The sequence below is a fragment of the Anomaloglossus baeobatrachus genome (genome assembly GCF_048569485.1).
Source record: "Anomaloglossus baeobatrachus isolate aAnoBae1 chromosome 5 unlocalized genomic scaffold, aAnoBae1.hap1 SUPER_5_unloc_3, whole genome shotgun sequence".
Classification (NCBI taxonomy): Eukaryota; Metazoa; Chordata; class Amphibia; order Anura; family Aromobatidae; genus Anomaloglossus; species Anomaloglossus baeobatrachus.
In genome coordinates, this window is record NW_027441806.1 from 190866 (window position 1) to 312761 (window position 121896).

General features: G+C 45.3%; 1 protein-coding gene across 1 annotated transcript; it reads right to left on the reverse strand.

The window, feature by feature from the left end:
* Nucleotides 1–24634: 24634 nt before the first annotated feature.
* Nucleotides 24635–117136, reverse strand: LOC142259158 (uncharacterized). Its single transcript, XM_075331662.1, has 5 exons — nt 117017–117136; nt 116836–116933; nt 116548–116638; nt 99782–101389; nt 24635–26064 (listed from the first exon to the last, which is right to left on the reverse strand). The coding sequence occupies exons 1-5, from the start codon at nt 117099–117101 to the stop codon at nt 25376–25378; spliced, it is 2571 nt and encodes an 856-aa protein (XP_075187777.1). The 5' UTR covers nt 117102–117136; the 3' UTR covers nt 24635–25375.
* Nucleotides 117137–121896: the final 4760 nt, after the last annotated feature.

The following is a 121896-nucleotide window of genomic DNA, read 5'->3' on the forward strand; positions in this document are numbered from 1 at the left end:
TGCTACATGCAGACAAATACACACAACTCTGCTGCTCTGTGGGGCCTGCACCCGCGGCTCGGCGGGGGGGGGGGATTGGCAGGGCATACATCTGGGGGGTTAGAAGCAGCTCACCGGGGCCCATAATGGGCACAAGTCCCCCTGTGTTAGATATCGCCCCCATAGTGCTGCCCATGGCCCCTATATAGATCGCACAAGTCCCCCTGTGTCAGATATCGCCCCCATAGTGCTGCCCATGGCCCCTATAGATCGCACAAGTCCCTGTGTCAGATATCGCCCCTAGGCTGCTGCCCAAAGTAAAATAAAACCCTCTTTCCTTATCTCCTCCAGCGCTGAGCTCCCTCCTGTCTGGCTCCGTGCTTCTGTTCTTCCACTTCCTGGTTGTCAGTGCGGTCATGTGATCGGCACAGCAGGCTGAGCTCTCTGCCTGATCACAGTGGAAGCAGGGACACAGGGAGAAACGCTGCAGGGGTAAGTAAAGCTTTTTTATTTTAGAATGAGCAGCAGCCTGGGGGCCAAATCTAACACAGGGGTGGGCATGTGCGATCACACTGGGACGCAGGCTCATATAATATGCACCGCTCACCAGCCCCTCACTGCGTGCGATTTCAGCACCATTGGAGATGGACAGCGGCTGTGCATATTATATGAGCGGGTGCAGGAGATCAAAGGCTGCAGGCCGCAGCATTCCCCTGTGCTCCAGAGCTGCTGCCCCCACCTCCCCTGGACGCTGCAGTGTACATACACACCCCCCCCCCCGTATATCCGGCGTATAAGACGACCCCCCACTGTAGCCATTATTTTAAGGGGGTAAAAAGTCGTCTTATACGCCAGTATATACGGTAGTTCAAAAGATTAGCTCATAAGTTCAGTATTTCTCTCCTGAGGAGCTGACAGGAAATGCATCATGTGACCTGTGAACTAAATGAACTATATGAGCTGCTGAACTAAATGTTCTATTGAGAATGACTCAGGACGGCCTAGTTCAGTCTGATGCATCTCACTGAGCCCAGCAGCGCCCCCTGTGGTAGTGTAGAGTACTGACCCATAATGAATGTGTATGAGGGAGCCCAGCAGCGCCCCCTGTGGTAGTGTAGAGTACTGACCCATAATGAATGTGTATGAGGGAGCACAGCAGCGCCCCCTGTGGTAGTGTAGAGTACTGACCCATAATGAATGTGTATGAGGGAGCCCAGCAGCGCCACCTGTGGTAGTGTAGAGTACTGACTCATAATGAATGTGTATGAGGGAGCCCAGCAGCGCCCCCTGTGGTAGTGTAGAGTACTGACTCATAATGAATGTGTATGAGGGAGCCCAGCAGCGCCCCCTGTGGTAGTGTGGAGTACTGACCCATAATGAATGTGTATGAGGGAGCCCAGCAGCGCCCCCTGTGTAGAGTGTAGAGCACTGACTCATAATGAATGTGTATGAGGGAGCCCAGCAGCGCCCCCTGTGGTAGTGTAGAGTACTGACTCATAATGAATGTGTATGAGGGAGCCCAGCAGCGCCCCCTGTGTAGAGTGTAGAGCACTGACTCATAATGAATGTGTATGAGGGAGCCCAGCAGCGCCCCCTGTGGTAGTGTAGAGTACTGACCCATAATGAATGTGTATGAGGGAGTCCAGCAGCGCCCCCTGTGTAGAGTGTAGAGCACTGACTCATAATGAATGTGTATGAGGGAGCCCAGCAGCGCCCCCTGTGGTAGTGTAGAGTACTGACCCATAATGAATGTGTATGAGGGAGCCCAGCAGCGCCCCCTGTGGTAGTGTAGAGTACTGACTCATAATGAATGTGTATGAGGGAGCCCAGCAGCGCCCCCTGTGGTAGTGTAGAGTACTGACTCATAATGAATGTGTATGAGGGAGCCCAGCAGCGCCCCCTGTGTAGAGTGTAGAGCACTGACTCATAATGAATGTGTATGAGGGAGCCCAGCAGCGCCCCCTGTGGTAGTGTAGAGTACTGACCCATAATGAATGTGTATGAGGGAACCCAGCAGCGCCCCCTGTGGTAGTGTAGAGTACTGACTCATAATGAATGTGTATGAGGGAGCCCAGCAGCGCCCCCTGTGGTAGTGTAGAGTACTGACTCATAATGAATGTGTATGAGGGAGCCCAGCAGCGCCCCCTGTGGTAGTGTAGAGTACTGACTCATAATGAATGTGTATGAGGGAGCCCAGCAGCGCCCCCTGTGTAGAGCGTAGAGCACTGACTCATAATGAATGTGTATGAGGGAGCCCAGCAGCGCCCCCTGTGGTAGTGTAGAGTACTGACCCATAATGAATGTGTATGAGGGAGCCCAGCAGCGCCCCCTGTGGTAGTGTAGAGTACTGACCCATAATGAATGTGTATGAGGGAGCCCAGCAGCGCCCCCTGTGGTAGTGTAGAGTACTGACTCATAATGAATGTGTATGAGGGAGCCCAGCAGCGCCCCCTGTGGTAGTGTAGAGTACTGACCCATAATGAATGTGTATGAGGGAGCCCAGCAGCGCCCCCTGTGGTAGTGTAGAGTACTGACTCATAATGAATGTGTATGAGGGAGCCCAGCAGCGCCCCCTGTGGTAGTGTAGAGTACTGACTCATAATGAATGTGTATGAGGGAGCCCAGCAGCGCCCCCTGTGGTAGTGTAGAGTACTGACTCATAATGAATGTGTATGAGGGAGCCCAGCAGCGCCCCCTGTGTAGAGTGTAGAGTACTGACTCATAATGAATGTGTATGAGGGAGCCCAGCAGCGCCCCCTGTGGTAGTGTAGAGTACTGACCCATAATGAATGTGTATGAGGGAGCCCAGCAGCGCCCCCTGTGGTAGTGTAGAGTACTGACTCATAATGAATGTGTATGAGGGAGCCCAGCAGCGCCCCCTGTGGTAGTGTAGAGTACTGACTCATAATGAATGTGTATGAGGGAGCCCAGCAGCGCCCCCTGTGGTAGTGTAGAGTACTGACTCATAATGAATGTGTATGAGGGAGCCCAGCAGCGCCCCCTGTGGTAGTGTAGAGTACTGACTCATAATGAATGTGTATGAGGGAGCCCAGCAGCGCCCCCTGTGTAGAGCGTAGAGCACTGACTCATAATGAATGTGTATGAGGGAGCCCAGCAGCGCCCCCTGTGGTAGTGTAGAGTACTGACTCATAATGAATGTGTATGAGGGAGCCCAGCAGCGCCCCCTGTGGTAGTGTAGAGTACTGACCCATAATGAATGTGTATGAGGGAGCCCAGCAGCGCCCCCTGTGGTAGTGTAGAGTACTGACTCATAATGAATGTGTATGAGGGAGCCCAGCAGCGCCCCCTGTGGTAGTGTAGAGTACTGACCCATAATGAATGTGTATGAGGGAGCCCAGCAGCGCCCCCTGTGGTAGTGTAGAGTACTGACTCATAATGAATGTGTATGAGGGAGCCCAGCAGCGCCCCCTGTGGTAGTGTAGAGTACTGACTCATAATGAATGTGTATGAGGGAGCCCAGCAGCGCCCCCTGTGGTAGTGTAGAGTACTGACTCATAATGAATGTGTATGAGGGAGCCCAGCAGCGCCCCCTGTGGTAGTGTAGAGTACTGACCCATAATGAATGTGTATGAGGGAGCTGAGGAGCAGTTCAGCAGCCACCATTTTGAGAACAGAACATGAGTCAGTGGTAAAGATTTTAGCAAGACTGATCTTCTAGACTACAGGAGGCTGATCCTCTACAGGAGGCTGATCCTCTACAGGAGGATGATCCTCTACAGGAGGCTGATCCTATCACACAGACGGGTGAGGGGCATGAACGACACACACAAACTCTCTCTCCCATACACACATATGAGCTGTGTCTGTCTACTATGCAATTTCAGTTTTTATTAATATTATTATTACTATTATATTTGTATTTGATGTGTGGTCTAGTGTTTTACTACCTTCTTTTCCAGCATCAGGAGCTATAAAGAGCCAGTGTGAGAGCAGGAGCCTCCTGGAGCTGTAGAGGATCACTGTCTCCTCACACTGCTGTTTAGTTCAGTATTTCTCTCCACCCTGTCCTATGAGCTGACAGGAAATGCATCATGTGACCGGTGAACTAAATGAACTATATGAGCTATATGAGCTGCTGAACTAAATGTTCTACTGAGAATGACTCAGGACAGTCTAGTTCAGTCTGATGCATCTCACTGAGCCCAGCAGCGCCCCCTGTGGTTGTGTAGAGTACTGACCCATAATGAATGTGTATGAGGGAGCCCAGCAGTGCCCCCTGTGGTAGTGTAGAGTACTGACTCATAATGAATGTGTATGAGGGAGCCCAGCAGCGCCCCCTGTGGTAGTGTAGAGTACTGACCCATAATGAATGTGTATGAGGGAGCCCAGCAGTGCCCCCTGTGGTAGTGTAGAGTACTGACTCATAATGAATGTGTATGAGGGAGCCCAGCAGCGCCCCCTGTGGTAGTGTAGAGTACTGACCCATAATGAATTTGTATGAGGGAGCCCAGCAGCGCCACCTGTGGTAGTGTAGAGTACTGACCCATAATGAATGTGTATGAGGGAGCCCAGCAGCGCCACCTGTGGTAGTGTAGAGTACTGACCCATAATGAATGTGTATGAGGGAGCCCAGCAGTGCCCCCTGTGGTAGTGTAGAGTACTGACTCATAATGAATGTGTATGAGGGAGCCCAGCAGCGCCCCCTGTGGTAGTGTAGAGTACTGACTCATAATGAATGTGTATGATGGAGCCCAGCAGCGCCCCCTGTGGTAGTGTAGAGTACTGACTCATAATGAATGTGTATGAGGGAGGCCAGCAGCGCCACCTGTGGTAGTGTAGAGTACTGACCCATAATGAATGTGTATGAGGGAGCCCAGCAGCGCCACCTGTGGTAGTGTAGAGTACTGACCCATAATGAATGTGTATGAGGGAGCCCAGCAGTGCCCCCTGTGGTAGTGTAGAGTACTGACTCATAATGAATGTGTATGAGGGAGCCCAGCAGCGCCCCCTGTGGTAGTGTAGAGTACTGACTCATAATGAATGTGTATGATGGAGCCCAGCAGCGCCCCCTGTGGTAGTGTAGAGTACTGACTCATAATGAATGTGTATGATGGAGCCCAGCAGCGCCCCCTGTGGTAGTGTAGAGTACTGACTCATAATGAATTTGTATGAGGGAGCCCAGCAGCGCCACCTGTGGTAGTGTAGAGTACTGACCCATAATGAATGTGTATGATGGAGCCCAGCAGCGCCACCTGTGGTAGTGTAGAGTACTGACTCATAATGAATGTGTATGATGGAGTCCAGCAGCGCCCCCTGTGGTAGTGTAGAGTACTGACTCATAATGAATGTGTATGAGGGAGCCCAGCAGCGCCCCCTGTGGTAGTGTAGAGTACTGACTCATAATGAATGTGTATGATGGAGCCCAGCAGCGCCCCCTGTGGTAGTGTAGAGTACTGACCCATAATGAATGTGTATGAGGGAGCCCAGCAGCACCCCCTGTGGTAGTGTAGAGTACTGACTCATAATGAATGTGTATGAGGGAGCCCAGCAGCGCCCCCTGTGGTAGTGTAGAGTACTGACTCATAATGAATATGTATGAGGGAGCCCAGCAGCGCCCCCTGTGGTAGTGTAGAGTACTGACTCATAATGAATGTGTATGAGGGAGCCCAGCAGCGCCCCCTGTGTAGAGTGTAGAGTACTGACCCATAATGAATGTGTATGAGGGAGCCCAGCAGCACCCCCTGTGGTAGTGTAGAGTACTGACTCATAATGAATGTGTATGAGGGAGCCCAGCAGCGCCCCCTGTGGTAGTGTAGAGTACTGACTCATAATGAATGTGTATGAGGGAGCCCAGCAGCGCCCCCTGTGTAGAGTGTAGAGTACTGACTCATAATGAATATGTATGAGGGAGCCCAGCAGCGCCCCCTGTGGTAGTGTAGAGTACTGACCCATAATGAATGTGTATGAGGGAGCTGAGGAGCAGTTCAGCATTCACCATTTTGAGAACAGAACAGGAGCCAGTGGTAAAGATTTTAGCAAGACTGATCTAGGCTACAGGAGGGTGATCCTCTACAGGAGGCTGATCCTCTACAGGAGGCTGATCCTATCACACAGACAGGTGAGGGGCATGAACCATACACAGAAACTCTCTCCCATACACACATATGAGCTGTGTCTGTCTACTGTGCAATTTCAGTTTTTATTAATATTATTATTACTATTATATTTGTATTTGATGTGTGCTAGTGTTTTACTACCTTCAAGTGTGAGAGCAGGAGCCTCCTGGAGCTGTAGAGGATCACTCTCTGTCTCCTCCCACTGCTGTTTAGTTCATAATGAACTAATCTCTGTCAGGATGGTGATAGATGAACTAGTTCACTCTGAAGATTAGCTCATTTTGAACTACTCACTCACGAACTACCCATCACTAGTATGCAGGACTCTGCACCTACCTCCACCTGCAGAGCCGCACACTAGATTCGATTCCATCATTGCCCCAATCCTCCTGTACGGCAGCGAAGTCTGGGGCCCTCACACTTACCCAGATTGGTCAAGGTGGGATTCCAGCCCAACAGAAATATTTCACCTGGAATTTTGTAAGCACCTTCTCCAGGTCCATCGAAGCACTTCCAACAGTGCCTGTCGGGCCGAGCTGAGCAGATTTCCTCTACACCTAGCAGCTCTGAAGAGGTCACTATCATTTCAGGCTCACCTACAGAGTAGCCATCCAAGCTCCTATTACCACAAAGCTCTGATATACAGTATATACGTGGTCCAGATGAACCAGGACCCCTGGCACAGCTCTCGCAAACCCGACTGGATAAAATAACTAATCACAGCAGCCTGACAAGAACCAGAATCAGGAAGATGGTAGACGAGGGCCAGGAGAGGTATGTCAGTGACTGGAGGACCGACATCAACACCTCACAGAAACTGACCACGTACCAGAGTCTACAGAGAGACTACAGACTGGCCCCATATCTGGAAAAACTCCCGGATCCCAGAGACCGCAAAACCCTGAGCCGATATAGACTCAGTGCCCACAGTCTAGCCATCGAATCCGGCCGACACAAGCAGAGCTACAAGCCCAGGGAGGACAGACTGTGCCAACACTGTGACCTGGAGGCCCTGGAGGATGAAACCCTCCTCCTGCTACACTGCACCAAGTACTCAGCAGTGAGGGACACTCACTTCAGGAGACTTTCCGATCTCTTCCCGGATTTGAGCACCATGAAGGAGGACGAGGAAACATATATCCTACTGGGGGAAGAAGAGAGCGCAGTGGAGATAGCAGCGCACTATGTGAGCGAATGTCATAGACTTTGAGAAAGAGAACTATAATAAGCCATGGACTTCCATAGCCCACACCATAGATGTGCCCCCACAGTCCCCACCCTGGATGTGCCCCATCCATCTTTACTACAGTCCCCACCGTGGATATGCCCCATCATAAGTCATGGACTTCCATAGCCCCCACCCTAGATGTGCCCCCACAGTAGTCCCCACCCTGGATATGCCACATTCATCCTTCCTACAGTCCCCACCCTGGATATGCCCCATCATAAGCCATGGACTTCCATAGCCCCCACCCTAGATGTGCCCCCACAGTAGTCCCCACCCTGGATATGCCCCATCCATCCTTCCTACAGTCCCCACCCTAAATATGCCCCATCATAAGCCATGGACTTCCATAACCCCCACCCTAGATGTGCCCCCACAGTCCCCACCCTGGATATGCCCCATCCATCCTTCCTACAGTCCCCACCCATCATGGCTGGCTTTACCACCTATGTGCGAGTGGTGCAGTCGCACAGGGCGCCGGCTGGCAGACAGCAGAGGAGGCGCCTGAGAAGCAGCAATCCACTTTCACTTTGCTGCTCCTTCTCTGCACAGGCTCCAGCAGAGGGCGCCCTCCCCTCCTCTCGGCTCTACTGTCTGCTCCTGCTCTGCACAGCCTCCAGCAGTCAGCACCCTCCTCTGTGCCCTGTGTCTAGTCTCCTCCCGCTCTGCACAATCTACAGCAGGGGGTGCCCTCCCCTTTCCTGGGCTCGGTTTCCTCTCTTCTCCCGTCTTTACCAGAGAGAGGGGGGAGGGGCGCCTGCAGTACTAGAGATGCTGCTAAAGCCCCACTAAAATCCTGGAGCCCAGGAAGTAACTTGTATGTGAGTATAATGGGCTGTGTGTCATATCTGTAATGTATTATGTGCTAACTGAATGTGTGATGTATAACTTGTGTGTCCTGTATACTGTGCAATATCTAGCTGTCTGTCTGTCTATACATCTATTCTGGCTGTCTGTCTATGTCTATCTATCTATCCCTCTGTCTGTCTAGCTATCTATATATATAATTGCCTTATTCTGTCTGTCTGTCTGTCTGTCATGCTCCAAAATTGTGTCCTTACGGTGACACAAAGCTGATTGGCCGCTGGGCTCGCCATGGCCCCGCCCCCCCCCACGGATTGGCCGCTCGCCCAGGCTGCGCCCCCACACAGATTGGCCGGCCGCTCGCCCAGGCTCCGCCCCCCCCACAGATTGGCCTCTAGCCCCGGCACCCTGCAGGCATTGGCAACTCGGCCACGCCACGCCCCCCTCACGCAATGCACGCTAGCTCTGGCCCCGCCCCCCCACGCATTCCCCGAAGCGACACGGTCATGGAGCCACGACTCACAGGTGAGTACTGTACCCCCGGGAGCCCACATCAGCATACGCCGCAAACACAGCCGACACATACCCTCGCATTGCTGGGGCTGGACGGCGTATGCTGGTGTGGGCTCCCGTGCGAGTGGGGGACGTGATGCGCTGGTAACCATGGTAGCATAGTTACCAGCGCATCAAGGTCCTGCAGCGGCGTAACATACACACACGCACGCACATAACAGCACACACATAACAGCACACACACATCAGATCACACTCACTCTCACACACACCTCACACATACATCACACACACATCACACACACATCACATCGCATCCACATACTCACAACATCCTGGGATATCGCTTGCTTCTCGGCGGCGATACTGTGCTGTGAGCTGCTAGGACCTGCCGGAGGATCACATGGCCGGAAGCATGTGGTATCTCCGGATGTTGTGAGTGTGAGCGCGTATGTGCAATATCGTCTATGTGTGTGTGTGTGAGTGTATGCGATCGTGTGTGTGCGTGTATGCGATCGAGTGTGTATGCGATCGGGTGTGTATGCGATCGTGTGTGTGTGTGAGTGTATGCGATCGGATCTGTGAGTGTCGGCAGAGGAGCACGGCGTGCTGGAGGAGACTGGGAGGAGAGAGGCTGATCCTGGGGAAGGCTGGGAGGGGGAGGCTGAGAGAAGAGAGGCTGATGCTGGGGGAGGCTGAGGCTGGGGTAGGCTAGGCTGATCCTGGGGAAGGCTGGGAGGGGGGAGGATGAGAGAAAAGAGGCTGGGGGAGGCTGAGGCTGGGGTAGGCTGGAAAGAGAGAGGCTGATGCTGGGGACAGAAAAGGCTGATGCTGGGAGGAGGGAGGCTGATCCTGGGGAAGGCTGGGAGGGGGAGGGGGGAGGCTGAGAGAAGAGAGGCTGATGCTGGGGTAGGCTAGGCTGATCCTGGGAAAGGCGGGGAGGGGGAGGGGGGAGGCTGAGAGAAGATAGGCTGATGCTGGGGTAGGCTAGGCTGATCCTGGGGAAGGCTGGGAGGAGGAGGCTGAGAGAAGAGAGGCTGGTGGAGGCTGAGGCTGGGGGAGGCTGGAAGGAGAGAGGCTGATGCTGGGGACAGAAAAGGCTGATGCTGGGAGGAGAGAGGCTGATGCTGGGAGGAGAGAGGCTGATGCTGGGAGGAGAGAGGCTGATGCTGGGAGGAGAGAGGCTGATGCTGCGGGCAGAGAGGCTGATGCTGCGGGCAGAGAGGCTGATGCTGGTGCAGCATGGGGGATGGAGCATGATGGGGGGTGCGCAGCATGGGGGATGGAGCACGATGGGTGCACAGCATGGGGGATGGAGCACGATGGGGGGTGCGCAGCATGGGGGATGGAGCACGATGGGGGGTGCGCAGCATGGGGGATGGAGCACGATGAGGGGTGTGCAGCATGGGGGATGGACCACGTTTGAGAGTGCGCAGCATGGGGCATGGAGCACATTTGGGAGTGCGCAGCATGGCGGATGGACCACGTTTGGGAGTGCGCAGCATGGGGGATGGAGCACACTTGGGAGTGCGCAGCATGGCGAATGAACCACGTTTGGGAGTGCGCAGCATGGCGGATGGACCACGTTTGGGAGTGCGCAGCATGGCGGATGGACCACGTTTGGGAGTGCGCAGCATGGCGGATGGACCACGTTTGGGAGTGCGCAGCATGGCGGATGGAGCACGTTTGGGAGTGCGCAGCATGGCGGATGGAGCACGTTTGGGAGTGCGCAGCATGGGGGATGCAGCACGATGGGGAGTGCGCAGTATGGCGGATGGAGCACGTTTGGGAGTGCGCAGCATGGCGGATGGAGCACGATGGGGGTGCGCAGCATAGGGGATGGAGCACGATGGGGAGTGCGCAGCATGGGGGATGCAGCACGATGGGGAGTGCGCAGTATGGCGGATGGAGCACGTTTGGGAGTGCGCAGCATGGCGGATGGAGCACGATGGGGGTGAGCAGCATAGGGGATGGAGCACGATGGGGAGTGCGCAGCATGGGGGATGGAGCACGATGTGGGGTGCGCAGCATGGGGGATGGAGCACGATGGGAGGTGCACACCTCCCCCCAACACACACACACACACGCGCACTGCACAACACACCACACACACACACTCGGAACCACAAACACCACCCTACACAGACACCCACACACACAGACAACGCCGCACACACATAACACTCAACACACAAACACCGCGGCATACATAAATATACGCACGTACCGCACAACACACACATTGCACAAAACATACCTCACCCCAAAACACACCACACACACACAAACCGCGCAACACACACACAACGCTCCACAAACAACGCAACACACATACAACACCGCTCTCACCTCCCGCCACACCCAGACAACACCCAGAACATGTACAGCCCCTACACAAACACTTGGCAACTACACACAACATCTAATATATATAACAAAAATTATACATTAACTACACAATAAATTCTAGAATACCCGATGCTTTAGAATCGGGCCACCTTCTAGTCTATTATATATCTGTCTATATCTGTCTGTATCTCTTTATTATCTATCTAATCTATCTGTCTTTTCTATCTATTTCTCAATTATATATTTGTCTATCCATCTATGTCTCTATTACGGTATATATCTGTCTTTCTGTCTATCTCGCTATTATCTATCTATCTATCTCTCCATTATTTATCAGTCTGTATATCTCTCTACTATATATCTATCTATCCATCTATTTTTGTCTATCCATCTATCTATTTGCCTGTCTATTATCTATCTATCAATCATATATCTATCTATCCCTCTATCTATTATCTACAGTATCTCTCTATATATTATCTGTCTATTGATCTGTCTGTCTGATATGTATTTGTCTATCATCTATCCAGCGTTGGTCTGGCACACTGAGACCCGGTGGGCTCTCCAACTGGATATAGAGGGGACCCGCCGGTAAGGGCACCACTGGCATCAAAGAGGCGGGGCTCCAGCCCAGAACTTCTTGCCTAAAGCACGGAATCTTCTGCAACCACCATACTGAACTGTGTCGGCGTCGCATTGCCCTGATACAGTTCAATCCTGTGTCAGAGAATGGAGGAAGAGTTTCATGAGTTTCATGCTCTATCACTGCCTGTTTCCTAAGCCTCAGATTGCTACAGGCCTGTGGCTTAGAAGACCATATGCCCACGAACGCAGTGCAGTGACATCATTGCATCGCGCTGCCTCTGGAGACCACCATAGAAGAGGAGAAGAAAGCTGCGGTGCTGGGAATCAGGATTAGGTGAGTATATTTTTTTTAATGTCTATATGGGATCTGTGGGGGCTTCTGTTGTACATAAGAGGCTATGTAGGGGCCCCTGCTCTATATAAGAGGCTATGTGGGGGCCCCTGCTGTATATAGGAGGCTATGTGGAGGTCACTTCTATGTATAGGAGCCTGTGTGGAGGCTCCTGCTGTGTATAGAAAGCTGTGTGAGGGCTCCCGCTGTGTATAGAAGGCATTGTGGGGGCTCCTGCTGTGTATAGAAGGCTGTGTATAGGCTTCTGCTTTGCATAGGAGGCTGTGTTGGGTTACCTGCTGTGTGGGTGCTCCTGTTGTGTATAAGAGGCTGTGTGGGGGCTCCTGCTGTGTATAGGGGCTCCTGCTGTGTGTAGAAGACTGTGTAGGGGTTCCTGCTGTGTATAGGAGGCAATGTGGGGGCTCCTGCTGTGTATAGGAGGCTGTGTGGGGCCTCCTGCTGTGTATAGGAGGCTGTGTGGGGGCTCCTGCTGTGCATAGGAGGCTGTGTGGGAGCTCCTGCTGTGCATAGGAGGCTGTGTGGGAGCTCCTGCTGTGCATAGGAGGCAGTGTGGGGGCTCCTGCTGTGCATAGGAGGCTGTGTAGGGGCTCCTGCTGTGCATAGGAGACTGTGTGGGGGCTCCTGCTGTGCATAGGAGCCTGTGTGGAGGCTCCTGCTGTGTATAGGAGTCTGTATGAGGGCTCCTCCTGTGTATAGAAGGCTTTGTGGGGGCTCCTGCTGTGTATAGAAAGCTGTGTGTAGGCTTCTGCTTTGCATAGGAGGCTGTGTGGGGTTGCCTGCTGTACAAAGGAGGCTGTATGGGTGCTCCTGCTGTGTATAAGAGGCTGTGTGGGGGCTCCTGCTGTGTATAGGGGCTCCTGCTGTGTGTAGAAGACTGTGTTGGGGCTCCTGATGTGTATAGGAGGCTGTGCATAGGAGGCTGTGTGGGGGCTCCTGCCCTGCATAGGAGGCTGTGTGGGGGCTCCTGCTGTGCATAGGAGGCAGTGTGAAGGCTGCTGCAGGTATTTGCATATAGTTGTGGTGTGGCCTCTAGATTTAACTCCTGTGGACCCCAGACACCCCAGTCCGACCCTGCATCGATAGTATCTAAAACGACTGGGCCTGTGGGTGATGGGGGCCATTGCTGTTTCCTCGGATACATGGTTGAACACCATTGAGGAGCTGATGGCCACTGGCTCCGTTTCGCCCTTGCTCTGCAGCTGTGGGTCTGAGATAGTGTAAGGACATCAGGGGGAGCCTGTGACGTGATGCCAGTGTGCCCTGCAGCTGCAGTCAGAGTGGGTGCAGAGCATGTGTAGGGGGTAATAGATACATGTATATTTATTATAGACCCTACATATGCCCTGTACCTGTCACGTATAGTGTGTAATGTAATTCTGAATATTTACCTGCCATATCCTAAAGGTGTTTAATATGCGCTCTGCTAGGATTTCACTTGCCGATTCGAGTTGTTGTCATCTGATCAATCACATGTGATTTGCAATGTGTGGTCATCTACCGAATGATGTCTGTTTCTCTCAAATTGAAAAATATAACAATGAGAAAATTATAACAATGAGAGAAGCAGGAGGAGATGTCATTCTGCAGATGACCCCCAGTCTGCAAATCACTGGTGAGCGATCACATGACCACTCAGATTGGCAAATGAAATCCTCACAGCGTATATAACCCACTTTGGAGATCCGGCCGGTCAATGTGCAGAATGTCAAACCTAGGGGAGACACTGGTCAGTCTAGGGCAGCAGAGCAGGGAGAAGCAGAATATTCTGCAGAATATCACATGATTCTGCATGGATTTATCTTACAAATTTTCCAACAAAATTATTTGCAGCATTGCCAGCTGGTGTGAGCCCAGACTGATTAATAAAGGGATTACAGTATATATGCCATAGTTATTCCATACAAAGTGCCCCTCCCTCATGGTGTGTATGTGATACTGCAGCTTAGTCTGCTCAGGTCATTGGAGCTGAAAAGCCGCGACACATACACAGCGCCCCCGTCCTAATGGTGTGTATGTGGTACTTCATCTCAGTGTCTTCAGGTCAGTGGAGCTGAGAGGCAGTGACACATACATAGCACCCCCCGTCCTTATGGTGTGTATGTGGTACTGCACCTCAGTCTGTTCAGGACAGTGGAGCTGAAAAGCCGTGACACATACACAGCACCCCCAGTCCTTATGGTGTGTATGTGGTACTGCACCTCATTGTGTTCAGGTAAGTGGAGCTGAGAGGCAGTGACACATACACAGCACCTTCTGTCCTTATGGTGTGTATGTGGTACTGCACCTCAATCTGTTCAGGTCAATGGAGCTGAGACGCAGCGACACATATAACCTGAGAACACTTTATTATGTAGAAAGCAGAGATTTGTTTTCTAATTTCTTACATTCCCCTTTAACATCTGTATTTTGGACTTTTTGGTCCGGAGTACACGCATCATCGTCCGACGGCTCCATGGTGCCTTGCCTGGAATCATCTGGTACATTTATCCACAGGATTTGTATAGTAGATGCTGATCCCACCAATGTGGCCACGACATGCGCCGTTCTCAGTCCAGAGACGCAGAACTCCCATCTAAGTGTACAGGGATTTATACCATCTCTCCACGAAGAGCGGCAGCGCCTCATTCTCCAGATACATGTGCGCCCCATTGGTGAGATCCGCATGTACCATCCATGATGTAACATCCAGGCATACAGCATAAATGGATGAAATCAGAAGACCCCCCTATAAGAACAAGATCAGACATGGTGACATTAATGTAGATTTGAGGTGCAGATTCTCCAGCACAAATCTGGAGGAGTTTATTGTACATTAGAAGAGATTAATTTTCTTAGCATGTAGAAAAAAAATGGCCTCCTGTCCTCGTTTGTTTCCTGGGAAACTAGGTAAAAAAAATTAGTAGGGTGGGGGCACCAAATGCTTGTTTTGCACAGGGCACCATTCAGGCTAAGGCCGGCCCTGACTGTAAATCACCCTTCCAAATCAAAAACACATTGTCTATAAAACGCCTCCAAATAACCGCACACTGTGTCTAAACACGGAATGTTGATATACAAAATGATCTTTAAAGCCAGGCATAATAATGTTGGCATACCATGGGGCCACATTAGACCCCATTGCTGTACTTTTCTTCTGTAAATGAAATTGATCACTTTAAAGATTTTTTTTTTTTTGTCAAAACCATAGCAATAGATTAATACAAGTCAAACTGCCCGTAAGGAGGAATTATTATTATTATAATTATTATTATTAATTTATAGAGCACCATTGATTCCATGGGGCTGTACATGAAAAGGGGGTTACATACAGAATACATATACAACTTACAATAGATTGAATAGTACAGAAGGAAGAGGACCCTGCCCTTGCGGGCTTACATTCTAAAGGATTTTGGGGAGGAGACAGTAGGTGGAGTGTAAGTCTGGCGTCAGCTCCGCACGGTGGTGGGGCGGCAGCTCCGCACGGTGGTGGGGCGGCAGCTCCGCACGGTGGTGGGGCAGTGGGGTCATAATTACAGTGGAGTCACAGAATTATACTCATCTTTCTGACTTTGGCCGCTGTGAAAAATATGGGCGATATCTTGCCTTGTCAGTATATAGTATCTGGTTGAGCAGCTATAGACTCCTATTCAAAGAGTGAATCTGAGACAGGATATCGGAGTCAGCAAGTGGTTCAGTGTAACCAGCTTCAAAGGGAAAACCTCACCTCTCCAGCAGCTGATAGCTGGGACAAGTGTTATGATTCAGGGACCAAGGAGGATCAAAAAACGCGGAAACCCAAAAGGTAACAGAGTGGCTGGAATCTTAACGGACTGCAGACCTAATCCTGACACACAACTAGAAGTAGCCGTGGGACGAGCCTACGATGACCTAGTCGTCTCGACACAGCCGGAGAACTAGATATTCTTATAGATAGAGATATTAGAAAGCTAATCTGCCTCGGAGCAATCCCCAACGATATAGATAGCCCCCCACATGTAAAGACTACGGTGATATAGGAAAACACAATACAAAGCTAAAAAACAGATTCAGCAAAGGTGAGGCCCAAACTACATGTATAGGAAAGGATAGGAAGGAGCACTGTCTGCAGCCGTAAAAACCCTAATAAATACCAGCACGCCTGATATGGAAAAACCCTGAGGTAGCACAACCTCTCCTCCACTATTTCAGCACACGGTTACTGGAATCCAAAAACACTAATATAGATGAGGGACTGAATTAATACCAAGCATGACAAAACACATTGCAGAATCATGGAGTTAAGTATACAGACACTTCCAGCAGGGAATGATTCAATTCCACCAAGAACTCCACACAGACAAAATAGGAATCAAGCATTAGTATCAAAACCGAAAAAACAACAAGAGAGTGAAAACAATAAGCAGAGGTACAAAGACCACTTATCTGAGAGAGGAGTTCTGGTAGTGAGCAGGGCTGGTTTCAGAATGTCCTTAACACACAGGTTATCCATTGAGCATCGGCAAGTAACAGGAGAAAACTGCTCAGCTATATAGTCTAATCAGAAATACCTGATTGCCAGTCCTCCACAGGTGTGTGGCTTTCATTCCACACATCAACTGCACTCACCACAAGAGGGAGCCCCAAACTGGAAAATGTATTCACAACAGACAAGTTATTGGCACAATGAACCCCCTGCTGTGAGTTCAGGATTCACATTCTTGAGACAAACAGGAGACATAATGCCATAAGGAGTTATGAAATTATTGCATGTCCTAGCCGTACATTGATTATATTTCCAGGACCGTGGGGATAGGCCGTACACGCACATGGGTTTCAACTCTCTCCAGCACCCCGGGGTGGGGAGCTACGGATAATGGCTAGTAAAAGCCAGGAAGTGAAGCTGTATTTGGTCTCCAAGCATAATTAGGGCCTGTCCAGATCCAATGGCACCAGAATAGCCTCTCTACGACCTCCCAGCGAGAAGTTCTGACCTATTATAGGTTTTTGGGAGTTTTCATCCATCAGACCCAGGGGAGGGAGAAGAACAATTCAGTGGGCGGGAAAGGGAGTTACTGACCAAGAGCTTATTTCCAGGGTCAGGCAGTCGCCAAGTGTTGTTTTCTAGGGAGGGTACGCTGTGTATCGTGGTGGAAATAATCGGAAACCCCTGGCACCACACATCTCCCATGTTTCTGCCTGCACCAAGGCCTAAACATCTACCTGGTAAATGACTTATGTAAGTCTACTTATACCTCTTGTATTACCTCCTGTGTCTGCCTATCTGACCATTGTATCTGTATATCCATTGTGCATATAGTGTTTTGTCTAGTGTGCCCTGAAGGCGATTAACTATGTAACTTAATCCTGGGTTGCTCTGTTATCTCGATCCATTCGAGTAACATCACCCCATACATCACCACACAGACCCACGCTAAGAATATAACCCCCTCCTCCACGCAGCCCCCAAGCACATAGTCCCACACACGTAACATCAGCCACTTGCCAATGCAGCCCCATGCGAGTAAAATCACCCATTTCCCTATGCAACCCCCCACCATGCAGCTCCCTTAGCACAGAGTCCCCTGCACATAACATCACCCTTCCACACACATGTAACATCAGCCCTCCTGCATGCAACCCCACGCAAACATCAGCACCTAGAATGCAACCCAATGCAAGTAATATCACTCACTTTCCCACGCAGCCCCTCCTAGCACACAGCCTGATGCGATTAAAATCACCCCCTTTCCAATGCAGCCCCAAGTGTTAACATCACCTCCTTCCCTATACAGCCCACCAACAGTCAAAAAAATCACCCCTTCCTTTCCCACGTAGCTCCATGTGAGAAACATCACCTCCTTCCCCCACAACAAGGAACATCAATCTCTCAGTACCCATGCAAAATCCCAGCACACACTCCACACGAGTAACATCACCCCCAGCATGCTGCAGCCGCAAGAAATTAACACCAGCAGCACATGGAAGAAATGTCAACCACTGCTCTATCCTTCAAGCCACACATCCAAGCCCTCTTCACCTCATGCAGACTACAACTCAAAAATATCTCCCGGATCCGTGCTTTCCTTCAGCAAAAACATTAGTGCATGTCCTCATCATTTCCCACCTCGACTACTGCAACCTCCTGCTCTCTGGCCTCCCTTTGAACACTTTTGCACCCCTCCAATTTATCTGAAACTCTGCGGCCTGCTTAAGCCACCTTTCCCCTCGCTATTCCCCAGCCTCGCCACTCTGCCAATCCCTCCACTGGCTTCCCATCGCCCAACGACTCCAGTTCAAAACATTAACCATGACATACAAAGCCATCCACAACCTGTCTGCTCCCTACATCTGTGACCTAGTCTCCCGGTACCTACCTGCACACAACCTCAGATCCTCACAAGATCTCCTTCTCTAATCCTCTTATCTCCTCTTCCCACAATCGCGTACAAGATTTCTCCCGTGCCTCCCCCATACTCTGGAACGCTCTACCTCATCATATCAGACTCCCCCCTACCGTGGAGAGCTTCAAGAGGAACCTCAAGACCCACCTCTTCCAACAAGCCTACAACCTACAATAGCCCTCAGTCCAGTACACCACTGCGCAACCAGCTCTGTCCTCACCTATTGTACCATCATCCATTCCCTGTAGACTGTGAGCCCTCGCGGGCAGGGTCCTCTTTTCTCCTATACCAGTCTGTTTTGAACTGTTAATGATTGTTGTACGTATACCCTCTTTCACTTGTAAAGCACCATGGAATAAATGGCGCTATATAATAATAAATAATAATAATAATAACCCCTTTCCCCAAGCAACGCTCCCAGCAAGTAACCCTAAACAGTGCCTAGGTCCTCACACTTCTGCAGCCCCTCGGTCCTCTCAATGTAACGTACGCAGCCCCTCAGTCTAATAGCTCAGTCTGCATTGAACTGAAGAAGACTTCGCCCCTTCGCCTGTCCATTTATATTGACAACGGACAGGATAAAGATTCCCAGATCACATCAGGACTACAAGATCCCAGGGACCTTCAGCTGCACCACAACCAATGTGGTGTACTTAATTATATGTACAAAATGTCCAACTGGGGGTCTGTATGTAGGGGAGACAGGACAACAGCTCAGGACAAGGATGAATTCTCACCGCCACACAATTAAGGAAAAAAGAATAGATCTACCTGTGGCCAAACATTTTTGTAACTCAGACCACAGCATGATGGACATGAAATTGCTGGTATTGAAAGGAAATTTCATGTCCCAGAGAGATAGGAGACTATGGGAGTACAAACTTATGATGACCTTTGACACATTCAGAGCAGGAATGAATGTGTCTCATGGATTCATGTCTTTTTACATCAGTTAAGAGATGTGCTCCTCTGACCATCTGAGCGTGTCACATCCCTGGACCATTTGAAAAAAAAAAAAAATTTTGAGGGCACTAAGGCAATATAAATGGGATCCTCCAAATGCACACCTGAAAGCCGCAACACTGAAAAGGAGAAAAGGGTGGTGTGCTGAGGAGATCACCAAAACAATAATGGCAATAAATATTCAAAAGTTTATTGTAGGAAAAACACGAACATAGTTAAAAACATCTAAAAACATGAAGTACAATAAACATCAGAGGTTTGCTATAATAAAGCATAAGCCTACTGCAATCAATAACATCAATGAAGCATAATCATATAGCATGCAAAAAAAAACCCCAAAAAAACAAAGATATAAGTGTCAGTCCTAAAGACAAATGGCTAATACATTAATAAGTAAAAATCAATATGCAAAAATGCCCAAATACATACAGTGCCTACAAGTAGTATACAACCCCCTGCAGATTTAGCAGGTTTACACATTCGGAATTAACTTGGCATTCTGACATTTGGACTGTAGATCAGCCTGGAAGTGTGAAATGCACTGCAGCAAAAAAGAATGTTATTTCTTTTTTTTTTTCTTTAAATTGAGAAAAGTTTATTCAGAGGGTCATTTATTATTCAACCCCTCAAACCACAAGAATTCTGTTTGGTTCCCCTAAAGTATTAAGAAGTATTTCAGGCACAAAGAACAATGAGCTTCACATGTTTGGATTAATTATCTCTTTTTCCAGCCTTTTCTGACTAATTAAGACCCTCCCCAAACTTGTGAACAGCACTCATACTTGGTCAACATGGGAAAGACATAGGAGCATTCCAAGGCCATCAGAGACAAGATCGTAGAGGGTCACAAGGCTGGCAAGGGGTACAAAACCCTTTCCAAGGAGTTGGGCCTACCTGTCTCCACTGTTGGGAGCCTCATCCGGAAGTGGAAGGCTTATGGAACTACTGTTAGCCTTCCACGGCCTGGACAGCCTTTGAAAGTTTCCACCCGTGCCAAGGCCAGGCTTGTCCGAAGAGTCAAGGCTAACCAAAGGACAACAATGAAGGAGCTCCGGGAAGATCTCATGGCAGTGGGGACATTGGTTTCAGTCAATACCATAAGTAACGTACTCCACCGCAATGGTCTCCGTTTCAGACGAGCCCGTAAGGTACCTTTACTTTCAAAGCGTCATGTCAAGGCTCGTCTACAGTTTGCTCATTATCACTTGGAGGACTCTGAGACAGACTGGTTCAAGGTTCTCTGGTCTGATGAGACCAAGATCGAGATCTTTGGTGCCAACCACACACGTGACGTTTGGAGACTGGATGGCACTGCATACGACCCCAAGAATACCATTCCTACAGTCAAGCATGGTGGTGGCAGCATCATGCTGTGGGGCTGTTTCTCAGCCAAGGGGCCTGGCCATCTGGTCCGCATCCATAGGAAGATGGATAGCATGGCCTACCTGGAGATTTTGGCTAAGAACCTCCGCTCCTCCATCAAGGATCTTAAGATGGGTCGTCATTTCATCTTCCAACAAGACAACGACCCAAAGCACACAGCCAAGAAAACCAAGGCCTGGTTCAAGAGGGAAAAAATCAAGGTGTTGCAGTGGCCTAGTCAGTCTCTTGACCTTAACCCAATTGAAAACTTGTGGAAGGAGCTCAAGATTAAAGTCCACATGAGACACCCAAAGAACCTAGATAACTTGGAGAAGATCTGCATGGAGGAGTGGGCCAAGATAACTCCAGAGACCTGTGCCGGCCTGATCAGGTCTTATAAAAGACTATTATTAGCTGTAATTGCAAACAAGGGTTATTCCACAAAATATTAAACCTAGGGGTTGAATAATAATTGACCCACACTTTTATGTTGAAAATTTATTAAAATTTAACTGAGCAACATAACTTGTTGGTTTGTAAGATTTATGCATCTGTTAATAAATCCGGCTCTTGTTTGAAGTTTGCAGGCTCTAACTTATTTGCATCTTATCAAACCTGCTAAATCTACAGGGGGTTGAATACTACTTGTAGGCACTGTATATCAATCCAATCAACCATAGGATAGGGCATGGAAAAGCTTGTAAGATGGAATAAAGCAGGTTTACATATAAGTAAATATATACAACACCATAATCTTTACCAGAATCACAATGATGGAAAAAGAGGCATGCAAAATAATTCCCATTAAGGCAAACAGAGCAATGGTGAAAAAGCAGTCATGGAGGAGGTGGAGACCTAAAGCAAAATTCCCCCAACGCATATCGCCATATCCAGATGGCTTCCTCAGGGAAAAACGGGGTCCAGACACTAATGAGAGGACAATAAAACTTTCACACTGAACTGCAGCAATATTTATGGCCACAACAGTTTGCCCCCCTGCCATAGTGATAGTTCTGTTTCATATAACTTGGGTTTGTTTTTTGTTTTTTTTTACTGCACTATTCTATGTCCTGTTGTGTATAAATATGTGACTCTTCAGATTTTGTGTTATACCATGCCTGATGAAGAGACCTGAGTAGTCTCGAAAGCTTGCTATTATTACCATCTTTTCAGTTAGCCATTAAAAGGTATCAACCACTGAGGACTTCAGTTCTTTTAAACAACTTTTTATGCCCTTCTAAAATCATGTAAAACACAGCAAACGGACTCCAACCTCAGTCTCCCTCTTTTCCAAAAATTGGGCCACACACATCACTTCACTGGCATCAATTGTCCCACAGATGCAAACTTAAAAAGTTGATTTGCATGAAGCACTATCAAAAATCCACCAGCCTTTAGTTTCCCCTGGATGACACAGGGTAGAAAAGTCCTTGCGGATCCATGACTTGTTCATCTTGATGAACGTTAGTCTGTCCACATTGTCACTGAACAGATGCGTGCGCTTATCTGTCAGCACACACCCAACAGCACTGAAGACACGTTCCGAGAGAACACTGGCTGCAGGACACAACAAGATCCCCAAGGTGTAAGTGGCAAGCTCAGGCAGTTTATCCAGATTGGAAGCCCAAAATGAGCAAGGCTCAGGTTGCACAGTAATGGCATCGATGTTCACTTGCAGATACTCCGATATCTGTGTCTACTCCTCTTTTTACTCATCCAGCTCTTTTGTTTTCGCATGAGTATATATCCTTGTCACTTTTCCATGTGTTTGTGGTGTCTTGTGAGTTGATTGTCACCTTTTGGACACCTTAGAAGGTGTTTTCTATGTGTTTTTATGTGTTTGTGTTTGCCTGCCATTGTTTTCAATGGGGTTCGAATTGGTTCGTCGAACATGTTCTCCGTTCGACGAACCGAACTCGAACTCTAGGGGGGTGGCTCATCTCTAGTTGCTAATCCTTTTGTGTCACCCGCTGATAATTCGTGGGATCAGATAAGATTCTAAAAGCCTGTGCTATATAGTCTGATTTATTCTGTAGGACAACCCCCCTTTATCCGCTGGTCTGATAATATCATTATTCCCTTTTAGTGAGTTTAATGCCCTCTTTTCAGATCTGGATAAGTTCCAAGGAATATTTCCACATCGGCTTTTTAACAGGTTGAAATCCTGAAGCACCATTTTACAGAATGTGTGTAAATTGTGTCCTTTACTTTCCGTTGGATAAAAATTAGAGGTCCTTTTAAAGTCAGTGTGTAAGAATTGATCGGTGACCGAATAACCTAACAGTGTACTATTGGATGTCGCCCTACCCGCCATAATGGTATAGTGTCTCTGCAGAGTCAATTTTCTAATAAATGTCTGTAGATCGGTAAATAAATAAAAATCTTTTATATTAAAAGTGGTACAAAAAGTAAGGCCCTTATTGACTAAAGACATTTCAGCAGTAGTAGGTGTATAATCTGAAAGATGAAATATATTATTTGTCTTATTTAAGCATCCAGCAGATATTAATGATTATATATATATATATATATATATATATATATATATATATATATATATAATGAATGGAGAGATCATGCAAATCAAATGGAGTTTTGTTACATGTGTTAGATACTAGAGGGTTGATATATGTATCAGATGCCAGAGGGTTAGATACAGAGTCAACTATTCCAATCTCCTTAAAGTTTCTGGAATTCGCTACCATCAAAGAAACCACAGATTTCTCTTTCCTCAATTTATCAATTTGCGTCTGAATGATAGCCAAATCCTGTTGTGTATCAGTGTTGGATTTGTCTGTATTGGTATCAAAAACCTTATTAACATCCGAGGACAGAGTATTTGCCCACATACAGTTAGGTCCAGAAATATTTGGACAGTGACACAATTTTCGCGAGTTGGGCTCTGCATGCCACCACATTGGATTTGAAATGAAACCTCTACAACAGAATTCAAGTGCAGATTGTAACCTTTAATTTGAAGGTTTGAACAAAAATATCTGATAGAAATTGTAGGAATTGTACACATTTCTTTACAAACACTCCACATTTTAGGAGGTCAAAAGTAATTGGACAAATAAACCAAACCCAAACAAAATATTTTTATTTTCAATATTTTGTTGCGAATCCTTTGGAGGCAATCACTGCCTTAAGTCTGGAACCCATGGACATCACCAAACGCTGGGTTTCCTCCTTCTTAATGCTTTGCCAGGCCTTTACAGCCGCAGCCTTCAGGTCTTGCTTGTTTGTGGGTCTTTCCGTCTTAAGTCTGGATTTGAGCAAGTGAAATGCATGCTCAATTGGGTTAAGATCTGGTGATTGACTTGGCCATTGCAGAATGTTCCACTTTTTTGCACTCATTAACTCCTGGGTAGCTTTGGCTGTATGCTTGGGGTCATTGTCCATCTGTACTATGAAGCGCCGTCCGATCAACTTTGCGGCATTTGGCTGAATCTGGGCTGAAAGTATATCCCGGTACACTTCAGAATTCATCCGGCTACTCTTGTCTGCTGTTATGTCATCAATAAACACAAGTGACCCAGTGCCATTGAAAGCCATGCATGCCCATGCCATCACGTTGCCTCCACCATGTTTTACAGAGGATGTGGTGTGCCTTGGATCATGTGCTGTTCCCTTTCTTCTCCAAACTTTGTTCTTCCCATCATTCTGGTACAGGTTGATCTTGGTCTCATCTGTCCATAGAATACTTTTCCAGAACTGAGCTGGCTTCATGAGGTGTTTTTCAGCAAATTTAACTCTGGCCTGTATATTTTTGGAATTGATGAATGGTTTGCATCTAGATGTGAACCCTTTGTATTTACTTTCATGGAGTCTTCTCTTTACTGTTGACTTAGAGACAGATACACCTACTTCACTGAGAGTGTTCTGGACTTCAGTTGATGTTGTGAACGGGTTCTTCTTCACCAAAGAAAGTATGCGGCGATCATCCACCACTGTTGTCATCCGTGGACGCCCAGGCCTTTTTGAGTTCCCAAGCTCACCAGTCAATTCCTTTTTTCTCAGAATGTACTCGACTGTTGATTTTGCTACTCCAAGCATGTCTGCTATCTCTCTGATGGATTTTTTCTTTTTTTTCAGCCTCAGGATGTTCTGCTTCACCTCAATTGAGAGTTCCTTAGACCGCATGTTGTCTAGTCACAGCAACAGCTTCCAAATGCAAAACCACACACCTGTAATTAACCCCAGACCTTTTAACTACTTCATTGAATACAGGTTAACGAGGGAGACGCCTTCAGAGTTAATTGCAGCCCTTAGAGTCCCTTGTCCAATTACTTTTGGTCCCTTTAAAAAGAGGAGGCTATGCATTACAGAGCTATGATTCCTAAACCCTTTCTCCGATCTGGATGTGAAAACTCTCATATTGCAGCTGGGAGTGTGCACTTTCAGCCCATATTATATATATAATTGTATTTCTGAACATGTTTTTGTAAACAGCTAAAATAACAAAACTTGTGTCACTGTCCAAATATTTCTGGACCTAACTGTAAGCGTTGTATTAGTAGTGATAGGAGCAATAGAAGAAGAAATGTGTACTTTAATAACCTCAATAGAAGGAGGAAGAGTTGAGTATTTCTCAAGGACTGTAGGGGGTAGTGGTCCGTACAGGAGGGGTCGCTTGGTCAATGTTTTGTGACCTATTTTCTCCACCACTGGCTAGTAGTGGCGATGACACACAAGGCTCAGCAGAATGTGATCTAATTCTACTGAGTTGCTGAAACCTAGTCTTGTTATATCTACTGTTGGTGAAACCCCTTGTGTGGTTAGAACCACTCACGGTGGAGCCTTTTCACACAGGCTTCTCCCCTGTGTGAATTTTGTGATGTCTAACAAGGTCTGATTTCTGAATAAAACATTTTCCACACTCTGAACATGAAAATGGTTTCTCCCCTGTGTGAGATCTTTGATGCATAACAAGATCTGATTTCCGAATAAAACATTTCCCACACTCTGAACATAAAAATGGTTTCTCCCCTGTGTGAATTTTCTCATGCCTAACAAGTTCTGATCTCTGAATAAAACATTTCCCACACTCTGAACATGAAAATGGTTTCTCCCCTGTGTGAGTTCTTTGATGCATAACAAGATCTGATTTCCGAATAAAACATTTCCCACATTCTGAACATGAAAATGGCTTCTCCCCTGTGTGAATTTTCTGATGCCTAACAAGTTCTGATCTCTGAATAAAACATTTCCCACACTCTGAACATGAAAATGGTTTCTCCCCTGTGTGAGATCTTTGATGCCTAACAAGTTCTGATCTCTGAATAAAACATTTCCCACACTCTGAACATGAAAATGGTTTCTCTCCTGTGTGAGATCTTTGATGCATAACAAGATCTGATTTCTGGTGGAAACATTTCCCACATTCTGAACATGAAAATGGCTTCTCCCCTGTGTGAAATCTTTGATGACGGACAAGTTCTGATTTCCATTTAAAACAATTCCCACACTCTGAACATGAAAATAGCTTCTTCCCTGTCTGACATTTTTGATTATCAATAAGGTTTGATTTTCGAGCAAAACATTTCTCACATTGAGGAGATGAAAACGGATTTTCATGTGTCTGAACTTTTTGAAGGTTAACAAGATGTGATTTCTTGGTAAAACATTTCCCACATTTTGAACATGAAAATGGTTTCTCCTTTGTATGAGCCATTTCATGCTCCACATCCCTTCCGTAAGTTTTATTTTGCTGACAATTCTGTGATAAATCGGAATTTTGGACTTGTTTGAAAAGATCTGATGATAAAGCTTTCCGAGGAAGGACTGGAGGTATATCTGGGACAGCAGCATGCTCTTCATATGTATCATGTGTGATACTTTCATCATCTGTTATAAATTCTGAAGATATAAGATTTCCATCTGAACTCCCAATACAGTCATCGGCTAAAAATAAACACAATGTTATTATTTTTTAATGATATTATCTTGAAAGTACTATTACTTTTTTAAACCAGAACAGAAATTAAATTAGGAAAAAATGTATTCTGAATCTCTTGTCCAATTTCGACATCTAAAGCGGGCTTTACACGCAACGACATCGCAAACGAGATGCCGTTGGGGTCACGGAATTCGTGACACACATCCAGCCTTGTTAGCGACGTCGTTGCGTGTGACACCGCAGGAACAACTGTTAACGATCAGAAATATTCACCATATCGTTGTCCAGTCGTTCCTTTCCCGATTATCGTTGCTGTTGCAGGTACGATGTTGTTCGTCGTTCCTGCGGCAGCACACATCGCTCTGTGTGACACCACAGGAACGAGGAACTACATCGTACCTGCGGCCGCACGCAATGAAGGAAGGAAGGAAGGAGGTGGGCGGGATGTTCGGCCCGCTCATCTCCACCCCTCCACTTCTATTGGGCGGCCACTTAGTGACGCCGCACGAACCGCCCCCCTTAGAAAGGAGGCGGTTTGCCGGCCACTGCGACGTCGCTAGGCAGGTAAGTATAGTGTGACAGGTGTAAGCAATGTTGTGCTCCACAGGCAGCGATTTGCCCATGACGCACAACCGACGGGGGCGGGTACGCTCGCTAGCGATATCGCTGCGTGTAAAGCCCACTTAAGAGTTACATCTTAGTTAATGCGGATCTCCCATTCCTAGCACCAGTTGTCTGGAATGTGCTACAGTAAATAATCTGATTGATTGTCACAATGTGATTGCAGGATAATGAGGGACAGGAGGCTCCTATACTGTCTCACACGCTAGGGGACCCTAAGCTATTCCTAACCTGTGGATTACCCCTGAAGATGGAGACGCCCATATCTTACTATTCTTCCGACCAGCTCTAATCGGTTAGGAAGGGGCAGTAGTATGATGGAAACACAGATTAAGGCTCCCTTCACAAGCACGTGAAAATCACGCACGTGCCGCGAGACACGTATTTTCCTTGCGTGTTGCGTTTGGTAAGTACGTGTCTCCGGTACGTGCGGGCCACGTGTGTTCTACGTGTGCTATCCGCGATAACACACGGAGAACCTGTAATTTGAATACTCACGTGGTCCTTCCTGCTGTCCAGGGTACTGATCTTCGGCTCCAGCCCCGCCCACTCTCATCTGATGTTGCTTCTGGCTGAGAATAGGGGGGCGGAGATCAGCGGCTGTGACACCACGCCCACCTCCTTAACACGCTCATAATGTGCGGTGGTCGTCAGCAACTGTTTGCAGCGGAAGATTCTGCAGGGCTGGTGGAGGTGAGTGTGTGTTTTTTTATTTTAAAATAATGACACGTGTTTCTCCAGCGTGTGTCACACAGGACCGCATCCACACTACATCCGTGTGGTACGTGTGCGGGCTGCGTGACACCTGTGCTGCTGGAGAAAAATGGACATGCCTCCGTATGGAGCACATGGGCTCACGTCTGCTGCACACGGAGGCACGGGCCAATTGCGGAACACGTGCGTGCACATAAACCCATTGATTTTAATGGGTATACGTGTGCCCGTGTCTCCAGTACATGTGGAAACGAACGTAGCACATACCAGAGACGTGTGTGTGAAAGGGGCCTAAGACAGACGGGACATATTGCAAACTCACAGAAATAAACAGTGAGAGACTAAAGAGAAAAGCAAGAGCAGGAAGGCAGCGATAAAAAGAAAACAACAACAGCTCACAGCAATAATTCACAACAACTACCTGTAAAGGCCCCGTTACACACAGAGATAAATCTTTGGCAGATCTGTGGTTGCAGTGAAATCATGGACATATTGTTCCATTTGTGCACAGCCACAAACCTGATACTGATTGTCCACAATTTCACTGCAACCACAGATCTGCCGCAGATTTATCTGTGTGTGTGACAGGGCCTTTCGTCTGGATCACAACACCTCACCAGACCAGTATAGGTAAATTATAGCTGGCATTAATGAAATCGCCCAGCCAGCATATACAGAAGGGGAGCGAATGATACTTTCTCCTCCACAGCATGTGATCAAAGACATTAACAAGCAGATTACCCGAGAATAACTCTTGCTAGACTGCCCAAGCCTGTGGTTCGATGCCTTTGGTTCGATGCCTGTGTCTCCCTGCACTGCTCATAGACATCAGAGAAGTTAACATTTTGAGTACTAGAATCTATAATTTCCACAGATCCTGACACCACCATGACAGTTGGCAAAACCTGCAAAAATCTCCTTGTAACATTGATCCACAGCATAGACAATTTAAAGACTAAAGGGTGCTTTACATGCTGCGACATCGGTAACGATATAGCGTCGTGGCCACGTCGGTAGTGAAGCACATCCAGCGCCGTTACCGACATCGCAGCGTTTGACACCAATGAGCGACAATCAACGAGCACAAAAACGTGAAAAATCGTTGCTCGTTGACACGTCGCTCATTTCCTTAATATCGTTGCTGCTGCAGGTACGATGTTGTTCGTCATTCCTGCGGCATCACACATTACTATGTGTGACACTGCAGGAACGACGAACATCTCCTTACCTCCGTCCACCGGCAATGAGGAAGGAAGGAGGTGGGCGGCATGTTCCGGCCGCTCATCTCTGCCCCTCCTCTGCTATTGGTCGGCTGCCGTGTGATGTCGCTGTGATGCCGCACGACCTGCCCCCTTAGAAAGGACGCGGATCGCCGGCCAGAGCGACGTCGCAGGGAAGGTAAGTCCGTGTGACGGGTGTTAGCGATGTTGTGCGCCACGGGCAGCAATTTGCCCGTGACGCACAACCGACGGGTGCGGGTATGCTCGCTAGCGATATCGGTACCGATATCGCAGCGTGTAAAGTACCCTTTATATACACCATGTACAGAATTATTAGGCAAGTTGTATTTTAGAGGATTTTTTTTATTATTGATCAACAACTATGTTCTCAATCAACCAAAAAGACTCATAAATATCAAAGCTTAATATTTTTGGAAGTAGGAGTGGGGTTTTTTTTAGATTTGGCTATCTTAGGAGGATGTCTGTTTGTGCAGGTAACTATTACTGTGCAGAATTTTTAGGCAACTTAATAAAAACCAAATATATTTCCATCTCACTTCTTTATTTTCACCAGGTACACCAACATAACTGCAAAAAAATTTAGAAATAAACATTTCTGACATGCAAAAACAAAACCCAAAAAAGTGACCAATATAGCCACCTTTCTTTATGATGGAAGAAAGCAGTGGAAAAATCCAGCTGGACTCCAAAGGGATAAATAAAAATGCTTCTTTATTTATATCAACTCGATTAAAAATATATATCCATTTCTCAAGTAAAGACACCAGCTTGTTCACACTGATGCATGGCAGATGTATACTACTACGCGTTTCGGCGGAACGCCTTCCTCAGGTCATAGTCAGTACAAGATTAAGAGGATATTTATAAATGTTTTTCCTGAGCAGCGATCATCATGTTTTTCTAGAACGATACTGACTTCTTCCTGTACCACTGCTTGAAGAAGTTGTCTTCCAGAAACTGGCAGTAGGTCTTGGAGTTGAGCTTCACTCCATCCTCAACCCAAAAAGGTCCCACAAGTTCATCTTTGATGATACCAGCCCATACCAGTACCCCACCTCCACCTTGCTGGCGTCTGAGTCGGAGAGGAGCTCTCTGCCCTTAACTGAAAAAGCCTGAAGATATTTCCCAGTCTTGACGATTTATCTTACGTTTTGTGAAGTATCAACCGGCTGTATTACAAAGGGCAGGTATGTGTTGCAGAAGCGTGGGTGCTCTGCAATGTGAAGTTGGCTGGGACCTGTGGTTCCACAGGATTGCATTACATGCAGAGCCATGGAAGGGTGTGTGATGCTGATTACACACTCCTTACCACCTGTGGGTGTGGCTCCAGGGGTTAAAGCAATCCTGTCTCTGAACCTGGGTGGAGTGTGTCTAGGGCAGTCTAGAGAGAGACTGGCTCTAGACTTCCAGTGTGTGTGCTGGAGACGAGTGAGAGCAGAGCAGGGAGCTTGTGTGGAGGCTGAACACAGGGCTCTGAAATTGAGTCTGAGTTGAGACTGAGGTGAGTGCAGCCAGGCCAGGGCTGTAGGGCCGAATCTCTCCTGGAGGAGAGACAGACAGGGGTCTGCAGAGGGCCCTGGGTGCTGGAAGGAACCTTGGCTAGAGCTGTACACTGGCAGGAGCCAGAGAGTGGGGAAGTTGCTAAAGCTTCCACTATGGACTTATAATGGACTGCATGCCCACGGTACGTGGACCGTTTATGTTTGAGAGCAGTTTATGCTGAGAGTGTTTTTAAATAAACTGCCAGAATTCTTATAAAGAGACTGTGTACATATGTTGCTGAAGCTACCTCACACCGCTGCAAGCGAGTGGAACCCCCAGGTTGCGGGGTGCAACGTTACATATGGTGGAGAATGCGGGCATGCGGTCTGGTTGCTAGGGGCAATGCAGCCTAGTTGCTAAGGGCAACGGCCTAGGAAGTATTGCTGTGGATTTGCAGGTCAACGAAAATTTTGTCTGCGCACTCAAGTAGCTGGCGGTGGATCGGCGGGTCCACGAACAGGGACAGCGTGCTCCAGCTGCTGGCGGTGAATCAGCGGGGTTCTGTGCTGCAGTGGCGAGACCAGTGACTGGAGGTTCCAGGCCAGGCGGAATTGCAAGGCCCTGCTTGGTGAGCAGCGATACACCACAGGCTAGAGATCCTGGTTGTGCGGGCGGTACAACCCGGAAAGGTTAGTGGTTCTCTAACCCCCTCCCTGTCTTCGACCACTGGGTATTACCCATTGGAGCGCCCCTCCTGTTCCTCTTCTCGTTGCAGCATGGAGGGGCTCCTGAACCAGCTGCTGCAGAGCCAGCAGCACCAACAGCATGTGCCAGGAGGTCTAGTGACAGCAGTGGGGGCTGAAAGCCAAAAAGAGGGAATGGTCCCTGCGGATGTTGTGGAGGAGCTGTACTAGTTCCTGGTCCGGGGACAGCAGGAGCTGTCAGTGTGTAGCGATGTCGCAGCCATGGACCAGTTTGAGCGTTCCCTTCGGGGGCCAGTATGGACACTGGGTGCCCAGGGAGATAAGGGCGAACGGTGTGAACTGGGGGCTAAGGACATTGCATGGAAACCGCAAAAGGGGGCGGAGTCCCAGAAGGGAATGGTTACCCAAAATGGGGCGGAGTCCTGGAAGGGGGTGGTTACCCAACAGGGGGCGGCACCTCAGAAAGCACTGATGACCCACAAGGGGGTGGAGCATTCTCAAGCCGAACAGGTGGACTATAGCAAGGGGCAATGGGGTTCGCCTTACCTATGTCCTACCTGCGGTATAGGCTATCCATCCGATGTGAGGCCACAGAAGTGCTCCGTGGACTTGAATGGGCTACGTGTGTTTGGTCTGTTAGACCCGGGGAGCCGGATGACCTTAGTGAGACCCATGCCCAATCTCCATTTTATGGATGGTAGGACAATAGAAGGAAGCTGTGTGCATGGGACCACTAAAGAATATCCTCTGGCCAGAGTCATGATTCAGACGCCCGACCGTATGGGGCGCCCAGACGTGGGTGTGGTTCGGGATTTGATCTATCCAGTTATCATAGGACAAGACTTTGAGTTGTTTAAGGACTTATGGAAGACAGAGGCCGGGACCGATTACACCGGAATGAGTCGTCCCCCGCCTAAGACAGCCTGTTTACCGTATGAGGTTATATCGATCCCCTGTATATTGAGGTGCAAAGAGGAGATGGCACCTCCAAATAAGGACTGTCCAGAGTTAGGGGTGACCAAGGGACATAGAGGGTCTCTCCAAGTTAGTGACGTGACGTCTCCAAAGGGAAGTGACAGTCTGACCACTAAAACCCAAGTAATTTCAGGGGAGGAGACTGACACCTGGTTAAGCGGGGACATGTTAGTCCAGGACACCAGGGGGAGTGATGATGACTCCAGTAAAGACACTGACTCTAGAAAGGGGACAAACGAGTACAGTGAGGTACAGATGGGCGAGAAGGGTAAAACATCCTCACGACGCCGAAGACGTAATAAGCGCCGAGATGGGGCACAGTGTATGCCGTCTGAGGGTGCAGAGAAAGTGACATGCCTGGCTAATGAAGACATGGTGCCAGTAACAACTGCTACGGTAGAGTCAGATGGTGATATCCTACAAAAGAAAGAGGAATCAGAGACGGAACTGACACATTGTAACAACAGAAATCAGCAGGGTAAAAACGCAGAAAAGGAGCCAACCAAGGACGTAATGGGGGTGGTCCCTATGATTTCCCCGGGTGCAGCTGATAGTCTGTCAAGCGAGAGTGGTATAGGAAATGGAATCCTGGAGAGTGAGGGGGGGGAGGAATAATCCCCAACAGTCATGGTGAGCAGACTGGTGAACTACCGGGTGCTGGGGTGGATGACAGCGAATTCAGCCCCAAATCTCTAAAAGGAACAGAGTGCCATGTTGAAGGGTGTGACACCCAGGCTGAGGGTGACACTGCAAAGACCCCAGAGGAAGTTGAAGGTAATGCAGTGAAGACCCAAGAAACAGCTGGCGCTGAAGTGAAGAGAGCCTCTGAGGAGGTGAAGTCTGGACCAGAGGTCTCATCCAGGACTGAGAGCCTGCCTGACCTGCTTGGTAAAACCAAGATGGAGGATATAGAGAAGGTCGTGGGTAAGAAGAGTAAGAAACCCAAAAGGTTCTGCAGCTGAGGCGGGTACACTGGCAAGCGATGACGTGCTGCCAGAGAAACCGATAAATCGGGACAACAGTGGTCCGTGCGATGAAGCCATGGAGAAGGAGCCGACCCCAGAGTTGAAAGCCGAAGGTGAAGCAGCTGACACCCAAGAGAGGGGTGACTATGACAAAGTTGAACCCCACGAAAAAGCCAGAGGTGTAGAGGTGGAAGAAGTCTCGGAAAGAGGGTGTCGTAGACCAGAGAGGTCCGCAAGTGAACACTCATTCAAGAGGATGAGCAAAGACCATCTGCAACAAGAGATACTTCTTAGGCCTAAAACACACTTCCGCAAAAAAAACGTCCGTGTGACATGGTCCGTTTTTCGGGTCCGTGTTCCGATTTTTGGGGCGTTTCTCCGGTACGTATGGCATCCGTGTGATGGCGTATGCGAGCCGTGTGTATGTGTAAAATGTCCGTGTTTGTGTGTAAAATGCACGTGTATGTGTACGTGGAATGTCCATGTGGAATGTTCGTTTGTGTGTTGGACAATGTTGTTGATACATGTCGGCTGACAGCAGACAGAGTTGCGCGATGAGAATGAACTCGGGTGTTCTTCACCCGATTTCATTGTCATGCCGCGGCTCTGTCTGTGTGCCGCGTACTGATTAGCGGTCACCTGTGAAGGATTCACCAGTGACCGCTAATCCCCCGAGTGACTGAAGTGAGCAGCCCTCTCTCATACTTACCGCTCCCCGATCACCCGCGCGGCAAGGAACAGAGAATACGCGGCAACAATTACTTTGAATATGCCGGCTGCTCATTAATCAATCTCGTATTCCCTGCTTTCCCCACCCACAGACGCCTGTGATTGGTTGCAGTGAGACACGCCCCCCACGCTGAGTGACAACTGTGTAACTGCAACCAATCACAGCCGCTGGTGGGCGTTTCTATACTGTGCAGTAAAATAAATAAATTTAAAAAACTGGCGTGCGTTCCCACCCAATTTTAATACCAGCCAGATAAAGCCATACGGCTGCAGGCTGGTATTCTCAGGATGGGGAGCCCCACGTTATGGGGAGCCCCCCAGCCTAACAATATCAGCCAGCAGACGCGCAGAATTGCCGCATACATTAGATGCGACAGTTCTGGGACTTTACCCACCTCTTCCCGATTTGCCCTGGTGCGTTGGCAAATCGGGGTAATAAGGAGTTAATGGCAGCCCATAGCTGCCACTAAATCCTAGATTAATCATGTCAGGCGTCTCCCCGAGATAAACTCCATGATTAATCTGTAAGTTACAGTAAATAAATACACACACACACCTGAAGAAATCCTTTATTTGCAATAAAAAACAATAACACATACCCTCATTCACCACTTTATTCAGGCCGATAAAGCCCTCCATGTCTGGCGTAATCCGCGGAATACACCGCCGCTCCTGTCAGTTCCACGCAGCAAATGAGGTGAGTAGCGCGATCAGCTGTGCTGTCACTGAGGTTACCCGCGGCCACCGCTGGATCCAGCGGTGGCCGTGAGTTACCTGACTGACAGCAGCTGATCGCCTGACATGCTTAATCTAGGATTTAGTGGCAGCTATGGGCTGCCCTGCCATTAACTCCTTATTACCCCGATTTGCCAACGCACCAGGGCAAATCGGGAAGAGGCGGGTAAAGTCCCAGAACTGTCGCATCTAATGTATGCGGCTATTCTGGGCGTCTGCTGGCTGATATTGTTAGGCTGGGGGGCTCCCCACAATGTGGGGCTCCCCATCCTGAGAATACCAGCCTGCAGCCGTATGGCTTTATCTGGCTGGTATTAAAATTGGGGGGGACCGCACGCCGTTTTTTTTAATTATTTATTTTACTGCACAGTACAGACACGCCCACCGGCGGCTGTGATTGGCTGCAGTTACACAGCTGTCACTCAGCGTGGGGGGCGTGTCTCACTGCAACCAATCATATTTGCCGGGGCGCGTGGAAAGCAGGGAATACGAGATTGATTAATGAGCGGCCGTTATATTCAAAGTAATCGTTGCCGCGTATTCTCTGCACAGCTGTTCCTCGCCGCGCTGGTGATCGGGGAGCGGTATGAGCCGGGGGAAGAAAAAAAACGAGCGCCAATGTAAGTATGACTGAGAACAGCAGAAAAAAAGGTAAGTATACTGAATTTAATTTAAAAAAAAATAAAAATAAGATCGCTAATGTAAAAACGCACACGCACGAAACGTGCTGAACACGGACATACTCCGTGTGCGGTCCGTGTAGGCACGGACCCATAGACTTTAGCGGATCCGTGCCTGCGTGCTGCCGGCCAAAAACGGACATGTCGTCCGTGCAGAAAAGCGCACACGTACTTATCACACGGACACACGTTTCGTGTGATTTTACGTGTGTGTGCCATCTACCATTGCATAACATGGGTCTCCGTGTGTATGTGTCTCCGGTACGTGCAAATACGTACCGTACACGTACAAAAAAAACGGATGTGTGTTGCGGGTCTTACACAGGGTACTGAGAGTCGAGTAAGGGAGCTGGAGAAAGAAGTGGCAGAGCTCCGAAGTCGCTTGGCAGAGTACCAGTCCAGGTCCCAGGTAGCCTTGGAGCAGATGGAGCAGCGAGTGTCGATCCTGACCAAACTTGTTGAAGCAGGGGAGGCCCAAAGAGAGCTGACTCTGGAAGCTAAACTGGACAAGCATGTGGAAGCGGCAGGGATGAATGAGACTTCTGTAGTCAACTGCATGGTGGATATACCTGAGGACTTAAGAGACGCATGTGCCACCGAGGGCATGCATGACGAATTTAAGAGAGCTGTGGAAGCGTGTGAGGTCTACTGTACTCCAGAGGCTGAACAGTTAGTGATATTGTCCACCACTGCAGTTACTGGGCAGCGGGTGGCTATTCTAAAGGACATGCACTTCAGATGTGTTCGTATTAAGTGGCAGGTCCAACTGCAAAATGAAGAAGCCACTAGACAGCTAGAGTATAAAAGGAAAGCGCAGAGTCTGGCGGAAGATATCATCCTAGTACCCTGGAGTCTGGTGGGGAGAGTCATTGGAAGAACCGGACGAGTCATGCAAGACATGGTGAATAAGTCGGGATTGGTGAGATTAAGAATCCCTGCTGCTAATGAGAGCAACATACCTTGGGAAGCTGGTGTGGTTCCGTTCGTCTGTGTCGGGACTGTAGAGAGTCTTGGAAACATTCGAAGCCTTCTTGAATATCGGGTACACCATGTACGTGACATGGAGCGGTTGAGGCAAGAAAACCTGAAAATTGAGGAGCAGCTTCGCCAACTGTGTGGGGGACAGCAGCCGTCTTCCACCCGTTGTTCAGGGGAAAGAAGTGGAAGATGGCGAATCGGTCCAGTAGTTAAGACACACGATAGAAGGAATCGCCGACAGAGAAGTAACTTACGATGTACTGTAGATAGTGGCCGCTATGAGCTTAGAGTTCCTGACAGTAGCCCTGGGGGTACACGAGTAAGCCTGGGTTCGGACAAGACTGTAGGTTTGACTGAGGACGTGTCTCTCTACTACGGTGACCCTGGGAGGGGGTCAGGGAGAGAATGGTCCGGAAAGGGGACGTCCTTTAACCCTAGGTTGACATGACAGGGTTTGGTGACAGTGTCGGGCGATGTCTCAGGGACTAATGCTCTTGGGCACCTTGGACGGCCCTCTCGACTGGTGGGGCATGGCAGCGGGGATACCCTGTCTCGCGGCCCCAGGTCGTTGGGAAGTGTTCTCCCCTACGGGTTTGAACAGAGGGGGAGGGTATGTGAAGTATCAACCGGCTGTATTACAAAGGGCCGGTATGTTTTGCAGAAGTGTGGGTGCTCTGCAATGTGAAGTTGGCTGGGACCTGTGGTTCCACAGGACTGCATTACATGCAGAGCTATGGAAGGGTGTGTGATGCTGATTACACACTCCTTACCACCTGTGGGTGTGGCTCCAGGGGTTAAAGCAATCCTGTCTCTGAACTTGGGTGGAGTGTGTCTAGGGCAATCTAGAGAGAGACTGGCTCTAGACTTCCAGTGTGTGTGCTGGAGACGAGTGAGAGCAGAGCAGGGAGCTCTGGATGTATGAGCCTGTGTGGAGGCTGAACACAGGGCTCTGAAATTGAGTCTGAGTTGAGACTGAGGTGAGAGCAGCCAGGCCAGGGCTGTAGGGCCGAATCTCTCCTGGAGGAGAGGACAGACAGGGGTCTGCAGAGGGCCCTGGGTGTTGGAAGGAACCTTGGCTAGAGCTGTACGCTGGCAGGAGCCAGAGAGCGGGGAAGTTGCTAAAACTTCCACTATGGACTAATAATGGACTGGATGCCTAGGGTACGTGGACCGTTTATGTTTAAGAGCAGTTTATGCTGAGAGTGTTTTTAAATAAACTGCCGGAATTCTTATAAAGAGACTGTGTACATATGTTGCTGAAGCTACCTCACACCGCTGCAAGCGAGTGGAAACCCCAGGTTGCAGGGTGCAACGTTACAGTTTCTTGTTCAAAAGTGGTCGTTTTTCAGCCTTCCTTATCTTGGCCATGTCCCCGAGTATGGCACACCTTGTGCTTTTTGATACTCCAGTAATGTTGCAGCTCTGAAATGTGCCCAAACTGGTGGCAAATGGCATCTTGGCAGCTTCACGTTTGATTTTCCTCAATTCATGGGTAGTTATTGTGCACCTTTTTTGCCCAACACACTTCTTGCGACCCTGTTGGCTATTTGTCATGAAACACTTGATTGTTCGGTGATCACGTTTCAAAAGTTTGGCAATTTCAAGACTGCTGCATCCCTCTGCTAGACATCTCACAATTTTGGACTTTTCAGAGCCAGTCAAATCTCTCTTCTGACCCATTTTGCCAAAGGAAAGGAAGCTGCCTAATAATTAAGCACCCCTTATATTGGGTGTTGATGTCATTACACCACACCCCTCCTCATTACAGAGATGCACATCACCTGATTTACTTAATTGGTAGTTGGCTCTCAGCCTATACAGCTTGGAGTACGACAACATGTATAAAAAGTATCATGTGATCAAAATACTCATTTGCCTAATAATTCGGCACACAGTGTAATAATTACAGAAAGATTACGGATATTTAACACTAGAACTACTGGACTCGTGACACCTATATAGAAATACATAGTGCAAAGTAATCAAAATGACTACCTCAGTAGTTCTAGTGTTAAATAGGGACTGGACTGTAAAATTGATGGCCTATCCTTTGTAACTAAAACAGGTAGCAGGGTCTTGCTGTATGTGCAGATAAACATTAGGGCTCGAATTCATGAATACTCATGAATACCAGCAATGGACACTGAAAAATGACATCAGGGACTGGAGTGAGATTTCTGTCATAGGGAAGGCCGCAGTTTGTTATGAATTAGAGAAGCAGTAGCTTCACACCCTTCTTCTGGCCAACCTACAAAAGTCGCACAATTCTAATTTGCTCTTCCTTTCCCCTAATTCCAGCCTGTGTCGTGTTCAGTTTAGACTCCTGCAATTAAGAGGCCTTTGGTTACATCATGTCACATGACTTTGAAGTCATCAAAGTTCCTTAAACAATCAACTTTAGAATATAACTCACTAAGAGAGTGGGGTTCCTGAGAAATTGCGCAGTTTGACTCCTTCCAACGCTGGTCATGACTGTAACTAGGTTTTTTTTTGAGTAGGGCTTATATTTCAGGCATTACCCAAAAATCCCATAAAAGCGTGCTAGGTCTTATTTTCGGTTTTAGTCGTCTTTTCGGGGAAACCGGGTATTCATGAACCCTCTGCAGGTCTTTGAGTTGCCTTCATAACAACATAGAGAAGGGACTAGAAACAAACAGCAGAAGAAGCAGAAGCAAAGATAATACAGCTGAAAAAAAACAGAGCAGAAAATCTAAAAATGTAACACGCAAATTAGTGCAGAAAGTACATGAGTAGATATCTCTTACTGGATAGAGCTGGAGGAAACACATCCTGAGGAACATCGGGGTCTTCTTGTTTACAGTCCTGTGGGAGAAGAGGACGGGGACATCTCTCTGGTGTTGTCCTCTTACTGGATAGACCTGGAGGAGACACATACAGGGACTGAATTCATTCCTTACATACAGATAATTATAGGCCGTGTGTATTTAGTCCTGTCTATTACCTGGTGATGTGAGGGGCTGGGGAACCTCCATCATGACGTCCTTGTACAGATCTTTGTGTCCTTCTAAATACTCCCACTCCTCCATGGAGAAATAGACGGTGACGTCCTGACACCTTATAGGAACCTGACACATACAATGATACCGTCACCCCCGATCCCTTCATAGCGTTACTGTATAATGTCCCAGCATTCCCAGCAGTGTCACCTCTCCAGTCAGCAGCTCAATCATCTTGTAGGTGAGTTCTAGGATCTTCTGGTCATTGATGTCCTCATGTATCGGGGGTGAGGTGGAGGCCCCGTGATTGGGCTCAGGGGTCTTCCCCATCCCTCAGACACAGGGGCCTGACAGCGCTCACTAGAGGTCTTCTTCACTACTGTGTAATCCTGGTTATGGAGAGACACAGTAATAAATCTCACTCCAGACATTTCCAGAGTCCTCACCTCTCCAGTTCTGTCCATCTGTTATTCCCATAGATAAGAATGATGTAATGTGACGTCATCAGAATCTCTCACCTCTCCAGTAAGCCGGAAGAGGATCTCTAGGGTGAGGTGTAATATCCTCTCCGCCATCTTGTCCCTGTCCATATCCATCCTTCACGGGGCAATCAGGAGAATTCTCTTCTATAGAGCGATTGTTCTCCCCAGCATCTAATGTGTATGGAGCCTGAGGCCAGTAATGGGGAATCTCCACACACCTCCACCTGCAGAGAGCCGCACACTAGATATATAATACCCTGCACCTACCTCCACCTGCAGAGCCGCACACTAGATATATAATACCCTGCACCTACCTCCACCTGCAGAGCCGCACACTAGATATATAATACCCTGCACCTACCTCCACCTGCAGAGCCGCACACTAGATATATAATACCCTGCACCTACCTCCACCTGCAGAGCCGCACACTAGATATATAATACCCTGCACCTACCTCCACCTGCAGAGCCGCACACTAGATATATAATAACCTGCACCTACCTCCACCTGCAGAGCCGCACACTAGACATATAATACCCTGCACCTACCTCCACCTGCAGAGCCGCACACTAGACATATAATACCCTGCACCTACCTCCACCTGCAGAGCCGCACACTAGATATATAATACCCTGCACCTACCTCCACCTGCAGAGCCGCACACTAGATATATAATACCCCGCACCTACCTCCACCTGCAGAGCCGCACACTAGATATATAATACCCCGCACCTACCTCCACCTGCAGAGCCGCACACTAGACATATAATACCCTGCACCTACCTCCTCCTGCAGAGCCGCACACTAGACATATAATACCCTGCACCTACCTCCTCCTGCAGAGCCGCACACTAGATATATAATACCCTGCACCTACCTCCACCTGCAGAGCCGCACACTAGATATATAATACCCTGCACCTACCTCCACCTGCAGAGCCGCACACTAGATATATAATAACCTGCACCTACCTCCACCTGCAGAGCCGCACACTAGATATATAATACCCTGCACCTACCTCCACCTGCAGAGCCGCACACTAGATATATAATACCCTGCACCTACCTCCACCTGCAGAGCCGCACACTAGATATATAATACCCTGCACCTACCTCCACCTGCAGAGCCGCACACTAGATATATAATACCCTGCACCTACCTCCACCTGCAGAGCCGCACACTAGATATATAATACCCTGCACCTACCTCCACCTGCAGAGCCGCACACTAGATATATAATACCCTGCACCTACCTCCACCTGCAGAGCCGCACACTAGATATATAATACCCTGCACCTACCTCCACCTGCAGAGCCGCACACTAGATATATAATACCCTGCACCTACCTCCTCCTGCAGAGCCGCACACTAGATATATAATACCCTGCACCTACCTCCTCCTGCAGAGCCGCACACTAGATATATAATACCCTGCACCTACCTCCACCTGCAGAGCCGCACACTAGATATATAATACCCTGCACCTACCTCCACCTGCAGAGCCGCACACTAGATATATAATACCCTGCACCTACCTCCACCTGCAGAGCCGCACACTAGATATATAATACCCTGCACCTACCTCCACCTGCAGAGCCGCACACTAGATATATAATACCCTGCACCTACCTCCACCTGCAGAGCCGCACACTAGATATATAATACCCTGCACCTACCTCCTCCTGCAGAGCCGCACACTAGATATATAATACCCTGCACCTACCTCCTCCTGCAGAGCCGCACACTAGATATATAATACCCTGCACCTACCTCCACCTGCAGAGCCGCACACTAGATATATAATAACCTGCACCTACCTCCACCTGCAGAGCCGCACACTAGATATATAATACCCTGCACCTACCTCCTCCTGCAGAGCCGCACACTAGATATATAATACCCTGCACCTACCTCCTCCTGCAGAGCCGCACACTAGATATATAATACCCTGCACCTACCTCCACCTGCAGAGCCGCACACTAGATATATAATACCCTGCACCTACCTCCACCTGCAGAGCCGCACACTAGATATATAATACCCTGCACCTACCTCCACCTGCAGAGCCGCACACTAGATATATAATACCCTGCACCTACCTCCACCTGCAGAGCCGCACACTAGATATATAATACCCTGCACCTACCTCCACCTGCAGAGCCGCACACTAGATATATAATACCCTGCACCTACCTCCACCTGCAGAGCCGCACACTAGATATATGGCTGCTCTGTGCTTACAGGACCTGTGATGATGTCACATGGAGGGGAGGAGTCAGGGGTCACATGATCAGCTCCTTAGTGTCTGGTAGGGGCTCAGTATCCAGCTCCGCACAGATCATATGGAGGGAGTCTCTCGTCTTTCTTTATAGTAAAGGCATCATGTATTTGGTGACAGTAAAGGACGAGGATCGCACCGGACAACGCGTTTCCAGCAGTTGTTGCTGTTACTCAGAGCATCCATGTAATACAATCACATACACTTATAACATATGGAAGACTCGGCGGTGACTAATGAGATTTCGTCAAGTCCTAATTAATTCCAACCCACCTCCCGCACCACATCACAGAGGGGAATGGAGGAAAGAGAATGGCTTCAGAAATTATCCAAGACAAATACAGTAGGGAATAGTTCTGTAAATTTGCAGAAATGATACATTGATGTACAACATATCGGCCGTAACAGACACTGATATCAACAGACTCAAAAATCCTCCTAAGCATATCTAACACATGTGACAGATATAAGGCATACATATCACACTGCATAACGAGTATTGGTGTATATACATATCACACTGCATAACAAGTATAGGTGTATATACATAGCACACTGCATAACGAGTATTGGTGTATATACATATCACACTGCATAACGAGTATTGGTGTATATACATAGCACACTGCATAACGAGTATTGGTGTATATACATATCACACTGTATAACGAGTATTGGTGTATATACATAGCACACTGCATAACGAGTATTGGTGTATATACATAGCACACTGCATAACGAGTATTGGTTTATAGAGATGAGCGATGTTCGATTCGAACGGTTCGCCAATTTCAAATTCGAGTGATCTTGCTCAGTGTTCGATTCGTTTTACGAACTCGAACGATTTGCTTCAAGTTCGGCAGTTCGAGTTACCGTTCGATAACAGTTCAATCACCAAAAGCGTGGCTACTTACTAGCTGGCTTTTCACTGTAATACTGTCAGTCACTGTTAATAATGATATTATCAAAATTCAGCGTATAGTGTGGGGGGACGGGGTTTAGATCAGTGCTGCTGAGTGCTGAAAGAATGGCGATCGCCATTTTTTTTTCCGAACCGCGCGTACAGTGGGGCGGGCCAGGCTGTCAGCCAATCACAGACACACACACAGCAAAGTGGATTTTTGCCAGACAAGCAAGGGCATGTGTCATAGGCTGTGCATGTCACATGTCCTTGCCCTATAAGACCTGGCCATTTTCCCCTTCGCCGCCATTATCTCTCTGCTGCGGGTGTGTGACAGTCACCGCTCCTGCTGCTGCTGATGTGTGCGCTATAGACTTATACAGTGCAATCTACATATCGGTTTAGGGATTAGGGACTACTTGTAATTTCAGCCATTTTCAGGGCTACATTACAGCATTTTATAGCCATTTTTGCTAGGCAGTTCTTTGCCAGAGCTGTGCAAGGTTTTATCACAGCGTCTGTCTAAATCAGCTCAGGCAATTCCTTGGGGCATAGTTTCATTGTAAGGGATAGAACGTGAGGATTCCTCTGCTGACAAGCAAGCTAGACCACCTCTGCATTGTACCCCACCTGTCCATTTTTGCTACGCAATTTTAATTGCAAAAAGTGCTGCCAGTTATAGGGGCATAGTTTCATTGTCTGGGATAGTACGTGAGGGTTCCTCTGCTGACAAGCAAGCTACACCACCTCTGCATTCTACATCACCTGTCCATTTTTGCTACGCAATTTTAATTGCAAAAAGTGCTGCCAGTTTTAGGGGGATAGTTTCATTGTCTGGGATAGTACGTGAGGGTTCCTCTGCTGACAAGCAAGCTACGCCACCTCTGCATTCTACACCACCTGTCCATTTTTGCTACGCAATTTTAAGTGCAAAAAGTGCTGCCAGTTTTAGGGGCATAGTTTCATTGTCTGGGATAGTACATAAGGGTTCCTCTGCTGACAAGCAAGCTACACCACCTCTGCATTCTACACCACCTGTCCATTTTTTCTACGCAATTTTAATTGCAAAACGTGCTGCCAGTTTTAGGGGCATAGTTTCATTGTCTGGGATAGTACGTGTTGGTTCTTCAGCTGTCAATAAAGCTAGACCACCTCTGCATTCTACATCACCTTTCCATTTTTGCTACGCCATTTTAAGTGTCCAATTTGGTCACAAACAAAATGAGTTGCAAAAGGACAGATGCTGGTGGAAAGGGTAACAGGCGTGTTGGAAAGGGAAAAAAAGTTTGTGTCCGTGGGGTAGGTGGTAAAGCAACAGTAACATCTACTGAAGAAAGGCCATCTTCCATCAAAAGTAAGATGTCTACTACTTTCCGTGGACAATCTGATATGATCCCTTTGTTACGGAAACGACCAACTCTACCAAGATGATGCACAACAAAAGCGCATGCTTGAATGGATCTCAAGTGCTCCATCAAGTGGCCTCTCCTCCACCTCAACTTCAACATCCCAAAGACTCCAGTCCCCCGAATTGTCACCCCAATTGCACTTGCTTTCTAACAGCTCTCAAGTCTGCCCCCGCCCTGCAGAGTATGGGGTAACAGAGATGGTTGAGTCGGCAGAGCTGTTCAGTCACACTATAGCCTGGGAATCAGAGGTCTGCTTCAAAGCTACAGTGAGTCCAGACCAGGAAATGATCTGCAGTGATGCCCAGAAGCTTTGTGAGTCAGATTCACGCCCTGATGAAAACGTTTCTGAGCATAATGTAGTCCCTCATTCACCAAGAGGAGTTACAGTTTGGGGAGACAATGAGGAACATGCTGATGACGATGAGACTCAGATACCTGATTACTATCAAATAGGTCATAGACAAAAAGGGGAAAATTAATTTATACGGTTTTAACATAGTGAAAACGATCACATTCCCCTGTATGGACAATAACATAGAATATACTCCCAAACGATTAAATACTTAGTGTGAACACACTTGAGGAGACTGATTCCAATATAAAAAATCTAATTTTTATTGAAGAATATACATACAATATAAAAATGTGTATTTTCCATAAGGTCAAGTAATGAGGTAGGTGGATTGAAAAACACCCACCCATCTGGGGAACTGGCCGCAATAACCCATCATTACTCCATAACCAAAGTAGTAAATGCTGACTCAAGTGAGTTTATAATGGAGGCACACCATGGGAACACATAATCTAACATAGAGACACATGGTTCAAAACTTACCCATGGTGTAAGGGAAGAGGGTACAAGCTGGCAGTCCCAGAGTGAGTGAGTGGGCAACCTTTCTCCCGGACGCGCGTTATCGCCAAATGCTTCCTCAGCGGGGTGCAGGCAGGTGGATATCAGATACCTGATTAGAATGACAACTTAACTATTCGGTCAATGCAGGAAGAGATTGGCTCTGAGGACGAGGGGAATGCAAACACACAGGGTGATGATGAGGTTGTAGATCCCACTTACTGTCAACCCACAGTCAGGCACTCGATGAGATCAGCAGAGGTGGTGGAGGAGGATGCGACTGACGACGAGGTTAGCTTGAGCCTTCCTGAACACAGACGGAGTACTGGAAGCACGTAAACAACTGCATCCCCAGCCACAACTCTGCCTCTGAGCACAAGTCAGTGTGGCTCTGCAGGTCGCATGGGCTCTAAGCCTTGCCTAGCCTGGTCCTTTTTTGACATTGCAAAGGATCTCCCAACTCATGTCATCTGTAAGATTTGTCGCCAATCTCTAAGTAGAGGCCAAAAAACCTCACTAGTTTGACTACTTCGTCCATGAATCGTCACATGGATAACAAGCATAAGACCCAGTGGGAAGCTCACTGTGCTACAATGCGGCCTAGCAGAGCTGGCCGAAAAAGCCAAAAATGTACTAGGGAAAATATGGCACTGCATTACTGCAAAAGAGAGATATTTAGTTTATGTATTGGCCAATTGTTTTGCTATATTTTATCACTAAGGTTCAGATACGGCTTTAAAGAAGGCAAATAAGTAATTTTATTATAAAGGTTAATATGAAATACAAACTTAAAGGAAAAGTATGATATTGCGTACACTTTTGTATATTGAACATACAAAGGTTAAGTACCAAGAAAAAATCCAGCACCAAGTCCATGGGAAAATCTTCATTAAAAATTCATCTTTTATTGTCAAAACTTATAAAAAGTCCATGTTACAATTGCCCCAACAGAGGACGCGTTTCGAACGACCAAGTTCTTAATCCGTCTCTAGACGTCTAATCCGTCTCTAGTTTTGACAATAAAAGATGAATTTTTAATGAAGATTTTCCCATGGACTTGGTGCTGGATTTTTTCTTGATACATGAAATGAGTTCTGCTACCTTCCTTTCCGTGCACGGTCCTGGATAAGCAATCTCTGGCAGCAAGCAGGTGAGCTGGACAAAGTTGAAGTTGTTTTGTCAAAGGTTAAGTACAGTTAAATACTTACATCACCAAGGAGTTTTGAACATCATCTGTCTGGAACTACAGTCAGAGAAGCATGACATAGACAGAGGACTCCTGGACATCACTGCCCGGACGTCTCATGGAGTAGCAAACACGAGCTTCTGTCTGTGCTATATTTCATCTGATCTTATAGAGGCTTGAACAATATTACAAGCCTTAAAGTTAATGTGTTGTAGTCTTACTGATCCATGCCGTTTGATGGCCAGTCTTTGGGCATAGATGAATCAGAGATACACCACACATCAGACAATGGGGTAATAAACCCACAGACATTCAAATCTCCCAAGAATACACATCAGGTATTTGAGCTAGGTAAATGGATATATTGTCTGTCTGTGTATATTCAAGACAAACACACAGAAATCCTTAAGTATATACAAGATTTTGTAACCATGTACACTTTGTCTGTCTGATTAATCAATATGTTATAGTATAACATAATGTATAAACTCAAAAATAGCCATTTTTATATTTGCAATACATTCCACACTTGGCTATTTTGAGCCAAACATTAGTTATACCAGGTACCATACCCTAACGGCATAGTTTTAGCGGATGATACAACAACAAAAAGCAATGCATGCACAATAGCAAAAATTACTCCTAATATATAATGCATATATCAAAAAAATCAGGTAACTAAGAAAATACCCATTCCCACCATCTACCATCATCTTGTGTAATGTAATTAATCTAGTATAAATGTATTTCTACTTGTGGTATTTATAAATTTAGCCACCAAACAAGAGAATCGGCCTATTGCTTTAGCAGCATATGCCGCTACTGTGAGTGTTCCTACAATTATTATAGATAATCCTTGTATCTATGATTTCGTTAACAATTTTACATCTTGTGTATAGAGGTCACTATATTGTTAATCTCATATTATTTCTTGCCCTCATACGTTTGCATTTTTCATCTGTATGAGACCACAAATAATAGCAATCTCTTTATAGCCTGTCTGATTCTGTATTTTTATTTGTTCACATCTGCCTATTTTGTTCCTATCACAAGTCATCTGATAAATCGGCTGGTGTAATACTTTGAGTCCTTAGGGCAATCATCTCTTCTGTTAGAGAATGTTCCCCAGTGCAGTTCATACAGGCACAATACAGATTGGAGATGAAGTTTTAGGTCACGTCTTCTACTAGTAATTAGTGATGAGCGAGTACTAAAAAGCTCGGGTGCTCGAGGCTCGGGCCGAGCATCCCAAGATACTCGTGTACTCGGCCCGAGCACCGAGCCCAATGTTATCCTATGGGAGACCCGAGTATTTTTATGAAATGACCCCCGGCAGCATGTAGAAACCCTAAAAATGTCACAAAAGTCTCAGAAGAGTGCTCAAATGACATGGCAACAGCATGGGGAAGATCCCTTGAAGCATTTATCACTCAAAAGTCACAGCTGTGAACAATTTTGTCCGCGTTTTACGCCATTTTTACGGACTCACCAGAAAACCTTCCAAAATGACACCAAAATGAATTTTCATGGCGGAAATGTTAAGGGCACATACTCAATAGTGAGATAGAGCTGGTGTATGTTATTTTTGGAGATTACATGAAAGATTTTACGTGAAAACATTGTGTGGCACTTCGATGTCCCTGAGAAGAGACGTACATGAAGGCCTCTTGAGTCTAATGTGCCCATTTTGAGGAAGTGGGTCTATTGTAGTATAGCCCTTTGGCAGGGCAGCCAAAAATTGGGAGGCTCCACATTGTCCCTGGATAGAGACGTGCATGAGGGCCTGTAAACCTGAAGTGCCCATTGTAAGGAAGTGGGTCTATTGTAGTATAGCCCTTTGGCAGGGCAGCCAAAAATTGGGAGGCTCCATGTTGTCCCTGGATAGAGACGTGCATGAGGGCCTGTAAACCTGAAGTGTCCATTGTCAGGAAGTGGGTCTATTGTAGTATAGCCCTTAGGCAGGGCAGCCAAAAATTGGGAGGCTCCACATTGTCCCTGGATAGAGACGTGCATGAGGGCCTGTAAACCTGAAGTGCCCATTGTAAGGAAGTGGGTCTATTGTAGTATAGCCCTTTGGCAGGGCAGCCAAAAATTGGGAGGCTCCACGTTGTCCCTGGATAGAGACGTGCATGAGGGCCTTTAAACCTGAAGTGTCCATTGTCAGGAAGTGGGTCTATTGTAGTATAGCCCTTAGGCAGGGCAGCCAAAAATTGGGAGGCTCCACATTGTCCCTGGATAGAGACGTGCACGAGGGCCTCAAAACATTGTTCCCATTGCAAAGGAGCGGGTCTCCTGTCGTTGTAATGTCCATTCTGAAAGAATGGGCAAAAAAATTTACCACTGGGGGTATACCTGAAACAAAGGCCTAACTATTGTAACGGTCATCATGGTGGCGCATGAGGAGAAGGAGGAGCAATCCAGCGATTATCCAAAGTCCAGAAGTGTGTACCCATGGGTGAGTGGAGGTACATGGCAAATTCCCGTTACAAACTTTAAATTCCGCTCTCATTTGCTGGTGGTGTGGTGAAGTCTGGCCCAATCCAACCCTTGTTCATCTTGATCAAAGTCAGCCTGTCAGCATTTTCAGTTGACAGGCGGGTGCGTTTATCTGTAATGATTCCACCTGCGGCACTAAAAACACGCTCTGACAAAACGCTAGCGGCAGGGCAGGCCAGGACTTCCAAGGCGTAGAGAGCCAATTCATGCCACGTGTCCAGCTTGGATACCCAATAATTGTAAGGCACAGAGGAATGTCGGAGTACAGTTGCTCGATCTGCAAGGTACTCCTTGAGCATCTGGGCAAACTTAGGATTTCTTGTGGCACTACCCCGCACCTCAGGGGCTGTGGTACGTGAGGGGCTGAGAAAACTGTCCCACATCTTAAAGACTGTTCCCCTACCTCTGGCGGATTGGACTTGTGCCCCTCTCGGCTGTACGCCTTGGTTGTCCACTGATTCCTGACCTATGCCGCTAGCGTTTTGTGAGGGGAATGCTTTGCCTACTTCCGTGACTATGGCCTTCCGGAACTGCTGCATTTTGGCTGACCTCTCCGCCTCGGGAATAAGAGACATAAAGTTCTCCTTGTAGCGTGGGTCTAACAGTGTTACCAACCAGTAATGATTGTCGGCCAAGATGTTCTTAACGCGAGGGTCACGAGACAGGCAGCTTACCATAAAGTCAGCCATGTGCGCCAGACTCTTAACAGCCAGTACTTCAGTATCCTGACCAACACGATGACTGAACATGCTGTCCTCCTCCTCCTCCTCCTCCTCATCTACCCTGTCCTCTGGCCAGCCACGCTGAACCGAGGATATGACTGCATGTCATATCCTCAATTTGGCCGGAGAGTTGCTCCATGTCTTCATCCTCCTCCTCGTCATAGTCCTCCACTGCACGTTGTGATGAGACGAGGCTGGGCTGTGTGTTATCACCCACACCCACTACTGTTTCTTGCTCCAACTCATCACGCTCCGCCTGCAATGCATCATGTTTGTTTTTGAGCAGAGACCGTTTTAGAAGGCAGAGAAGCGGTATGGTGACGCTAATAATGGCGTCATCACCACTCACCATCTTGGTGGAGTCCTCAAAGTTTTGGAGGATGGTACATAGGTCGGACATCCATCTCCACTCCTCAGGTGTTATGTGTGGAGTTTGACCCATTTCCCGACGGCTTAGGTGATGCAGGTACTCAACAACTGCCCTCTTCTGCTCACATATCCTGACCAACATGTGCAGAGTTGAATTCCAACGCGTGGGGACATCACACACCAGTCTGTGAGCCGGAAGATGCAAACGGCGCTGAAAGCCGGCAAGGCCGGCTGAAGCAGTAGGTGACTTTCGAAAATGTGCAGACAGGCGGCGAACTTTTACCAGCAGATCAGACAGCTCTGGGTATGACTTTAGAAACAGCTGAACCACGAGGTTGAGCACATGGGCCATGCATGGAACATGTGTCAGCTGGCCTCGCCTCAAAGCCGCCACCAGGTTCCGGCCATTGTCACACACGACCTTTCCTGGCTTTAGGTTCAGAGGTGTGAGCCAGTGATCTGCCTGCTGTTTCAGAGCTGTCCACACCTCTTCTGCATTGTGGGGTTTGTCACCTATGCAGATTAGCTTCAGCACAGCCTGTTGCCGCTTCGCCGAGGCAGTGCTGCAGTGCTTCCAGCTTGGGACTGGTGTGGAGGGTAAAGTGGATGAGGATGCGCAGGAGGAGGAGGAGGCTGAAGAGCATGACATTCCGGAGCTGTAGAGTGTGGGTGAAACCCTGACTGAGGTAGGGCCTGCAAACCTTGGTGTGGGAAGGACGTGTTCCGTCCCTCGCTCAGACTGGGTCCCAGCTTCCACAATATTAACCCAGTGTGCCGTCAACGAGATGTAGCGGCCTTGCCCACAAGCACTTGTCCACGTGTCTGTGGTTAGGTGGACTTTGGGTGAAACAGCGTTGTTCAGGGCACGTGTGATGTTTTGTGACACGTGGTTATGCAATGCGGGGATGGCACACCGGGAGAAATAGTGGCGGCTGGGGACCGAGTAACATGGGACAGCTGCCGCCATCAGGTCGCGGAATGCTTCTGTCTCCACCAGCCTAAAAGGCAACATTTCCAGCGCAAGCAGTCGCGAAATGTTAGCATTTAGAACTGTGGCATGTGGGGCGTTGGCAGTGTATTTGCGCCTGCGTTCAAAGGTTTGCTGAATGGATAACTGAACGCTGCGCTGGGACAAGGACGTGCTTGATGATAGTGTTATTTCTGCGTAGGCAACTGTAGGTGCAGGACCGGAGGAGGCTTGTTCGCAGGCAGCATGGACAGGGGATTAGCTCGCATGCACAACAAGCGAAGACGTAGCAGTGACATCAGCAAGCACTGCTCCTCGACTCTGTTGTACTTCCCACAAAGTCGGGTGCTTGGCTGACATGTGCCTGATCATGCTGGTGGTGGTCAGGCTGCTAGTTTTGGTACCCCTGCTGATGCTGGCACGGCAGGTGTTGCAAATGGCCTTTTTAGAATCATCTGGAGCCAACTTAAAAAACTGCCAGACTCGGGAAGACCTAACATTTTTACAGGCGTGTTGTTGTTCCAGGGAACGGTTGCCTGACTTCTGCCTGGAGCCACCACCCTGCTTCTTACTGCCTGTTGGGATGCTACACCTCCCTCCCCCTGTGCACTGCTGTCCTCGCTCTGCATATCCTCCTGCCAGGTTGGGTCAGTTACTGGATCATCCACCACGTCGTCTTCCTCTTCCGCACCCTGCTCCTCCTCCTGACTTCCTGACAATTGTCTCTCATCATCGTCCACCCCTTGTTGAGACACGTTGCCAACTTCGTGAGAACGTGGCTGCTCAAATATTTGGGCATCTGTACATACGATCTCCTCATGACCCACTTCAACATGAGCTGGCGAGAGGCTAGAATGTGCGAATGGAAACGTGAACAGCTCTTCCGAGTGTCCAAGTGTGGGATCAGTAATGTCCGAGGACGTGTACTCAGCCTTGTGGTAGGAAGGAGGATCAGGTTCTGAAATGTGCGGTGCAGTATCACGGCTACTGACACTTGACCGTGTGGAAGACAGAGTGTTTGTTGTGGTGCCAATCTGACTGGAAGCATTATCCGCTATCCAACTAACAACCTGTTGACACTGGTCTTGGTTCAAGAGCGGTGTACTGCTGCGGTCCCCAAGAATTTGGGACAGGATGTGCGAGCGAGTAGATGTGGCCCTTTGTTGTGGCGAAATTAGAGCTTGCCCACGACCTCGGCCTCTGCCTGCACCACCATCACGTCCACTTCCTTGTTCGTTGCCAACGCCCTTGCGCATTTTGCAATGCTGTGCTGACGTGTATTCACTAGACTTGTGCGTTATATCCAAGTTTGTGCAAAACGCACACAAGTGCACCTGTACGCTGCCACTGACAGGCACACACGTGCGGTTTTTAAATTCAAGCACGGACGCACTAAGAACCTAACAGGTTTTTAGGAGTGACAATTACTGAGAAGTCTGACACTATCAGACACTGCTGACTGACGTGTATTATACACTAGACTTGTGCGTTATATAATAGTTTGTGCAAAACGTGCACCTGTACGCTGCCACCGACAGGCACACACGTGCGGTTTTTAAATGCAAGCACGGACGCACTAAGAACCTAACAGGTTTTTAGGAGCGACAATTACTGAGAAGTCTGACACTATCAGACACTGCTGACTGACGTGTATTATACACTAGACTTGTGCGTTATATAATAGTTTGTGCAAAACGTGCACCTGTACGCTGCCACCGACAGGCACACACGTGCGGTTTTTACATGCAAGCACGGATGCACTAAGAACCTAACAGGTTTTTAGGAGCGACAATTACTGAGAAGTCTGACACTATCAGGACTGTTTTAGACTGTGTACACCAGCCCCAGATATGATGAAGGCTGGTATACGGTCACCACTAGGAATGGCTATATACCCTGCCTGCCTGCCTGCCTGCCTGTATACTGCTACAATAGTCCTGACAAGGACTCTTCTGGTCACTAGCCTGTATTCCGACCTGGCTATACCCTGCCTGTATACAGCAACAATAGTCCTGAGAAGGACTCTGCTACTGTACTCCGACCTGGCTATACCCTGCCTGCCTGTATACAACTATAATATATAGAATATACAATATAACTATAATAGTCCTGAGAAGGACTTCTGGTCACACTGTTTGCAGCCCTGCTACGGAAATAACTATAAAGGGCCGCAAACCTTTCCCTGAAGCAGCAACACTCTCCCTGCACTGACTGTCTGGATGGCTGTGTGCAGAGCACAGCGCGCCCGCCGGTATAAAGGCTCGGTCACGCTGTGCAGGCCGGCCAATCACTGCAATTCCACAACTAACAGGGCTGTGGCATTGCAGTGGTCTGCCAGCCAATCCCTGCATGAGGGCTGGCTCTCAAAAGAGCGCCAACATGCAGGGATGAAGACCACGAGTACAGCACGAGTATCGCGAGATTACTCGGTCCCCGCCAAGTAGCCCGAGTACAGTGATACTCGTGCGAGTACCGAGTAGTAACAAGCATACTCGCTCATCACTACTAGTAATCCTTCATTTATGTACAGGGGTCAGTAGTACCTCCATACAAGTTTCTCATATATTGTTATCACGGGTAGTTTTTGTCATACGAAAATGGCTCGTATTCATCAGCTGAGCCAGGTACACCCATAGATTCTGTTTGGTTTTTCATAAGGCCACATTTTCCACGGTTGGTCTCTGTGTTTTCGGTCTGAAGGTTGCTTGGCTTCTGACGGAAGTAGATCCATGCCCATGGTGGCGCCAATGATGCAACATTTCCAGATTTTGATCTAAAGGGACAAAAATACACATATTACTCATCTGTCAGTTGGGATGTATTCCCACTTTTCTTGTTTCATAACTGTCAGCACATTGTCTGCTCCTGGAGCAATAACTTCAGCAGGTTCTGGAATACCTTTTGTCACTCAATTGTTTCACCCAAATTTTTGCACAATCATTGATAGGATGTGAAGATCCAAATCATTTATCTTCTCTGCAGAACTGAAGGAGCCCTCCCTCTGACTATCTACGTTTTAGAAATAGACAGTACCATCAACTGACCTATTCTTTTTTTTTTACAATTTAAGATTTTATTAATTTTCCAGGAAATACAAAATTAGAACATACATCCATACTATTGCAAATGAAACAGATCAGAAGTTAATGCTAGACCAAGCCTTCGCCGGCTTCGCAATATTCTATGGATGGTAGAAATGGAACATAGATAATCACTTAAAAAACAATAAAACGATAAATCAAGGAGAAGATATTCAGACAAGAGGAAGTCAGAGTCTAGAGAAATAGGGGTAGTGCAGAGAAGGGAGAGGATAGAAAGCAGAGTGAGGCGACCGGGACTGATGCAATGTCCGTTGAGCTGAAAATTTGTCAAGAGTGCGGTGTGAAATATCTGGAAGAGAAAAGGCCAGAGTGCCCCCCCGTCCAGAGGTTAAATTAGTTCAAGAAGTGTTTTACTAGACAAGAAGGAGTCCCATTGGAACCACTTGGAGGCCGTTTCCACCGTCTGCCCTCGAGATTGGGCCATCACCATTTCCATGCGGTGAATAACATTTACCTCTGTTATCCACTCATCTACCGTCGGGGGGTTAGGATCTTTCCACCGCCGAGGGATCACGGTCTTGGCGGCCTGGAGAAGGTGGCCTAGGATCGATTTCTTAAAAACCTTTTCTGATACGTCAAAGATATACAGTAAAACTGCCTCCGGGCGACTGGGGACTACAATCCCTGTGGCCCCCCGTTTGGCTGCCAGTACCTTGCTCCAAAAGATCGACAGGCTCGGGCAGTGCCACCAGATGTGGGACATGGTGCCTCCCGAGGCTCCACATCGCCAGCAAGAGTCAGGTATTTCGGGGCACCACGCGTGTAGAGACGCCGGTACCCTGTACCACCTGGAAAGTATTTTATAGCTAGTTTCTTGCATCTTAGTGGCAATCACGGACCTGTGGGTCAGGCGATAACAACGTTCCCATTGGCTCCCGGTAATCGGTTGGTTGAGCTCTAACTCCCAAGCTTTACAGAAGCGAGGAGGCGACGCCTCTACTGTACTCGTCAGAAGCTTGTACACCCTTGATATAGCATGGCGCATATTAGAGGAACCAGTGCATAGATTTTCAAAAGGGGTTTGGGGTGAGGGGTGAGTCATGATAGTATCTTGGGAAGTCAAGAAGTGCTTGAGTTGGGCATATTCAAAATGGAAACGTAGTTTAAAATTACAACTCTCTACTATCTCCTGAAGTGGGATAATGGACCCCCTCAGAATCACTCGATTTAGCCTCAAGGGGTTCAATTTCGTGCTTCCTAGAAAATTGTTGGATGATGCCCCCGGCAGAAACTCCGGGTTGTCCGTCAGTGGCATAAGGGGCCCTCTAGGTTGGATCAGGAGATTACGTGACGGCCCAGAGTGCACCGTTTTCAGAGTCTGCTTGGTGCTATAAGACATCTCAATCTTATGTTTGGTGAGGAGTGGCCAGGTCCACGGCAGGGTCGGTATTGATAAGGGGCATATTTCTTGTGCCAGGCTAACCTACAGTTTAGAACTAGAATTATGTAGGAGATCCAAAACCCTGGCATGAGCGGCCGCCAAGTAGTATCGCCTACAATCGGGCAGCCCCGTTCCTCCTGCACCTTTGGTCCTAGTCAAGACGCCACTTCCTATACGAGGGCGTCTTCCAGACCAGACAAATCTACCGAACATGCGCTGCATCTTGGCCCAATAGGTTGCCGGTACATAGACCGGGGCCGTCTGCAGCAAATATAGCAATCTCGGGAGGGCCGTCATCCTGAGTGCACTGATCCTGCCAAACCATGAAAGAGTGCCCCTATGCCACCGAGTCAGATCTCCCTCGAGCCGTGACAGAAAACTCTGGTAGTTTAATTGAAAGAGTCTGGATAGGTCAGATGGAATCTTGATGCCTAAGTATCCGATGCTACCATGGGGTGGCCATCTAAAGGGGAAGTTTGGTTTTATAACATTTACAGTCGATTGGGGCAAGGAGATATTTAGGGCCTCTGATTTATCAAAATTAATTCTAAAATTGGACCACTTACTAAATCGGTTTAGTTCCAACATTAAGGACGGGAGGGATGTGGTGGGGCTACTTAAATATACCAGAAGATCGTCGGCGAAGGCAGCGCATTTATGCTCCCGATTGGCAATCCTAATTCCCCGTATGTCTGGGTTAGCCCGGATGGCTGACAACAAGTGTTCCATGACTAATACATATAGTAAAGGTGACAAGGGGCAACCCTGTCGGGTCCCGTTTCGGATGGAGAAGGGTTTCGTCAGAGTGCCATTAATCTTAAGGAGAGCAGTCGGGGAGTGATATAACGCCATAATTTTAGATGAGAAAACTGGCCCCAGGCCTATATGGTCTAGGGTCTGTGATAACGACTGCCAGGAGACTCTGTCGAAAGCCTTCTCAGCATCCAAAGACAGTAACATCATGGGCAGCTTTTTATTGTGTGCGTGTTGGATTAAATTCAGGGTTTTTATGATATTGTCCCTTGCCTCTCTACCTGGGACAAATCCGACCTGATCAAGGTGGATCAAGTTAGGGAGCAAGGGGCTAAGTCTGTTTGCCAAAAGCTTGGCATATATTTTTAAATCTACGTTAAGGAGTGATATTGGTCTATAACTGCTACACGTCATGGGATCTTTTCCGGCCTTTTGAATTAGTGAAATATGAGCCGTGGTGGAGTGGGGCGGAAAGGGGACTGAGTCCGAGATTGAATTGAAGGAAAGGAGCATTAGAGGCGCTAATTGTTCCAAGAAGGATTTATAAAATTTGGCGGGGAACCCGTCAGGGCCAGGACACTTATTGCCCGGGGTATCGCGAATCACTGCCAATAAATCTTCCAGTAAAAATGGACTTTCCAGGTTGTCTATTATAGAACTGTCGGGACATCTAAAAGGTGAGGGCATTGAGGGATTTACATCACTCGGTCTATGGGGCTCGACAGGTAGATTATTGTTAGGGCCAGGTGGACGGGCAGACCCAGGAGGTGGATCCACTGGGCCGAACTCCTCACTGAAGGCAAGGGGTCCGGTAGCCGGAGCACTACAGGTAGCAGGATAGTCCGTGCAAAATAGTGGAATGTAGAAGTCCCTGGGACCACGGAGTCACAGATGGTAGTCCGGGTGACGGAGCTCAGGTTCGGAGGCCAAGATGTTGTCAGGCAGAGTCCGGAACTGATGGAGCGAGAGGACGGGTCACCACAGGGATCAAAGATGGTACGGACTGACGGGATGGCAGATAGTCAGCGTGCGGGGTTCGGGAATCGGCAGGACCGGATGGCGAGGCAGGAGCGGCTCTAGAAGAGAGAGAGGTGAGTATATCACAGAGACAAGGAGACCTGACTCCTAGCTTAGGAAACACGAAGAACAGGCCCCGCCCACTTGGACATTAAACCCCTTTATACCCTGTACCTGTGTGTTCAATATCCTGTCTGTGGACGCTGGCCCTTTAAGAAAGGGTCAATGACCGCGCGCCCTAATGCGCATGCGCGAGGCCCGGGTGCCAGAAGCCAGGGCAGGGAGCGGCGAACAGGAGGCAGGGGAGCCGGGCTGGAGCGAAGCTGACAGCGGACGCTGGGAGCGGGGACCGGGACGCCTGGGGATCCTAGGTGAGGAGGCCTGGAGGCCGTGGAGCGGGGGACGCCGGACAGAGGAGCCGGGGAGTGAGCCAGGGAAGCCGGGGAGCGTGGCAGGGGAGCCGGGGAGCTGGACAGGGGACCCGGGGAGCGTGACAATTATACAACTTGGAATAATAGTCATGAAAGGTATTTGAGATGTCTGGGGTGGCGTAAAGTAATTCGTCGCGTGAGTTCTTGATGCAGGGAATGAGGGTGTGAGCTCTGTCCTCCCTCAACGTGTTTGCTAACAGCCTGCCGGGTTTATCCCCAAACTCATAAAACTTCCCCTTCCCTACCTGTATCAGGCGCTGATATGAGGAATCAAGCAGTTTCTTAACCTCAAACCTAGCCTGTAGGAGTGCCCGTAAGTTCGTGGCCGATAAAGCTTGCTTGTGGATGAGCTCCAGTTCAGATACCCTATGGAGAGCTTTTACTATGTCTTGGGCTTTCTCTTTCTTGATTCGAGACCCATGCTTAATAAAAATGCCACGTAGGACACATTTCAGTGCCTCCCACTTATAAGTGGGGGATGTGTCATCTACTGAGTGGTCCTCCATGAATCTTGCAATGGAGGTCTGGATATCCGAAACACAAAGCTCATCCAGTAGCAATGACTCGTTCAGACGCCACGACCCCCTAGGAGCCGTAAGGGAGGGGATCTCAATCGTGCAATATACCGACGCATGGTCTGACCATAATATGTTATCCATTCTCATGTGTTGGACCCAAGGGAGCGCGCTATGTTGTACCAGTATGTAATCAAGACGGCTATATGAATCCTGGGTGTGGGAATAGAAACTGTAGTCTCTGTCCGATGGGTGTTGTATTCTCCAGGTACATGCTGGATGCGTAGTAAAGCTTTTTTAATTCGTTTGATAGTGGTGTATGCAATACTGGATTTCCCTTTCGAGTTGTCTAAAGTAGGGTCCAGGGTGATATTAAGGTCCCCACATAAAATCACCGTACCTTGTATCAGGGGGATCACGGTATTGATCAGGCGGGAAATTAAACTATCCTGTTTTTGATTTGGGGCGTACGCGTTAATTATCGTGAAGATGTGCGTCCCCACCCTCAGTGAGAGAATAATGTATCTGCCAAGACTATCTGTCGTGCACTTTATGATTTGATGTGGGAGGGATTTATGGATGGCTATCGCCACACCTTTAGAGCGGGAGTCAGGGTTATCCGAGGATACCCATGTCCGGTAATATTTATTTTTAAGAATAGGGGCATGTCCTTGTTTGAAGTGTGTCTCTTGTAGACACGCTATTCTCACCTTCTGTTTATGAAGATGATACAATATCTGTGTCCTTTTCTCCGGGACATTGAGGCCCCTGGCATTGAAAGAAGCGATGGTTAAGTCCGCCATCTATAAAAGAATAAGTCATTAGAGATATTTAAGAAAGAGAATCGGACACGTTCAGCCCGGCCGCTGAAGATATGGAGAAGGGGAGACTTGAGGAAAGTAAGAAGTAGTGGGAAAAAAAGGAAGAGAGAGAAAAAAACAAGAAGAACAACAGGCAAAAAAAGCCTAGCATAGTTAACTAAATCCGAACAAACGTTCCTAGGGAACATATCCGCCTCATCTAGGCAGGACAGAGGATCCCAACCTATTTGGGGAAAAAGGAAGTCAGACATATCTGAGCAGAGCTCCATATATACTAAGAAAGAAAAAAACATTATGGATAACCATAGACACCGGTAAAGGTAATAAATTCTTATGTGATACGGGCTATGAATAGACTGGAGGGTAACATGTGGAAGCCACGTGAGCCTCATTACTGTAAGAGGTATAAGTCATACAGGCGTTTTCAGCCTTTGGTTTCCTCAGCATCAGCTAACACGGGCGACCCGCCCTGCGACCCCGTTCTCCTCTCGGAGGCAACCCCCTGCTGGACTCAGGAGGTGGAGGTGGTCTAGAGGAGGTAGGCCGTCTCCTGGGCACCCACGGCTGGAGTAGTGTAGTCGGCCAGGCTGCAATAGACATTGCAGGCAGATTCAGACTCTTGATAAAAGCCGGGAGGTCCTCTGGAGAACGCAGGGTCATCCATCGGGAGTCCTTCTGTACCGATAGGGAAAACGGAAATCCCCACCGGAATTGCAGACCTCTCTCTTATAAGACATCAAGGAGGGGTTTAAGAGTCGCACGTTGGGCCAGAGTGTGTCGTGAGAGATCAGGCATTATGCGAAAGGTAGAGCCATTGTATGATAAGTTCTGTTTTCTCCTGGCTGCCTGTAGAATGGCCTCTTTTACAGCGAAAAAGTGTACTCTGCATACGATATCTCTTGGGCGGGAGTCATCTGGATCCAGAGGGCGTAGAGCTCTATGAGCTCTATCAAGTTCAAGGGGAGCTCCTGTGGCCTCATTAACAAATTGTTGAAGATGGAACGAAGAGCAGCAGGGATATCAGGGGCGGCAATAGATTCCGGAAGACCTCTAATCCGCAGATTGTTTCGTCTGTTTCTGTTCTCTAGGTCATCCACATGCTGCTGGAGGGCAAATAGTTGCTTAGATTGGTTTTCAGCAGTTTCTTGGGTAGATCGGATAGACACCTGAGAATCAGATTGTTGCTCTGTCAGGGTATCTACCCTGTGAGTAAGTGAAGAGAGATCTTGTCGCAGCTGCATAAATTCTTGTTTGCACTCCGCCACTACTTGATTAGCCAGAGCTGCAATGTCACTCTTGGTGGGGATTGCTTGTAGCAGGGATCGTAGGTCTGCCAGAGATGCCGGGCGCTCGTCGCCCATCGTGGCGGCCGCGTGAAACATATTTGGGTATGCGTAAAAAGAGTCCTGAAGGGCCGGTCCATATGTCAGCGTCTGCGTGTTCTGGGGGTTTTTGATGCCGTCCCATACTTGTGGTACAGATGTGAGACGTATTGGGGGTGCCCCCAGTATTCTGGGTTCCCCATTCACGGGGATTAATGGGCCCCCATCTAGGTCCCTGACTGTGGCTGTCGGACTCTCAGCCCAAGAGGACCCAGTGGACCAGGTATCTGGTGAATGTGCTTCTCTCTGAGGTGTCCCCCAGGGCTCATTGGCAGCCATCTGAGATGTAGGTGGCCCTCCTCCATTGCCTGCTCCCCCTGAGGATTGTGTAGCTCTTGGTGAGTGACTGGGGGTGTTGTTCCCCCCACTAGAGTGCATCCCGCTCCCCAGGTCCACCTGTGAGCCCTGTACCTGATTCCTGTAGTACAGCCGGTCCGCAGGGTTTGCTGCTGCTCCCTCCTCACCTCTGGTCCCTGCGCTTGCTTGTGTGGACAGGAGCGGTGGTGTCAGAGCTGCAGCTTCTCCCTGTGTCGTCTGCTTCTTCAGTGCTCGGGCTCGCAGCGGTGAGTCATCTCCTGGGCCCGAGCACCCATGCGTCCCGCTCCCGCACGCTGCACTCCCAGCTTCACGATGTATGGCTGCAGGCAGGTCGCCGGAGCCGCCCGGTCGCAGCGGAGGCACAACGGAGGGTGATGCAGGTAGGGCCGCAGCCGCGGGAGACCCGTCCTCCAGCCCTAGGCTGCCTGCTAGCGTCCCAGGATCGCGGCCGCCATCTTGGAATGGCGCCGCTGGAGGTAATGCCGTCCCAGTTGCGGGGGGTACATCAGCTCCTGCCACTGCCGTTGGACTATTGGAGGGTCTCCTTCCCGCTCTTCTTTCTGTATTTATACTGCTCTATACATACAGCAGACTTGTCTGCAACATGCTGATATCCATCACATTTGTCCACTGACAACTTATTCTGACACTGTGCTGTGACCAATGCAGTCTGGACCTCACACAATTGTCTCTCTAATTCCTGAACTTTTGTTACCATACGTATCTTTTCCTCATGCTGTTTTCTATATGCAGACAACAGGATCCATCCACGCCTACCAACAGCGCCCAATTCTTTACCTTTTTCCACTTTCACTTTCTGCAAGCATTCAACCACATCAACAGGTTCAGCATTTTTCAAACATTTTTCCCATGATTCACTCAAACCAACACTCTGCGACCACTTGGTTGCCAAAATATCATAGGGAGTCTGTTCCCAACCTGGAATCTCAATGCATTCACTCACATCCACTTTTTTCTTAAAAAGAGGCATATTTTACGCAATATCACACTAACAAAAATAGCATCAGAGCCTTCTGTGTATATCCTGCCGACTACGCCAAATGTTTTGCTATATTTTTAGCACTAAAGTTCAGATACGGCTTTAAAGAAAGCAATTAAGTAATTTTATTATAAAGGTTAATATGAAATTATTTTTGTCTTTCTATTAGGATATCTGTAACTCTTGTGGCATGCATTGTGATCTGTTCTGAGCTATTCTCCAAATTTTGTATTTTTATATTCTGTCATGGGTGAATTTGACATCACTTCTGAGATCTGCGATTTCTTCTTTCACTGCTTGAGTAAAATCTTTAAATAGGTTTTTCATACACTCTGCTGTTAGTATGGCTCTTATGTACTCTTTAATGTCCCAATCCTTTTGGATAGAATTAGTCTTCGTCGCTCTCTGACCACTGGCTGAGTGTGAGTGAGCTTTGTTTCATCTTCTGAGTAGAGTTGAGCGCGGTTCGTGGTTCATGGTTCTCCAGTTCGCGGCTCGAGTGATTTTGGGGGCTGTTCTAGATCGAACTAGAACTCGAGCTTTTTGCTAAAGCTCGATAGTTCTAGATACGTTCGAGAACGGTTCTAGCAGCAAAAAGCCAAGCTAATTACTAGCTGGCTTTCCGCTGTAATAGTGTAAGTCACTCTGTGACTCACACTATTATGAAATTTCAGTGTATAGTGTACGGGAACAGCGCATTCAGATCACTGCTGTATGGATAATGGCGATCGCCATTTTTTTTTTCCTTGTCTTCCTTCCCTAAGCGCGCGCGTGTAGTGGGGCGGGCCAGCATGTCAGCCAATCCCAGACACACACACACCTAAGTGGTCTTTTAGCCAGAGAAGCAACGGCATGTGTGATAGGATGTCCATGTCACATGTCCCTGCATTATAAAAACGGACATTTTCCTCCAGCACGCCATTATCTGCCTTCTGCGTCTTGGTGTCAGTCACCACTGGCGTAGCTCCTGTCTCCAATACTGCTGTGTACGCTCTATACACAGCGCTATACAGAATAGGGATAGAAGTTTCTATTAGTCCTTTTAAGGGCTAATACCGGCAGGGTCAGAGCCATAGGTGACAGTCAGGTCCGTGAAAACAGATTTTAACAGCTACACAAGATGACAGCGTCTGTGTAGCTAAGGTCAGGGATTTCCTCACTGCATTTCCCCATAAGGAGGGATAGAACGGCAGGCTTCCTTTCCTCTACCCAGACCCACAACCCTGCTACTGTACCCTCCTGCCCTTTGCACACTCAAGCTCATTTTTACTAAGCCATTATACTAGCAAACACTGAGTAAACTTAGTGGCATCCTAAAAGTGGCTGTTGGACTTCCATTAGTGTCCCACTGGTGCAAAGCTATTTGCAGTACCACTGCATTACACCCTCCTGCTCTGTTTTTAATAAGCTATAATAATAGCAAAAAATGCTGCCATTCAGTGGCATCCTAAAAGTGGCTGTTGGACTTCCATTAGTGTCCCACTGGTGCAAAGCTATTTGCAGTACCATTGCATTACACCCTCCTGCTCTGTTTTTAATAAGCTATAATAATAGCAAAAAATGCTGCAACTTAGTGGCATACACAAAGTGGCTGTTGGACTTCCATTAGTGTCCCACTGGTGTAAAGCTATTTGCAGTACCACAGCATTACACCCTCCTGCTCTGTTTTTAATAAGCTATAATAATAGCAAAAAATGCTGCCATTCAGTGGCATCCTAAAAGTGGCTGTTGGACTTCCATTAGTGTCCCACTGGTGCAAAGCTATTTGCAGTACCATTGCATTACACCCTCCTGCTCTGTTTTTAAAAGCTATAATAATAGCAAAAAATGCTGCCATTCAGTGGCATCCTAAAAGTGACTGTTGGACTTCCATCAGTGTCCCACTGGTGCAAAGCTATTTGCACTACCACTGCATTACACCCTCCTGCTCTGTTTTTAATAAGCTATAATAATAGCAAAAAATGCTGCAACTTAGTGGCATACACAAAGTGGCTGTTGGACTTCCATTAGTGTCCCACTGGTGCAAAGCTATTTGCAGTACCACAGCATTACACCCTCCTGCTCTGTTTTTAAAAGCTATAATAATAGCAAAAAATGCTGCCATTCAGTGGCATCCTAAAAGTGGCTGTTGGACTTCCATTAGTGTCCCACTGGTGCAAAGCTATTTGCAGTACCATTGCATTACACCCTCCTGCTCTGTTCTTAAAAGCTATAATAATAGCAAAAAATGCTGCCATTCAGTGGCATCCTAAAAGTGACTGTTGGACTTCCATCAGTGTCCCACTGGTGCAAAGCTATTTGCAGTACCACAGCATTACACCCTCCTGCTCTGTTTTTAATAAGCTATAATAATAGCAAAAAATGCTGCCATTCAGTGGCATCCTAAAAGTGGCTGTTGGACTTCCATTAGTGTCCCACTGGTGCAAAGCTATTTGCAGTACCACTGCATTACACCCTCCTGCTCTGTTTTTAATAAGCTATAATAATAGCAAAAAATGCTGCCATTCAGTGGCATCCTAAAAGTGGCTGTTGGACTTCCATTAGTGTCCCACTGGTGCAAAGCTATTTGCAGTACCACTGCATTACACCCTCCTGCTCTGTTTTTAAAAGCTATAATAATAGCAAAAAATGCTGCAACTTAGTGGCATACACAAAGTGGCTGTTGGACTTCCATTAGTGTCCCACTGGTGCAAAGCTATTTGCAGTACCACTGCATTACACCCTCCTGCTCTGTTTTTAATAAGCTATAATAATAGCAAAAAATGCTGCAACTTAGTGGCATACACAAAGTGGCTGTTGGACTTCCATCAGTGTCCCACTGGTGCAAAGCTATTTGCAGTACCACTGCATTACACCCTCCTGCTCTGTTTTTAAAAGCTATAATAATAGCAAAAAATGCTGCCATTTAGTGGCATCCTAAAAGTGGCTGTTGGACTTCCATTAGTGTCCCACTGGTGCAAAGCTATTTGCAGTACCACTGCATTACACCCTCCTGCTCTGTTTTTAATAAGCTATAATAATAGCAAAAAATGCTGCCATTCAGTGGCATCCTAAAAGAGGCTGTTGGACTTCCATTAGTGTCCCACTGATGCAAAGCTATTTGCAGTACCACTGCATTACACCCTCCTGCTCTGTTTTTAGTAAGCTATAATAATAGCACAAAATGCTGCCATTCAGTGGCATCCTAAAAGTGGCTGTTGTACTCCATTTGTGCCCCACAGGTGGCAAGCTATTTACAGCACCTCTGCATTACACCCTCCTGCTCTGTTTTTAATAAGCTATAATAATAGCAAAAAATGCTGCAACTTAGTGGCATACACAAAGTGGCTGTTGGACTTCCATTAGTGTCCCACTGGTGTAAAGCTATTTGCAGTACCACAGCATTACACCCTCCTGCTCTGTTTTCAATAAGCTATAATAATAGCAAAAAATGCTGCCATTCAGTGGCATCCTAAAAGTGGCTGTTGGACTTCCATTAGTGTCCCACTGGTGCAAAGCTATTTGCAGTACCATTGCATTACACCCTCCTGCTCTGTTTTTAAAAGCTATAATAATAGCAAAAAATGCTGCCATTCAGTGGCATCCTAAAAGCGGCTGTTGGACTTCCATTAGTGTCCCACTGGTGCAAAGCTATTTGCAGTACCACAGCATTACACCCTCCTGCTCTGTTTTTAAAAGCTATAATAATAGCAAAAAATGCTGCAACTTAGTGGCATCCTAAAAGTGGCTGTTGGACTTCCATTAGTGTCCCACTGGTGCAAAGCTATTTGCAGTACCACTGCATTACACCCTCCTGCTCTGTTCTTAAAAGCTATAATAATAGCAAAAAATGCTGCCATTCAGTGGCATCCTAAAAGTGACTGTTGGACTTCCATCAGTGTCCCACTGGTGCAAAGCTATTTGCAGTACCACAGCATTACACCCTCCTGCTCTGTTTTTAATAAGCTATAATAATAGCAAAAAATGCTGCCATTCAGTGGCATCCTAAAAGTGGCTGTTGGACTTCCATTAGTGTCCCACTGGTGCAAAGCTATTTGCAGTACCACTGCATTACACCCTCCTGCTCTGTTTTTAATAAGCTATAATAATAGCAAAAAATGCTGCCATTCAGTGGCATCCTAAAAGTGGCTGTTGGACTTCCATTAGTGTCCCACTGGTGCAAAGCTATTTGCAGTACCACTGCATTACACCCTCCTGCTCTGTTTTTAAAAGCTATAATAATAGCAAAAAATGCTGCAACTTAGTGGCATACACAAAGTGGCTGTTGGACTTCCATTAGTGTCCCACTGGTGCAAAGCTATTTGCAGTACCACTGCATTACACCCTCCTGCTCTGTTTTTAATAAGCTATAATAATAGCAAAAAATGCTGCAACTTAGTGGCATACACAAAGTGGCTGTTGGACTTCCATCAGTGTCCCACTGGTGCAAAGCTATTTGCAGTACCACTGCATTACACCCTCCTGCTCTGTTTTTAAAAGCTATAATAATAGCAAAAAATGCTGCCATTTAGTGGCATCCTAAAAGTGGCTGTTGGACTTCCATTAGTGTCCCACTGGTGCAAAGCTATTTGCAGTACCACTGCATTACACCCTCCTGCTCTGTTTTTAATAAGCTATAATAATAGCAAAAAATGCTGCCATTCAGTGGCATCCTAAAAGAGGCTGTTGGACTTCCATTAGTGTCCCACTGATGCAAAGCTATTTGCAGTACCACTGCATTACACCCTCCTGCTCTGTTTTTAGTAAGCTATAATAATAGCACAAAATGCTGCCATTCAGTGGCATCCTAAAAGTGGCTGTTGTACTCCATTTGTGCCCCACAGGTGGCAAGCTATTTACAGCACCTCTGCATTACACCCTCCTGCTCTGTTTTTAATAAGCTATAATAATAGCAAAAAATGCTGCAACTTAGTGGCATACACAAAGTGGCTGTTGGACTTCCATTAGTGTCCCACTGGTGTAAAGCTATTTGCAGTACCACAGCATTACACCCTCCTGCTCTGTTTTCAATAAGCTATAATAATAGCAAAAAATGCTGCCATTCAGTGGCATCCTAAAAGTGGCTGTTGGACTTCCATTAGTGTCCCACTGGTGCAAAGCTATTTGCAGTACCATTGCATTACACCCTCCTGCTCTGTTTTTAAAAGCTATAATAATAGCAAAAAATGCTGCCATTCAGTGGCATCCTAAAAGCGGCTGTTGGACTTCCATTAGTGTCCCACTGGTGCAAAGCTATTTGCAGTACCACAGCATTACACCCTCCTGCTCTGTTTTTAAAAGCTATAATAATAGCAAAAAATGCTGCAACTTAGTGGCATCCTAAAAGTGGCTGTTGGACTTCCATTAGTGTCCCACTGGTGCAAAGCTATTTGCAGTACCACTGCATTACACCCTCCTGCTCTGTTTTTAAAAGCTATAATAATAGCAAAAAATGCTGCCATTTAGTGGCATCCTAAAAGTGGCTGTTGGACTTCCATTAGTGTCCCACTGGTGCAAAGATATTTGCAGTACCACTGCATTACACCCTCCTGCTCTGTTTTTAATAAGGTATAATAATAGCAAAAAATGCTGCCATTCAGTGGCATCCTAAAAGTGGCTGTTGGACGTCCATTAGTGTCCCACTGGTGCAAAGCTATTTACAGCACCTCTGCATTACACCCTCCTGCTCTGTTTTTAAAAGCTATAATAATAGCAAAAAATGCTGCCATTTAGTTGCATACAAAAAGTGGCTGTTGTACTCCATTTGTGCCCCACAGGTGGCAAGCTATTTACAGTACCACTGCATTACACCCTCCTGCTCTGTTTTTAATAAGCTATAATAATAGCAAAAAATGCTGCAACTTAGTGGCATACACAAGGTGACTGTTGGACTTCCATTAGTGTCCCACTGGTGCAAAGCTATTTGCAGTACCACAGCATTACACCCTCCTGCTCTGTTTTTAAAAGCTATAATAGCAAAAAATGCTGCCATTTAGTGGCATCCTAAAAGTGGCTGTTGGACTTCCATTAGTGTCCCACTGGTGCAAAGATATTTGCAGTACCACTGCATTACACCCTCCTGCTCTGTTTTTAATAAGCTATAATAATAGCAAAAAATGCTGCCATTCAGTGGCATCCTAAAAGTGGCTGTTGGACGTCCATTAGTGTCCCACTGGTGCAAAGCTATTTGCACTACCACTGCATTACACCCTCCTGCTCTGTTTTTAATAAGCTATAATAATAGCAAAAAATGCTGCCATTCAGTGGCATCCTAAAAGTGGCTGTTGGACTTCCATTAGTGTCCCACTGGTGCAAAGCTATTTACAGCACCTCTGCATGACACCCTCCTGCTCTGTTCTTAAAAGCTATAATAATAGCAAAAAATGCTGCCATTCAGTGGCATCCTAAAAGTGACTGTTGGACTTCCATCAGTGTCCCACTGGTGCAAAGCTATTTGCAGTACCACTGCATTACACCCTCCTGCTCTGTTTTTAATAAGCTATAATAATAGCAAAAAATGCTGCCATTCAGTGGCATCCTAAAAGTGGCTGTTGGACTTCCATTAGTGTCCCACTGGTGCAAAGCTATTTGCAGTACCACTGCTTTACACCCTCCTGCTCTGTTTTTAAAAGCTATAATAATAGCAAAAAATGCTGCAACTTAGTGGCATACACAAAGTGGCTGTTGGACTTCCATTAGTGTCCCACTGGTGCAAAGCTATTTGCAGTACCACTGCATTACACCCTCCTGCTCTGTTTTTAAAAGCTATAATAATAGCAAAAAATGCTGCCATTTAGTGGCATCCTAAAAGTGGCTGTTGGACTTCCATTAGTGTCCCACTGGTGCAAAGCTATTTGCACTACCACTGCATTACACCCTCCTGCTCTGTTTTTAATAAGCTATAATAATAGCAAAAAATGCTGCCATTCAGTGGCATCCTAAAAGTGGCTGTTGGACTTCCATTAGTGTCCCACTGGTGCAAAGCTATTTACAGCACCTCTGCATGACACCCTCCTGCTCTGTTTTTAAAAGCTATAATAATAGCAAAAAATGCTGCCATTTAGTTGCATACAAAAAGTGGCTGTTGTACTCCATTTGTGCCCCACAGGTGGCAAGCTATTTACAGTACCACTGCATTACACCCTCCTGCTCTGTTTTTAATAAGCTATAATAATAGCAAAAAATGCTGCAACTTAGTGGCATACACAAGGTGGCTGTTGGACTTCCATTAGTGTCCCACTGGTGCAAAGCTATTTGCAGTACCACAGCATTACACCCTCCTGCTCTGTTTTTAAAAGCTATAATAATAGCAAAAAATGCTGCCATTTAGTGGCATCCTAAAAGTGGCTGTTGGACTTCCATTAGTGTCCCACTGGTGCAAAGCTATTTGCAGTACCACTGCATTACACCCTCCTGCTCTGTTTTTAATAAGCTATAATAATAGCAAAAAATGCTGCCATTCAGTGGCATCCTAAAAGTGGCTGTTGGACGTCCATTAGTGTCCCACTGGTGCAAAGCTATTTGCACTACCACTGCATTACACCCTCCTGCTCTGTTTTTAATAAGCTATAATAATAGCAAAAAATGCTGCCATTCAGTGGCAACCTAAAAGTGGCTGTTGGACTTCCATTAGTGTCCCACTGGTGCAAAGCTATTTACAGCACCTCTGCATGACACCCTCCTGCTCTGTTTTTAAAAGCTATAATAATAGCAAAAAATGCTGCCATTCAGTGGCATCCTAAAAGTGGCTGTTGGACTTCCATTAGTGTCCCACTGGTGCAAAGCTATGTGCAGTACCATTGCATTACACCCTCCTGCTCTGTTCTTAAAAGCTATAATAATAGCAAAAAATGCTGCCATTCAGTGGCATCCTAAAAGTGACTGTTGGACTTCCATCAGTGTCCCACTGGTGCAAAGCTATTTGCAGTACCACTGCATTACACCCTCCTGCTCTGTTTTTAATAAGCTATAATAATAGCAAAAAATGCTGCCATTCAGTGGCATCCTAAAAGTGGCTGTTGGACTTCCATTAGTGTCCCACTGGTGCAAAGCTATTTGCAGTACCACTGCATTACACCCTCCTGCTCTGTTTTTAAAAGCTATAATAATAGCAAAAAATGCTGCAACTTAGTGGCATACACAAAGTGGCTGTTGGACTTCCATTAGTGTCCCACTGGTGCAAAGCTATTTGCAGTACCACTGCATTACACCCTCCTGCTCTGTTTTTAAAAGCTATAATAATAGCAAAAAATGCTGCCATTTAGTGGCATCCTAAAAGTGGCTGTTGGACTTCCATTAGTGTCCCACTGGTGCAAAGCTATTTGCACTACCACTGCATTACACCCTCCTGCTCTGTTTTTAATAAGCTATAATAATAGCAAAAAATGCTGCAACTTAGTGGCATACACAAGGTGGCTGTTGGACTTCCATTAGTGTCCCACTGGTGCAAAGCTATTTGCAGTACCACAGCATTACACCCTCCTGCTCTGTTTTTAAAAGCTATAATAATAGCAAAAAATGCTGCCATTTAGTGGCATCCTAAAAGTGGCTGTTGGACTTCCATTAGTGTCCCACTGGTGCAAAGCTATTTGCAGTACCACTGCATTACACCCTCCTGCTCTGTTTTTAATAAGCTATAATAATAGCAAAAAATGCTGCCATTCAGTGGCATCCTAAAAGTGGCTGTTGGACGTCCATTAGTGTCCCACTGGTGCAAAGCTATTTGCACTACCACTGCATTACACCCTCCTGCTCTGTTTTTAATAAGCTATAATAATAGCAAAAAATGCTGCCATTCAGTGGCAACCTAAAAGTGGCTGTTGGACTTCCATTAGTGTCCCACTGGTGCAAAGCTATTTACAGCACCTCTGCATGACACCCTCCTGCTCTGTTTTTAAAAGCTATAATAATAGCAAAAAATGCTGCCATTCAGTGGCATCCTAAAAGTGGCTGTTGGACTTCCATTAGTGTCCCACTGGTGCAAAGCTATGTGCAGTACCATTGCATTACACCCTCCTGCTCTGTTCTTAAAAGCTATAATAATAGCAAAAAATGCTGCCATTCAGTGGCATCCTAAAAGTGACTGTTGGACTTCCATCAGTGTCCCACTGGTGCAAAGCTATTTGCAGTACCACTGCATTACACCCTCCTGCTCTGTTTTTAATAAGCTATAATAATAGCAAAAAATGCTGCCATTCAGTGGCATCCTAAAAGTGGCTGTTGGACTTCCATTAGTGTCCCACTGGTGCAAAGCTATTTGCAGTACCACTGCATTACACCCTCCTGCTCTGTTTTTAAAAGCTATAATAATAGCAAAAAATGCTGCAACTTAGTGGCATACACAAAGTGGCTGTTGGACTTCCATTAGTGTCCCACTGGTGCAAAGCTATTTGCAGTACCACTGCATTACACCCTCCTGCTCTGTTTTTAAAAGCTATAATAATAGCAAAAAATGCTGCCATTTAGTGGCATCCTAAAAGTGGCTGTTGGACTTCCATTAGTGTCCCACTGGTGCAAAGCTATTTGCACTACCACTGCATTACACCCTCCTGCTCTGTTTTTAATAAGCTATAATAATAGCAAAAAATGCTGCCATTCAGTGGCATCCTAAAAGTGGCTGTTGGACTTCCATTAGTGTCCCACTGGTGCAAAGCTATTTACAGCACCTCTGCATGACACCCTCCTGCTCTGTTTTTAAAAGCTATAATAATAGCAAAAAATGCTGCCATTTAGTTGCATACAAAAAGTGGCTGTTGTACTCCATTTGTGCCCCACAGGTGGCAAGATATTTACAGTACCACTGCATTACACCCTCCTGCTCTGTTTTTAATAAGCTATAATAATAGCAAAAAATGCTGCAACTTAGTGGCATACACAAGGTGGCTGTTGGACTTCCATTAGTGTCCCACTGGTGCAAAGCTGTTTGCAGTACCGCAGCATTACACCCTCCTGCTCTGTTTTTAAAAGCTATAATAATAGCAAAAAATGCTGCCATTTAGTGGCATCCTAAAAGTGGCTGTTGGACTTCCATCAGTGTCCCACTGGTGCAAAGATATTTGCAGTACCACTGCATTACACCCTCCTGCTCTGTTTTTAATAAGCTATAATAATAGCAAAAAATGCTGCCATTCAGTGGCATCCTAAAAGTGGCTGTTGGACTTCCATTAGTGTCCCACTGGTGCAAAGCTATTTACAACACCTCTGCATGACACCCTCCTTCTCTGTTTTTAAAAGCTATAATAATAGCAAAAAATGCTGCCATTCAGTGGCATCCTAAAAGTCGCTGTTGGACTTCCATTAGTGTCCCACTGGTGCAAAGCTATTTGCAGTACCATTGCATTACACCCTCCTGCTCTGTTCTTAAAAGCTATAATAATAGCAAAAAATGCTGCCATTCAGTGGCATCCTAAAAGTGACTGTTGGACTTCCATCAGTGTCCCACTGGTGCAAAGCTATTTGCAGTACCACTGCATTACACCCTCCTGCTCTGTTTTTAATAAGCTATAATAATAGCAAAAAATGCTGCCATTCAGTGGCATCCTAAAAGTGGCTGTTGGACTTCCATTAGTGTCCCACTGGTGCAAAGCTATTTGCAGTACCACTGCATTACACCCTCCTGCTCTGTTTTTAAAAGCTATAATAATAGCAAAAAATGCTGCAACTTAGTGGCATACACAAAGTGGCTGTTGGACTTCCATTAGTGTCCCACTGGTGCAAAGCTATTTGCAGTACCACTGCATTACACCCTCCTGCTCTGTTTTTAAAAGCTATAATAATAGCAAAAAATGCTGCCATTTAGTGGCATCCTAAAAGTGGCTGTTGGACTTCCATTAGTGTCCCACTGGTGCAAAGCTATTTGCACTACCACTGCATTACACCCTCCTGCTCTGTTTTTAATAAGCTATAATAATAGCAAAAAATGCTGCCATTCAGTGGCATCCTAAAAGTGGCTGTTGGACTTCCATTAGTGTCCCACTAGTGCAAAGCTATTTACAGCACCTCTGCATGACACCCTCCTGCTCTGTTTTTAAAAGCTATAATAATAGCAAAAAATGCTGCCATTTAGTTGCATACAAAAAGTGGCTGTTGTACTCCATTTGTGCCCCACAGGTGGCAAGCTATTTACAGTACCACTGCATTACACCCTCCTGCTCTGTTTTTAATAAGCTATAATAATAGCAAAAAATGCTGCAACTTAGTGGCATACACAAGGTGGCTGTTGGACTTCCATTAGTGTCCCACTGGTGCAAAGCTATTTGCAGTACCATTGCATTACACCCTCCTGCTCTGTTCTTAAAAGCTATAATAATAGCAAAAAATGCTGCCATTCAGTGGCATCCTAAAAGTGACTGTTGGACTTCCATCAGTGTCCCACTGGTGCAAAGCTATTTGCAGTACCACTGCATTACACCCTCCTGCTCTGTTTTTAATAAGCTATAATAATAGCAAAAAATGCTGCCATTCAGTGGCATCCTAAAAGTGGCTGTTGGACTTCCATTAGTGTCCCACTGGTGCAAACCTATTTACAACACCTCTGCATGACACCCTCCTTCTCTGTTTTTAAAAGCTATAATAATAGCAAAAAATGCTGCCATTCAGTGGCATCCTAAAAGTGGCTGTTGGACTTCCATTAGTGTCCCACTGGTGCAAAGCTATTTGCAGTACCACTGCATTACACCCTCCTGCTCTGTTTTTAAAAGCTATAATAATAGCAAAAAATGCTGCAACTTAGTGGCATACACAAAGTGGCTGTTGGACTTCCATTAGTGTCCCACTGGTGCAAAGCTATTTGCAGTACCACTGCATTACACCCTCCTGCTCTGTTTTTAAAAGCTATAATAATAGCAAAAAATGCTGCCATTTAGTGGCATCCTAAAAGTGGCTGTTGGACTTCCATTAGTGTCCCACTGGTGCAAAGCTATTTGCACTACCACTGCATTACACCCTCCTGCTCTGTTTTTAATAAGCTATAATAATAGCAAAAAATGCTGCCATTCAGTGGCATCCTAAAAGTGGCTGTTGGACTTCCATTAGTGTCCCACTGGTGCAAAGCTATTTACAGCACCTCTGCATGACACCCTCCTGCTCTGTTTTTAAAAGCTATAATAATAGCAAAAAATGCTGCCATTTAGTTGCATACAAAAAGTGGCTGTTGTACTCCATTTGTGCCCCACAGGTGGCAAGCTATTTACAGTACCACTGCATTACACCCTCCTGCTCTGTTTTTAATAAGCTATAATAATAGCAAAAAATGCTGCAACTTAGTGGCATACACAAAGTGGCTGTTGGACTTCCATTAGTGTCCCACTGGTGTAAAGCTATTTGCAGTACCACAGCATTACACCCTCCTGCTCTGTTTTTAATAAGCTATAATAATAGCAAAAAATGCTGCCATTCAGTGGCATCCTAAAAGTGGCTGTTGGACTTCCATTAGTGTCCCACTGGTGCAAAGCTATTTACAGCACCTCTGCATTACACCCTCCTGCTCTGTTTTTAATAAGCTATAATAATAGCAAAAAATGCTGCAACTTAGTGGCATACACAAAGTGGCTGTTGGACTTCCATTAGTGTCCCACTGGTGTAAAGCTATTTGCAGTACCACAGCATTACACCCTCCTGCTCTGTTTTTAATAAGCTATAATAATAGCAAAAAATACTGCCATTCAGTGGCATCCTAAAAGTGGCTGTTGGACTTCCATTAGTGTCCCACTGGTGCAAAGCTATTTGCAGTACCATTGCATTACACCCTCCTGCTCTGTTCTTAAAAGCTATAATAATAGCAAAAAATGCTGCCATTTAGTTGCATACAAAAAGTGGCTGTTGTACTCCATTTGTGCCCCACAGGTGGCAAGCTATTTACAGTACCACTGCATTACACCCTCCTGCTCTGTTTTTAATAAGCTATAATAATAGCAAAAAATGCTGCAACTTAGTGGCATACACAAGGTGGCTGTTGGACTTCCATTAGTGTCCCACTGGTGCAAAGCTATTTGCAGTACCACAGCATTACACCCTCCTGCTCTGTTTTTAAAAGCTATAATAATAGCAAAAAATGCTGCCATTCAGTGGCATCCTAAAAGTGGCTGTTGGACTTCCATTAGTGTCCCACTGGTGCAAAGATATTTGCACTACCACTGCATTACACCCTCCTGCTCTGTTTTTAATAAGCTATAATAATAGCAAAAAATGCTGCCATTCAGTGGCATCCTAAAAGTGGCTGTTGGACGTCCATTAGTGTCCCACTGGTGCAAAGCTATTTGCACTACCACTGCATTACACCCTCCTGCTCTGTTTTTAATAAGCTATAATAATAGCAAAAAATGCTGCCATTCAGTGGCATCCTAAAAGTGGCTGTTGGACTTCCATTAGTGTCCCACTAGTGCAAAGCTATTTACAGCACCTCTGCATGACACCCTCCTGCTCTGTTTTTAAAAGCTATAATAATAGCAAAAAATGCTGCTATTTAGTTGCATACAAGTAGTGGCTGTTGTACTCCCTTAGTGCCCCACTGGTGAAAAGCTATTTGCAGTACCACAGCATTACACCCTCCTGCTCTGTTTTTAAAAGCTATAATAATAGCAAAAAATGCTGCCATTTAGTGGCATCCTAAAAGTGGCTGTTGTACTTCCATTAGTGTCCCACTGGTGCAAAGCTATTTGCAGTACCACAGCATTACACCCTCCTGCTCTGTTTTTAAAAGCTATAATAATAGCAAAAAATGCTGCCATTCAGTGGCATCCTAAAAGTGACTGTTGGACTTCCATCAGTGTCCCACTGGTGCAAAGCTATTTGCAGTACCACTGCATTACACCCTCCTGCTCTGTTTTTAATAAGCTATAATAATAGCAAAAAATGCTGCCATTTAGTGGCATCCTAAAAGAGGCTGTTGGACTTCCATTAGTGTCCCACTGGTGCAAAGCTATTTGCAGTACCACTGCATTACACCCTCCTGCTCTGTTTTTAATAAGCTATAATAATAGCACAAAATGCTGCCATTCAGTGGCATCCTAAAAGTGGCTGTTGTACTCCATTTGTGCCCCACAGGTGGCAAGCTATTTACAGCACCTCTGCATTACACCCTCCTGCTCTGTTTTTAAAAGCTATAATAATAGCAAAAAATGCTGCCATTCAGTGGCATCCTAAAAGTGGCTGTTGGACTTCTATTAGTGTCCCACTGGTGCAAATCTATTTGCAGTACAACTGCATTACACCCTCCTGCTCTGTTTTTAATAAGCTATAATAATAGCAAAAAATGCTGCAACTTAGTGGCATACACAAAGTGGCTGTTGGACTTCCATTAGTGTCCCACTGGTGTAAAGCTATTTGCAGTACCACAGCATTACACCCTCCTGCTCTGTTTTTAATAAGCTATAATAATAGCAAAAAATGCTGCCATTCAGTGGCATTCTAAAAGTGGCTGTTGGACTTCCATTAGTGTCCCACTGGTGCAAAGCTATTTGCAGTACCATTGCATTACACCCTCCTGCTCTGTTTTTAAAAGCTATAATAATAGCAAAAAATGCTGCCATTCAGTGGCATCCTAAAAGTGGCTGTTGGACTTCCATTAGTGTCCCACTGGTGCAAAGCTATTTGCAGTACCATTGCATTACACCCTCCTGCTCTGTTTTTAATAAGCTATAATAATAGCAAAAAATGCTGCCATTTAGTGGCATCCTAAAAGTGGCTGTTGGACTTCCATTAGTGTCCCACTGGTGCAAAGATATTTGCACTACCACTGCATTACACCCTCCTGCTCTGTTTTTAATAAGCTATAATAATAGCAAAAAATGCTGCCATTCAGTGGCATCCTAAAAGTGGCTGTTGGACGTCCATTAGTGTCCCACTGGTGCAAAGCTATTTACAGCACCTCTGCATTACACCCTCCTGCTCTGTTTTTAAAAGCTATAATAATAGCAAAAAATGCTGCCATTTAGTTGCATACAAAAAGTGGCTGTTGTACTCCATTTGTGCCCCACAGGTGGCAAGCTATTTACAGTACCACTGCATTACACCCTCCTGCTCTGTTTTTAATAAGCTATAATAATAGCAAAAAATGCTGCAACTTAGTGGCATACACAAGGTGGCTGTTGGACTTCCATTAGTGTCCCACTGGTGCAAAGCTATTTGCAGTACCACAGCATTACACCCTCCTGCTCTGTTTTTAAAAGCTATAATAATAGCAAAAAATGCTGCCATTTAGTGGCATCCTAAAAGTGGCTGTTGGACTTCCATTAGTGTCCCACTGGTGCAAAGATATTTGCAGTACCATTGCATTACACCCTCCTGCTCTGTTTTTAATAAGCTATAATAATAGCAAAAAATGCTGCCATTCAGTGGCATCCTAAAAGTGGCTGTTGGACTTCCATTAGTGTCCCACTGGTGTAAAGCTATTTGCAGTACCACAGCATTACACCCTCCTGCTCTGTTTTTAATAAGCTATAATAATAGCAAAAAATGCTGCCATTCAGTGGCATCCTAAAAGTGGCTGTTGGACTTCCATTAGTGTCCCACTGGTGCAAAGCTATTTGCAGTACCATTGCATTACACCCTCCTGCTCTGTTCTTAAAAGCTATAATAATAGCAAAAAATGCTGCCATTTAGTTGCATACAAAAAGTGGCTGTTGTACTCTATTTGTGCCCCACAGGTGGCAAGCTATTTACAGTACCACTGCATTACACCCTCCTGATCTGTTTTTAATAAGCTATAATAATAGCAAAAAATACTGCAACTTAGTGGCATACACAAGGTGGCTGTTGGACTTCCATTAGTGTCCCACTGGTGCAAAGCTATTTGCAGTACCACAGCATTACACCCTCCTGCTCTGTTTTTAAAAGCTATAATAATAGCAAAAAATGCTGCCATTTAGTGGCATCCTAAAAGTGGCTGTTGGACTTCCATTAGTGTCCCACTGGTGCAAAGCTATTTGCAGTACCACTGCATTACACCCTCCTGCTCTGTTTTTAATAAGCTATAATAATAGCAAAAAATGCTGACATTCAGTGGCATCCTAAAATTGGCTGTTGGACTTCCATTAGTGTCCCACTGGTGCAAAGCTATTTACAGCACCTCTGCATGACACCCTCCTGCTCTGTTTTTAAAAGCTATAATAATAGCAAAAAATGCTGCTATTTAGTTGCATACAAGTAGTGGCTGTTGTACTCCCTTAGTGCCCCACTGGTGAAAAGCTATTTGCAGTACCACAGCATTACACCCTCCTGCTCTGTTTTTAAAAGCTATAATAATAGCAAAAAATGCTGCCATTTAGTGGCATCCTAAAAGTGGCTGTTGTACTTCCATTAGTGTCCCACTGGTGCAAAGCTATTTGCAGTACCACTGCATTACACCCTCCTGCTCTGTTTTTAAAAGCTATAATAATAGCAAAAAATGCTGCCATTCAGTGGCATCCTAAAAGTGACTGTTGGACTTCCATCAGTGTCCCACTGGTGCAAAGCTATTTGCAGTACCACTGCATTACACCCTCCTGCTCTGTTTTTAATAAGCTATAATAATAGCAAAAAATGCTGCCATTTAGTGGCATCCTAAAAGAGGCTGTTGGACTTCCATTAGTGTCCCACTGGTGCAAAGCTATTTGCAGTACCACTGCATTACACCCTCCTGCTCTGTTTTTAATAAGCTATAATAATAGCACAAAATGCTGCCATTCAGTGGCATCCTAAAAGTGGCTGTTGTACTCCATTTGTGCCCCACAGGTGGCAAGCTATTTACAGCACCTCTGCATTACACCCTCCTGCTCTGTTTTTAAAAGCTATAATAATAGCAAAAATTGCTGCCATTCAGTGGCATCCTAAAAGTGGCTGTTGGACTTCTATTAGTGTCCCACTGGTGCAAAGCTATTTGCAGTACAACTGCATTACACCCTCCTGCTCTGTTTTTAATAAGCTATAATAATAGCAAAAAATGCTGCAACTTAGTGGCATACACAAAGTGGCTGTTGGACTTCCATTAGTGTCCCACTGGTGTAAAGCTATTTGCAGTACCACAGCATTACACCCTCCTGCTCTGTTTTTAATAAGCTATAATAATAGCAAAAAATGCTGCCATTCAGTGGCATTCTAAAAGTGGCTGTTGGACTTCCATTAGTGTCCCACTGGTGCAAAGCTATTTGCAGTACCATTGCATTACACCCTCCTGCTCTGTTTTTAATAAGCTATAATAATAGCAAAAAATGCTGCCATTCAGTGGCATCCTAAAAGTGGCTGTTGGACTTCCATTAGTGTCCCACTGGTGCAAAGCTATTTACAGCACCTCTGCATGACACCCTCCTGCTCTGTTTTTAAAAGCTATAATAATAGCAAAAAATGCTGCCATTCAGTGGCATCCTAAAAGTGGCTGTTGGACTTCCATTAGTGTCCCACTGGTGCAAAGCTATTTGCAGTACCATTGCATTACACCCTCCTGCTCTGTTTTTAAAAGCTATAATAATAGCAAAAAATGCTGCCATTCAGTGGCATCCTAAAAGTGGCTGTTGGACTTCCATTAGTGTCCCACTGGTGCAAAGCTGTTTGCAGTACCACTGCATCACACCCTCCTGCTCTCTTTTTAAAAGCTATAATAATAGCAAAAAATGCTGCCATTCAGTGGCATCCTAAAAGTGGCTGTTGGACTTCCATCAGTGTCCCACTGGTGCAAAGCTATTTGCAGTACCACTGCATTACACCCTCCTGCTCTGTTTTTAAAAGCTATAATAATAGCAAAAAATGCTGCCATTTAGTGGCATCCTAAAAGTGGCTGTTGTACTTCCATTAGTGTCCGACTGGTGCAAAGCTATTTGCAGTACCACTGCATTACACCCTCCTGCTCTGTTTTTAATAAGCTATAATAATAGCAAAAAATGCTGCCATTTAGTGGCATCCTAAAAGTGGCTGTTGGACTTCCATTAGTGTCCCACTGGTGCAAAGCTATTTGCAGTACCATTGCATTACACCCTCCTGCTCTGTTTTTAATAAGCTATAATAATAGCAAAAAATGCTGCCATTCAGTGGCATCCTAAAAGTGGCTGTTGGACTTCCATTAGTGTCCCACTGGTGCAAAGCTATTTACAGCACCTCTGCATGACACCCTCCTGCTCTGTTTTTAAAAGCTATAATAATAGCAAAAAATGCTGCCATTCAGTGGCATCCTAAAAGTGGCTGTTGGACTTCCATTAGTGTCCCACTGGTGCAAAGCTATTTGCAGTACCATTGCATTACACCCTCCTGCTCTGTTTTTAAAAGCTATAATAATAGCAAAAAATGCTGCCATTCAGTGGCATCCTAAAAGTGGCTGTTGGACTTCCATTAGTGTCCCACTGGTGCAAAGCTATTTGCAGTACCACTGCATCACACCCTCCTGCTCTCTTTTTAAAAGCTATAATAATAGCAAAAAATGCTGCCATTTAGTGGCATCCTAAAAGTGGCTGTTGACTTCCATTAGTGTCCCACTGGTGCAAAGCTATTTGCAGTACCACTGCATTACACCCTCCTGCTCTGTTTTTAATAAGCTATAATAATAGCAAAAAATGCTGCCATTCAGTGGCATCCTAAAAGTGGCTGTTGGACTTCCATCAGTGTCCCACTGGTGCAAAGCTATTTGCAGTACCACTGCATTACACCCTCCTGCTCTGTTTTTAAAAGCTATAATAATAGCAAAAAATGCTGCCATTTAGTGGCATACAAGAAGTGACTGTTGGACTTCCATTAGTGCCCCACTGGTGCAAATCTATTTCCAGCACCTCTGCATTACACCCTCCTGCTCATTTTGCTACGCTAATTTTATAGCAAACTCAGGGAATTCCTTGCTGCATTTGATCATTTGGAGGGATAGAAAGTGAGGCTTCTTTTACTGTCCTGGTACACACAGAACACGGCCACTGTACCCACCTGTCCACTTTTGCCACACTATTTAATTTGCCCAAAGAGCTGACTCTTTTTCTGCCATCCTAAAATTGTCTGGAATACTAAGTTAATGTTCCTTTGCTGCCAAGCAAGGTACAACACATGTGCATTCTACACTCCTTTCCATTTCTGGAATGCAATTAATAACTGCAGGTAGTCCAGCCAATCTGTGACGAAGGTGAAGGTGTGGATATAATGTTGCCTGCATCCAATGTTGGTTTTCTCGATGTCTGACAGCTCAACAATACCATCTGTTTTCACTTCCAAAATAAGTGATGACCTGCCAATCACACTCCCTGTTGCGTGTAAAGGGGTGGAAGTTCAGTGTGAAAAACCATGTGAGACTGCTGTCCCCACAGTCACAGAGGATGAAGAGCACGCAGATGCACTTGATGGGGCAGGCGGTGGTTGCACAGGCACGCTAGGCCGCATTGTAGCACAGTGAAATTCACATTGTGACTTATGCTTCATTTTAAGTCGTGTACAGGGTGGGCTCCCCAGTATACAGCAAAACCAGGCAACAGGAAAAGGACTCTAGTCAGTTGGGTTGATAAATGATTGTTTAACTTTACCAAAACAAACAATAAGAACCATGCATACAATTTAAATAATTGAACAATCTATTCTGTTGCCTACTACCTGCTAATCCCTCTGCGTAGCAGTAATTGTGTGTTTGTGCGTGTGTGTGTGTGTGTGTGTGCGAACACAACTTACCAGTGGCGCATCACAAGAGCTTCCAAGTTATCTACCTAAACATAGACAAAACACATTACCCCCCTCTGAATACCCTTGTTAGCTGCAGCCTCACAGATAAGGCAGATGATAACAGTGTGAATGCAAACCACACAGCTCTGCAACACAGTCATGGAAATCTTGAAAAGCAACAGTCAATGCAAACATGTGTCGCTGTCCCTCTATGATTTAAACTGTACGTGACAATTTGACAGTGCAGAGGCAGCAAGTCTTATTGTCTATAAATAGTCGGCCTACCCAGAACAGATATGTGTTTTGCTAATAAAACAAAGTGTTGCGTGCCCGCATTATTGTCTGGGCACAGCCTACCGTACCCGGGTACTGTGATGTCCAGTTGCCAGAAATACAGACTTTACGCTCCTCTCACGGTAAGCAGTATAGACAGCACTGTAAGAATGTTGGTCTGTGGCACAGGATGCTGCTCACTGGCATTACGGTACTCCTCACCAAACTCCAAAATGACTCCCCTCACAATTGAACGAAGTGTTTCCGCAGTGGCTCCTTGCTGTAACACACACTTTTAGCTTTTCCTTCTGTTCATAGACAGCATCTCCAAGTCCACACCCGAAGAGCAATTTCTCCTCCACGTCTCAGTGTGGAGAGGCAGCTAGTGCGCATGCGTGTGCTGATTTACCCCAGCCGCAGCCTAACTACAGTGTTTCGCCTAGTGAGTATGCTCAGCCTGACTGTGCCATTCCTGAGGCTAAGTCTTCATTTTGGGATACAGCGCATGCTCCCACACTTAGTGCGAAAAGCTTCTTTGCACAGGTACTTGCACTCCGTGCCGGGTCTAAGTCCTGTTTTGTGCCTAGACACCATGCTAAAGCTGATAGTCTTTTTTCAGAGACTATTTCATGCTACTGAGCATGCTCAGACACTTACTGTATCAGAGACTAGTTCCGGTAATGAACTCTTTGGCCCTGCCCCTGATGTGGGGGGCCCATATAGACCACAGGGCATCAGGTGTCCTGACGATGTGGCCAGGCCACTCCCAAATGGCTTGCAGAGGCCCGCCCCTATGACTTGTCACCTCATTATTGATGGTCAGACGATGACTGGTGAGGTATTTGTGTCGTGGCAGCCATGAGGTCATTATTGAAGTTGCGGTTCCAAATAGGACGCTAGTTATGCCACTCATGACGTGTCACTCTGCTTTTGTCTCCAGGAGGTGCATTGTGGTCCACCCTGGTTTGGGGCGGACCCAGGTTATAAAACGGGCTGGAGCCAACAAGGAGGTGCACAGTCTTCTATTATACTCCGAAAGAGCACACCTCCATGTGTTGAACCTATTGCGGCTTTATGCCAGAGGTAGGCAGGGATAGGGCGTCGATGCAGGCCGCCACCACAGTTGGTAACGCAGAACGGTTAAGACCAGCTCCTGTCCTACCAGTCCTGCTTGTGCAGCCCAGTGGCATTAACAGGCCTGCTGCTGCTGATGCGCCTGCTGTCCACAGGTGTGGCCCCAATGCACACGGTCAGCGTACTCAATGGCCCCTGTGATGTTAACAGGGAGTTCCTGGGCTGGGTGGGCGTGTTGACCCTGTGACGCTAACAGGGCTCCCAGTCTCCAGATCCAAGTGGCGTCTAACTCGGTTCAGGCTACTATTAGTTTCATAGCCACACAGCTCTGTATCCTCCACCTAACCTTCCAGTTGCCAACCTCTCCTTTTCCATCTGGGAGCACGGTGGACACTGACTGCTGATGGGGATATATACCTTTCTCTTTCTTTTCTTATTAATTTTCGTTATATAGCGGTAACATAGTATATACCACCTTATCCAAATCTGCCAGTCCCACCGTAACAGATGGTGTTTCTTCAGCAAATGTTACTTTTGCTTAACCACCAAACCCACGGACAAAAACTTTTTTCCCCTTTCCAACACACCTGTTCCCCTTTCCACCAGCATCTGTCCTTTTTCAACTCATTTTGTATATGACCAAAAGTGCAACTCTGCAGGGACACCGCACTCAATGCCATCTCAGCACAGCAGCCAGCCCTCGGTCCCTCAGATGTGGACAAGTAAAAGACCATTTCCTCCTATCCATGACAAAGCGTTGAGATTCACTCTGTGCAGCACTGGTGTTTAGTGGAAAAGCAGATCTAAGATTGCTACCACCTTCTGCAGATACTCCTGTATACGTGCGTCCCTTTCTATGGCAGGAATTATTTTGTCAAATTTTGTCTTGTACCGGGGATCTAACAGTGTGGCAACCCAGTAGTCAGCATTACTTTGAATTCGTACAATCCAAGGGTCATGTTATAGGTAGTGCAGCAAGAAGGCGCTCATGTGTCTTGTGCATCCAGGAGGACCAAGTCCTTGGTGTGTTGGTGGCAGAGAGGTGAGAATCGTGCCTCCTTCCTCTGCCCTGTCCCCCAACCTCGCACAACCGAAATGTGAACAAGCTCTCACTCATCTGCTGAGTCTTCCATGCCCATCGCAAGTTCGTCCTCCATTTCTTCATGGGCTCCTGCACCTTCCTCAACACTTTTTGCTGATACTATGCGCCCTTGTTAATCCCTCTTCCCCACCATGACTGCCGCCTAGGTGCCGCTGACCATCTGGACCTCATAGATCTTGTTATCCCTTCCGCATATGACTCCTCCTGTACTTCCTCACCTTCCTCTTGTCCCAACACCTGACTCCGAATAATGCTTACAGTGTGCTCCATCATGTAGATGACCAGAATTGTCACGCTGAGAATGGCATTGCCAGTGCTAAACATCTTCGTCGACATTTGTAAAACTGTGTAGAAGGGTGCATAGGTCCTTGATCTGACACCACTACAGCAGCGTGATCTGCACCACCTCTGGATCAAGTTAGGCCAGGCTATATGTCATAACGTATTGCAGCAGGGTTCGGCGGTGCTGCCACAAACGCTGCAACATGTGCAGATTCAAATTCCTGCGTGTCGGCACATCGCATTTCAGGCGTTTAACCACCAGACCTAAAGACTTCTGGAGCGAGGAAAGTTGTTGAGCTGCTGTGTGCGAACGATGGAAGTGAGCCTACACAGCACAAGGCCATGTAGGCCGGAATGGTGTTTTAAAAATTGCTGGAGAATTAGATTCAACACGTGAGCCACACAAAGCACGTGTGTCACATTGTCACGGCGAAGGGCCGCACCCATGTTTGCATCATTGTCACACCCGGCCTTCCCTGGCTGCTGGTTGAGTGGAGACAATCATTGATGAAACTTGGTCTCCAGAGCTAACCGTCCACAACTTCTCAGCGGTGTGACTCACATTTCCCATACATTTCAAAGTAAACATTTGACTGCATGATGGCATTGAGCTCTGCTGCCAGCATAGTAAGGAGGTGTGTGGTTTTCCTTGTGCGCAGTTACAAGGAAGGGTGCCCTGACCACACAGGGTTTGGGCCGAGGTGAAGGACCCACACGAGGTTGAGGAGGCAGAAGCAGTGTATTAACTTCTACATACAGAGGAAGGATTGATACAACTCATGGGGACAGCAAGACTTGTACAGCAGACCCTTCTCCATCTCTCCCCATAGTAACCCATTGCCCAGTCAGCGACATGTAATGCCCCTGTCCATGCTTACTGGGCCAAGTATCTGTGGTGAAATGCACCCTGTCACACAGTTTCTCAAAGAAGCGGTGATGTTTGGTGCGACATGCTGGTGTAGCGCGTGGACGCCTTTGTTGGAGAAGGAGTGGTGCCTGGGCATCGGCTCTTGGGGCACTGAGATGGGCATAAGGTCTCGAAAATCCTCGGTTAAAAAGGTTGGAAAGGCAGCTTTTTGGTAGCCAACAGTTTGCAGATGCAGAAAGTCAACCTCTAAGCCATGTCATGCCCTTCTAAAAGCATGTAAAACACAGCAAGGGGACTCCAACCACAGCCTCCCTTGTTTCCAAAAATTGGTCCACACACATCCCACTTGACTGGCATCAATTGACCCCCATTTTCAAGCTTACAAAGATGCTTTGCATGAAGCACTATCAAAAATACGCGTGCCTTTGGCCTCCCCTGGCTGACCCAGGGGAAGAAAAGTCCTCTGAGAGCCATGACTTGTTCATCTTGGTTCTTTTTTCAAAAGCGAGGGGACTTCAACCACAGTCTCCCTCGTTTCCACTAATTGGGCCAGGTGAAAGCAAGGATATAGAATTAAAATATAACTTTTAATATTATTAATATAAAAACAATATAATAAAGTGCAATGCAGTGCTTGTAAATAATAACCAGAAAGATCTCACCCGATGTTCCTTCTGATGAGATCACATACCACCGGATTGTCCAAGGAAGAAGCAGGTCAAATCAGACCCTGGGGGGGGGGAGTTGTTCAATACTCAAATTTCTACCCCTGTCGTGCCCCTGCAACAATTGCTTCCGCCCTTACAAGGGCAGCACCCAAGTCAGGAATGCTAGCCCAGATAGAAAATACACCCTCCCAACGCATTTTCCTCTCTATATAATAAGAGAGTTCCTCAGGGGAGAAAAATTCTTAAAGTAAGGCCTGCAATGGCAGGACAATACTAGACAGTGTACCTTAATGGTACATATATGTAAACACACTGCACGTTCCTGGTGCACATGTGCATGCTAGTGGCCAGTGGGACGCTGTATGCTGTTGGCCCCCCAACCTATATACCCCTCATACCTCCTATGTCATCACTAATCACTGATGCCACATGTTTGCGCAGCCATCATGATCGATCCAAGATCCATGCTCGCCACTCCTCACTGCGCATGCCCGATCCATGATACAGCAGCATGTTAAGCCGCCTGGCGGTGGTCCCACCGCGCATACCCGGAAGTTCCTGCTACAGTCGGATATTACTTCCGCGTTCCACTCATGGACCGCATATATCGCGCAGGCGCGGCATACGTCACACACCGCGCATGCGCGATGCAGTCACGGGATCATCCACATTACTACCATGGGACCGCATATACCGCGCAAGCGGGGCGCACGTCACACACAGCGCATGCGCGGTGCATCCAAGGAAGCGTCCACGTAGTTACCATGGGAGCTCACCTCTTCATTATGCGCCAAGCTGATGTACGGCGTATATCATGTGATCGCACTTATGATGCTGAGAACTAATCATATTATCCACACAGTGGAACGCACGCATCGCGCACGCACTTAATCGCATCTAAGTGCCAAGACCCCCTCAGGGTAGCCAAAAAACAATGGATGCTGATATACTCAATTACGCACGCGCGATCCAAATGGTTACAGAACACTGATGATTACCGTGGGAAATAGTACGGGAGCAGTTAAACAAGGAATGAGTGGTTATATGCATATATAGTGATCAAAAATGGGGTTTTATAACGTCCAACAGTCAGTAAATCAGACACTGCAGAAAAAAGGGGGGGGGGGAGAAATCCTGAGAGCACACTCACTGCCGCATCTCATATTCATAACAGTTGAAAGGTTGTACCGACATGTACAACCCTCCCCCAGGCCCACTAGTATAAACCCAAAGAGTCTGGGCTGGGCTCGTTTTCATACAAGGGGCTCATCATCCTGGTCAATATCCAAGCTCAATAACACCTTACACCATCATCCCCCCCCCCCAAAAACCCAACCCAGCCAGAGAGAAGATCCCTTCATCAGATAAAGCACCTATAGTTAATCTGGTCATTAAGACCCTCTGGGCGGCATGTCCTTAGCCTAAAAATCAGTCTTGCTTCTTTTTGAAGGAGTAACCTGTCAAGGTTACCCCCTCTTGGGGATGGTTTTACCTTTAAAATCCCCATAAAGACAATGGCTTCCCTATTTCCAAAATGTTGTGAATTCATGTGTCTGGAAATTGGAGTATCCCGTTCGTTCCTTATGTCGCCCAGATGTTCTCCTACCCGGCGGCGGAACTCTCTGATGGTCTTTCCAACGTATTGTTTGCCACACTGACAAGTGGCCAAATAGACAATGCCTTTGGTTCTACAATTTATAAAGTCTCTAACCACTAAGCATTCACCCGTGACCGTGCCTCTAAAGATTTTACCAACCTGAATATGGTCGTAAGACACACACGCCCCACACCTAAAACAACCAGTTGGTTTACCTGGAATTCATGTTAAAGGTTTCTCGGGAGCCGTATAGTGGCTGTGTGTTAGGCGATCCCTTAGGGATCGATTTTTCCGAAATGTTACAGATGGTTCGTTACCAATTGCATCCGCAATGTCGTCATCCATTTTTAGGATCCCCCAGTGCTGCTTTAAGATCTGTTGGACCTGATTAGCACCCTTTGAGAAGGTGGTAATGAACCTTACCATATCATTACGCTCCTCTGTTTTCTGTTTAGGGACCAAAAGTTGATTCCGATTTTGTCTGAGCGAATGATGGTAAGCCTCTTTGAGGATAAAGTTTGGGTAGCCCTTGTCCAAAAAGCGAACCCTGAGATCTTTAGCCTTCTCAACAAACTCCTCCTGACTGGAACAATTCCGTCTCAGACGTAAATATTGTCCCTTCGGGATCCCACGTCTGAGAGGGAATGGATGGTGACTCTTCCAGTCAAGCAAGGAGTTTGTCGCAGTCGGCTTCCTAAAGATGGTGGTTTGGAGTCCACCCTGGGGATCCACTGAGACCAATAGGTCCAAGAATGATAGCTGTTTTGGATGGATGACGTATGTAAACTTCAAACCTATTGTGTTACAGTTTATATCTTGTACAAAACTCATGAAATCCTCCTGGGGACCCCTCCACAAAACAAACACATCATCAATGAACCGTGTCCAGATCTCAATCATGCATGTATATTTAGACATTTCTTCGGAAAAAACAAACACGTCCTCCCACCAGCCCAGGAACAAGTTAGCGTAACAGGGAGCACAAGGGCTCCCCATCGCTGTGCCCCTGAGCTGGTGGTATACTGTGTTATCAAACAATAGAAAGTTGTTATGCAAGACAAAATGTACCAAGGACAAAATCAACCGATTATGAGCCTCAAATTGTTGACCACGTGTTGAAAGAAAGTATTCAATAGCTCTCAATCCCTGGTCATGAGGTATAGAAGAGTACAGACTCTCAGCGTCTATACTAGCTAGAAAAGTCCCAGAGTCAACCAATACACCTTCAATCCTTTTCATAAAGTCCATACTATCACGGATATAAGAGGGTAACAATATCACAAAGGGGTTTAAGACCTCATCCAAATAAATGCCCACATTCTGTCCAATACTGCCCACGCCTGAGACAATTGGTCTGCCCATAAGGGGTGTAACCCCCTTATGGACTTTCGGCAAGATGTAAAACGTGGACATAACTGGAAATTGGGGGAGCAAGAATGTAAACTCATCATCATTTAATAACCCATCAGTTTTAGCTCCATTCAGTATGTCCCTCAAGGATTTTTTAGATATTTCCAAAGGGTTACCAGAGACTCTTTTATAAGTAGCCGTATCCTTTAGAATTTCAGTACAGATCTTACGGTAGTCCTGCGAATCCATAATCACTATGTTGCCCCCCTTATCGGAGGGCTTAATAGTAATCATAGTTTCTTTTTCCAAATTACACAAAGCCTCCATCTCAATTTTCGTGAGATTATTACTCTGTGTTAAGAGATTATGGACTTCAGACTGCCGTTGAGAAGTTAGTGGTTGCGGGGAGGTATCAAAAGATGCACACACATCACGGGTCACTAGGTTCAAGAAAATATCTATAGCTGACACATCCGTAGTACTCGGAGGCATTTTAGTACTTGGGTTTTTTAATTTGGTAAAAGGACCCGCTCCCGTGTTGTTAATGATGGGCACCTCCAGATCTGCCAAGAGTCTAACATCCCCTAGCATGTCAGGGGGTATGCCAAGCTCCTCACATAGCCGGTTGTCCTTCAACTTAAAGAATTTTTTCCAGCGGAGCTTTCTTATGAATAAATTCAAATCAACAATGAAATCAAACACGGACAAATCACTCATAGGGACAAATGAAAGCCCCTTGCTTAGTACTGCCATTTCAGAGCTGGTGAGAGGCCGCTTGGACAAATTAATTATCTGAGACTCTGTACCTAGTTTTTTGTTGATTTTTGGCTCCTGAGGAAATGCTGCCTCTCTAAAAAACCGATGTTTTGGCCGTTCGAGAATTGGCGAGCATTCCTAGGGTTCCCTTTTTGAAATCTCCTACCTCCCTGTTGCCGAAATTGATTAGGATACCTTCCTTCGGAGTCCGAAGCCTCCGTTTCTGAAGATGACAGATCAGAGTCTCGCTCCCCAGGGGTCGTCCTCTCAGCCGGAGCAAATTGATAGACTTTATTGTCCTTAAAGTCCTGGAGGTCACGGACAAACTGTTTATGCTTCCTCTCCTTAATACGGTATTGATACTTTTCTACTGTGTTCTGTAAGAGATTTTCTTTAGATACAAAATCAGTCTCGTTCTGGAATGTCTTAATATGATCAATCTGTTCCTTTAACTTATTATTAAGAGACTCCAGGCAGACTTTTTCTTCTGTCAATAAAAGTCTCATAAACCTCAGAGAGCTAGCTGTGGCCTCCTTTTCCCATGCACTAATCAGCTGTGAAGTACGACACCAGGGTGCTGGCAACAAAGAAATACGTAACCCCCTAGGTACTATCCCGTTTTTTAACTAATTGTCCAAGCTTTGTACCTCCCACCAGCTCGTTATCTGCTCTTTATAGGTTTTAGTAATGTCCTTAAACGCTGTTGTATATGACGGTAAATACCTTTTTTGTGCGAAATCTTTCTCAGAAAAAATCTCTCTAGCCTCAGTGAGCCATGAAGAGGTATCAGGTGCAGATGCCAAAAAAACAGCCATGCCAGGTATTATTAAATCAAATAGAAAGCAATCCTGCCGCAAATGGCAAGGCAGTAAAGCCCAAATCCTTAATTAAAGTACAGGTGAAAGCAAGGATATAGAATTAAAATATAACTTTTAATATTATTAATATAAAAACAATATAATAAAGTGCAATGCAGTGCTTGTAAATAATAACCAGAAAGATCTCACCCGATGTTCCTTCTGATGAGATCACATACCACCGGATTGTCCAAGGAAGAAGCAGGTCAAATCAGACCCTGGGGGGGGGGGAGTTGTTCAATACTCAAATTTCTACCCCTGTCGTGCCCCTGCAACAATTGCTTCCGCCCTTACAAGGGCAGCACCCAAGTCAGGAATGCTAGCCCAGATAGAAAATACACCCTTCCAACGCGTTTCCCTCTCTATATAATAAGAGAGTTCCTCAGGGGAGAAAAATTCTTAAAGTAAGGCCTGCAATGGCAGGACAATACTAGACAGTGTACCTTAATGGTACATATATGTAAACACACTGCACGTTCCTGGTGCACATGTGCATGCTAGTGGCCAGTGGGACGCTGTATGCTGTTGGCCCCCCAACCTATATACCCCTCATACCTCCTATGTCATCACTAATCACTGATGCCACATGTTTGCGCAGCCATCATGATCGATCCAAGATCCATGCTCGCCTCTCCTCACTGCGCATGCCCGATCCATGATACAGCAGCATGTTAAGCCGCCTGGCGGTGGTCCCACCGCGCATACCCGGAAGTTCCTGCTACAGTCGGATATTACTTCCGCGTTCCACTCATGGACCGCATATATCGCACAGGCGCGGCATACGTCACACACCGCGCATGCGCGATGCAGTCACGGGATCATCCACATTACTACCATGGGACCGCATATACCGCGCAAGCGCGGCGCACGTCACACACCGCGCATGCGCGGTGCATCCAAGGAAGCGTCCACGTAGTTACCATGGGAGCTCACCTCTTCATTATGCGCCAAGCTGATGTACGGCGTATATCACGTGATCGCACTTATGATGTTGAGAACTAATCATATTATCCACACAGTGGAACGCACGCATCGCGCACACACTTAATCGCATCTAAGTGCCAAGACCCCCTCAGGGTAGCCAAAAAACAATGGATGCTGATATACTCAATTACGCACGCGCGATCCAAATGGTTACAGAACACTGATGATTACCATGGGCAATAGTACGGGAGCAGTTAAACAAGGAATGAGTGGTTATATGCATATATAGTGATCAAAAATGGGGTTTTATAACGTCCAACAGTCAGTAAATCAGACACTGCAGAAAAAAGGGGGGAGGAGAAATCCTGAGAGCACACTCACTGCCGCATCTCATATTCATAATAGTTGAAAGGTTGTACCGACATGTACAACCCTCCCCCAGGCCCACTAGTATAAACTCAAAGAGTCTGGGCTGGGCTCGTTTTCATACAAGGGGCTCATCATCCTGGTCAATAGCCAAGCTCAATAACACCTTACACCATCTTCCCCCCCCCCCAAAAAACCCAACCCAGCCAGAGAGAAGATCCCTAATTGGGCCACACACACCCCACTTGACTGGCATCAGTTGACCCCCTTTTGAAAAAGAAAAAGATGCTTTGCATGAAGCACTCTCAAAAATACGCGTGCCTTTCGCCTCCCCTGGCTGACCCAGGGGAAGAAAAGTCCTAAGTAAGGGGGACATTTACCAGGATTGGGGAACATTTACCAGGAATGGGTACATTTACCAGTATGAGATACATGCTGGGATGGGGGAACATTTACCAGGATGAGGAACATTTACCAGGATGGGGAATATGCTGGGATGGTGTACATTAACCAGGATGGGGCCATGATGGGAACAAATATACCAGAATGTGAGAAATATATATCGGGATGGGGGACATTTTTATCAGGAAGTGGCCCAGGAAGGGGGACATAACTACACAATGAAAGGGGAGGGAAGACACTCATATGTCTTTATGGGATTTCGAGATGTTCATACTTTGAAATGTAGATGTGGATTACAGGGTGACATCTGATTGCATTCCATGCTAAAATCTCTGTCCAACATGCTGCAATTCTTTTCCAGAAAGATCAATCCAACTGCTGTGTCTGGAACGGGCAGTGGGAGAGGCTCAGCTTTAATGTGTGGTAAGCACGAATGAGCGTGATGCCCCCTGCTGAAGAGAAGACTGCAAAGATAAGGTTAAAATCAATTATTTACATAATAGGATTGGTTGGCACTTCGGGGAAAAAATTGAGTTTAGGTCTACAGTTTGGGCACTTGGCCTGTAAAAGGTTCGCCATGACTGCTATAGTGATATTGGCAGCTGTAAGTTTAATGGATTCAGTTATATTTTCTACTTTGCTTTATTTCTTCTTTCTCTTTTCTGGAATCCCTAATTTTATATGATTTATCTGACCCTCAGCATGGGATCACAGATCTGGCACACAGTGGGACAACGGTGTCAGTCTCCTCATCTAATGTGACGTTACACAGGGGGGGAGGGGGGGCGCTGTGTAGCCCGCCGCTGGTCTTCAGGGGGGTTCAGTGGAATTGATAACCCTTCTATTGCAGGAGGGAGAGATTTTGTGGTTTGTGCCTGGCCCCCAGTCACTCACTTTAACCAAGTTCCTGCAGTTTATTTTCAACAGACAACCCCTGGCAAAAGTGATGGACTCCCCTGGCTCTGAGGATGTTCATTCAGTTGTTTACTTTTGTTTAAAAAAAGCAGATCATAGACATGGCACAAAACTAAAGTAATTTCAAATGTCAACTTTCTGGCTTTAAGAAACACTAAAAAAATAATTTAAACATAATGTGCAGCCAGTAACGGTTACTTTTCAAGACCAAACATGGGGAAAAATTATGAAATCACTCAATTATGGTGAAAATTGGCGCTATATAAGCGCACAAGGGTTTGGTGCTCCCCTGATGAATCTGCCCAGAAGAAACGCGTCGGGAGCGTTTTAGTCATCTCTATGTTATACCTGACCGTGATTCCATGAATCAGAGGAATCCTGCTGGGTTACTGCGACATACTTGGGTGAGAGCGTTCCTTTATTATGAGTGATGTTGGTGATTGATAAGCATCATTTTAGGAAGACTGCTCTCCTCAGGGTGTTAATATCTTGTACTGACCCCTTGTTTGGTTATACATTTACCTGATGGGTATATGAAACCTTATGTATACATGATTATTTAACTTCTCAGTAAACTGTAGTTCGTAAGAGGACGGTTTATATTGGGTCTAGTACAGATTATTGTGGTCATTTCTTTTTAATGTGCCACAGCCCACATTTGGACCCTTTTGAGCTTGGTGGTCCAGATGTGATGCTTCGTTTATTGTATGTTTTTTATAAGTGGACCTAGGTCATTTTTTATCGTTGAATTTATTAAAAGTTACATTTTAAGACATTTTTCTTGTTCTACACCTTATGCTATTTGATACACTCTATTCAGGTGTTAAGGAATTTTTTCCATGTTGTGATATCTTGCTATCTAGATTATATCACATTATGGGGCCATTTTTACCTATTCCCCTTGTGATAATTGGACATCTGTAGTGTTAATATGCTCACTGCACCCCTTGATCAATTCATAGAGGGGTTCAGTTTGTAAAATGGGGTCACTTGTGGGGGGTTTCTGCTATTCTGGCACCTCAGGGGCTTTGCCATTGTGACATGGCACCTGCAAACCATTCCAACTAAATCTGAACTCAAATATGGTGCTCCTTCCCTGCCGAGCCCCGACATGCGCTCTAACAGTAGATTTCTACCTCATATGTGGAATCAGCGTACTTAGGAGAAATTGTGCAACACATTGTAATAATTTTATGGCTAAAGTATGATTTTTGTGGGAAAAAGTACAATTATGATTTTTTCCTTCCATATTGCTTTGGTTCCTGTGAAGCACCTAAAGGGTTAATAAACTTCTTGGATGTGGTTTTGAGCAGTGTGAGGGGTGCAGTTTTGAGAATGGGGTCACTTTGTGGTATTTTCTGTCACCTCGGCCTCACAAAGTCACTTTAAATGTGATGTTGGTCCCTAAAAAATGGTTTTGTAAATTTTGGTGGAAAAATTAGAAATTGCTGATGAACTTTGAACAATTCCTAACAAAAAAAAATTCTGTTTCACAAATTGCACTGATGTAAAGTAGACATGTGGGAAATGTTATTTATTAACTATTTTTTTTACATAAGTTTCTGGTTTAATAGCATAAAAATGAAAAGCTTGAAAATTGTAAATTTTACAAATTTGACCAAATGTATGATATTTTCACAAATAAATGCAAAAAAAAAAAAATCGTCCTGAATTTACAAATGTCATGAAGTACAATACATTGTGAAAAAGGATCTCAGAAGCAGTGGGATCTCTTGAAGCATTCCAGAGTTATAACCTCATAAAGTGACACTGGTCGGAATTGCAAGAAAAGGCCGGTCACAAAGGTGAAAACAGGCTGGGGATGAAAGGGTTAAAATCATAAAATGTCATCAAGGACCTTGTGTGGAGAAATAAACAGCCAAGGAAAGGAAAGGAAAGGAAAGAAAAGAACGAGGAGGTCATATTATCTAAAAAGAACAAAAAAGTGAGAAATTGCAGTAATTGAGTGAGTAAATTGCAGTAATAAGGAGTATTGTATCCAAGATATATGTCATAATGAGGGAACAGGTTGGGCGACCAAAAAGTAAATGGAGGAAGAAGAAATGAAGAACATTAGTTTAGATACTCAGACTTTATTGGGAAAAAAATGTTTTGGGTGTCAGGTTATTGGGACAATTTAGTAAGTATGAGGGGCTGCTGATAAGTCTTTGGCTTTTCCCAGAAAGAAACGAGATAAGTTTCATCATCCTATCATTCATTCCACATACTCTCAACTGATGACAACACACTTCTTACATCAGTATTCCAAGTTCTGTAAGCCTAGCAGAAAGAAGAATTTCGGTTGTGCCTCAAACCAGGCATCCGTAGCAGCCATAGCATAAGAAATGGTGTGAAATTTGGTACCCTTGAAGTGTTTCTTCAGGTTTAGAAACAGATGAGTCAAAGGGAGCTAGATCTGGTGAATAAAGTGGGTGGTCAACCAGCTAGAAGCCCAGCTCTGTCAGTTTTGCCATGGTCGCTTGTGCAGTGTGAGAGGAGGCGTTGTCTTGCAGGAACAAGATTCCTTTGGATAGTTTGCCACGCTTTTGGCCTTCAGAGCTGCCTTCAATTGATCCAAAAGTTCAATGTAATATCTTGGATTGATGGTGGAACCCTTTTGAAGGTAGTCTACTAGCAGCACACCCTCTTTATCCCAGAACACAGACGCCATCACCTTAGTGGCTGATTTTTGCCCCTTGAACTTCTTTGGATGAGGAGGACCACTGTGACTCAACTCTTTTGATTGCTCCTTGTTTTCAGGGTCATACAAATAAATCCAGGTCTCATCCATAGTGACCAGTCGATCAAGGAAGTTCTTATCAGTCCGGAAACGCTGACAAATGGACTGGGAAGTTTTCACTCTCATGCTTCTGATTTGTTGTCAAACATTTGGGGACCCACTTTGCAGATAGCAGCCATTATGGGGATTTCCCGTGAACATGTTTGTCATTATCCATGAACATTTAGACATGGGGAAGCTATTACTTTAGCTGAAATTTGTAGATTCTCCAGTATGAGGTTGTGCACAGCATCGATGATCTCCGGAACAACACTTACTCTCGGTCGTCCATGACATTCCTCATTATTGGTGCTGCAGTGGCCTGTTTTTAATTTGGCAAACCAGTTCTTAACTGTGGAATATGAAGGGCATTGATCCCCCAATGTCTGCGACATACCATCAAGAATATCCTTTGCGGACTTTCCTTGCAGAAACAAGAATTGTATCCCTCCTCTGCTCTCAGTTGCTGTGAATATCGCATTATACTTTGCCATTTTGTTTTCCCGACTGCGTAGAACACTGTTGCCATAAGCAACAAACACAAAATTTTGAAAACATATTTTAGACCAGGGGTCTCAAACACGCGGCCCGCGGGCCGCATGCGGCCCCTCAGGCTGACCCCCAGGCCCGTGCCCCCAGTGACTATCGCGGCCGGTGCAGGGGCCGCAGCCACTGTCTGCACTTTGTTAGATGAATGTTTTGCCGGCGTGCGCTCTCAGAGTGAAGGACTCTGCGCTCTCGTGCCGGCAAAACAATCATCTGACATAAATCACTGACAGTGGCTGCGGCCCCTGCACCTGCCGCGATAGTGAACAGTGGCACGGGCCTGGGGGCCGCATGAAGCAGAGGTGAGGCAGCTGAGGAACGCAGGACAGGTGAGAAGTGTCTGTGTGTGTGAAGGATGGCACATTAACCACTTAGCGACCTATGACGTACTGGGTACGTCATGGCTCCCTGGTACTTAAGGACCCATGACGTACTCAGTATGTCATGGCGAAATCGCGGCCCCGGAGGCTGCGATCACTTTGCAAATACCTTAGATTCGGGGAGGAGAGAACCTCTGCCTGACCTCAGGAGGGGTGGTGTCTGCTCCCCGGACCTACGGAGGCTGTGATTGGCTGAGCGGCATTCGTCAGCCAATCACAGCCACTGTAATGTTTCAACCATTGACAATGGCTAAAACATTGAAATCCAGCCATGGTCAGTGCAGCTGTAGCACCAATCATTGGCTGGAGCTGGGTGACCTCTGTTTCACCCACCCCCAGCTCTGATTGGAGACCGGCCTTGTGACTCATCTCTTCAATCACTGTGGATCTGGGGCCGGAGACCACTCCCTCAGCTTCACTCCGGCGTCTGTGGAAGCTGAGAGCGATCGGTAAGTTATAACGCCCCTGCCCCCTTTCAGCTGCCGCCACTGCCCCCCCACCCATTACTACAGGATGGGGATATTACTATAGAATAGGGACAAGGTGGGCACATGACTATAGGATGGGGACAAGGTGGACACACGACTATAGGATAGGGACAAGGTGGGAACATGACTATAGGATGGGGACAAGGTGGGCACATGACTACAGGATGGGGACAAGGTGGGCACATGACTATAGGATGGGGACAAGGTGGGCACATGACTATATGATTATAGAATGGGGACAAGGTGGGCACATGATATAGGATGGGGACAAGGTGGACACATGACTATAGGATATGGACAAGGTGGGCACATGACTATAGGATGGGGACAAGGTGGGCACATGACTATAGGATAGGGACAAGGTGGGCACATGACTATAGGATCGCGACAAGGCTGGGGACATTACTAAAGAATAAATGGGGGGGGGAGAGCCAGCACTGCTTATGAGTGGCATGCAGCAATGAAAAAGTAAAAAGTGTAATATTCACAAATTCATTCCTACTGTAACAATTCAATGGGATTTTTGGCAAATAATTGATCAATGATTTGAGCCCCCCTGCCCCGTCACGGCAAATCTCTATAAGGGGGGTCCCTACACTACAGTTATAATATACAAACGTACCATAAGGTCTCGTATAATGCGCAGGGCCATATAGGAACATCACCTACCTGAGAAGTGTCAGAACCGCTCCCATGCTGCAAGGGCTGACAACTGCGAGTAGATGGGCAGTCCAGGTGCCAGCGTGTGCGGCGGAACCACACACACCAGCACAATGTCAGAACTAACCCCCACAGTGTCAGACCAGCAGACATGGATGAAGGGCGGAACAGCCCCAGGCAGGTGGTGCTTAAGTAATAATGCCTATGGAACAGGAGGCGGTGGCTGTATGTGTCCTGCACATCACACGAGACCACATGGTACGCATGTATATTATAACTGTAGTGTAGGGACCCCCCTTATAGAGATTTGCAGTGACGGGGCAGGGGGGCTCAAATCATTGATCAATTATTTGCCAAAAATCTCATTGAATTGATACAGTAGGAATGAATTTGTGAATGTTACACTTTTTATTTTGTCATAGTTGCATCCCACTCATAAGCAGTGCTGGCTCCCCCCCATTTTTCTCGATTACTAAAGGATGGGGACATTACAAGGATGGGCATAATACTATTGGATGGGGACATTACTATAGGATGCGGTAAAGGCTGGGGAGATTACAAGGATGGGCACAATACTATAGAATGGGGACATGGCTGGGGACATTACTATAGGATGGGGACTAGGATGGACACAGTACTACAGGATAGGGACATTACTAAAAGGGGAAAAGGATGAGAAACATTACTATAGGATAGGGATAAGGCTGGGGACATTACTATAAGATGGGGACAAGGCTGGGGACATTACTATAGGATGGGGACATTACTATAAGATGGGGACAAGGATGGACATATTGGTACAGGATGGGCACATTATGATAAGATGGGGACAAGGCTGGGGACATTACTATAGGATAAGGACAAGGTGGACACATTACTATAGGATAGGGACATTACTGTAGGATGGGCAAATTACTATAGAATGGGACAACTATATGATGGGGACAGTACTACAGGATAGGGAGATTGCTACAAGGGGACAAAGATGGGGAACATTACTATAAGATGGGGACAAGACTGGAAACATTACTACAGGATGGGCACATTACGATAAGATGGGGACAAGGCTGGGGACATTACTATAGGATGGGGACAAGGATGTGCTCATTACTGTAGGATGGGGACTAGGATGAGGCACAATACTACAAGGGGACAAGGATGGGCACATTACAACAAGATGGAGAACATTACTAAAAGATGTTGGCTAAAATTTCTATATAGTGATAATTGTAACACTATTAGTTACAAGAAAGGGATAAAATGTAAAAAAAAAACCCAAAAAATAAAATAAGGCATGACTTTTTTTCTACCATGAAATTTTTTTTATATATTTAAACAAAGAATGTACACATTTATTATAATAAACAAGTGGAAAATGTTCAAAATTAGTGATCCAAAGGTGTGTAAAAAAAAAAAAAAAAAAAATACGGTACCAATAAAAATGTCACTTTGTCCTGCAAAGAATGCGCCCCCCCAATTTATTTTTTTTCCTCTGTGCGGCCCATACACCCAGCCGAATTTGAGACCCCTGTATTAGACATATAAGGCTTTCATGTGATGTAACATTTGTTACCATAGAAACAAAAAAAAGGTCACAAAGCCTAAGACTTGTCAGCAGCCCCTTGCATTTACAATTAAAGTCCCCTTAAAACCTATAAGATGTGTATTGGGGAATAGAGAAGGGAGTCAGTTCCCAATGATGAGGAAAAAACTACTAAACTTAGTGGAAAGTGATTATAAAACTCGATCACATCAGATGTTCCCACAAAGAAGGAATGGATCGTAGATGGAAATAGAAATTTCTAATATGAACATGTTTATTATTGTAGTATAGAGAAGATACAGACATTGTTCAGACATGGAGATTGTGCGCTGAAAGTAACTGTAATGAATGGCAGATCGCTGAGATTGGGAGTTAGGAAGAAGAGGGTGGAGGAATATTGGGTATTTTGGGGGGAGGGGTGTAATACTCTTCTTCATATAGTGAATATATAAATATACAACAATGTGAAATTTTTGATAAACATGTAATATTGTTTTTTATTTGATTTTTATAAAACAGACGTCTATTAGTAATTGTATATATTATAATTCTAATGTAACTTCTAACGTGCTTTCCCTTTCTTGTTTACTTACTTGCCTTTACTCTTGACTGTTTCTTTTGTGTTTTCTTGTTCAATTTGTCAAATCTATATTTTCTCCCCATGTGAATTTTTCTTAATGGTCGATAAATTATAATTTGAGTAAAACATTTTTCACCTTTTAGGTGTTATAATGGCTTCTACCCTTGTGAGTTTTATGATGTTGAAAAAGATGGCCTTTTTGTGCAAAACATTTCCCACATTCTGAACATGAAAAAGGCTTCTCCCCTGTGTGAGTTCTCTGATGTGTAACAAGCCACGATTTTTGACTAAAGCATTTCCCACATTCTGAACATGAATATGGATTCTGCCCTGTGTGAGATCTTTGATGTGTGAGCAGATGTGATTTATGTGCAAAACATATCCCACATTCTGAACATGAAAAAGGCTTCTCCCGTGTGTGAGATCTTTGATGTGTGAGCAGATGTGATTTATGTGCAAAACATATCCCACATTCTGAACATGAAAAAGGCTTCTCCCCTGTGTGAGTTCTCTGATGTTTAACAAGACACGATTTTTTACTAAAGCATTTCCCACATTCTGAACATAAATATGGCTTCTGCCCTGTGTGAGATCTTTGATGTGTAACTAGATATGATTTAACTGCAAAACATTTCCCACATTCTGAACATGAAAAAGGCTTCTCCCCTGTGTGAGTTCTCTGATGTTTAACAAGACACGATTTTTGACCAAAATATTTCCCACATTCTGAACATGAATATGGATTCTGCCCTGTGTGAGACCTTTGATGTGTAACTAGTTGTGATTTATATGCAAAACATATCCCACATTCTGAACATGAAAAAGGCTTCTGCCCTGTGTGAGTTCTATAATGTATAACAAGATATGTTTGACCTGCAAAACATTTCCCACATTCTGAACATGAAAAAGGCTTCTCCCCTGTGTGAATTCTCTGATGTCTAACAAGATTTAATTTAGTTGCACAACATTGCCCACATTCTGAACATGAAAAAGACTTCTCCCCTGTGTGAGTTCTCTGATGTGCAACAAGATTTGATTTACGGGCAAAACATGTTCCACATTCTGAACATGAAAAAGGCTTCTCCCCTGCGTGAATTCTCTGATGTGCAACAAGATTTGATTTACGGGCAAAACATGTTCCACATTCTGAACATGAAAAAGGCTTCTCCCCTGTGTGAGTTCTCTGATGTTCAAAACGTGTTGATTTACGTGTAAAACATTTCCCACATTCTGAACATGAAAAAGGCTTCTCCTCTGTGTGAGTTCTCTGATGTGTAACAAGATGTGATTTAGTTACACAACATTGCCCACATTCTGAACATGAAAAACACTTTTCCCCTGTGTGAATTCTCTGATGTGCAACAAGATTTGATTTACGGGTAAAACATCTTCCACATTCTGAACATGAAAAAGGCTTCTCCTTTGTATGAGTTTTCTGGTAACTAACAGACTCTGAAGAAAATCTTCTCTCCCCTGTGTTAATTTTTTTATGGATTTTTCGATTTTCTGAAGTTGAAAACTGCTTCTTTGCTGTAAGAACATTTTGATTTTTAATGCCTCTTTTGTGACATTTATTTTTTTTAATAGTCTGTGATGAATCAGAAGGTAGGCGTTGTTTAAAAGAAACTGATGATAGATCTTTGCTGTGGGGGGATGATGGTATATCTGGAATAGTAGCATTCACTTTAGTTATATCTTGTGCGATATCAAGGTCATATGATTGAAAAATTGAAGATGTCAGTTGTGCCTCTATTCTCCTGGTACACTCATCTGCCAAGAATAAAAAATATTTGTAATATATACAAATTGAAGGATAACATTGATAAAATAGCTTGTAACACATTTACTGGCGTACCCACACGGTCCTGCACCCTTTTCCTGCTGGGGACTTCAGCACACTTATCCTCCCGGTCACTCAGTGGAGACTTCCGTGACCATGGTCACTGCTGCCATCTCCCAGGGCCTGCACACACCATGCAGAACTCTTGGGAGAGTGCTTAGGGCGCGAGCACCTATTCTTAAAAGGCCAACGTGCCCTAACCAGGAAGTCAACCTATGGCTGAGAGGCACTGGGTATTTAAGGCATCCTCCCCCTATGGGAAGTGCCAGGGCAACATGGTCTATCCTTAGAGACGTGTTGCTAGTTGTCAGCTCCGTTTCCTGAGTGTTATATTGTGGGTGTGAATATGTGTCTGTATCCTAGTATCCGATGTGCTTAGCAGACCTGCTGCATCTGTCTATACCAGTTGTGCTTGCCAGACCTGCAGTGCCTGTCAGTATAACCTAACCCCGACTCCTGAGGACAGCTGTCGCCATCCCGTGACTCCCTGGAGTAGCACCAAGTAGCTACCTTCCAGCACAAGCCTAGCCTCGCCATCAGAGGCTCTAATAAAGATGAGGTATTTACTTAGCTACGCCCCTTCTGGTTAAGCCAGTGCTGCGGCCCAGTGGGTCCACTCCCGCAAGCGTAACATAGCTAAAAAAAAGCTGCAAGTTATGTAAATTGTAAACAAAAACTGTTTACAATCTAACAGTAGACCTCAGAGCAGGAACCAGTAGACCATGATGTTCAACCCTCTTTGTTCATTTTGCCTCCCGTATATTTTATTAAGTCATCAAATAATATTTTGTAGGCCAGGTTATACCAAACTGCTACTCCGATAGTGGAAAAATGGAGGGTTTCCACAATGGTTGTAGCTGAAAGACTCTTGATTATAAAGAGATATGGCTTCTGTCATTTAGACTAAAGCAGAATACGGTAAATGCTATTTAATGATTATATTTTATGGCATTACTATTTGTTTTAGGAGCATTGAAATGCAATGTTTGATCACTTCTAATTCTTTTATATTTTTGGCGAATTTCAGGTTTGTTTGTTGTTTTTTTAATAAATGCAAAACAAATTATTCTAACAGTACAAGTAAGATAAAGTACAAATCTCAGAAACACTGAGGTCAGATTAAAAATAAGCCATCACCAGATTTGGCCCCTATAAGCTGCAGCCACTACCAATAGGCTCTTAAATTCAGCATTCTAGAATACTGTATAAGAGTCTAGGCTGCTCTGTATAACATAAAAAAACTGAGTCCTCAGTGGTTGATACCTTTTAATGGCTAACTGAAAAGATGGTTATACTGAGCCTGATGAAGACACCTGAGTAGTCTCAAAAGCTTGCTATTATTACCATCTTTTCAGTTAGCCATTAAAAGGCATCAACCACTGAGGACTCTCAGTTCTTTTAAAAAAATGTTTTATCTCTACTGGCTAACACGGTACAAAGATATATTTTACCTGTAACATAAAAAAAGCACTTTTATAATACTCACCTAGGTGCGGTCCGGTCTAATGGGTGTCGCTGGTCTCCGGTCCAGCACCTTCTGCCCAGCTTCATGTGGACAAAGCGTCCTACATCATCCACACAGGCCGGTATTGCAGTCCTTGCGGATGGCAGATCAAAGTATTGTAGTGCGCATGCACGGGCGGTCTTAAACCTTTCCTTTCGCTTGCGCATGCCATTACTTTGACCTGCCGTTAGCAGGGCAGATCAAACTGCACCTGCACATGACTGACATGCCGGCCTGTGTGGATGACGCAGGACACATCATCCCTACGGGCCTGCGAACAAAGAGAATGCTCATCTTAGTAGAGAGGAGGCACCGGACTGCAGAGCAGCAACACCCATCGAACCAGACCACCCCGTAGGTGAGTATAAGTGTTTTTTACGTTATACAGAATGGCCTGGGCTCTTATATACATGATTCTAGAATATTGTATATAAGGCTCACTGGTGGTGGCCGCAGATTATAGTGACCAAATCTGGTGACAGGTTCTCTTTAAGTATTACAAAGTTGTTATCATGTAAAGTGACAGATGTCAGATTGGAGAAATGGGGCCTGGATAGGAGCAGAAAACTGGCTCCAGTGGAAAGCCATGAAATAAGAGCGGCTTTGTACTAACTACTATAGAGAAAACTGTGACTATAGATAATAACACATCAACTAAAATGACCGCCCTCCACCCCGACAGCCTTCACCGTCAGTGATTTAGTAACTAGAGGTGACACATCTAGAATAATTACAGTATGTGGCTCGGGGGCTCTCGGCAATCCAAACTATTGTAGGGGCCAATATCTTCTGTCAGATGAGTTTCTTGAAGAAATATTAGACATTTACTTTCTGCCTCTCGGACTCCACAATGGACGGCTCCAGTACAAGTTCTTATATAATGGACATTTGTAGAATTCAGAGAAAATATCTTTCAGGCTCTTCAAGGTAAAAATATCAGAACTTTATGTGTTAATTACTTTCCTTTTTTTCTAATTACATTTTGGAAATGATGTAGGTGGGCTGCCAGACCTCCATGTACCCACTGTGGGGTAATTCTAACCTCCCTCATATGTTACAGTTACTCTATGCCCAACTTTAGATATAAACGCCCCTATCAGCTCATTCATCAGAAGGGAGTGAAGGAAGATCCATCAATAAGATGCCGAGATTCTAGGAAGATGGATTCATTGCTCTCAGTGGAGAAACAATAAGAATCTTGTAGTTATGATACTTATTAATGGAGAGAGGTCTACTGAGGTCTCATCAACTACAAGATTATTATTTTGTTTCTCCCACTGAGAGCAATCAATCTTTATTCACCTGGAGAACACGGCACCAAACTAAGAATCTAGGACGTCACCAGCATCATTACCCTCCGCTTTCTCTTAGGGGTCCACCATACTGATTAGATTTTTCTTCCCATGATTTTCTAAGTTGTCTGCACATTCTACGTACACTGTCATGACTGCAGTATTGTAGAGGCTTCACCTAGTACCTCAATTTACCTCCCCTTCGGGGTTCGCAACCACCCCATACCTGGATACCCTTCCACAAACGACAGACAACCATTTTGGATTAATTATGGCCAAATCGGCCTTTATTATAACAAAATACAATAAATCAACATGAAAAGTGAGGAGGTTCTTGGAGCTCCAAAGCCTGGCGGAAGCCATAAATACTTGAAACCATCCAGCATTGCCCCCAGCTGCGACCACAAGCTCGGGGGCTCCACTATTGCTGGAAAATTACCAGTCCAAGCTGCAAGCCACGATTTTCCGGGCACAATGTCCGACCACATCACCTTCATATTGGAAATTGACGCCCATGAGCGCAGAAAAAACGTGCCAGATATCCTGAATTAAAACCCCAGAACAATCCCCTTGGATATGTAAAGCAAACCCATCAGGGGAATGGTCCAACCTTCCAAAACGGTGGAATTCCAACAACACTTGTCTCTCAAACCAGACCCCGATCCACCGAACAGTCGCCACACATGTACACAAACCCCACAGTTCCCATTCCCTCACACCCAACGAGCCTCCAATGGCCAACAAACTACACTGCCTGGGTGCTCCATGGGTAATACAATGGGGGGGAGGGGGGAGTAAACAAGGAAAGAAGGTAGGACAGTGACCTCACCACTGTCAAAAGAATCTTACCTAGGAGTTCCAACCTCTCAGGCTATCCTTATGATACCTTCCTTTACCCCCCTACTCCGAATGTGGGCGCAAATACATGTTTATATCTCTTGTATTCTCACCTACCAATTCTTTTCACCACCTCCCGAAGGAAGCCTGCTCGTACAGTCCCAACTGCAACCCCAATTTGAAAAGAATGGAATGAAAAAAACCTGTTAGCCTAACTGCTATAAGGCAGCCAGGCACCATCCACAAAAATGACACGACACAGAATCTTCAACAAAAAGGAACCATCGCTATGCCTTAATAATGGCCCTGGACGATTGGCCCCTAAACTTAGCCAATGTCTAAAACATTCCACAGGATGCCTCCTGAATCCTCTAAAGCCCCAACCTCACCAGCCTGCCCTTATTGTCTGATTCGATCTTTGGCATCTGGATCCCAACAATCCCGACTGAATGCCAGGAATTCCCCCCGCATTGGCACAAATGTCTGGTCCACTTACCAGTTGTCCAATCCAAAAAGGCCCATGAAAAGCAAACAACCCTTCTCAAACCATTAAAATACACCAAATGTAGCCCGGAGGTCATGGCCCCAAAAGAGGCCCATGAAAAAGCCGAATCCAACAACCCTTCTCAAACCGTGAAAATACATCAAATGTAGCCCGGAGGTCATCTCCTTTAGGTCCTTGAATGCAACTGGCCTATGTACATCCATTTAAGTCAGCCCCTCCTGCAACCTTTTAAGGCCTGACACACCAGGAGATCTTTCATGATGCCTGCCGCACCAAACTTATCTCTGAAAACGCCACCCATACCCAACATAATAACTTGATGGACCAACCAACCCTACCGCGCAACCCCATTTACCAACACAGTGACACTCACACTAAATCCTCTTGGGATATTGACTCCACAAATTGTCGCTGCCAGGCGACCCACCCTTCCCCGCTGCATTATAGGGTGAACTACGGCCCAATCACAAAGGAACCGAACTAAACAATGAGCCCTGTGTTCAGAACCCAGCTCAACACTCCACTATCCCATGGCAGCCTCAGACTACGCCCAGGCACCAAAGACCCAAAATTATCCCACTGCTAGTGCGCGAGTGAATCCGTGATGGAGACCTCCAACCTCAGAAACCTGAATACCCCTACCCAGAAAATGAAGTCAAAACACCCGAGATGAGCTATCGCATAAACCGAACCATGGGTGATGACGCCACCATCAGTTTAATTGATGGCCATGACTGCCCACATGTTGTTGTCATGCAAATGTATCCCGATTACTAAACTATAACCCCGAATTGTCCGTCCCCCAATTATGGGAAAAAACTTGGGCAATTCAACTTTCTTGGTGAATCTCAATTCCCCACAACAATCCAGCCAAACGTCTGCTCACCAATTGCCCCTAACATACGAGCCAAAGCAAATACGGCTCACCACATCCGTAAAAGCTCACGGCCAAAACTTTTCAATCACCTCCCTCAATAACAAAGACTGTCCATTGCACATCTCCAGAAAACTTTCCAACACCTGCATAACCACTTTTTGTTTTTTGGAAACCTGCGCTCTAAGCGCACAGTATCAATTGTGATCCCTAAGAAGCTAATGCCAGTTGAGCAACCTTCTATTTTTCTTGTGCGCCAAAAGAACCCCCCCATCAACCGGCTACCCACTCCATGGATGCCAGAAATAACTAACGAAACGTGTGGCCCAGGAGGTCCAATGAACACAAGTTGTCAGGGTAGTGGATCACCCACAAAATCCACCAGCTGGTTACATACTACCATTCCAAAAAAGACAAGATGCTTCAGACTGAGCGCACAGGACCTGAATATCCCATGGGCAAAAAACCTATCCTAAAATAAACACTGACACAAAAACAACCGAACGACCACAGACTGTCAGGGTGGGCCGGTCCATCCTAGCTAACAAATGAACCCTGTACCATAGCATTTATCGCAGTCCAAAACATGTCAACCACTGTCTGCACCACAGTGTAAAGAGCAGGGTTAATACCGCCATAACCAAAACACCCCTTAGGAAATGGCGAATCATACTGATCCAAATTATTCAAGTTACTTTCTTTTTTTTTTTAATTTTACTTTTTGCTCCCCCCCCCCGGCAGCGAATGACCAAATCGCCGAAACAAAGTGAGGGGGGGGGGGTAAAAGAAAGGACCTGCCATGCGTCCCCCGAAAACTGCCTTTTGACTAACCCTACGCCACACCACCAGGGGGCGTTAATAGCCAGACTCCAAATTCTAAATAGAACAGAACTATAAGTGGCGGAGAAGGAATCCTAAACAACCCCAGCAAAAACTGTTCTCTAACAACACCACCTGTTCCTAATCCGAGCACTTCTCAGGTCGCAGACCATCTCTTCAGCCCTCGTCAGGCTCACCCCCTGTAAAGCATCCCCACCTGACTATGACTCCCCCCTCTTAATAAACACCAGGATACCCAGTGCGATGAATCGACTTACCCAGCACACTGGTGCTGAAACTAACAACTACCCTGAACTTGCATAGAACTGCCAGCACTCTTCTGCCTTGAAGCCAGCCCCAAGTGCGCCCCCTGCTGACTGCAGACCTCCTTTATATTAAGTTTTATATACGGTATATTCCCAACACAAACCTCTCCCATGGAAGGACATATTCCTTCCAAAACTATCCCTTCCCATGCCAGGGTACCCCAGCAGTCCTTCAAAACACACATACGCCACGCCATTTTCACCCTGTCATCCAGAATATGATCCCCCTCATTATCCTCTGCTGTCTGCAACCACACCAAGAGTGCACTACCGTGTGATCCCCATATTCAGACTGACCAACCCCTTTTTTCAGTCATCCTCGGGTTCCCAACTGGGATGAGCGACCCCTGTAAACTGCAAAAAATTACAGATAGGTACCTGTAAAATGATTAAAATTAATACATCTAGTTATCAAATATTTCATAGTAAGACATATACGTTCATAGTTCTGTTTATGTTGGAGGGCATAGGTTATTAATAAAGTTTATAAGGGTAAATATGCCCATATTGAATATACTTGAGTGCTGAGCATGGAGGGATATATTTAAATCCTTCCCGAAGCTTCTCGAAGCTTCTAGAAGCTTACGTAATATGGAACTATATTCAACTGTGTTACACTAGAATGCCCTATATGGTTTGAACAGCTGGTATATAATACACGATGGAGGGGGCTACGGGGCGCTCTCCACACTGCCTGCGGTGAGAAGACTCCAGTGCTGCAAGATATGACACGTTGTCCAGGCTAAGAGATGACATCCCCAGCATTGCCGTTCAGGAGCCAAAGAGAGATGGGTAAAGACTTCCCATTGTTCAATATGGACTAAATGAACTCTTTTTACATAAGCTATCAAAGTATATTATTTTTTTCCTTTCTGTAACTGAACCTTGGCAACCATTTTTAAATAGATAAAATACATTTATTTTTTACATTTTTGAGGTCTTTTCTTTCATGCGGCTTTACGTATTTGAAGAAAAATATATTTAAGAGTATATTTTTTAACATTTGGCGAGTCAGCTATTCGTGATTTTTTATATATATATTTTTTTGTTGTTCCTTCACTTTGCATAAGGGGGGTCGAAGTTATCAAAGTCATAAGTATTTTAAGTATCTCCTGCAAAGGATCAGGAATCAACAATTTATAAAAATCACGTAGAACCTAGGAAATACGTATAAGTCAAGTTGCATGAATGTTTTTTTTTTAAATGAACTTTAAAGTCTTTACAAAGTTACAGGAGTTAACTTTCGACGTATTTTTGAGCAAGAAAGATAAAGTCAGTCCATAAGAAGTATTGGACGTGTTGAATAAGGTGGATCAAGTCTTACAGGATCATCCATCAGATCATCTGATCATTTCAGGTAAGAAAATGGATTTTATCTCTTCATATGTGAAGCAAAGTAAACTTCAGTTCACTTATCCAGATATTTCTAATGTAGAAGAGATTTGGTTACGCTTTTATGAGGAGTGTGAACTTGAGAATTCACGTATAGAATGTGCAAGGTCTTTTAATAGAGAGAAACAGAAAATCAGAAATGTCTGTCATTTAGTCTATGATTTTCACAAGTTAATCGTAGAAAAGTGTAAAAATGGTGGAAATAGACAACCTGAATTGTCAGGAGAGTCAGTGACAGAGAGATCCAAAGACTGCTTAGAACCTGGAATGTCAGTCAGTGATATTGTGAATTCTGACTGTAATGTTGGCTGTAATTTTGTAAATCAGAATTTTGATAATGGCGGCAGACATGTGCTACGTAATCAAGGTGCCTTTCAAGATACTGAGAAAGAAGCAGGAAATGACGTAGTGAAGCCAGAAGGGGGAGGAGCCAGAGTGGGACACGTGCAGAAAAGACACGTGGAGAGAGAAAATGGCGACGATCAGTTTCTAAAAATAGAACAGGCTAAGTTAGGGATTACACTTAGAAAAAATTTATTGGACATATGCAAATTAATTCCCGCATATAATCCTAAAATACATGTTTGCAGAAATTCAGAGGTTTTTGAAGGTTCCATCGAGAAGTTAAATTTAACCAATAGTGAGACGAATCAGTTATTCTGTATGTGGTTACCTCAGCATTTGTTTAGACAATTGGCATTAAAAAAGTCTTCTGACAATGAGACATTTGATTGTTCAAATGATAACGACATCATAAGGCTGAAAAATCTCATATTCTGTACAAGGAATGAATCTGATCCAAACTATGAGATGTTGAAGGAATTACAAATTGAACAGAATGAGAGTACGTTCTCACTTATGTCCGTTTTTGAACGTTTATATAGGGCGGTTATTCCAAATGTCAGATTGGATGGAATGATACGTTTATTCATCAAGAAATTTAATTTCCTTGACAATGCAGCCTGTGCGGTGGCATTAAATAAAAAGTCCCTATTCGAATGTCCGACATTTATCGATTTTGTTAGAAATCGCCAAAGTCAATCAAAACAGAAATTAATTAATTCTGAAAAACCAACACAAAAAAGGGTGAGTTTTTGTGAAAAACCAACAGTGTCTCCCAGATCCAAATATTTTTGTGACAAAATTTATGAAATTCGCAGGAAATTTCATGTGAATTATAAGTCATACACCCCCCCTCTTTCCTTGTCACCTTCAATGAAAGAGAAAATTGTCACAAAATCTGATACCGATTATCTCAGACAAGCGATTTTTAAAAGCCCTGAAAGACAGAAACAGGTGTCTTGTGCGGATTCTCTCCCCTGGTCACTAGTGAAAGAAAAAAAGTCGTCCAGAGAATTTGATAGGCAGCGACAGCTGGGTGGTTTTCCAGAGAAAGATATTTTTCCTCATTTAAGGAAAAAAATTGAGTTACAAAATAACTTCAATTCCAATTTTCTGGAAATTACTGTAATAAATCGAATCTTGCAAAAATTGAGGTTTGGTTTTTAGCTGGATAAAAGGGGATTTCTGGATAAATTAATTTTGCTATTTGATAATCATAATTTTTCATATACAGTGAATATATTTATATATTAGAAGTAGTGATAGTAAATCAAGGTCATATTTTCATTTAGTCAAATGATAGTTTAATGTTATAAATTTAATAATTTGATCTCTGTATATGAATAATAATATTTAAAATAAAATAATAAGAGAAAGTAACGGATTTTAAGTGTTTCATTTTTATCATAAATATGATAATAATTTTATTCTTTTATTTCCCTCAGAATTTATCAGTAAAACAGATTGATGAAGTATTAACTTTTTATTTTTACATATGTTCTTGTCTTCAATCAGGTAACATATATTTTCTTGTGAAAGGTTAATTCGCGAAAGCATGATTGAATAATAATTATTATTTTCTCAGGTACCAATGGTCAGAGAAGTATACTTGAACGTTTTTTTTATGAATATATATATCTCCTTTAGAGTTATTAGAAATGTAATCTGAGCTTTGGAATGTAGTAAAACTGCTTGCTGTCTTGGAATGGTGTTCCTTGCACGTGACCAGAGCATGACTTGATACTAAAAGCTAAAAATAAATGTTTGTTCGATGGTCATATGTACAGTGTGTAATACATTGGAATTTGTTTTTTTCGAGAAGTACTTCAAATTAGTAACATAATCTTTGAAATGCGCATAGAATAATTGGGAATACAGGGATTTGAGTCCGTCAATGTTTTTATGTGAAAGTATGTTACAGTCTTGTGTGCATAGATGTGTCAATGAATGATTGATTGTTTGAGCAGCTGCTAAAGTCAAAGTATTTGGATCCAGAGAGAAAAAAAAAAAAGAGAATTTTTGTTTTAACTTAGAAGTTATAAGATATGTATGTATACTATATAGAATAAATAAGTTATAGTACATAAGGAATTTATACAAGATATATATTTTAATTCTTAGACATAGTTCTTTAGTATAGAGATATTAGGATTTTTTATTAAGGGTTTATTCTGAATAGTTACATTCTAGAATAAGGTTATAACGTTTTGATTTTCTTATATCTTTTTGTGTTAGTCACTTCTTTTACTGATACACAGATTGGTAATCATTTTTTCTTTTCAAATATGGAAGTGATATTGATAATATGGTCTTGAAGATATACCACACAAATTTTAATTTAATTTAATCTAAACATATTAATTTTTATAATATCATATTTCATGATATTGAAAGGGGGAGGTTTGGTCTCAATCACACACATTTATATTTGATAAATATATGTGTTTACAGGATACTTTAATAATTAATATTTCAAGTACAAAGGAAGAATTGGGAAAAAAAAATATATATTTGAAGTATATCATAATGCATTTATATACTAAGAGAAGTGTATTATTTGCAAGGTTACATGACTTAATTATTTTTATTGGTTATTGATAGGCTTGGTAATTTTATAAGATACTGGTAACATTAAGGTTATGTATTATTAAAGACATAGGTGTTATATACATAGAAGGCCTTATTTTTATTTCAAGTTTTATTTTTATTCCGATTTTCATTTTTCTTTTTATTCATATTTTTTATATTAATTATTTTAATATTCACATTTTTAAATTAAAATCTTAATTCTACAATTTTATTTTTTTCTTCAGATTTTAAATATCTCAATTGAGAAAACACTTCAATATTTAGTTCAGTAATATCTAATATAAGAATATTACTTTATTAAATATGAATCATATGAAAAGGGGAAAAGTTCCATTTTTTTTTTTTTTTGGAAGAAAAGATACTTCCTTCATCAATACATACAATTGTTTACTTTCTGGTAATACATTATTTTTATATTAGTATGTTAACACATTAAGGGTGAAATATTACTTATAGTTACACATTTTCTTATAGTAGGTTATTTAATAAATAATAGACAAATCAAATAAATTAGAGTAATAAAGATGGAAGATTAAGGTACATCTAGGTTTACCTTCCTATATTTACAAATAATATATATTATATTTTTAATCAATAATAATTTATAATAGGTATTATTGTGTTTTGATGGTATCATCCAGTCTTTTCTAAAAGGTTATTTGCTTTGATTTATAATTTACAAATGATCTAACTAAAAGCCACATTGTTGCTTTCATATTTATAATATGATACATGTTATAGGTACACATTATATTGTTTCATACTTTATATTATATTTTGGTTACATTCAACACATTGCCACCTATGGGTTTGGAAGGGTAATGCACCAATGACAAAAAAGGTCATTACAAGAAAATACTATTGTCTATACCATTATGCAATATTTTATCATTCTGAGTATCAATTATATTAATACTTTTACGATAATAATAATAATGACATGGTATTATAGTATTAGAGTTATGGTACGCTGTGACATTTATTAGTGATAGTTATTGCCATATTTGGTATCTAGATTAGGGAATGAATCAGTCTTCAATCAAGATTACAGAAGATAAAAAGACTTTAAAATTCTTTATTTAACAATAAACATGGAATCACACCAATCTGAGTCAATTACGATACAATTCCCTACCAGTACATGACAATGTATAACAGAGTAGCTGCGACACGAGAAAATTTTCAACAATGAGGCCTTTCCATGTTTACCAAAAGTTTTATATAGCGGGAATACCAGTTTAAGAAGAGAAGAAAATAAAAACAAAAAAGAGGAAAAGCAAGGCGAGAGAGAGAAAAAAAAAAAAAAAAACACGAGTCAGACAAGAAAGATTTAGCGAGAAATGGGAGGAAAAGGGGGAACATAGGGGGAACGAGGTGGGGAAGGGGAATACACTGGGACACGAACAAACACAAAGCAGGGATCCACCCTCTCAGAGTAACTTCTTCCCACGGCGTCCACGGGTCCCCCCTTCAATCTGGGGGGATCCATGTGCCGTATTCGTTAGAATATTTAAACTCGATCCATGGGAACCAAGTCTTGTAAAATGCCTCATGTCTATCGTGGACAGACGCTGTCAGGTCCTCCATATACAGCAGTTCGTTTACCCTACTTGCCCACATCGATAATGTCGGCGGGGAGGGGGATCTCCATCTCAGAGGAATGCACAGATAAAAAGACTTTATATTTTTTCCTAAAGTTAAAAGGGATTTTGCAAAAAGGTCCAAAAGGTAACGTCTCAAATAAGACTGTGTAACATACAAAATACACTTACTGTGCTTGCATCTCAGAAACACAATAGTCCTATGATTTCAGGATGGACAATGACACATGGTCTGTGCATTAAGACCTCCCTAAAGTTACTAAGAAGAGCAATGACGTGTTAAAGTTAACCCCTGTCGTGCTGACCAAGAACGTCTTAACATCTGTTATTCGACAACAGGCAGCATGGAGGATAAAAGGTGACTAATGTAAATTGCACTGCACAGACATCAAAGACTTTTGCTATTCTTCTTCTACACTCATGAACTGTGGTTTATCAACATTGGCTATGGACTTTGTAATAAAGAATAAAGTTTATGGACTTTGATCTAACAATGATAAACGCAATACGGGACTGTACTAAATCGGTAACCATTCATTTTTATCAAAGGATTTATTTCTAAGAGACTGTGTTTATGCCGGATTACATCGGAGATAAGAAGACATCAACTCAGAGGACATCATATGGTGACCGGATTTGGTTTTTGCATTTCTTTTTAGGTCTAGCGAAGTATAGTTATATACATTTTTATATGATTGATCAGTCACAGCCTGTCATAACATAAATCCACATTATTATATTATTGAATTTACAAATTAATTATTCTTCATCATTATTATTGATATTAATCCATTATCGCCAAATAAGGAAAGAAGATTTGTTGTTTTAATGATGTATTAATTAATTTTCGGGGTTGCTCCACCCACTTCAAGGGGGAATTGTAAAATGATTAAAATTAATACATCTAGTTATCAAATATTTCATAGTAAGACATATACGTTCATAGTTCTGTTTATGTTGGAGGGCATAGGTTATTAATAAAGTTTATAAGGGTAAATATGCCCATATTGAATATACTTGAGTGCTGAGCATGGAGGGATATATTTAAATCCTTCCCGAAGCTTCTCGAAGCTTCTAGAAGCTTACGTAATATGGAACTATATTCAACTGTGTTACACTAGAATGCCCTATATGGTTTGAACAGCTGGTATATAATACACGATGGAGGGGGCTACGGGGCGCTCTCCACACTGCCTGCGGTGAGAAGACTCCAGTGCTGCAAGATATGACACGTTGTCCAGGCTAAGAGATGACATCCCCAGCATTGCCGTTCAGGAGCCAAAGAGAGATGGGTAAAGACTTCCCATTGTTCAATATGGACTAAATGAACTCTTTTTACATAAGCTATCAAAGTATATTATTTTTTTCCTTTCTGTAACTGAACCTTGGCAACCATTTTTAAATAGATAAAATACATTTATTTTTTACATTTTTGAGGTCTTTTCTTTCATGCGGCTTTACGTATTTGAAGAAAAATATATTTAAGAGTATATTTTTTAACAGTACCCCAGCCTGTGAGCCCCAATGGGGACGGCGCCGCCACTACATGCAAAGTGCCATGGAACCAACAGCGCTATAAAAACGAATAAATATTACATATTATTATAAACCCCTATTGGTCTGCTTCAATTTTTCTCATAAATCCCGTACTCCCCCCGCATCCCCCATACTCCGCCCACACGATACATCAACAACTTGACTGACATCCACCCCCAGTAAAAAAACTATACTGTATTAGAAAGGGACAAGACACACATAAAGCCCTACTTACCAGGCTGCGCCGGCACGAAGCACCGACCAACCGCCATTCCAGAATCCAGGTGACCCGTCTCCAACCGACACGGCATCTCATCCTCTGCGTCGCCCACCGGTGAGCCCTGACCCACTGATACGCTCAGACCCAGCTCGACTAGGGAGCTGACAGCTCGGTGGGCATCTTCCCGGAATCCAAATCCCAGGAAACCACGGCCAGCATGTATCCGCCTTGTCTCCCCGGCATCGCAAGGTCCCGCAGGTGATGGGTCTCTCGTAGCTAAGCAGCCCCACCGACTGGAGCATCACCGGGTGGAACCGCCGCCATCTTGTTGTTGCCTTTTTCTCTGGTGCTAGAAGCTGGAAGAGGCCCGGTCCCATGACCGACTGCTGGCCCCGCCCACTTCGCAGGTCCCAGCCGCCTCTATGGATTCCTCCCACACCGAGGCCTGCGAACAGGTGCAGAGGGAACAGGCCATGATGAGGAGGGTCCCCGCAGGGGCTCCTGCGGCGCCACCGGGGCCCGGAGCGACGTCAGGGGAGAGGCATTCTGGCAGCCTGGCCCTGCGTGATGGCCGGGCAGGGGTAGAAGCAGCATCCGCTCCTGCCGGCAGTCCTCCCACAATCTCTTGCAGCCGTGCCTGGATCTCTGCTCCATCAGACCTGCTGGCAGCTCCCCTCGCTGTCCCTGAAGATCCTCCAGCGCAGACATCCTCCGATCCAGGCGATGAGAGAAGGCGAGGACGGGCACAGGTACCTTCAGCAGTGGTGGCTACGTGCCGATTGCAGGCCACCACTTTTACCTCACCCTATATACATTCCTACAAATCTCCTGACCACACCTCCCTAAACTACCTCCCCTTAAAGTATCAAACCCCAGCACAGCCCAGCTTGCTCTGCTTTTAACCTCTTGTTTGCCCTCCAAAGGTCACTCTACCCATGGCTGTGCTTAGGGCTCCGTTCTTCCTTTTGGCTTTACAGATTAGAGATCTGGGCAGCTAAGGGTCAACGTCTTCTAATTTCAGGTGATAGGATGGATCCTACCTGTAAGATCTGGCTGATACAGATCTCAATGCAACAGAAGGGCGTCCAATGCCCAAAATAAAGGGAACAGTTTTGGGTGGAGGAGCATGTGGTGGTCTAGGAGGAGAATGGTGACCATTTGATATGGCCGGACTACAACCCTGATAAAGCAGCCACAGCCGGTGACTGAGAAGAATCTGTGACTTCTCTGCATTTAGTGGTCACTACTCACCTGGGCGGTTATCTGTAGGAATCTCCTCTTTACTCCGCTCATCCCGCCTCACATATGTCTCTGTAGTATTAATATGGGACAGATCTTCCCCCTGAAACAAATATTGTAAAAGTCACAGACAGATGGAGAAGTCCCATCTATGATCAGCTCTAATCCTGCCATCTCCACCGCTCTCATTACACAAGTATAACACATATAATACTGGAGGATAAAACAAGACTGAGCACAAGACCTTCACAGCCGTCTACACATCATAGGGAGATTTCATGGCCCCTTCTCTCCATCTACCTGATGATCCTGAGGAACATCGGGATCTTCTTGTTTACAGTCCTGTGGGAGAAGAGGACAGGGACATCTCTCTGGTGTTGTCCTCTTACTGGATAGACCTGGAGGAGACACATACAGGGGCTGAATTCATTCCTTACATACAGATAATTATAGGCCGTGTGTATTTAGTCCTGTCTATTACCTGGTGATGTGAGGGGCTGGGGAACCTCCATCATGACGTCCTTGTACAGATCTTTGTGTCCTTCTAAATACTCCCACTCCTCCATGGAGAAATAGACGGTGACGTCCTGACACCTTATAGGAACCTGACACATACAATGATACCGTCACCCCCCGATCCCTTCATAGCGTTACTGTATAATGTCCCAGCATTCCCAGCAGTGTCACCTCTCCAGTCAGCAGCTCAATCATCTTGTAGGTGAGTTCTAGGATCTTCTGGTCATTGATGTCCTCATGTATCGGGGGGTGAGGTGGAGGCCCCGTGATTGGGCTCAGGGGTCTTCCCCATCCCTCAGACACAGGGGCCTGACAGCGCTCACTAGAGGTCTTCTTCACTACTGTGTAATCCTTGTTATGGAGAGACACAGTAATAAATCTCACTCCAGACATTTCCAGAGTCCTCACCTCTCCAGTTCTGTCCATCTGTTATTCCCATAGATAAGAATGATGTAATGTGACGTCATCAGAATCTCTCACCTCTCCAGTAAGCCGGAAGAGGATCTCTAGGGTGAGGTCTAATATCCTCTCCGCCATCTTGTCCCTGTCCATATCCATCCTTCACGGGGCAATCAGGAGAATTCTCTTCTATAGAAGATCTGTACTGAGAGGATCCGATATTGTAGGGACCTGAATGGGGAGAAGATGACGATGTAACATCATAAAGAATCCTGTACAGTAATATAATTACTGGAGACTTTATATCCGATAACTGGCTGCAGAAATAACGCTAACATGTAGGACATGAAGAAGAAGACAATTCATGGTTTTGGGGCTGCATTAACCGAAATGAAGAACCTCGATTCAATAATATTATGAAGCGGCTTTCTCCCACATGTATGGCACGTGACTATTTGATAATAGTTTGCAGGGGTTTATATTTCCAGATTTTTTCGGCTGATTCTTAAACGTCAATTTTTTTAAATAGTTACTGTGGAAAAGTGACACTGAAAAAGACGTGGGTATCTGGCTGGACGAGAAAACCAATCAGTGCCAGGAAGCTGCTGCCAAGGCAGATAACATAATAGGATGCAGTGAACGAGGCACAGATGCTCCGGACAAGAACAGTTTTGCCTCTATACAAGTCACTAGTGCGGCCACACTTACAATATTCTGCACAATTTTGGGCTCCAGTGAATGAGGAGGACATAACTGAACTAGAGCGGGTGCAGAGAAGAGCGACCAGTAAAGGAATGGAAGGTCTGCAATAGGAGGACAGGTTAGCAAGTTTGGGGTTATTTATTTTAGAAACACAAAGGCTACGGGGCGATTTTATTACAATGTACAAGTATATCAGGGGCATGACTGAGATATTTCTAATGAGCTTTTTACAACTGAGGCCTGCAATGATGACAAGGAGGTTCAATCATAATCACAGATGGGGATTCTCTACTGTAAGAGCAGTGAGAATATGGAACTCTCTGACACATGATGTGATAAATGTTGATAGACTACAAAAATTCAAGGTGGGCTTGGATGCCTTCCGTAAAAAGTATATTATGGCAGGTTATCAGGACTAGATTTTGTGATGGGACATCGATCCAGGGAACTAGTCTGATATTTTTAGTCATGGAGGAATTTTGCCCCTTGTATAGGTATTCACACCCCCAGAACGTTTCCGCTTATTTTTACGTTACACCCACAAACATACATGTATTTTATTGTGATTTTATGCGATATACCAGCATTAAGTAACAAGTATTTGTGAAGTGTAAAGGAAATGATAGATGGTTTTCTAAATATTTAAAAATATAAATCTGAATATAGTGACGTGCATTTGTATTAAGCCCCTTGTAGTATGATGCCCCTGAGTGACCAATTGCTTCCAGAAGTCACATAATTAGTAATTTGAGTCACCTGTATCATTTATTCTCAGTATAACTACAACTGTTTAGTGAAGATTTCACAAGTTTTGTTTCAGAACATTAGGGATCAAACAGCATCTTGAAAACCAAGGAACCCACCAGACAGGTCAGGGATAAAGTTGTGGAGAAGAGTAAAGCAGGGTACAGTTATAAAAAAAATAGCCAAAGCTCTGAACATCTCACTAAGCACTTTTCAATCCATCATCCAAAAATGGCAGGAGTATAGTGTGGAGACATAAGGGTCAGTGGGTGCAGTCGTCCGCTGGCCTGACTGTCTTCAGAAAGACTGCTCGGACCAGGGCTCATCCCACTGAATGCTCGCACTTATTTTTTGTGGGCAGAACACTTCTCAGACAACACAGGGCGAGGGAACTACACATTGGTAGGACGTTACTGGTTCACCAACAGGTAAACACGTATCGTACATTTCCAGCAAGATCACAAGATGGTACAAGCGACAAAGTCTCTCCCATCCGTTGGCTCGCAAGGGATTAGAATCTTTGCGACTTCGGGGCTTCCTGGGCTAACTATCCCAGTCAGCAGCACCCCGCTTTTGATGAGCACCCACTGAGAGGAGATAGTGGCAAGCTTACAAAAATGACTGAGCACAGCAAGATACAGCATTTAGCCAGGCAACTGAATTGTCCTCACCTGGGTTCTCCAGGTACAATTTTGGGCTCAGCATTGAGCAGTGAAGCAGATCTGTGATCTTTCAGCTAAAAATGTTGATTTTAGGCTGAAGGCCTGCAAAATAAATGTGGAAAGAGGAGCAAAGCCCTTTTTATACCCTAAGTTCTCACTTCAGAGTATTGTATCTTACAGGATTGGTGGGAGATGGCTGTTCTCTCATTGGTTCAGTTCAATTCGACTGCATAATATTCCTCTAATTGACATAGTCAAAGAGGCTGAGGCAATCCATATTTAACAGGATATATGGCTCCAGTCAGTCTGACATTAAACAATGGCCAACTTCTCTTGATTTGGCAATCAAAGAAACAAAAGGTTTGGCCTAATTAAGAACAGTTCACCCCTCACACAAATCTCCAGATGCTGAGTTGTCACATATAGCACAACTGCAAAACGGCAAAGACATGGCTGTCCACCTAAACTGACATCCCAAGCAAGGAGAGCACTAATTATAGAGAAGCAGCCAAGAGGCCTGTGGTCAGTGGAAAAGCAGGAGAGATCCAGAGCTCAGGGGGAGGATCTGTCCACAGGACAACTATAAGTCATAAACTCTACAAATTTGGTCTTTATAGAAGAATTAATTTTTTTAAAAGCAAAAGAATAAGAATTGAAAATTGCTTCACAGACGCCGTCATCCAATTTACCTGAGATACAGCTGTTTTGTAAAGTAAAAGGGGCAAAAATGTCACCTCTAGATGTGCAAAGCTGGTAGATGCATGCCCCCAAGAGACTGGTAGCAGCAATTGCAGTGAAAGGAGGGTCCTGCAAAGTATTCACTCAGGGGGCTGAATACTAATGCACATCACAATTTTCAGAGTTAAATTTCTTAACACATTTAGAAATCCATGTATAATTTCCTTTATACGTCACAAGTGTTTGCTACTTTGTGTTCGTATCACATAAAACCCCAATAAAATCCACTTGTTTGTGGCTGTAATGTGAAAAGGTTCATCGGGTGTGAATAGTTTTTAAAGTAACGGTATTTCTACTTTCAAAAAACGATGACATTTTGTCAAAAATGTTGTCAAGTCCACACCCGAGATATTTATGTATAGCAAATATTTTGGTGCAAACTTGTCGCCATTTAGGAAGAAGAGACATTTTGTACTAAAAAGTAAAAAACACAGGTCACAGGGAAAAATACAAAGCGTTTCTATTGTGTGCAAAATTCATGATCCACTTGCTCCATTGTGAAGAATTTGTAACAAAAAACATTAATACGAGAAGATAAAAAAAAGTGACTTAGAAAACACCACAATTGATGAGTTGGATGTGAGTTTTGTGGTGCGGAGCCCGTTATACCGGCAGACGGGATGTGACCGGAGGCAGAAATATTCAGGGAAGGGAAAGATTTTACACTCTCTAGATAAATCCTCTCTTCCCGGGATGTAACGGCCTCTAATGCCGGGATCACACGGCCGGATAAAGAATCATCACAGCTTCATCCAGAAAACTAGGACAAGGCTTTTCTTATTTGTCATCCATACACAATCCGGTATTTACAGCCGCTATTAATAATTTACAAGACCATTTACAGCTTCCTCCATTACAGAACTGCAATGTACCCGTAACACAATGTCTGCTGTATGGTGGAGCTGGTGGGAATCTGATGGATTGTGCAGACACAGACCTGAATGGACGAGTCTCACCCGATTTACAGAAGGCACTAGAGCAGTCATGGCGAACCTTTTACAGGCCGAGTGCCCAAACTGTAATTCTAAACCCATTTTTTTTTCCGAAGTGCCAACCGATCCTATTATGTAAATAATTGATTTTAACCTTACCTTTGCAGTCTTCTCTTCTCTCCAGCAGGGGGCATCACGCTCATTCGTGCTTACCACACATTGAAGCTGAGCCCTTTCCAGACACAGCAGTTGGATTGATCTTTCTGGAAAGAAATTGCAGCATATTAGACAGAGATTTTAGCCTGGAATGCAATCAGATGTCACCCTGTAACCCACATCTACATTTCAAAGTCTGAACATCTTGAAATCCCATAAAGACGTACGAGTGGCTCCCCTCCCCCTCCATTGTGTAGTTATGTCCCCCTTCCTGGCCACTTCCTGGTAAACATGTCCCCCATCCTGATATATATTTCCTACATTCTGGTATATTTGTCCACATCATGGCCCCATCCTGGTAAATGTACCCCATCCTGGTAAATGTACCCCATCCTGGTAAATGTACCCCATCCTGGTAAATGTACCCCATCCTGGTAAATGTACCTCATCCAGGCATGTTCCCTTATCCTGGTAAATGTACCTCATCCTGATAAATGTCACCCTTCCTGCTA

Bases quoted from the DNA above. Each gene is read 5' to 3' on its own strand.
- LOC142259158 (XM_075331662.1), bottom strand. From the start codon at position 117,101: ATGGAGGAGTGGGAGTATTTAGAAGGACACAAAGATCTGTACAAGGAC. The intron at 101,390-116,547 runs GTGAGTAGTGAC...TATTCTTGGCAG, and splicing joins TCCTACAGATAACCGCCCAG to ATGAGTGTACCAGGAGAATA. The intron at 26,065-99,781 runs GTAGAAGCCATT...AATGTCAGACAG, and splicing joins ACATCATAAAACTCACAAGG to GGAAGAAGCTATTTTCATGT.